At 41.9% G+C, this 108,071-nt stretch overlaps 1 protein-coding gene across 4 annotated transcripts; it reads left to right on the top strand.

Moving 5' to 3' along the window:
- Window positions 1–34,652: 34,652 nt before the first annotated feature.
- On the top strand, window positions 34,653–106,040 carry GNPTAB (N-acetylglucosamine-1-phosphate transferase subunits alpha and beta). Of its 4 annotated transcripts, none has more exons than XM_035699395.2 (21): window positions 34,653–34,953; window positions 56,079–56,164; window positions 63,931–64,050; window positions 65,111–65,152; window positions 67,532–67,737; window positions 71,972–72,036; window positions 72,240–72,374; window positions 79,049–79,210; window positions 79,871–80,050; window positions 80,259–80,429; window positions 82,281–82,404; window positions 83,480–83,683; window positions 84,296–85,401; window positions 87,570–87,769; window positions 88,016–88,235; window positions 88,885–88,998; window positions 90,220–90,305; window positions 90,558–90,656; window positions 93,417–93,584; window positions 96,471–96,561; window positions 105,667–106,040. In XM_035699395.2, the coding sequence occupies exons 1-21, from the start codon at window positions 34,837–34,839 to the stop codon at window positions 105,736–105,738; spliced, it is 3,768 nt and encodes a 1,255-aa protein (XP_035555288.1). In that variant the 5' UTR covers window positions 34,653–34,836; the 3' UTR covers window positions 105,739–106,040. The 4 variants fall into 4 exon arrangements, with proteins under 4 accessions (XP_035555288.1, XP_025294875.1, XP_025294879.1 ...); XM_025439090.3 differs by lacking the exon at window positions 105,667–106,040 and adding an exon at window positions 98,821–100,273; XM_025439094.3 differs by lacking the exons at window positions 80,259–80,429; window positions 105,667–106,040 and adding an exon at window positions 98,821–100,273.
- The last annotated feature ends 2,031 nt before the right edge of the window (window positions 106,041–108,071 follow it).

The following is a 108,071-nucleotide window of genomic DNA, read 5'->3' as shown; positions in this document are numbered from 1 at the left end:
CCCCGCGGGCTCGGAGGCGCGCGGAGACCTCCCCGCGGACGCGACGTGGGGGCGGCGGGGACGCGGCCCGGCTCCTTTCGCTTTTGGTTCGGACTCGGCCGGGGTCGGCGCCGGTGGGGGGAGGTGTGCCCGACGGGGGTGTGCCCGAGGGGTGTGCCCGACGCGGTGTGCCCGACGCGGTGTGCTCGAGGGGTGTGCCCGACGCGGTGTGCCCGAGGGGTGTGCCCGAGGGGATGTGATGATCGAAGCCGCCCCGGCCCTTGCGCAACCCAGGAGAAACCGAAGGCTCCTTGGCTCGGCTCCTCCAGGGCCTCCTCCCCTGGGGCTCTCGGGTTCCGGCCTCCAGCCCCGGGGGCTTCCCTTCCGCGGTCCCCCGCTGCCCGTCGCGGGTGGAGAGTGTGGCCACCGCTTGGCGACATCCACGGCTGCCGGGGTGCGGACACGGGTGTAGGGTGACGTTCGCCAACCCGGGGGGGCGCCGAAGCTCACCCACCCAGCTGTGTGGCACGCACAGGGACCCCGCAGTCGGGGTGGTGCTGAGCGCCCCCGGGGGCCGGGGTCCCCCGCACTAGAGCAGGTGGCAGCAGCCCCTAGACAGGAGCTGCCCTTGGGCCTCACCGCGCAGGGCCGCCCGCGACCGCAGGGGAATGATCCTGACCTCACGCACCTCGAACGCCCCGCAAAAAAGGCTTCCTGTTCGGGAGGCGCTTGTGAACCCAGTGAATCGGAGGGAGGGTCGTTTACAGTTTACAGGTAGGAGCCCAGGGTATGCTTCCGCGGAGGTCACTGGGTCACAAGCAGGGACCAAACGTGGGTTCTTTCCAGTCACATAGACATTTCTTGGGTGCACACCCTGCAAGCAGCCGGGGTGCAAACACTAAAGAGCGCCATGGGGCCTAAAAAACGGACATGTCAGAATTCAATTCAATTATATGGAATATTAGATAGAAGATAAATAAAAGAATTGGCAGGCAGGGACCAGTGCTCAGAAAAAGGATCAGGGAAGTTTTCCTGCCAGACGATAGTAGAGTTTTGGAAAGTAGGTGATCCCTACCCAGGCAGAGAAAGGGGACACTGGCTTCCCGAGCAAGGATGAAGCAAGAGAAAATGCACAGACCCGTGGACTTGCTTGTGTTTCTGGAACTAGAAAAAGGACTCAAGTGTAAGGCCGAGAAAATAGAGGTGGGCAAAGAGGCCATCCCACAGCAGTCCTGGTCATTATTTTTTTACTTGTTTGCTTTTTGGTAGTGAGGAAATTATAGGAATATGGACACATATATATTTCAAATAGATTGTTGTGGCTGTAGTGGGAGTGACTAACATACTGAATAAAGCAGAGGCTTTATATTAAAGCTTTTAAAAAATCAGGGGCGCTTGGGTGGCTCAGTCAGTTAAGCACCTGACTTTGGCGCAGGTCATGGTGTCAGGGTCCTGAGATGCAGCCCTGCATCGGGCGCCCTGCTCAGTAAGGAGGTTGCTTCTCCCTCTTCCTCTGCCTGCTGCTCCCCCTGCTTGCTCTCTCTCTCTGTCAAATAAATAAAATCTTAAAAAAAAAAAAATTCAGAAGAACTGTCATTCATGGTGGTCCACCTTACATCTGAACCTTGGTTTCTGAAAACTACTCCTTTGCCTAGTCTTCCTTCTCTTTCCCTATGCCCTCCTTTTTTTTCCCTCCTCTACTAATAATTCATCTGATTTAAAAAAAAAAAAAACCCTCTGAGGCAGAGAAATTATAACATCAAATGGAACTCACCTGATCACCTTATCCTTTTAAGTTGCTTATGTAATTCTCCTAAGAAACCGAACTGGCTAGTAACTGTCAACACAAACATAGTAAGAGTTGTCTGACTATCATGGAAAATAGGTATTTCATTGTTTAAAATAAGTGTGCATGCATGTATATATTTAAAATAGATATATAACTATAACTAACTATATAAACTACATATGGGGCCATAGTGTTGGTTTTCCCCTCTAAAAGCCTTCCATAGCATAGGTCACCTAATACCCTCTCCTTGAAATAGTCAAGTTTTCGGTGGTAAGAAATGCAAAAATCCTGGAAAACAACCTTATATCAAAATATGCCTCTTTGATATAGAAGTATGTTGAGCTGAAGGTAATAAAGCAACAATTAAGAGCAGGAAAAGTTCTCTACCCTCCTCCTTTCTGTCTAAAGGAAGGCTATAAATTCTCTTTGCTGCAGACAGCTCTAAACTCAGCTCAGAGATAGCACCGGAGGAATCGCAAACAAACTTTGCTCTGTTGGTTCCCCCACGTATTCACCTTTCCTTGGAAGCCTAAGACCCTCTCCCTCTGTCCTGTCATTACAAGTCGATCATTCCCTTGTTAAGATACAGTAGGGTTCTAACTTTCACTTGGAGTTACTCATCCCCGAGTTTCTCCCACGTATACAGTTGACCCTGGAGTAACACAGCTTTGAGCTACAGATGTCAGCTTATATGCTGATTTTTACTTTGATAAATAGAGTATGGTGCTTTCTCTTGGGATTTTCCTGATAGTTTCTTTTTTCTAGTTTACTTTCTTGTAAAGAATACAGCACAGGATACCTTATACATCCAAAATATGTGTTCATTGACTGTGACTGTGTAATCAGTAAGGCTTCCAGTCGATGGTAGGCTGTTAGTAGTTAAGTTTTTGGACAGTCAAAAGTTATATGTGGATTTTCTTTTTTTTTTTTAAAGATTTTATTTATTTTGAGAGAGAGAGAGAGAGCACGCGTGTTCATGCACAAGTGAGGGGGAAGGGGAAAGGGAGAGGGAGAGGCAGACTCCCCACTGAACGGGGAACCCAATGCTGGGCTCCATCTCAGGATCCCAGCCTGAGCCAAAGGCAGGGCCTTAACCTACTAAGCCGCCCAGGCACCCCTCTACGTGAATTTTCAACTGCGTCGGGTTTAGCACCTCAACCCCCATGTTGTTCAAGGGTCAATTGTGTATGAGATATGCCTATGAATAAAATTTGAGTTTTTCCCTTAATAATCTGTCTTTTGTTATAGAGACCTAGCCAAGAACCTAGAGGAGTAGAAAAAATATTTTCCTCCTCTGCACTGAGTATCTTTTAGGATTTTTTTTTTCTTTTAGGATTTTTAATAAAAGTTGTGCTTTCCCCTTGAATTAACTCCTGATTTTCTCTCTGTCAAAGTCCTGCTGACTCAAAGTAAGGGTCTGGTTGGGACTGTCCTTTTGAAGATGAAGGCATTCTTCCTTGATGACCACCACTTATTTAAAGGCAGCATGCTTCCTGATCTAAATAACATTCATGCCAGTGCTTGAGTATCTCCTTTTTACGGCCTAGGGAATAAGGTTCAACATCATGCAGCTAGTGAACATGGGGATGCAGAATTTGAATCCAGGTCTGTGTGGCTCAGATGCCTGTAACCCTAAGCATTGTGAGGAGCTGTCTTGCTCTTCAAATTCCAAAACTCCAGAATTTCAGAAGGAAACTCCTTGAAATATATGCAGTTATCTTTTATTTTTATGTATGTATTTATGATTACATTAGACATAAAAAAATTGCAAAAAAAGTACACAATATTATCTAATAATAAAAACAATGGAGAAGCATCTATGATTCTCTGGCAAGTCAGCTTTCTCAATTTCCTAATTTCTATTTGGTTCTTACTCATAGAAATATTCAAAATAAAATTGCAATTACAATTTTGTAGCTTTATTATTCTTTTTTTAGGATTGTTTTATATATTTGAGAAAGAGAGCATGAGCAGGGGACGGGCAGAGGGACAAGCAGAGCTTGGAGCCTGACTTGGAGCTCTATCCCAGGACCCCGAAATCATGACCTGAACTGAAATCAAAAGTCAGACACTTAACCCACTGAGCCACCCAGGCGCCCTGCTTTAATTATTTTTATTTATGTATTAAATATCTACTCCATGTTATGATCTTTGAGCTACTGCTTTTCATCACTCTATATTTGTCCATTGAAATAATGAACTACGATTTACTTCACTGTGCCGGGTGCTAATATTTATGTTAATCCAGGTCTTTCCCTATTTTAAGGAACATCTCAGTTGTTCTTGTGTTTTCTTTTTTTCCTTTAGGTAAATTTCCGTGAGTAGGATTGTGTGCCAAAGGGCAACGTGAACATTTTAAAATCTGTCAACATCCTAAATTATTTGAAAGCATTGTATCAATTTCATTGCTTCTAATAACCTGAGTGTTTCAGTTTCATTATATATCACCTCTATGTCTGCATGCTTTTTTTAAAAAGATATTTATGTATTTATTTAAAGTAATCTCAGTTGAATAGATACTCAACTGAGAGTTGTGGGGCTTGAACTCATAACCCCAATATCAAGAGTCGTGTGCTCTACTGACTGAGCCAGCTGGATGTATTTTTAATGTTCTATGTATTTTTAATGCTGTATTTTTAATGTTCTATTATAGCTATGAAAATACTGCTTGAGATTTTAGCATACTTCCTTTTAAAGTTATTGATCCCTTAGTTTCATTGTTATGATATAGACCACGAGCCACCCAGTGCAGCATCCATTTTTTTTTCCTTTCTCCTTAGTAATAAATCCTCACTTTAGAATGGACATATTTTGCCCCACACAGAAGGGTTAGATTCCTCAGCTTCCCTTGCAGCTAGGGGTGGCCATGTGACTTGGCTCTGTCCTAGGGCATGTAATAAGTGTTATGTGATATAAGGACGTTGCTTAAAGGAAGCTGACTTGCAACATAATGGGATAGCTGGACTCCAGCAGCCATCGGGGACTATGAAGTCATCAACCTTGAGGAGAGAAGCCCTAAGTGAAAACGATCGAGCAAAAAGGTGGGTGCCATAGTCCCTGCCGACAGTATGGAGCTGCTGAGGTGGCCCTGGGTCGTCTAGCCCAGGGCTGCATTTATGTGAAAGAGAAACTTCCATCTTACTTAAACACTATTATTTGGGGCATTTTCTCTTACAGGTAGCCACAACTAATACTTCCTATATGGGTTGTCACATCCCCTTTACGAGGTCTCTAAGTCTCAGGTACCCAGTTCTTTGATGGGCCATATTCCTAGAAAACTGAGCATAAGTATTCATTTTCTACATACCACCTTTGAAATACTTATAATGAATCCTCTTGTAAATTACTATCCATAATGTATCTCTTTTGTAAATCTGGATTTGCATATGCTAATTTGCTTAAGCCACTATTTTATTTCTTCTACAAGGTACTGATAATTTACAAACTCAATCCACAGTCTTTGTTTCCCTCGTAAAGGGTGCTTTCACATCCCTGCAGTTCTTTAGGCACCATATTAAGTTATCCTGGTTGAATATTAGATATATTTTTATTGAAAAGTTACTCTTAGAAATAATTTTAGAAATAATTCTAGGTCTTCAATGATACTGGCTTTCTCCAGTGAATGTTTCGTTTACTTCTTGCCTACAACAGGAATACCTGTTATTCAGCATTTCTGAACCCCATTTTAGGGCTTAAGGTTTTCTATCCACCAGATATATTGAAGTGAGACTTAGCAGTGTAAGTGAAGGCTGGTTGTTTGTTTACCCTCCCATCAGCCTCACAGCCCTCGCCTCCAAGACTTACTATCCTATGTAGTAACCTATGAAGTAGTTGAGAGCCCTGCTCTGTGACCTCTCCTGACTAGCAGATGCCCCTACTCAAACAGCACCAGAGCTGGACTCACTCTTCTGCTTTTCTATTCTTTTGGTGGATCTTGACCCCCAAAACTCCCCATAATTTGGTTAAGTCTTTGATGCTTTTAGGGAGATGTTTTTATACTTCCCCACATTTTTCAACCTGTCTGAATTTTCTAGTCCATCATTATTTGAAGCAGAAGTTGGGGCACCACATTAAGGCCATTTGTTTTATTAAGAATACATGGTATTTCTTATAAAAGCACCTTAAAAAAATTCATAGTTCAGCAGTTTGGTCACTTGTCCTTACTTGGCTCTTTAATACTAGATCAAAGAGTATAATAATTAGCACTGGTAATTCTGTTTCCTTCATCATGCTTTTATATATATATATACATATACATATATCCGAGAAAAATAAAAACTTGAATTATTTCTCCATTCTAAAAGTTGCAGTATCCCCTCTCCTTGAATGTGGACTAAACTTAGGGATGTGCTTTTTTGAAGCCTAGAGTATGGAAGGGAAGTGAAGTATCTCAATAGGAGAGAAATCTGGCAGACACCACCTTAACCGGATTAAAGGTTAATATCACCAGTGATAAATTAATACTCTATATATTCATAAAATAAGATACAATAATACAATGTGATAAGAAGGTACAGCACCTCTGTGGTATTTTCCCCAAAACCTATACCTGCACTGTGGTCTAATCATAAGAAAAATTGAAGGCCATTCTATAAAATACCTCATGAGTACTTTCAAAGCATCAAGGTCATCAAAACCAATAAGAGGTTGAAAAACTGTCAACAGATTTAAGAGGACAAAGGAGACATGATAACTAAGTGCAGTATGGTATCCCAAATGGATCCTGGAACAGAAAACCTCAGTGGAGCCTTATGGGAAAAACTGGTGATGTCTAGACAAAGCCTGTAGCTTTGCTGGTGCTAATGCGAGACCTTACCGTTAGGGGCAACTGGGTCATGTTATCTCCATTTCTGTGAAATCTTTGCAACTTTTCTATAAATCAAATTATTTCAAAATAAGTTTACTTTTAAAAGTATCAGGAGCTTATTCAGCACTAGCTCAATGTTAAGATCTCATATTTAAAATCTCATATTTCACGAGTCACCTTATAATGACCACAGTACTTTTCTAAATGATATTGTAGAAACAGAAAACATGGCATTGTGGCAGAAATGATTAGACATTCACCTGGAATGAAGGTTCCTGCTCCTTTTCCATTGTGAGCTCTTGCGGGGAAGGAACTTCTCAGACAGGGACTTAATTTACTTCCTCCTGGTGGGGTCATACTAGTGCTAGCCCATGGATGATGTGAGTCACTCTGCAGGGCAGGTGGTGAAATAGCCAGTAAGCCTTCTCTACTTTCTCTCCTCCCCTGTCAGCTGGCCAGACGCCAGCGCCCATGATGACCCTGGAAGCTACATGTTATGGGGAGACTGTCGAATAACTTTGTGAAGCAATGCACTACACCCAGTCCCCACCACCACCACCATTAAGAAATCCTCCTTTGGGTCTTCATATAAATGAGAAACTTAAGCCTTTATGATTTCTGGGTCTCTCTCCCACAGAAGTTCACAGTACCACACCTACTACATACATCGAATTCCCTTGAGTCTCCTGCCTTCCCTAACTCATCTGAACTGGGTTGACATGACACAGTTGCAGAGTCAGGCAGAGGTTAGCAAACACTGTTCTGAACAACATACACATACAGGGGAACTCATGTGAATAGAGGTTATTACAATTCAATATACTTAGAATTAAAATAGTATGTTTTTTCAATGAATGGCAGGGTCACAGGGATCTTCCCACCCAAGTAGCATGTCACCATCTTCTTCCAAAAATCCTTTGATAAAGTCAAGTAAATTTCTTTGTGTGTCACCATAGCTCTGAAAAAAAAAAAAAAAGGCATACATACGAATGTGGACCATCTCTTTTAAATGCAATGTGTGCAAGTTCTCTCCTTTTTATGAAAACTTAAAATATGGGAGTTGGGAGTTGAGGTTAGGTGGAATCCCTTCGTTGTCTTCCTGCGTCTGGCAAAGGAACATTGTTCCATGGGGATGTCATGATGCAGGATGCTGGTCATTGTTGAACGGCCCACCCTGTGTGTGTATTCATTGCGGCAGGGACCGCGGAGTCGTGAATGGATTTGAGCCCTGTTCTCAGGTGTAGAAAGCAGTTACCTCTCTGTAGACAAAGGCAGGAAATGTCAACACATTCTCAGCACGTTTTGAACAGGACAGAGTTTACAAAGTGAGCCAGATTTTTCTGGTGCCTTAACTATACTCACTTATACATAATTATCCTTTAAAGACATATCGTTCTTCTTTTTTTTTTTTTTTAGATTATTCATCTGGCAAACTTACTTCAGGGTATTCTCCCAACATGTAAATTCCACCAGGACAGGACTTTCTGCTTTATTTTCTCTGCTATAGTCCCGGGCTTGGAGCAGCACTTGACATAGGTAGCTTAATAAATATCTGGTGTATGCATTCACATCAGCAATGATCTGCTTTAGGAAGTCTTCCCTAACACTCCCAATGTCCGACTTCTGTGGCACACTTCTGTGCCCCAGAGCATCCTGGGCTATTCCTCCTCTATATTCTATTATATGCTCATAGTGTTAACTTGTCAGCCTACGCACTAGACTCTAAACTCTTTGTGAGCAGGAGATACCTGTATCTCCATTGCCAAGCACTGGCACAAAATACGTGGCTAATAAATGTTTATTTTAAAAAATATGTAGGTAAATGCTTACTACTAGGTTACTAGTATTACCTAGAGAACTCATTCTTTATACAATGGTATAGACCATCAGCATATTCACATCTCTTAAGAGGCAGTATTGATCCCATATCACTGAGCACAGAAATTATAGATGCAGCAAAGGTTTAGAAATTTCACTTACTCAAAGGGAAAGAAACCAGAGCCCATCATGGGAGTGATACCTGTTAGTGAAGATAAATTGATCGTGACAAGTTACTACACATTTGGGCAATGGTACCAGATACTTCTTCAGTTTCATAATATTTTCTGGCAGATGTTCTTATGCTACCAGACATAAAGAAGAAAGAATACATTTGAGAAATTTGGGAATTTCCGTTTTGACAATGAGAGTATTTCTTGTAAATTTTAAGAGGGTTTTTTTTTTTCCTCCTTCCCCTTATGCTACTTTCTAAATTAACTTGCAAATATAGGAACTTATATGATCTGACTTTCTCAGTTTAACTAATCTTAAGTCTCTATTTATGGCAACAGTCTTATGTAGGGTTTTATCATGATGTGTAATTCATGCATTAGTGACCGTTATCTATGGAAAAACAGGTTTGATGTTCATGTTTCTAATGATCTCATGAATACATTTCTCTACCCAATAAAGATATTACTGAAGAGTGGGGAAGGTTTTGTCAGCTGCTCTTCTCTTGATAGTCTGGCATAAATTAGACAAGATTTGTAGAAGAGTAGAATAATGACAGAAACATCAGAACACCAGGCAATTATTTGCCTCCCCTTCTGAAAAAAAAAAAGTAATTTCTTTGAAGGAGGCATTTCTTTTATAATCATTTTGCTTACTTAATAATTAAAATCTTATTGAAGAACCAACCATCCAGGATTTGTGCTTAATTCATTCAACACTGATCTGAGGATATACAATTTCTCAGATGTTGTGCTTTGGGATGAAGGATAAAGAGAACACTCCATGCCTGAAGTCTGAGTCACAGGGTTCAAATGAACTTGGTTTGCTTAGGGGAGGAGATGAGGTTCACTGTGGTGATTGGAACACATGAAGATGAGCCTGGGGAGATTGTGGTGATGACATTGTTAAGGGCCTTCCATCAATATGCTGAGGTGTTGGACACAACCTGGAAGCAACCTTTGAGGAGAATGGTGTAAGTTCACAAGTAGGGTGGTATCATTATCAGATCTGTTTTCTCTGGTGAAAACTCCAACAGGCTTTGGGTGCATGGACCAGAGATAGCACCTAGGATAAATGACAGTTGGGCCTTTCTAAGAAATGCAAAAAGTGAGTGTAAGGCAGTGGATTATGGATGGAGAAAAGGGAGTTGATGGACAATTGGATGAATGGAATAAGAGAGAAGAATTGAAGATGAGATGGGGCTGGTTTCCTGCTAGAGAGGCTTGGTTTACTGATCCTCACTTGATCCAGGGAACATAAGAAGTACAGAGGATTATGAGTTCAGTTTTAGATACATAACAGTTTAATGAATTAGATGCTTGCAGGAGACCTAGGTGGAGACAACTTATAGGCAGTTGTGAGGCGTCAGTAGACGGGGGTGGTACATCACCAAAATATGTGAGAATATCAAGGGAGTATATTCTGCAGTTGAAAGCCAGCATGAGAAGAGAAGAGATTGGCTTGGGCAGATAATGATTGACAATTAAAAATTTTTCACGACAGTGGTATGAATAAAAGTTGGATTGCATTGGACTGAGGAGTAAAAACAGTAGGTTCAGACTTCTGTTCCAAGATGATAGGTAAAGAATTACACAAATACAAAATGGGGAGATACTCATTAGTATGGGTTAAGACAGAATCCTATCCAAGGGAGAATCTGAAGACTTCCTAGCAGAGGAAGTAAGTGGTGAAACAGGGTGGTGGAGGGAGAGGCAGAGGAGTACCAGGGAATATCGGTAAGCCCTCTTGCTCAACTCTGAACCCCAACAGTTAAAACTAGAAACAGGCAAGACTGCTTAACTCATGCTCTACCTAAAACCCATTGTGCTCAATACCACACTTTCTTGAGACATCAATAAAGACGTTTTGCAATGACCAGAACATTCCAAACACCAGACCAAAAAAGCCCTGATAGCACTGGAGTGTCTAGAAGACTGCATCCTCTGTGTCCCCTTCCCTGCTCATGATCGTAGGCTCAACACATACTGACTCCCCACCCATGACCACATGCTGTCTGCGTACTCTCTCACACTCTGATTCCTGTCAATCCAATCTTCTGTGTTTCTGCTTAACTCTATCATTGTTACTGATGTGGAAAACAAAGGCAGAAAAAAAATTTTTAGATTTCCTTACTGTCTACAGCCTATTGACCAGTCCTTGTAATAGGCAGTGACCTTCCTCCAGGGACTCAGCTACCTCAATGTTAGTACCTTGCTGAGGGCAAAGGTGATCTTAGCCCAACCCCCAGGACCCAGTAAGTCTACTTTGACATAGGAAACTTCCTTTGGAAACTTCCTTTATTTCTATCTCTACAAGAGACATGTTGGCGATCTTCCCCCAAGCACATGATATACATATATCTGAATGGTCTCAGGACTCAGGGTTTATTAGACAATAATAAATGACCCCTTCCCAACAACAGCTAGCCCCTGCAAGGTCCTAGAAACCTTGCTTTCAAAATTCCTTACAGATTTAAGCTCTCCCTAACTCCCACCTCCCAATGTGAAAGGCTATACTGGGCCCCTCCTCAAGATCCCGGGGCATTCATCCTACCCTCAGGCCCTATGTTCATGCTTTAATAAAACCATATTTTTGCACCAAAGAAGACTCAAGAATTTTTTCTTGGGCATTGGCTTTGAATCCTAACACCTTTCTTCAGTTATTGCCATCATTATCACCATTATTATCCTCACTAATATTGAGCTCTAATGTTTATGGTTAAAATTTTAAACATTATATCTCAACTATATAAAAAGGTATAGCTTCTTGATTTTCTATAATTAATCTAAAAAAGGTAGACAGGAGTGAGGCGGGTGAACACCCATATTTTCTAGTTAAAGGATCATGTAACTGGTCTAATCTTACAGAAGTACCTCCCCAAAATAGCTTTTTTTTCCTCTGGAGTCTGTTTCCTTCTCTTACAAAGATTCTTAACTTCAAAGCTAAGGGTGTTTTGTTGGCTCAGAGAAAGGGAGAAGAACTAGCTTTAGATCAAGGAATACAAGGGAGGAAAAATAACACGTTTTCCTCTCCTCATTTTAGGTTCTCTGGTTGGGGCCTTGTACATGAGACTGGCAAAAGACAGATTAATAAGAGACAAACCAACAAGTTTGTGAACATGTTCATCACATGCATGGGAGCACTCACGGATGAACATGCCAAGCTGGTACTTAGACTATGGGTCTATATACCATGTTAGGCTAAACAAAGGAACCAGTGTTTGGGCCTTTTGGGTGGGAGGAGGTGAGGGAAACCGTGTATTATGGGAAGATGACCCGATGAAGCATGGTAAAGGAGGGTTGTTGAGTCAGATTTATTAGGCAGATATAATGAATAGTTGGTAAGACTCTTTCTTGTTCTGGTTCCTTTTACAAATGGAAATTCCCTTTATAAATGTACATTTCTTTACAAAAGAAAAATCTACACTGCTTTGTTGGAGGTTTTCCTGTATCTGCTGTTTCTCCATGGATTTTAGCTCAAAATAATCCCTATGGGGTGGCATATTCTGGTGCTGAATCTTCAGAAAGAAGGTACTCAGGGGTGCCTGGGGGCGCTCAGTGGTTGAACGTCTGCCTTTGCCTCAGGTCGTGATCCCGGGGTCCTGGGATCCAGTTCCTCATCGGGCGCCCTCAGGGAGCCTGCTTCTCCCTCAGCCTGTGTCTTTGCCTCTCTCTCTCTGTGTGTCTCTCATAAATAAATAAATAAAATCTTAAAAAAAAAGAAAAGAAAAAGAAGAAAGAAGGTACTCAGGGCGGCCTTCCTGTGGTCTAGTGCTGCAGGTCGTGGACTGTGGGGGAAAAAATTAGACACCAAAACCCCTGTGTGGCACATACCTCAAGCTCCCTGCTGAAACTCCAAGGTGCTATAGCATCACCAGATTTCTCTTCCTTCAGTGCCCAAAGTTCTTGGCCATGCTGCTTTGAAGGATGAAGGAAGTAGACCAAGCCAAGGGGTGGGCAGAAAAGGGAAGTGTATTGAACGATAGTAACATGACAGTACAAAGCTCCCGAAGAGGTGAGGGACCCAAGAGGGTTGCCGCCAGAGTTTCTAAGTCTAGGGGTTCTTATAGGCTTGTTGGCGGGCTGTTTCCATCTGATTAACTCTCTGCTTGCATGTCATCCAATCTGGTTTTTGTCATCTATCGCATAGGAAAGGGTGGAGGGTTCCCTCCAGGGTGGTATAAAATCCTTTTAAGGGTGGCTTCCTCTTAGGGTAGGGTGGCCCCTAGTCCCTGCCTGCCTTTTTGCCAACTATCCTTTATCAGTAGTTGATTAGAAAAGTGTTGAAAAGAAAAATCACAGGCCCAAGATTGTGTCACTTAGGCTAAATCATCAAACTGGGGCTTAACACCTAATGGAATAGTGTTTCAATCTCTCCCAGAAATAACTAGTCAGTCAGGAATTTTCTGATATCATCCATTAGGTAACTTGGACATAGGCCCTCTTCATTCTCAAAAGGAAGACTGAGGCAATCTACTTAATATGACCCCTGCCCTTTCCCCTGATGGAAGGTGAGACCTTGCTTGAAACAATCCTTCTTTTCTTTTGCTAATATCTCTCTTATCCCACCCTCCTTCCTATAAAAATCTTCCATTTTGGGATGCTGGCTCAGTGGTTGAGCATCTATCTGCCTTAAGCTCAGGGAGTGGTCCCGGGGTCCTGGGATGGAGTCTCACATTGGGGTCCCTACAGGGAGCCTGCTTCTCCCTCTGCCTGTGTCAGTGCCTCTCTCTCTGTGTCTCTCATGAATAAATAAATAAAATATTTAAAAAGAAAAACAAAAAACAAACCGTTCCATTTTGTATGGCTCCTTGGACTCCCCTCTCCTTGCTACATGGGATGCTTCCCCATTCATGAATCACTTAATAAAGCTACTTAATCTTCAGATTTACTCAGGTTAATTTTTGTTCTTTAACAAGAAGGAAACCACCATTTGTAGTGAGATAAATCAAATGCAAAGGGAGCCTGGCTCTTGTTTTGAGAAGAGAAAACGGCAGCTCAGTAGTGTGCCCCAGGCCTACTCAGAGTGGCTGCAGCTAAGCAACGAGTTGGAGACACTGAAGGAGCCTCTCCCTTGAGGGCTTGGATGGAGCCAAATTCCCCCTCTCACACATACTTTCAGGAGTGGCAGATAATCAGTGGCATCCTACCTTGGGGTCACATGAGGAAGGAGATGGAGCAGGAAGTGACTTGACAGCTTCTGCCACCAGTCTGGTAGAGATAACACCGAGTTCTCTAAGTTAGGGCCAAGAGGCCAAGGCAGCATTTGTGGATCACTGGGCCCCAGCCCGGCCAGGAGTGTAGGCCAATAGTCTTAATCCAGCCCATTCCAGCAGTAAGTGTCCCCAGGGTCCCCATGACAGGCATTTCTGGGACATTAGTACTAAGTTGAGGAGGATGCCTGAGGCCTGCAAAGGTTTCAAAGCCTAACAGACAAGAGGCACTTTTGGATATAAGAACTCCCTCTTCTCGCCAGGAGGGCACGTAGCTTCTCCTGTGGAACCCAGACACCTTGAAGAGTAAGAGTGGGGAGGATGATGAACTGGCTGCAATGTGGAGTAACAGATTGGATTCTCGGGTATTTACCCAGCAAGAGACAGTTTCAAACAGCACACACAAAGACACCCACCAAGATACCTTTCCCTGGCAAGTGTGACTCTCACAGCATCCCATTTTATGGCTTCCCTTCTCCCTTCAGCTGAGCGGAGTGGGGATTAGTGAGAATGTTTAGATCGATTAAAAATGGAGAGGACCTACTATAATGGGTTGTGGTATTGAAATGTTTAGCCTCATACTTCTATGACCTTTAATGTGAATTATCTCATTTAATCTTCACAGCAGCCTTAGAAAAACATACAGGTTATTATTATACCTATTTTACAGGTGAGAAAACAAGGCTTAAAGATAGTAAGAGGGGACCAGTTATTGGGTCTACAATGATTGATTCCAGAGACTGTTCGCTTGAGAAGTTTTCTGTTTTCTCCCTGTAAGTCAAATAGGATACTTAATGAAAGTTTAAAGTTTCAGTAATCAATTGATTAATTGAGGTTATGTATATCACCCTGAAACTTTAAATCTGAGAAATCCCAAGCATCATTCATTCATATACCAAATATGTTTTGAGGGCTTACTATGTGTCAATCCCTGTGCTTACTGATCAAGAAACTGTATCTGATAAAATTGGGTGGTCACCCAATAGGAGGTCAGGATCTCTTGCTCTGTACTTGAGCCTGAGTCCATTTTCAGATTTCATACAGGGTTACTGAAGAGGTGACTGGGTCACGAGGCAGAGGAACCTGGAAACTCCATCACAGTCCTTCCTCAAGGAGACATATGGCCGTCTACCAAAAAACTGTGTCTACTGTGTCCTGGAGAAAGAGGAATTCTGAAAGGTATTCGAGGACTACCAAATACAGGGGTTGAGTTGATACTGGTATTTGGAGACCTAAAGCATCGCAATAGGACATTTTTTTCTCTGTATGGTAGGCTTTAATTTAATAATAGGTGTGGGACACATTTAACATATGACTTGCAAATATTTGTTCTTAGAATCTAGATTTTCTTTTATGTTATATGATGTATCATATGTCAGAGTAAGGTTTTAATTGGTGTTAGAGTTCCTTGAGGAGGTCAACTTGGTGACAAGTTGACTACATTGAGCATAGTAGAAGATAACACTTCAAAAGTATTAACCTTCATAAGGGAAACAGCTGACACAATGACACAATAACTAGAGTAGTTTGGGTGCTGGATTTGTATAAAATTTCAAGATAACTAATTCTTTAAAGAAGAGAAATAGGGGATCCCTGGGTGGCTCTGCAGTTTGGCCCTTGCCTTTGGCCCAGGGCGCAATCCTGGAGTCCCGGGATCGAGTCCCGCGGCGGGGTCCCAGCATGGAGCCTGCTTCTCCCTCTGTCTGTGTCTCTGCCTCTCTGTGTGTGTGTGTGTGTGTGTGTGTGTGTGTGTCTATCATAAATAAATAAATAAATAAATAAATAAATAAATAAATAAATCTTTAAAAAAATAAAGAAGAGACATGAATACACAGAAGAACTTGCTATGTTGCTGCATGAGAATACTAAATGCCTTAGAGATGTCATAGTCAGCAATGGACTTACAGAACACCAAAAAAGAAGGAAACAACCTGAAAGCAGCCAGAGAGACAAGACAGATCACCTGTAATTAACTACTGATGTTTCAACAACAATGGAAACTAGATGTGTGTGGAATGATAGCGCCAAAGTCTTCACAGAAAACTACCTTCCAAGAATGAGGGCACATCCGAGATGTTTCAGATAAACAAAAACTGAGAATCTTTACTACCAATAGACCTTTTCTCTAAACCAATATCTAAAGAATATATTTTAGGAAGAATATATTACAGAAAAAAGATCCAAGAGTCAAAAAAGAATGGACGGGCAGCCCGGGTGGCTCAGCAGTTTAGCTCCGTTCAGCCCAGGGTGTGACCCTCGAGACCCAGGATTGAGTCCCATGTCAGGATCCCTGCATGGAGCCTGCTTCTCCCTCTGCCTGTGTCTCTGCCTCTCTCTCTCTCTGTGCCTCTTATGAATAAATGAATAAAATCTTGAAAAAAAAAGAATGGAGAAGATGGAAATTGTATAACATGTATATAACTCAAAAGAAGTCTGTATAACTGGGGAAAAATATGTGTGTGAATTGGAAGATTCACTAGTATCCAGGTATAATTCTCTCCAAATGGATTTAAGGATTTAATGCAATCTCAACCAAAATCTCAATGATCTTTTTTTTTTTTTTTTGTAGGAACCAACAGATTGATAAAATTTATGGAAAATCAAAAGATGGAAACAGTCAAAACATTTTTTAAAAGAAAAAAATACTGGGAGACTCAAATTATCAAATTTCAAGACTTTGTATAAAGTTACAGTAATCAAGGTAGAGTGGTATCGGTGTCAGGAAAAGATGTGAAGAATTTTGTTGGAATTGATGAGAGAATCCAGAAATAGACCCACATGTAACAGTCAGTTGATTTTTGAAAAGATGTCAATTCAATGAACAAAGCAAAGTCTTTTCTGCAAAATGTGCTGTACTGATACACACTGTCCCTCAAAAATAAGAGAGAAGAAACTGTGCTTTACACCATATACAAAACTTAGCTCAGAATTATCACAGACTTAAAAATAAGAGCTAAAATGAAAAATATTTCTAGAAAATATTTATGATTTTGGAAGTGACCAATAGCTTTTAATTGCCAAACACTTGGCAATGTCTGGAGACATTTTTGGTAATTACAACTTTGTGTTACTGTTGTTTTTTAAAGATTTTATTTATTTATTCATGAGAGACACAGAGGGAGGCAGAGACATAGGCAGAGGGAGAAGCAGGCTCCCTGTGGGGAAGCCTGATGTGGGACTGGATTCTAGGCCCTGGAGATCACGCCCTGAGGCCAAGGCAGATGCTCACCTCTGAACCCCACCACCCCACCACCCCTCCGCCACCCTGCCCCCCGGCATCCAGGTTATTACAACTCTGGATGGGGAGTTGCTACTAGCATCTAATGAGCAGAGGCCAGGAATGCTGGTAAACCTTGTACAACACACAGGGTAACAAAATTACCCCTCACAGAATGTTAATAAGGATGGAGGTTGAGAGAACCCTGGGTGGGCAAAGGTTTCTTAAGACAGACACAGAAATAGGAACCACGAAAGAAAAAAAAAATTGAAAAAAAAAAAAGCCAAAAAAAGTTGGGCTTCACCAAAACTTTTCCTTTTTGTGAGACCCCGTTAGGAAATGAAAAGACAAGCCACACACTTGAAGGTAACATTTGTAAAACACATGTACGTGAATGGAAATGTTCACAAACTGGTGAGTGGAGAAACAACTTGCGGTACAAGCACACAGTGGAAAGCTACTTAGCAAGAAGCATAACTACCGAGAGACGAAGCAACATGCGAGGACCTTAAAAGCACACAAAGACACACACACACAAATATTTACCATCGGAATCCATTTATAGGACAACTTAGAAAAGGTAAAACTACAGGTACAAAAAAGCAGATGGGTGACGTCCACAGGCTGGAGGTACAAGCAGGAGCTGACCTCAAAGGGGCCTGAGGGAACTCTTCCAGGCGATGAAGCATCTTCCATCCTAATTGTGCTGATGGCCACGCAAATGCACACTTTGTCAAAATCCACTGAACTGCACATTTTAAAAGAGTGAGTTTTATTGTATTATACTTCAATAGGCCTGACTTAAAAAAAGAAAAAGAAAAACTCCCTAACCGTTAATTCAAAAGCATCGCACATACTAAAGTCACAGACTAACACTGAGCAATCGCAGGCAGTTTGCAAGTCTACGAACCGGCCACACTTGTATATATTTTATAGGCTAGGTGCCAGAAGGGAGGGGTTTGCTCCTTCCCCACCGTAACTACAGAAGCACAGATTAAAAAACCAGTGAGGTTTCTCAGAGGCACCAAGTTCCCACCTCAGGGCTTTTGCACCTGCTGCCTAAAATGGTCTCTCTCCAGATTTTCATGGGGCTGCTTTCACTTTGTTCACATCTGTGCTTAAAAGTCACCTCCCCGCAGCCCTTTCCAGATGATGCTAACCCCTTAATGCCATCGTTCTCTAGTTCCTTATTGTGCTCTATTTTTCTTCATCACATTTATCACCACCTAACACTGCATTATATATTAACTTGCTCATTTCTTTATTGCCTGCCTGCCCTTGGTGATTACGTGCCCATGAGGGAATTTTGCCTTATTGCTTTTGGATTGTCCTTCTGGCCTAACACAGGGATTGGAACGTTGCAGGTTCTCAATGAGTATTTGTTAAATAATTTAAAAAATGAATACATGAGAAATGGTTTTATATAGTATTCTTTCACCGGATGTGTAAAACTTAAAAAAAAAAAAAGAAAAGAAAGAGTGTTATGAGAGATGTAAGAAATCTGATCCTGATATTCTGTTGAGGGGTATTGATTGGTGTAGAATTTTTTTCATGGTAGTTAGCCAATATCTATTAAAATATGCATATCTTTTGACTCAGCCAGTCTACTTCTAGAACATATTTGTCAGAAATATTTATACAGATAAAATTTAAGAATAAGGGTATTCACTGTGTCATTTAATAGTCAAAAATTATTTTGAAAGTAAAGGACTCATTGAATATATTACATTAAATTCATCTGTGGAATATTATGCACCTATAAAAAGAATGGGGTAGATCATATACTATCAACATGGTGAAGACACAGGAGAGAGGCAGTGGTATAGTGGTGTAGCCTACGGATCCTGGAGTTAGTCTGCCTGGGCTCATGCTCCAGCTCTGTCATTTCCTGGCTTTGTGATCCTGGCCAGAACTTAATTTCTCTGTTTCTCAGTCCCAGCATCTGCAAAGTGAAGATTATAATTGTTCTTACTTTACAGGGTTCAGCTAGTTAATATATTTAAAATATTTAAAGCAATGTCAAGAACATATTAGGCACAACAAATATTAGATTTGATTGTTACTGATAATGATAATTATTTTGTTATGTTGTTGTTATGCATTATTGTTATACTACTACATATTATTATCACTACTACTACTATGTTATTTTCTTTTTGTATATTTTTTTATTGGAGTTCGATTTGCCAACATACAATACCCAGTGCTCATCTCATCAAGTGCCCACTTCAGTGCCCATCACCCAGTCACCCCATCGACCCCCCGCTTCCACTGCCCCTTGTTCATTTCCCAGAGTTAGGAGTCTCTCATGTTTTGTCACTCGCTCTGATTTTTCCCACTCATTTTTCTCTCCCTTCCCCTATAATCCCTTTCACTATTTTTTATATTCCCCCTATGAATGAAACCATATAATGTTTGTCCTTCTCTGATTGACTTACTTCACTCAGCATAATACCCTCCAGTTCCATCCACATTGAAGCAAATGGTGGGTATTTGTCGTTTCTTTTTTTTTAATAACAAATTTATTTTTTATTGGTGTTCAATTTGCCAACATACAGAATAACACCCAGTGCTCATCCCGTCAAGTGCCCCCCTCAGTGCCCATCACCCATTCACCCCCACCCCCTGCCCTCCTCCCCTTCCACCACCCCTAGTTCGTTTCCCAGAGTTAGGAGTCTTCATGTTCTGTATCCCTTTCTGATATTTCCTACCCATTTCTTCTAATGGCTGAGTAATATTCCATTGTATACATAGACCACATCTTCTTTATCCATTCGCCTTTCAATGGACACCGAGGCTCCTTCCACAGTTTGGCTATTGTGGACATCGCTGCTATAAACATTGGGGTGCAGGTGTCCCAGTCTTTCACTGCATCTGTATCTTTGGGGTAAATCCCCAGCAGTGCAATTGTTGGGTCGTAAGGCAGTTCTATTTTTAACTCTTTGAGGAACCTCCATAGTTTTCCAGAGTGGCTGCACAGTTCACATTCCCACCAACAGTGCAAGAGGGTTCCCCTTTCTCCATATCCTTTCCAGCATTTGTTGTTTCCTGCCTTGTTAATTTTCCCCATTCTCACTGGTGTGAGGTGGTATCTCATTGTGGTTTTGATTTGTATTTCCCTGATGGCAAGTGATGCAGAGCATTTTCTCATGTGTGTATTGGCCATGTCTATGTCTTCCTCTATGAGATTTCTCTTCATGTCTTTTGCCCATTTCATGATTGGATTGTTTGTTTCTTTGGTGTTGAGTTTAAGAAGTTCTTTATAGATCTTGGAAACTAGCCCTTTATCTGATACATCATTTGCAAATATCTTCTCCCATTCTGTAGGTTGTTTTTTAGTTTTGTTGACTGTATCCTTTGCTGTGCAAAAGCTTCTTATCTTGATGAAGTCCCAATAGTTCATTTTTGCTTTTGTTTCTTTTGCCTTAGTGGATGTATCTTGCAAGAAGTTACTGTGGCCGAGTTCAAAAAGGGTGTTGCCTGTGTTCTCCTCTAGGATTTTGATGGAATCTTGTCTCACATTTAGATCTTTCATCCATTTTGAGTTTATCTTTGTGTATGGTGTAAGAGAATGGTCGTTTCATTCTTCTGCACGTGGCTGTCCGATTTTCCCAGCACCATTTATTGAAGGGATTGTCCTTTTAACAGGGGATAGTCTTTCCTGCTTTGTCGAATATTAGTTGACCATAGAGTTGAAGGCCCATTTCTGGGTTCTCTATTCTGTTCCATTGATCTATGTGTCTGTTTTTGTGCCAGTACCACACTGTCTTAATGATCACAGCTTTGTAGTACAACTTGAAATCTGGCATTGTGATGCCATCGGCTCTGGTTTTCTTTTTCAATATTCCCCTGGCTATTTGGGGTCTTTTCTGATTCCACACAAACCCCCTTAAGATGATTTGTTCCAACTCTCTGAAGAAAGTCCATGGTATTTTGAAAGGGATTGCATTGAACGTGTCACTACTACTACTATGGGAAGAGTTTCAAAATTTCTGTTAGAGTAAGCTCCACAATTCAGAGACTGCATTTGCTTTGCTTATCAGTATAAACCTAGGGCCTAGCAAAGTTATCTGGTACATAGTTGAGCCTTGATGAAAAATATTGACGTGTTGAATGAATGATGATAGATTTATAGAGCACGATGTAGACCAACATGTACAAGACATTTTTGAAAGGCAATTTATTAATGTAACATAATGTGTCAACCAAACTTCAATTAAAAAAAGATAAAAGGCAATGTAATGGTGAAGTGTTTAGGGATGATGTGTACTGATCTCTGCAACTTATTTTGAAATACTTATTTTTTTTAAGATGGATAGTTGAATGGTAACTGGCATAGATATTGGCCCATATTTGAATAGATATGTGGAAAAACAATGAAGGTAACACACTAATAGTAGAACGTAGGGGGTAGGTAAGTGTTTCAATGTACAATTCTTACAGCTTTTCTGTTGAATGAAGAAGCGCTAAGTGGATGTGTTTATACTCAGTATGGAAGAGATCTTCAGGGTTTCTAAGGGGGGAGGTATTCCAAGTGAAATAATGTTTTATCTTGGGGGACCTGTCTAGCCTTTTCAGAGGTGTGAACATCTGAGCACTCTGCCCCTGAGGGCCACAGAACTTCCTAATTACTCTGACAACCACAAAGGTCCTCACCTATTTCCAAATACTTCCATGTTGAGAATGAGAATCTGTATCAAACTGGTAACAATGATTATGTCTCTGCAATTTCATTTAAAAGGGGGATGGAGTGAGAGACACAGATAGGAAATATTATTTGTATTGTAATTTCAATAAAACATGCCTAAACTTAAAAAACTAATTAAATATGCAAAAAATAATTGTCTGGAAGAATATGCATCACTATGTTAACAATGGTTAACCCCTGGGAATAACCGCAGGACCTGGGAGACGATGACCTCTTTAACTTTTTACTATATATGCTTTGATTGTTTTTATTTTTATAAGCATGAATTATTTTGTAGCAATAAAAATGTAAAGGTCAATTTGTAAAAGAAGAAAGCTAGATGAAACATTCACCGAGGAAAAAAAAGCAACAGGAAGAGCTATCAGAGATTTTGTCTCCTTTGGCCTATTTTATGCTAAGAATATAAGACTTTCATGATAAGAAAACTGAACTTCAGTTAAAACAAAAGAGAATATTAAAATTCATAGGAAAATGCATGAACATAAATATTTGTGAAAAAGACGGACACTTTTGGTTTTTAACTCTATTTGTTAGATATTATCTGCACAGACAATGATTCATCGGTAATTTTTCACCAGAAAGAGAATAGTTTGACTAACAGGTTGCCTTGTCATACTCCTGTTATGATCATTGAAGTCTCAGTGACAGGCTCGCTGAAATTGGGCCATTTTGGAAATTATCACTGTGGGTGCTGCCACTTAGTGGTGAAACGTGTTGACTATCTGTTGTCAGAAAGAAATCTGGAATTTCTTTTTTTTCTTAAGAGTTTATTTATTTATTCACAAGAGACACACAGAGAGAGGCAGAGACACAGGCAGAGGGAGAAGCAGGCTCCCTGTGGGGAGCCCGATGCAGGACTCGATCCCAGGACCCCGGGGTTATGCCCTAAGCCAAAGGCAGATCCTCAACCCCTGAGCCCCCCAAGTATCCCAAAAATCTGGAATTTAGACAAGGAACTTAGACGAGTTTTAGGACCATGTCTGAATCATTCATTTATTCATTTTACAAACATCTCTATTTTACAAAGTCTCTAAGTCAATAGAACATTGATAAGCACAGAGAGGATTTGAAGGAGTATGGAGAACAGACTGCCCTAAAATGCTTATAAGCTCATTCAAGACACAAATGCATACTTGAGGATTTCAAGAAAATCGTGACGCAGTGTCGAGAACCATAAAGCCATAGAGTGTCACACGTACAGAGGATCTTAACAGCCATCTGTTCCAACCCAGTGAGATAATTAATGCCAAATAAGGGACAGAAAATTTATGAGCAGAGGAGATCCTTGACTGAGGCTCGTAGTGTATTCTGAGGTCCCCCAAGAGCCTGGGCAGTGATGCAGGCACTGCGATGGTGACATCTATTTCAGACTCTGAACGTGAAGGAAACAACATACATACTCTCCATTTGCTAACAGATTCATGCCCTGCCCTTTGCTGACCCCAAGGACGGCTTTACCCAGCCTCTTCTCCCCTCTGGCTTCGAGCAGTGGGAGGCAGCAGTGTGAAATCAAGGGGGGAAGCAGATGGAGTAGGGGCTGTGGGGGGCACTTCCTTCTGGCTCCCTCACTGCCTGGCCACATCCTTTCTCACAGTGGCTGTGTTTCTGATTAATCTACAAGGACATCTCCTGGCAGGCAGCTCCCACCCCAGCTCCAGCCCTCACAGATTCTGATAAACCCCGTTCCCTTAAAGACATTGTCAAATATCTAATTTCCTTCTAGATATTTCCTTAAAGATATTATAATTTGCCATGGAATAAAATGTAGAAGAAGAACAGAGGGAATAGGGCTCATCTACGTGCACTAGACCACTCAGGGACGGCAGGAGGAGGACTGTCATCCAAGAGAGTTCTCAAAGAAGAATCAGGAAAATATTCTGTCCTGAACACCAAAGCAAGACAACATTTCAAGAAGGGTTTTTTTTTTTAAGATTTTATTTATTTATTCATGAGAGACACAGAGAGAGTGGCAGAGACACAGGCAGAGGGAGAAGCAGGCTCCCTGCAGGGAGCCCAATGTGGGACTCGATCCCAGGAACCCAGGGTCACTCCCTGAGCTGAAGGCGGACACTCAACCCCTGAGCCACCCGGGCATCTCTCAAGAAGGGGTTAATAGGGGCATCCCGGTGGCTCAGTTGCTTAAACACCTGACTCTAGGTTTCATCTCAGGTCATGATCTAATGGTTGTGGGACTGAGCCCCGAGTCAGGCTCCATGCTCAGCCAGGAGTCTGCTTGTAAGATTCTCCCCTCCCCAAATAAATAAATCTTAACAAAAGGGGGGTGGTTAATGAATACACTATCAAATATTCCAGTTGGGTCAAGGAGAAGGCGAATGTAAAAACACTATTGGATCTGTTAAGACTCATTATTTCAGTGGTATTTCATTATTTCAGAGGGCAGTTTTAATAGGAGTAACAATAGAAATCAGGTTGTCAAAGGTTAAAGGGGGACCCCATTTTAAAAATAGGCAAAAGGGGGCACCAGACTGGCTCAGTTGCTAGAGCATGTGACTCTCAATATGAAGGTCATGAGTTCAAGCCCCACATTGGGCAGGAGAGCTTACTTTAAAAAATAATAATAAAATAAAAATGGGCAAAGGGTTTAAGTAGAAATTTCACCAAAGAGGGTTGCTTGGCTGGCTCAGTTGTAAGTGGGTGAGACTTGATCTCAGGATCATGAGTTTTTTCAAAGATTTATTTGAGATAGAGAGAGAGGAGGAGTGGGGGGAGGGACAGAGGGAAGGAGAGAGAGAATCTCAAGCAGACTGCACCCTGAGCGTGGAGCCCAACGCGGAGCTTGATCTTATGACCCTGAGATCATGACCTGAGCTGAAATCAAGAGTTTGATGCTTAACCTGCTGAGCTACCCAGGTGCCTCAACACTGAGGCTTTGACTGTGACTTGTTGTTTGAGAAAAAGCTGTCTTCATACGAATGCATGCTTCTAGCTTAACTAGAGGAAACTTCTCAAAGTTAAGTGACAGTGAATCTGCATGTTGTGTATTGAAAAGAAAGCCAGGAGAATGCACCTGTGGAACCTAGACCAATATAAAGTGAGATGCGAAACATGACACATCCTCATCTGAATTGCAATTTTAGTGTCATTGCTTTATTTTTTTTATTTTTATTTATTTATGATAGTCACACAGAGAGAGAGAGAGAGAGCGGCAGAGACATAGGCAGAGGGAGAAGCAGGCTCCATGCACCGGGAGCCCGACATGGGATTTGATCCCAGGTCTCCAGAATCGCACCCTGAGCCAAAGGCAGGCGCCAAACTGCTGCGCCACCCAGGGATCCCCGTGTCATTGCTTTAAATATCTTAAGTATTTATTTATTCATTTATTTATTTACTTATTTATTTTAAAGTAGGCTCCCCACCCAATGTGGAGATCAAGAGCCCCAGGATCAAGGGTCACACGCTCTACCAACTGAGACAGCTAGGCACTCCTGATGCCATTGCTTTAAATTAAGAACTCCAAGAGTTCTCTGAGCCCTAGAGAGGAAGAGGACTGTCCACACTGCCAGGGAACTTCGTATGTAGCTTTTAGAGTTTGTTCAGTTTCGTGAGCACTGCACAGTGCAGCAATTGGGAGAAACCTGCAGCTGGCTCGGACTTGAAGAGATATCTCAAGTCTCTCTCATTTTTCTCAAGTCTCTCTCATTTTTCTTTTCATTGCGCTTCCCTCTGTTCACTCTACTCTAATAACTACCAGCCCTTTACCTTGCTATCCTTCAGAGATTCATACCATGGCCATTGCTTCATTCAGCCTGATGTGTCAAAGCCATCAGTTAACCAGTCTTCTACTATGACATTCACACTATAGGTAAATCCTGGAATTCGTGCCACTATGTTAGTTGACACCACTTGGTTTCATGCAGTTTCCTTAAGACTGTTTACAATGACTACTAAATTCAGAGCATTGCCAAAGCACTGCAGCAAAATGTCAGAGTAGCCCTGATGGTCTTCTAGAAGGCATGTGGTGCAAAGGGTTGCAGAAGGGGAGGTGGAAGGGGGGATGAGGTAACTGGGTGATGGGCACTGGGGAGGGCATGTGATGGGATGAGCATGGGTGTTAATACTGTATGTTGGCAAATTGAACTTAAATAAAAACAAATGTAAAAAAAATAGAAGGTATGTGGTGTGAGATGCAAAAATCTCCCCATCTAAATATGCAGTTGACATTGTAATGAGTTAGATAATCAGGGCTTACAGATAATTAAATATAGATGTGGAGTGCTTACTACATTAGATCTGAGGAGCAGAAAACTAAGAACCAGTAAGAAAAATCATGGATATCAGAAAATCCCAAAGGCTTGGAAATCAGGAAATGGGTCTAACTTTCAATCATAAGGGTAAGATGTAGCTTTTGCAAATAGGTAGACTGCAGAGTATATCATGGGAGGTCCAATATTAATCCAGGGAAATACCTGGAACCTACTGCTACATGGATGGCTTGTGAGAACTTAAATACGGAGGTAATTAGGAGCTAGGCGAGGGAGGGGATTTTTGAGAAAACCTGAAACCTTTGCAAAAACTGCTCATGTGTTAGGCAAGGAAGGAGGCCTCAATGAATCCCAAAGAGTCAGTATCACACGAAGCCCATTCTCTTACCTTGTTTTGGTCAGATTATTCATAGACTAGAGAAACCACTCATCGTCTTCCACAGAGAGGGATTCAGTTGGTTCACCCACCAACCAGTAGGAGAGCTGAACAAAGAGATTTTAGGTTGGATTTGTAGGAAGGGCTCCCCAAACCTTAGCCCAACTGAACTGCCCAGTTACCAACACTGCCCCAGTCATGAAGAACAGGGGCAGGGTGCCACCTGCTAAGGCAGGAAGTCAGTTCACAGCCCCATTACCAAAAACGGGTACCCTCTGCCCTGCCCCTCTCTCCCGTGTCCCTCTCAGATGAAATCCTCCTGTGACTCCATCCACTCAGGAGGATCTGCTTTTAGAGATGTGCAGGCATCAGGTGTTGGCTCTCAGCTTCAGGTTTCCCTCCCCAACCCCAGCTCTCTGGTCACTGCCTGCACCCAGTCCCTCTCTCTCTCTCTCTCTCTCTCTCTCTCTCTCTCTTCAGCCTTTGCCAGCACAGGGTAGTGGACAGACTTTGCAGGGAGAAGCAGGCTCTTGCATTTTATTCTACCCACTGTACCATGGACTGTTAGCCCATGAATATGTGAGGCCATCAGTGATGGTCTGCCCAGCTCTGCACTGCCGGGAGTGCAGGTACTGCCCAGGCCCCTACTGGAGCCACTCAACCATGGTCTTCCCAATATGGATGCTGTGTCCAGGTCCGTGCCCACTGAGGAGCCCCAACTCCCAGTGTGCACCTGCATTCTGTGCCAACACTTACAGGATGCAATATAACTAGTGCTTACAGGTAAGTTTATAGTCTTGAAGCATTAAATAAAAAATAATAAAGACTGAAAAAAGTTGAGCTAAGTATTAAAGTTGAGAAACTAGTGCAAAAGCAACAAAACAAATTCAGAGAACAAGAGGAAAAGAAATGACACAGATAAAGACAGAAATCAATAAAAGAGGGGCGCCTGGGTGGCTCAGTCAGTTAAGCAGCTAGCTGCCTTTGGCTCAGGTCATGAACCTGGGGTCCTGGGATGGAGCCCCACCTCGAACTCCCTGGTCAGTGGGGAGTCTGCTTCTCCCTCTCTCTCTCCCCCAACCCCTTGCACTCTTCATCATTCTCTCTCAAATAGATAAATAAAATCTTTAAAAATATAAAATAAACCAATAAAATAGAAAAAAAACAAAGAAAAATAGGATAATCCAAAGAGTAAGTGAAAAAAATTAGGAAAAAATGGAGAAAATACAAAAAGAAGTAATGCATGAGATGAAACGAAGAAACAGAAAGTAAATCATAGTAAACATTAACAGAGATTTTAAAAACTAGATGATTAGAGTACATTTCTGGAAATCTCCCATACCAACATCACCCAGGTCCAAATAGTTTTTCAAAGTGAGTTCCATCTCAAAATTTAGGTTTGTTCTTCATAACATTCTAGTTTCATTTAATTCATCAAAATTTTAAGCTCTATGAGGGGCTTAAACTCCCCACCCTGGGATCAAGAGAGTCCCATGCTCTACTGACTGAGCTAGCCAGGTGCCCCCAAATAACCAAAACTTTAATAGTTGCCAACTCTATAGTTGGCACTTATTTCCAAGCAAAATATATTGACCCATTTGGTAGATAAATTATCTAATTGGCTAGTATCAACAAAGCACGATGCTATGGTGGGGATGCAGTTATGAATAAAATAGGAAAGTCTCTTGCCTTTATAATGCCTATAACCCATGGATGGAACATACAACCCCCCCATAAGTAAATATCAAATAAATGGAATAAAGTCTGGTCACACATGAGAAAATTATACTTCTATATACATGATGTATTTGAATTCATGAAACAGTAAACAGGCCGCATTATGTCTTGGCTCTTGAGATTCTCTCAGAAACGTTTAATGATTTTATTTTATTTTCTATTTTTCAAAAAAATTAAAAACTACCCTGGATTTCTTTTTAAGGACAAAGACAGAGAGGGATGAGGTCACTTATAATAGGCCTCCGTTTTATGAACACACACCACATATCCTGAAAGGAGGAAGAAGACCAAAGTCAAGACACACTTTCTGGCAAGAAGCAAGGTTTTCAAGGCTGAAGCTTGAAAGTGAAAGCATTTCACCACCTGAACGTTTTATCCTTTTTTACCTGGAATAAGGCAAAGACAGAACTGAATCCAGATTTATCAGGAGTTATTTCAATGTAGCTTAATCGGCCAGTTAAGGCTCTTTGCTTAGAGACCTTCCCAATTCTCCACCTTTACTTAAATATAGCATACTGTTTTGTGGGTCTGGGGCAAGTGGTCCTTTTCGTGCACGACCGTTCACTTCTACTGTTCATTTTTCACCCAGGCCAAGCCAAAGACAACTCAAGCATGGAGTTGAGTTGAGGTTTTAGGTTGAGTTGAGGTTTTAGGGCCCAGTATGCAGAAGCGTTCTCCTTGTCTCTTGAGCTTGGGACCAGATGAGAAAGCCATGTGAGAATCAGGCAGCTAGAGATCCAAGTGTCAGCTCCAGTCCTGGGTAAGTTGGACAGTGATGCTTCACCTCTGCGGACAAGTGGGCAGGCCGCATTTCACCCCCCGAATGAGACAGAGTTTCTAGGTCCTGGCTCAGCCCGGCGCAGATACTCCCATGTGGGGCAGACAGTAGATGAGGACGTGAGTCTGCGGCAGATAGTTTTAATTCCTTTCTGCCTCAATCAGGCACACCCCTCCTCTCCTGGGATGAGGGCAGGAAGGGACTCCAGGACTAGGGGATGATGGGGAATGTGTCTTAAAATGAAAGAAAGTCACTGCAAACCCCCTGAGACCTAAGCTGTCCTGTTTTATTCTATCATATGGTCTGGTCCAAACTCCCTTTCCTAGAAAAGGCCCTGAGGAATCTTGGTCTCAAGTGAACGATTAATTAGCATTTCTGACGATGTCTTGTATCATTCTAACGGATTTTCTAAGACTCTGCCCACCCCAGGATTTAATCCCCCAGGAGCAGGGCTCGAATAAGTACGCAGGGAGGGGCGAGGAGACGATAAATGTCGCCTTGCTTTCAATCTTAACAAAATCCAAACTATTAGCCAACAGTCTGACCGGTGGCTGCAATTTGGGCATCTCGTTTCCAGGTCTCATCGAGGCAGATGACACATACAGGGAACTCAGGCTCATATGTTTATTTCTACACATCATACACACACACACATCACACACATACCCCTCCCAACCCCCTAGCCTTTTGATTAGAATCACGTGGTTCTCTCTGCCATCTGTGTACCACTTTTGATAAGACGTGTGTGCAAAGAAATCTGTCTTACCTGTACACTAAGTTGTAGTGCAAGTGCTACAATACCTGTCACAAGACCTTGGGCCTCGGGGGTGTGAGCGCCACGCGGCCACAGTGAGCAGAGGCCCTACACAAATGCAGTAGGCAGGCCCTACTGAGCCCCGTGGATCGCCGCCAGGCAAACCCTTGGCCGCAGTCATTCCAAGTGAACTAGGCGTTAGGATTAGGGTTTGTCAGTGGAATGTCAGTTTAAAAAGTATCTTTAACAACCTGCCAATCAAGTAAAACTCATCTGCACACCATAGGTTAATCATGTGCGACGTGCTTAAATTACTTTCTTGTGCCCTCGAAAAAGGTCAGCTGGTCGGTTTTTTTGTTTGTTTGTTTTTTAATTCGGAGAGGCTTTTATGATGTTTGAAGCTTTCATCTGAATATTTAAAAAAAAAAACTATTGGGAAAAGAACCTATGGAAAAGAAAAAAATAAGGGCGCCTGGGAGCTCAGTCTGTTAAGCGCTGACCCTTGGTTGTGGCTCTCGCCAGAATCTCAGGGTCCTGAGACTGAGCCCCCGGTTGGGTTCCCTGCTCTGCGCTGAGTCTGCTTGAGATTCTCTCCCTCTCCCTTGCTCCTCTTCACTACTTGCCCTCTCTCTCTCTCAGATAGATAGATAGATAGATAGATAAAGTCTTAAAAAAAAAAGAGAACATACTTTTTTATTGATTTTGTGATGGATCTTATTAGAAAACTGGAAAAGTGCACCAGTGAAAAGAATGGAGTGATGATTTATCAAGCATTTTGGGAATAAATTGATCCATTTCTGTAAATGTCATAGTTTACCAGAGCCTAAGATACTAAACCTCTGGTTTTTCTTATTATCAGTAATTGATCCAGTTTGGAAATATATTTAAAATGTGGATTGCACTGAAAATGTGATTTCATTGAAATAAAATATTTATTAGGATGGTGGGAGGGTAAATTTTACTTTTAAACCTGGGCAGCTCAGTGGCTGAGTATCTGCCTTTGGCTCAGGTTGAGATGCTGGGGTCCTGGGATCCAGTTCCACATTTGGCTCCCTGCAGGGAGCCTGCTTCTCCCTCTGCCTATGCCTCTGCCTCTCTCTCTTTCTGTGTCTCATGAATAAATAAATGAATCTTAAAAAATAAATAAAAAAAATATGGATTGCATGCCCACTCTTCCTCTGGTGTCCCCAGCCCGGAGAACCAGCACTCAGTGGTCCCTACCACATGCAATCAACCCACCAAGTCCCAGCAGTTTCCTTTACTAAGTATACCCAGGATTCTTTCCCCCTGACACTGTTCTGACCCCCTCCAAGCCACTCGTGCCCCTTGCCTGGACCCTCCAGGAGTCTCTCACCTAGGGCTGCCAGGATTGACATATAAAAATACAGGATGCCCAGTTAAATTTGAATTTCAGATAAACAACATATGATACTTTAGTACAAGCCAGTCCCAGATGTTGAATAGGATATGCTTACAGCTAAAATATTATTCACTGCCAATCTGAAGTCAAAGTTAACGAGGTGTTCTACATTTTATTTGACACTGTCTTCCCACTGGTCTCATGTCAACTCCTTGGGTTACCTCCTATACATTTTTTTTTTTAAGATTTAATTTATTTATTCACAAGAGATACACAGAGAGAAGCAGAGACACAGGCAGAGGGAGAAGCAGGCTTCCTGTGGGGAGCTGGATGTGGGACTTGACCCAGGACCCCGGGATCACACCCTGAGCTAAAGGGAGATGCTCAACCACTGGGCCACCCAGGTCTCCTTCCCTATACATTTTCCAGACCACAGTTATGATTCTTAAAATTCCTACCTGAACATGTCACTTTTTGATTTTTATTAACATTCTTTGCTATGTTTAAGCCTTTGCTCTTTTAAATGATTTTATTTTTTAAGTAATCTCTACACCCAACGTGGGGCTTGGACTCACGATCCCAAGACAAAGAGTCACATGTTCTTTCGACTAAGCCAGCTGAGTGCTCCAGATCCTTTGTTCTTAATATAGTCCTCAAGTCCCTGCCAACCTCTCCAGCCTCTCCAGCTTTACATGAGAGCCCTCAGTCTGCAAGTCCTGCCTGGCATGCACTTCCCTTCCCACCCTCCCATCTGTAGTCCTCAAGCCTTGGTGTCAGTACCTCCTCCAGGAAGCCTTCCCTGATCTTCCAAGCGAAGTTAGCTCCCCTCACAATGTTAACTTAATACCTGTTTGTCCTTCTGGAATGTAAATTCCAAGAGTCTCTACTAGGTAGCTTCAGGGCCTGCTAAAATGTCCAGCACAGTGTTTGCTGATAAACTATGAATAAACACTAAGCATGTCTTGAACTTTTCTCAAAGATTGGGTTTGTCACTATATCACCTATTGTACGGGAGATACTGGTGCCTCCATTATGTCTCTGTTCTTGCCTCTATTTACATTATTGGCCCCAAGAAGGTTATATTTTTGAACCAGTTTGACTTCTTTTTTTAAAATATTTTTTTCTCTCATTTTTCCTTAATATCATCTGTTTTAGTCACTTCTTGCTTAGGAGAAGAACAGGAGATGGAGCTTTAAAAAAAAAAAATCTGCCCCCCCCCCCCCCCGCCCCCCCGATCTGTCAGGACTGAAAACCCAGACAACAAAAATCTCTCAGAATTTTATCTATTAGATTTCGAGAGGACTGAAGGGTTTGCCTAAAAGCAAAACTCATGGATTTCAGTGGTTTCCTGGCAGTCTTTTTGCTCTCTTGTTTTTTCAAATGGCCTTTCTAGGTTGCCAGATAAAAGATTTGGAGATAAATGAGATGCCACTGTGTATTTTTTCCCACTGTTCAGAAGCTGAGAGTTTAAAATCATCTTCATAAATTTTGTGTTGCTAGATTAATCTTCTGAAAGAACATATTTAATCAGATCATTCTCACACTGAAAAGCCTCACTGCTTATTAGAACAAAGCTACATAGTCTTTTCTTAACTTTCCTTACTTTATAACTTTTTAACTATTTCTTAACTTTTATTGATATTCTTAGCTTAAAATATCCCAGACACTTAAATGCTTTCCTGCATTATCTTATTTAATCTCCCTCATACCTCTCTAAAGTAGCTAGCTACTAGAGATGTACCATTTTATACTCACATTTATTTTATTCCCTCCTGGCTCAGGAGGGAGAGAGCAAGCAAGAGTGAGTTCTCTAGAAGAAAGGGCTTTGACAAAACTTCTGACACCCCTGAAGTTCTCTGGTTGGAGCATAAAGAGAGAGAGAGAAAAAAAGCAAACAACAAAGCAAAACTTCTAGGATGCATAGCTTTAGGTCAGGAGGGGACTAGCAGAGGGAGGCACTTTTCAGGTGCAAATTTAAAGAGAAAGCCCAAAACTCACTAAACAAGGTGAATAATATTTTAATGCTCTTATTTAAAAAGATCAACATTAATACAAAATATCCATCAAAAGCAAAATATCAAAATTTTAAACAAGGACAGAATCTGTCTTGGTCTTGCACTTGCAGGCCTCCCCTCCCTCTGCCCCAGCTCGGTTTTAGAGACTAAGTACACTCTTCCAATCTCAATCCTGCCATTTCCGGGTTGTGTGATGTTAGACAGTTATTTAACCTCACTGTACCTCAATTTCTTCATCTGTACAATGGGGATAATAAAGCTATAGCCCTTGTAAGGCTGTTGGAGGACTGGCTGAACCCTGCCTACAGTAGCTTCTAAGTAGATGCTGGCCATTATCATTGTGGAAACAATGTAATGCAGTCCTGTTGAGGGTTCATGGCCTTATACCTGCCACCATGCCTGAAAAGCCCTCAGAACTGCGTGTCTCACACAACTGCCATAATGTTTGTCATGTACGTGCGTACATGTGATCAGCACTTCCTAAAGAAGGATTGAGAGTTGGCTAAAGGGGCATCTGGGGGGCTCAGCGGTTGAGCATCTTCCTTTGGCTCAGGGTGTGACCCCAGGGTGCTGGAATCGAGTCCCGCAACCGGCTCCCTGTGAGGCACCTGCTTCTCCCTCTGCCGATGTCTCTGCCTCTCTCTGTCTCTCTCATGAATAAAAGAGTAAAATCTTAAAAAAAAAAAAAAAAAAGAATTGACTAAAAAGTGTCAATCCTGGGGCTCCTGGGTGGCTCAGTCCTTAAGCTTCGGCCTCTGGCTAGGGTCATGATCCTGGCTCCCTGCTCCTGGGAAGTCCGCTTCTCCTTCTCCCTCCCCCTCCGCCCCCCCCCCCCCCCGTCTTGATTTCTCTCTGCCAAATAAATTCATCTTTTTTTAAGCAGTGTAAATGCCTGAGCTTGGATCCGAGTGATCCACTCGTGCCATGTGACCGACCATTCAATTAAGGGCATATTGTGAGTATTTCCTTGAGCTGCTTCTGAAGATAATTCTAAACCTGCTATCATGACGGCAACAGCGGCTACGTGCGCTGTTTCCCGGGGTGACTGGGTCAGGACGAGTCCTACTAACCAGGGGGTACCGGGAGAAACTAAAATTCCTCTCCAAGGAGAGGCGCCAGGGGAGGCCTTCCGCGCAATCACCGCCTGGGAGCCCCCGGGGCCGCCGCCCCGCCCTCCGCCCCGGGGGGAGCGCGGCCCCCAGCCCCGCTGTGCGGCCGCGCCGGGGTCATTCGCTGCCGCTCGCGGCCACCGCCGGGCACTGCCGACGCCCGCAGTCCCTGCATCGCGAGCTGAAACTGGGGTTCGGGCGTTCGGAGCCCAGGGGTTCCTCTGTCCACACGGTTAGGGACCCAGAGGCGAAGGAGCCTCAGCCGCAGCTCGCAGCGCCGGGAAGATGGTCTGCCGTAGCTGCCGCACTCCCGTCAGTGCAGGAAGTCACTGCGCACGCCGGCTCTCGTGGCGCGGGCGGCGGTACCCACACCCCGCGGGCTCCAGGGCCCGGCCCCCGCGTCCCGCCGACCCGCCGCTCCGGGAGGCCGCCGCGCACGCGCCGATGGGAAGGGCGCCCGCCCCTCCGCCCGCCAGGGGGCGCTGGCTGTCCCGCCGCCACCACCGCTGCCGCCGCCGCCGCCGCCTCTCTCCCGGCCAGACCCGGGCGGCGCCGGCCCCCTCGCGGGCCGCGGGTCCGCCTCCGCCGCGCGGAGGGCGTGGGCTGCCGCCTCCCGGAAGCGGCGGCGGCGGCGGCGCGGAGCCCAGCGGGCGTGGGTCCCGCGGCAGCAATGCGTGGCGGCCTCTTGTGACTTGACAGCGGCGGCCGGGCCGGGGCCGCTGAATGGCGGCTCGCTGAGGCGGCAGCGGGGCTGCTCGGGGCGGGGCGGGGCGCGGCGGCCTGATGCTGCTCAAGCTCCTGCAGAGGCAGACCTACACCTGCCTGTCCCACAGGTATGGGCTCTACGTCTGCTTCGTGGGCGTCGTTGTCACCATCGTCTCCGCCTTCCAGTTTGGAGAGGTGAGTAGCGGCGCGGGCGCCCGGGCTGGGAGCCCCGAACCTGCACGACCCCGCGGCCCCCCAAGCCCAGCCCAGCCCCAGCCCCAGCCCCTGCCCACGCCCCCCGCCTCCCCGTCGTCCTGCAGCCGCGGAGACGAAGGAGCCTCCCGGAGGAGCGCGGTGTCGGCGTCCGGGACCCAGGGCCCGTCGCCCCGACGCTCTGGGGAGGGCGCCCGCTCCGCCGGCAGCGTCCCCTGCAGGGGCTTCCTCCCGGACACTCGGGTCACCGCGGCGGCTCGCGCAGGCCCGCCCTCCCCGAAGCCCCTCCGGGACCCGGAGCCGTGTCGTTTCGCTTTCCTGGACTCCCCCGAATCCTCCTCCTTTGCCCCTCCCGCGGACACCCTTCTGATCTTTCCACTTCGACAAAGGCACTTTGTCTTCTGTAATCTCGTTTCTTGCCGGATTTCAGGACTTTCTCCGAGGGCTGCGTGTACGCGAATTTGCAGTGAGGACGGGGTACTGGACCCGAATTTAAAGACTTAACTTGCGGAAGAGATTTTTTTTTTTTTCCGCTTTTGTTCTGTTCTGGGAGCACCAGTTATCCTGCGGAGTCTCTGTGTGCGCGTGAGATGTCGGAGAGCTCTTGGCGGCCCAGACATGCGTCCCTATCCCGAGATCAGCGGAGGCCTGGGCTCTCACCTGACCGGGAAGCCGTGACCTGGACTCCCGCGCCCAGCGTCTCCGGAGCCAGCACAAGCCCTTGGGTCATGGGATATGCTGATGATTTAGACTCTGGATAACACGAGTCGGATCTTTCTTGATCTGCTCGTGGTTAATGTGCAACAGTTTGCTTAGACCCTGTAAACTCTTTAGAGGTCCAAACAATAGGTTTGGGGAGGTGGAAACACACAGGTTTAGTAGATTTTATGCCTGTTTGGATAGTAGATTAAACATTTGCTTGAAGGAAACAACCCTTTGGTTTAGGTTGGATAGCTGTTAGATTCCCGACAGTCTAACATGGTGTTCTTGATCCTAAACACGCGGTGTACAGAGATTGGGCAGCTCAGAAGTGGAAGAGTACACGGATGTGACTTTAGAGAACACATTTACAAATAAGTATAGCTCCTGGGAGAAAAATTGTATTGTCAAATTGTTGGAAATATGTCTCTTTGTTTTAATATTTCCTTTCTTTTCTTTCTTTTTTTTTTTTTTTTTTTGGTAGGAGGGTTGCAGAAGGTTTTCAAATTAAGAGAATGGTTTTTAGAAATGCCACAGTATACATTTACTTATGCTGGATTGTAAGCTTCATAAGAGAGGGTGCTGTTGACTGTAATCCTGATCCAAGCACTGTGCCAGGTCCTGCCAGCATAGGCAGTCTAAATATTTGTTTAATGAGTAAATGAATTAATTATGTGGCATGATTGCCAAGTGCACAGTTTTAGTAGTTCTTGTTCTAGAGGCAAATGAAAATAAGTCTTAAAAGTCAGGGTAAGAACATGCCCAGACTTGGAAATATGGAATACGTTCTATCTTTGTTTCATGTACTGCAATCTAATATAGTGGATGTAGGTATTCACAGTGGACTGTCTTATTCTTGATAAAAGAGTTTTTTGGCCCTGAGTAATTTAATTTAATAATTTTTAAAGATTTTATTTATTCATGAGAGACACACACAGAGAGGCAGAGACACAGGCAGAGGGAGAAGCAGGCTCCATGCAGGGGGCCCGATGTGGGACTCAGTCTCAGGACCTGATCACGCCCTGAGCTGAAGGCAGAGGCTCAATAGCTGAGCCACCTACGGGTCTCTTAATTTAATTTTTTAAAGACTCTGTTTATTTGAGAGAGAGAAAAGAGAAGGGGGAAGGGGCAGAGGGAGAGGGAGAAGCAGACTCCCCACAGAGCAGGGAAACCCTGTGGGGCTTCATCCCAGGACCCTGGGATCAAGACCTGAGCTGAAGGTAGATGTGTAACTGACTGAGCCCCCCAGGCGCCCTGGACCCAAGTAATTTTAAGTTAGGTATTTACTAACACTCCTGCAGTGTGAAGGTGACTTAAAGGCATCAGTTGCTAGAATTTTTCATTTTATATATTCCATGCTTGGTTATTTATTTACCAAAAGAAAGACATTTGTCAGCTTTGAAATGGCCACAAATCTTTAAGTTTGTAACAGATAAAAGAAGTAATAGGCAAAGAATGTCAGAATGTCAGCAAGTGGCATGGAAGGTAGAGACAGCTGGCTCAGTGCCACTAATACATTGCCCAGGTACAATTTCTTTCTTCCTTTTTTCTTTTTCTTTTTCTTTTACATAGGCTCCACACCTATCATGGGGCTTGAACTGATGGCCTGGAGATCTGAGAGTCGCACAGTCTAACTGAGGTAGCCAGGGACCCCCCTGTAGTACAAATGCAGCACAGTGGAAAAGAGGAGCCTTGAGATTGGGCAGATCAGGGTTTGAATCCTGGTGCCAGTATTAATGATCATGATAAGAGCTCACGTATAGGGCTTACTGGGTACCAGGCATTCTCTCAACCGCTTTACATATATTAATTCATATAATCTTCACAACAGTGCCTCTGTGAAATGAGTACTATTATTATGTCCATTTTATAGGTGATGAAACTGAAGCACTTGCACAGACTAATCCAGCTAGTTCATGGCGGAGCCGGGCCTTAAACCAAGGCACTGTCTGGTTCCTTGCTGTTGCTCTTAAGCACGTATCTTCATGGTTTCACACAGTCTGGGCTGTCCTTTGTATGATCTTGGAAAACATATTTAACCTTTTTGAACCTCAGCTTCCTTATCTTTGAAATTGAGATAAGAGTACCTTCCTTGCAGAGTTGATAGGATTAAATAACACTCTTCTGCAAGGCACCTTTCTCTTTTTAAAAAATATTTATTTATTCATGAGAGACTCAGAGAAAGGCAGAGACAGAGGCAGAGGGAGAAGCAGGTTCCCTGCAGGGAGCCTGATTCAGGACTCCATCCTAGGACCCCAGGATCACGACCTGAGCTGAGGGCAGACCAGACACTCAACCACTGAGCCACCCAAGAGTCCCAAGAGGGTCCTTCTTAACTGTGAATTCGTTAATATTCCCCCCTGCCTCAGTATAAGTGGTACTGGCTGCTACCTTTTGATAAGCCATTTATATACTCATCTAAATTTTGAGGAAGAAAAATATAATGGAGAGAAGTATTAACACAATATTTTTTAAGGTTTCCCTTTATGTTGAGCCAGGTAGTTTCTGGAGAACTCTTGAGAACTCTGATCATACAAAAGCAAAGCTGGATCCAAACCCGCAGGGTAACCCTCAGGATGGAGACTAATAGCCACCAAAGTATACTACCTTGGGGTGAGGGTAGCAGATGGGAGCTCATATAATGTCAATGAGTCGATTGCCCAAGTCCTGTGGCCTCATTTCCTTGTCTACAAATGCAGGCACTAGATTACTGTGCTCCTAAGATCATTTTTAGCTCAGAAACTTCTGATTTTAATTATTTGTCCTCTGTCAATATCATATAGACTTTAAAACGTGTGCTTTTGAAGTAGAATTTTATTACTTCATCAGTATTTGGTTGAACCATTTATATACAAATCCACGATCCTGTATCTGAAAATTCTACTGAATTAACCTTATAATTAAACATCAGTAGCGTTTACAGTGAAACAGTATTCTCACTCAGGAAAATAAAGACTATAAATAATTTCCAGTCAGTCACAGGCCAAGTTTTGCCACCAGATGAGTTCAGGTGGTCAGGTTTTGTTGCCAAATCAGGTACAAAAGTCTTCAGTGTTGAGAACTTTCTGGATTTCAGGATTGTAACCTAGAGGACTTTGTGTGCATATCTGTATGTGTGTGTAGTTAGTGTGTGTGTAAAATGTATCACTTCCTTAAGTACACTGAGTATGGACACAAGTAAGTACCCCAAAATTAACTTCCAGGAGGAGGCAGGTTTAGGTGGAAATCTGCGTGTGGGGGTCCTAACTTTCCTGGCCTCCCTGCTCCCTCTGGCCCGCATGCTTTCTGCCACTGCGGATTAATGAGATGTTACTGTTCAGTGAAAAAGAAGGTTGAAAACTGGGTCCAGCCCTTGGTGACCAGTTTCTCATCCTCCCTTATTTGAGGAAAGAAATTAATTCCTGTGTATTTGATTAGTTCATTCATTAAACAGATATATTCTGAGTGTGTCCTTTTTTTTTTTTTTTTTTTTTAAGATTGTATTTATTTATTCATGAGAGATGCAGAGATATAGGCAGAGGGAGAAGCAGGCTTCATGCAGAGAGCCCAACATGGGACTCGATCCTGGCTAGGATCACACCCTGGGCTGAAGGCTGGTGCTAAACCCCTGAGCCACCTGGGTTGTCCTCTGTGTTCTTGCCAAAGGCAACAGATAGGTGGAGGCAGGCACCTGGCCTGAGGACAAGTAGGCGGCCCAGCCCTGGATCTAGTTCCACCCGAGCTGTGACCCTCAGTGCTTTCCATCCTGTGTTACTCCTCCCAGCTGCCTCCTGGTTTGGGGCAGCCGCTCTCTCCTCTCTCCTCTGTTAGCTCTACCTCCTGTAGATTTCTTTTGGGGGTAAGGAAAGCTTTTGTTATTAAAAGTAATGTTTTAAAAAGACGAGATTCTAAGACTCCCATTTTAGCTTTAATGTTCTGTGAATATACATTTATTGAGTGCTTCATATGAGAAAGCATGAATTTTTTTCAAGATTGTATTTATTTATTCATGAGAGACACAGAGAGAGGGGCAGACAAAGGCAGAGGGAGAAGCAGCAGGAGCCTGACTCAGGGGATTGGATCCTGGGACCTGCCCTGAGCCCTGAGGGGAAGGCAGATGTTCAACCAGGGAGCCACCTAGGCATCCCAGAAAACATGTATTGTAATGTAATGTCGTTTGCACTACAGAGAAAATGCCAGTGGCCACACAAGAGGCTTTTGAAATGGTCTTTTTCTTTTGTGGGGTTTGGGAAAGACACACAGCCCTGTTAACTATCTCAGCAAGGACCTTGTCTTAGTCCCTGCTGCATTCTTAGCATTTAGAAAGTGCTTAGTACCCAGTTGGTGCCAAATAAATACTTGATGATGGATGAGTGAGTGAATTAGTTAGTTGGGGTGATCTTCACAAACATCCCTTTAAGCTCATTTCTAAAAAAATAATGCAGACCCTGACCGAGCTACTTTGATACAGAGCCTGTTGCCGACCCGTTGTCCCTAGCTACTGTTGATTTCTCAGACACTGTTGGTCCAACTGTCCTGTGTATGGTGAGTGGCGCTAGCAGGTGTACAAAGACCATAGAGCTTACCATTGGCCGTCCTTGTGTAGTTGAGGTGAGGCTGTGCCATGTGCACGAGCAACTGTAAGAGGAAGTAGGTAATCGAGTGAGTGTGTGCACAGTAATTGCTTAGGCCATCAGAGGAAAGGAAGAAAATTCTGGGTTGAAACATCTTCGAGGACATTGAGGCTTTTAGGGGGAGGCAAAAACTTTTCCCTTTTGACCTGTTAGTGGTTTACAGTTGCTGCTCGCAGTAGTGGTGCTTGGTTGCCCGTGACAGAACCCAGCTCGGACCTGCTGTAGGAAGGCAGGTGGCTCTATGGCCCCTGTAGTTGAGAACAGGGTGCAGAGCTCCTCACGAGTTTGGACAGAGGTGCTCACGTGATGTTGTGGAGAACCCCTTTTTGTCCCTGTGCTGCAGCTGTTGGTTGAGGACTCGGGCAGGTGCTGCCGGCGTGGGAGGGCATGGCCGCCAGTGCCCCGGCGGCTACTCTGTCAGGGTGGTGACCCTAGCAAGGGAGTTTCCTTCTCGTGCCTGCCCGCCATGGCCTGGGTGCCCCTCCTGTGCCCTGGCAAGCCACCCGTGCCATCACAGAGCTGGGCTTGGGGCCTTGGCATTCCTGATCAGGAGCTAAGGGCTCCCCCTGGGAGGTGGTCAGGAACTGAGAGTTCCCCCCAGGAGGTGGCCAGGTGCAGAGGGCTCCTCCGGGGGTCACGAGGCTGTTCTGGAGAGCAGGGCCAAGCAGCAGGTGACCCACAAACTGCCTGACGCTCAAGCCCGTTTCCTCCCCTAGGGCCTGACCATGCACGCTGTGACTGTGGTAGTGTTTACCCTTTACCTTCTTCTTCAAAGTGTAAGAGTCACTTCTGTTTGGGCGGCCTAGTAAGGACCTTGTCTGGGAACTGGTATTCTTAGCTGGGCATAGGGTTTTAGCTGTGCTAATACGCAGCCTGTGTGCCCTTACATCTTTCTGTGGCGACTCATTACATATCTTTAATATGGTCATTTGAGAGTTACATTTTTAGCATTGAGGTCTAAATATTGTTAATTTTGTTAGTGAAATTTAGCATGTTGTGAGAGAAAAAACTTGCCCTTTTTGTAGCCGTGTGCCTGGAAATTCTTATGCCCTCTTTTGTCACAGAGAGCACCCTCCCTGTTCTCCTTGCCCACCCACTGCTCTCTTGGTCTTGAATATTGGGGTTCCCCAGTGTGGCTCCATGGCTGTCTGCTCCCACGGAGAATGTTGTGTTTCAGACCCCCATGCACATGTTTGTGTGTCCTGTCCCCAGCTTCAGACAACAAGCTCCAATCCCACACGTCCTTCTACCTGCCTCCCCTGTGCTCCTTACCACCCTGCCTCCCTTTACAGGCCGTGCTCATTCTTCCAGGTACTTTCTCTTCACCGCACCTGGACATGGCTCCAGAATAAGTCCTTAAAGTGTATGATTCCTCTGTCCTGCAGGCTCTTCCAGAAAGTACAGGAGGAACTTGACCCAAGATCTCAGCAGACTTTTCCTGGAGTTGGCTGCAACTGGGTCATAGAGCATTTCCTAAACCACCCCCTTGAAAGGAGGAGGACGTTGCTTTTTTTTTTTTTTTTTTTTTAAGATTTTATTTATTTATTCATGAGTGACTCAGAAAGACAGAGGCAGAGACACAGGCTGAAGGAGAAGCAAGCTCCCTGCAGGGAGCCTAATGTGGGACCCCATCCCATGATCCCGGAGATCACCACCTGAGCCAAAGACAGACACTCAGCTGCTGAGCCACCCAGGCATCCCAAGGATGTTGCTTTTTGGCCAGTCTGATCCATTACTGAATTTAGGGCCTGTCTCCTAAGCATATATGTTCCATGGGTGTGGAGTTCACTAGAACAGGACAGGGAAGTGGTGTTGGGTCGGCCACGGCAGTACGTATCATGTCCAGTAAGCACAATGGGGGGGATGTGTGGCACTTGCCACGTTAGATAAGCACCACAGATATGGAGTAAATGTCTATCTCCTGCCCACCTTTTATGTTAACTTACAGGGTTAGCTCTACGTCCCCCTCCGCATGAAGACTCAGGTGGGCTCAAGCCTTCTCTTGTCACTCCCAGGTAATAAAAAGTCTGTGGTCAGTTCACATTATAAATCATAATGTCATTTCAGCAGCTTTGAGCCTGTTGAATTTGAAGCCTCTTACCTGCCTAGCTCAGGGCTGCCTTAGGCAGAAAGCCTGAAAGTGAGGAAGGAGGGTTAGGCACAGTGGGCTACTTTTCTCTTTGCTCATCTGATGCTTCTCCTTCTCCTCCATAGCCCATTTCTGGCCCTTCCTTGGGCCAGCGCCTGGGAGGTTGGAGCACCTAGAAGAGGGGAAGGAAGTGAGAGCAGGAAAGCCCTTCCAAAACAGGTGCCAGAGCTCTCTAGAATTTGCAGGTGTCAAAGCTTATTCTCTCTTGAATGCTTCCAAAGTGTCTCCAGAGACCACACCCTGGGAGCCATGACTTGCTTTAACTCTGGTGAGCGCAGATGCCTCCTCATGTAGGCTGGTTGTGTACCCTTCCTTGGTCTTAGGGATCTGATGATACCATGGGGCTCTCATCTCAGTCTCTTTGCCTTTCTTTTCGGGGACCCTGGACCTGACCTAAGATCTGCAGGTATTCTCTTGTGCATGGCATACATCTGGTACATGGGAGACCCATGCACTTTGCTTTGTAGGGGAGGAAGTATATCTCTTTCCTCTGTTCTTCTGAGTTCTCGGCTAGGGCCCCTGTGACAAGAGGCAGATTGATAAGAGAAAAGCATACATATTTATTTAATGTAAGTTTTACATGATGTGGGAGCCTTCACAAAGAAACAGAGACCTCCCCCCCCCCCCCCCCCGCAAAGTAGTTAAACCTGAGCATTTTTATTGTAGTTTTGATGAAGAGGGGAGAATTTTGGAAAATTGTGATACGATAAAAAAGAGAATGAGCTAAGTAGAGTAAGCTGGGGAAACCAAGGCCTGTTCATTCACATTTCTTTCAGCAATACTTGTTCTTCGGAGATAAGGATCCTCCTTTCCTGCTGGTTTAGAGTCTGATGACCTGCTTCAGGGGAAGGTCAGGAAATTCTGCACCTGCTGTTTCTCAAATTCCTTCAGCTTAAAATATTCAATAAGGCAGGTGCTGTATTTGGGGATAGGATATCCTGAACCCTTTCAGCACAGAGACAGGGAGCATGGGCTGATTCTAGCACAGCAGCACCTCTCCTTTGTCCTCAGAGCAGTTAGCCAGCTAGCCCTTCTGTTTCTTGGGAGTGAGACAGATGTGGCATCTACCCAGCTGCACGGGCCTCTCCTAGCTTCAGGAGAATGGAAGAGATTTCCACCCTTCCCTTTTAGATGAGGTGAAGTGGGTTTGCAGAATGTCAGCAGCTTCGTAGACCCTCCCCTGGACCTTTCTAGCATGAGTTGGATGAGTTTTCAGCCACCTCCTGAGGAAACTTTGCTTCTTGTTTCAACTCTTCACTTTGGAATGTGACATCTGGTCTTTTGGTGCCTCAGAAGAAACTTAGGTTTACATGCACATTTTCTCAGTGCAGTTAGATGAGTTTGCCCAGGATATGAAACCTATTTGCCATTTTTGTACTCAGCATCCTGAGCACAAGACATTGCCTTTCTTACCTAAGGGTCCCTGTGCCCAGCATAATACTAAACTCATTCATTCTGTTAGCACATTGTGTGTTATGTGTTAGAGCACCATGCTGGGCCTTGGGCATAGAGCAGTGAGCAAAGCAGGCGGTTCCTACAGAGAAGGAGCTTATATTCTGGTCCTACCGTCAGATGTTAAATGCTTCTTAATACAGTGGTAAGAAATGCTACAAAGGAGAGGGTGTTGTGGGAGAGACCAGCAATGTCCTGTCTGGTGCCTGGGTCAGGAGAGGCTTTCTTGATGTTATTGGAGCTCAGTTCTGAAGGGTCAGAGTTGCTGAGGCAGAGGACAGAGCCTAGTGTTTTCTGTAGGCCACGGGTTCTCAACCAGGGGCAGTTTTGCCCCAAAGGCATTTGGCAATGTTTGGAGACATTTTGGGTTGTCCCTGCTGGGGCACAGGGTAGGGTTGGTGCTACTGGTGTTTACTGTGTGAAGGCCAGAGGTTCTGTGAAACATCCTACAATGTACAGGACAGGACCCACAGCAAAGATTATCCAGTCCCAAGTGTCAGTAGTGCTCAGACTCCGGAACCACTGTGAAGGTCTTGAAATTGGGGTACATTTGAGAAGGTGAACAAGGACCCATGCGCTGGAGGTGGAGAGTGAGAAAGTGAGGATCTAGGGAAGACTGGTGTGGTTGGTGGTGCCTGCCTCCTAGCACTTAGTAGGTTAGAGTTTGGGTGTTTGTCCTGAGGATAGTGGGATGCCATTCAAAGTTGTCATGGACTGGCTTTTACTGAGTGAAAGCCAGGATGCTGATAAACCTTCTGTAACGCACAGGACAGCCCCCACAATAATGTGTTTTCAGTAGTGCCAAAGTGGAAGAAGCTGAATTAGAGAGCAAGAAGGCTGAGGGCACTTGATCAGGAAACTTGGACTAGGCTGGTAGAAGGGCATGTTAAGGGAAGTGGACAGATTTGAGATATTTCAGAGGCAAAATCCTCTGGTCTTTATGTTCTATTACAGAGTGCCAGACACTCTGCAGACATCGTGGGTTACAAAAGTGAGCAAGACAGACAAGTTCTTTTGCTCTGCCAGCTGCTAACTATAGATGCTATGCGAATGAATAGGTGCTTTGCTGAATACTTACAAAAATCATTTTTATTAATTGATTGTGATTGAGTCCTAGTGAGGAAAGATGGTTTAAATGACGTGCCTCATGTATGCAAGGTACCTTGCATGATGCCTGGTGTAGGATGCTTACTGCATGCTAAGTCAGTGCCACGTGTCCCATCCCAGGACCGTTCTTCCCTTGGCCAGGATGCTGCATGGAGGGCAGCAGGAGACCAGCTTTCTGGTCTGGTGTCCAAGGTCACATCGAAGAGTACATTAATTTTTCCTTAGAGACAGAGCTGGAAGGTTTGCAGTGCTTTCTTTACCTGAGTGCACTTTATTATGGCTGATGTGAAAACAGCAGGGACATTAATTTAACACAGGCTGTGCTTTACAATAACATACGTTATTTGTTCCTTCTAAAATGTAACAGATCACTGTAATGTCATAAGTTCTGCACACTCACAGAGTATCTTGTAATACCTCTTAACTGTCCTTTAGATTGATTGTTCCAGTCTTGTGATCCACATTGCTGTATCTTTAGTAGGTGATTAGTCATCCTGTGTGTGATTCATACTCGCACTAAATTAAGCAGGGGAAAATCTTTGAAAAATCTTTGAAAAATGTTACAGACTAAGTCACACTTGTGCAGGGAGAGCCAGTTGCATTCTACCCTGAGACTAAGAACCATACTGCCCACTTTACAATTGCTTCCTAAAATTATTTCTTCCTTTGGGTTCTAGATTTATCTTTCCCCCCGGATATATCTTTTATTCCCCCTTCACTACCTCGTTCCATTAACTTCATTCCTATCTCTGATTCATTCCAAATTGGATAAAACTTCTTTACCAAATTCTCAGAAGCCATTTATTTGACAGTTTTACAGAGGTGCTCTGCTGCCTACTGGAGACACAGAGGGTTCAGTTTATGCTTTTGAGGTGCTCACTCTAGATAGGGAGATGGACAAGCAAATAGACAAAATGCATTGTGATAAATTAAGTTGAAGGAATAGGCATGGGTGTTTCTCAGACATAAGAGTGACATCTGAACTTGATCTTGAAGGAGCTAGCATAGATGGCTCAAGGGAAGGAAAAGGAACTCCCACTTGGTTGTGGTGTATAATGCTTTCTATACATTGTTGGATACAATGTTGTGGATAACATTGAGGATTTTCATATCTATGTTCATGAGAAACATTGCTTATAATACTTTTCTTCATAGAATGAATTAGGAAGTTGGTTTTCTGGAAGGAGTTGTAGAGAATTGGTATAGTTTCTTCCTTAAATGTTTGGTAGAAATCACTAGTGAACCCATCAGGGCCAGGTGCTTTCTGTTTCAGAGTTTATTAATTACTGAGTCACATTCTTTAATAGGTCTTTGCCTATTCGGCCTACTTGTTTCTTGTTTGAGCTTTGGTAGATTGTGTCTCTCAAGGAATTGGTCCATCTCATTTAAGCTGTCAGATTTGTAGTCAGGGTTGTTCACAGTTCCTTTACTACTCTTTTCAGAGGAGTATTGTAGTCACTCCTCTTTTGAATGATTGTTACAAAACACAAATAACATAAACTTTACCATTTTAATAATTTTTTAAGTATACAATTCAGTGACATCAATTGCATTTTCATCATGCAACCATTACCACTATTTCCAAAACTTTCCATCACCCTAAACAGAAGCTCTGTAACTTTTAAGCAATAACTCCATTTACCCCTTGGGGCCTTGTAGGCTCTAATTTCTGTCTGTATGGATTTGCCTATTCTGACTATTTTATATCAAGGACATTTCATATAATACTTCTTTACTTGTTCTGGCAGTTTCTGCTTGTTTTTCAGTGTTTCTGGGGTGAGCGAGGGGATGAGACATTGGAGTTGCTTATTCTGCCATTTTGCCAACATCATGCTTCAGCCTGATAAGTTTTGATTATTGCTTTCTGCACATAATATTTTACCAAATACTTGATCCTTTGATGGGTCTGTATGTTTCACAAAGGAAGATACTTAGTTTTGGCCTTTGCTATGTCCTCAGAGTCTAGAATGGTACCATATTAACATTTACTGAGTTATTGAATTAAGTTACTAATTTTTAATAATTATTTGAAAATAAGATTTTAAAAAAATATTTTATTTATTTATTTGATAGTGAGAACGAGACTATGCATGCATGCACATGCACTAGCAGGGGAAGAAGCAGAGGGAGAGGGAGAGGCAAGCAGGCTCTCCACTGAGCAGGGAGCCCGATGAAGAGGGCTCGATCCGAGGACCCTGGGATTATGACCTAAGCCGAAGACAGACACTTAACTGACTGAGCCACCCAGGCACCCTGAAAATAAGTTTTATTTTTTTTTTAAATAGCTTCATAATGTTTGTGGAACTATATTTTCCTGTTCACCTATTGTTTAATTATTAAACTACTATTTTCAGGTTTTATTTTTATAAGTACTAATGGCCATTATCATATTTGTATAGACCTTTGGGTACATCTGCGATGATTTCCATGGCTTGTATATATTAGAACTAGAATTAGCCAGAACAAAAGACATTTTATTTGGTCCTTTCATACATAATGCTAATTGCCTCTCAGGAAAGGGGTAATTTTTTAAAATGACTTGGCAGCTATTTAAAGATATATAACATATTTTTCAACTAACTTATGAGTTTTATGCACTTCAGACTCATAAAAAGAGATCTCTTCTTGATATATTTAAACAATGTTTTTAACTAGCTGTTAGAATGAGATAACATTCGTTTTGTTGATGGAAAGCAAGTGCAATATCACAAGCAGATATTTTGTAAAACTTTATCTCATTTCACTAGTTTTTTATTTAAGTTAAATTTTGCCAAAATAAAGTAAAAAAAGAAACCTAATTTATTAATTTTAGTTTCTGGTTTAATAGTTACAATGGAAATATCTACAAAGTTCAACTATACTTTCGTTCATATTTTGGTTATATTTTTCACATGCTATATTGTAGTTATTTGTCTCATATTTATCTCTCCAGCAGGCTGTGAGCCCCTTGAGGGGCTAAATAAAGTTAGTCTTAATAACTTATGTTTTCTGTAGTATTTTGTAGTTGTCAGAATATATGGATATATATCTGCTCAATCGTTTTTTGTATCCCTTGTAGGATAAGATATTACTTAAATTTTATACTTGGCATTTAGAGAAGTTTAAGTGACTTTCCTAAAATCACAAGACTGGGGCCTTCTTGTGTGACTCTTGCTTAACTTTAAGGATTGAATAGTCACCATACTGCCCAGTGGAACTTTGTGCAATGATGGAAGTATTCTGTGATCCTGAGCTATCCAGTACAGTGGCCACTAACACTATGAGTACTTGAGATGTGGCTGATGTGACTAAGGTACTGAGCTTTTTATTAAGTTTTATTTAGTCTTCATTTAGATACCCATATGTGGCTAGTGCATACCATTTTGGACAGCGCAGGTCTACACTCATAGGTGGAGTAATTGTTTGCCAGCACTTTATAGCAGAGACTCAGACATTGGCTTGCCAAGTGGAACACTGGATTTGAAGTCCATCCTATACAATTCTGTGATTCTATAAACTGACCAGTAAAACAAGTAGACCCACTACACGCAGAAAGTCCATTTGAATACATTTTGAAAATATCTTTGGTAGGTTTTTTTTTTTTTCTTTTACTTTTTATAAGTGTGGTTGCAGGAGGTTCTTTTTCCCCTTTAGATAAAAATTTTTTTACAATGAACTGTCAAAGTTTTAATGTTTTTTCTTTTTTTTTAAGATTTTATCTTATTCATGAGAGAGAGAGAGAGGCAGAGACACAGGCAGAGGGACAAGCAGGCTCCATGCAGGGAGCCCAATGTGGGACTCGATCCCGAGACTCCAGGATCACGCTCTGAGCCAAAGGCAGATGCTCAACCACTGAGCCACCCAGGCGTCCCAGTTTAATGTTTTTTAATTCCACTTTTTGATATGATTTCCTTAATTATTTTGTTCCCCACTTCCTATCCCTGTGGCAAACAGTCCTCCACCTCTCTCTGCTCCTTCATGTCCTTCGAAATCTGTTTTCTGTCCTAGGACAAGGGGAGAGATTTTGTTAAGCTGTCGTCATTAACTCTGTCCTTGATTATTTTTTTCTGTCAGTCACCTATTTCACTGTGTACTTACTTACTTATTTATTTTTAAGATTTTATTTTATTTACTCATGAGAGACACAGAGCGAGAGAGAGAGAGGCAGAGACACAGGCAGAGGGAGAAGCAGGCTCCATGCAGGGAGCCTGAAGTGGGACTTGATCCCGGGTCTCCATCATTGATCAGCTCCACGGATCACACCGTGGGCTACAGGTGGCACTAAACCACTGTGCCACCGGGGCTGCCCCTCTGTACTCATTTAAAAGCTGAACAGTAAATATTCCTTAATCATTTCATGCAAGTAAATAGTAACAGAGGTGTCAGCTCCTTAAGACAGAGGCCTAATTTCCATTTTGTGCTTCTTCACATGTTCAACAAATGTATGTTGTGTGTCTAATTTTGCGAAGGATTCAAGGAAGGTAGAAATGGTCTAGAAAAGTGTTTTTGAATTTAATTAATGTTTGAGTAAATAGTGGTCATGCATCTTGGATTTGGATCATTTCTTTTATGTGAAATAGGGGAAATCATCCAGTTATAATAACCATTCAGCTCTTAGTAAGAAATGGGTTAATTTCTTATTTTAGTCACTTTGCATTGGGAAATGCTACAGACTGAATGACTATGTCCTCTCAAAATTTATCTGTTGAAATTTTATCTCCAGTGTGATAGTATCAGCACGTGGGGCCTTTGGGAGCTGATTGGGTCATGAGGATGGACATTAATAACCTTATGAAGAGACTTCAGAGAGATTCTTAACCCCTCCTGTTGTATAAGGTGACACAAGGAGAGGGCAGTCTGAATCAGGAGGCAGGCTTTCAGCAGACACCCAGTCTCCGTGCCTTGATCTTAGTCTTCCCAGTCTCCAGAGTTGTGAGAAATACATTTCTGATGTTGATAAGCTACCCCGTCCATGGTAGTTTGTCATAGCAGCCCGGATGGTGATGAGCAGATTGACTTCCTGATTGGTATCAAGGAAGAGAGTTAGTAGAAAAGATAAAGCTTAGAATATTTTTAAGACATCTTGGTCTCATGTAGTGCCTCTTAATGAAAAATTTTGTTTTCAGAGACTGAGGAACATGTTATAATCTAGGAATATTATAAACTTTTTTTGGAATATTATAAACTTTGAATATCATTATTGGTGTGTGAAAAGCTCTGTCATTGTTACTTTGGGTTCTTAATGCTTGAGGCTGGAGAGCCCCAATATTTTAAGTTTTATAAGGTAAGCACTAAGCATACCACATTCTTTTTTTTTTTTTTTTTAAATCTATTTTTTGTTTGTTTTTAAGTAGGCTCCACACCTAGCATGGAGCCCACCATGGGGGCTTGAACTCACAGCCCTGAGATCATGAGTCGGTCACTAAACTGACTGAGCCATCCAGGCATTCCGCATGTCACACTTCTATCCTTGAAAAATTGAGGAAGAGACATTTGCTTTTACGAAGAGTTTTAGACCCTTGTGTGTCTAGCCTGCCATTGTCTCTTCATTAACTCTAGCCTGTAGCTTTTACCTCGAGTATCCTGGAATGAATCTGACAGCAGAAAGTCCTGGAGGGAAACTATGTCATGTAAGCTGTTCCAAGATGTTTGCCTTATAAAACTAGTAGCCATTTTTATTCATCCTTAGAATGTTTATTGGTTTTTGTGCAAGGCACTGTGCAAGGTTCTGGGAATAAAATTTAGAAAGAGAACAAGTTCTTGACTTTGAGTTACTCATAGAAGTTAAGCAAATATTTAAACAGGTAGATTGTATTGCAGCATGAACACGTGAACACTTTTAGTGGATGTATTATACAGCCCTGTGTGATATGCACATCTCATTTACTCATGAGAACAATCATGTGAAATAGGTGGTGTTCATACCTTAATTCCACAGGAGAAGAAATTAAGAATAGACAAATGCCATAGATCATTTATTGGTTAAGTGTCAGATTGAAACTCATGTCTTCTGATTGTAAATCTTATTATCATTGCACTGTATACCAGTTGTCTTCTGGATAATTACCTTTCTCTTTTCCTAACTGGGAAATCCCTCTAATAGGATTATGGAGCTTGTGTCTCAGTAACTATTATTCTTTTACAGGCAGGCATTTGAACTTGTTCAAGAATTACAAAAATCTTCAACCAAAGCATGTACCAGTTTTATAACTTTAAAAAGTTGATCATCCAAAAATTTTAGTATTTGTATGCACAAGCCAGCTAAAGGACTATTAGGCATTCTAAAAATACTGGGGGAGAAACATAAATTTATTTTGGACTGTGGTCATTTATAAACATGCCAGGGTCGTTGAATTAAGGATGAGAGGCATACCAGTTTTGGAATTGGTTGAATGATCACATTTATAAGTGTATGTTTTACAAAGCTAGTTGTGTGTAAAGGAAGCATTGGAGGAGACCTCCTGCTGAAGCTGAGAGAGCCTGGGCAAAGCTGAACAGGAACAATGGCTCGGGAGTTGGGCTGATTCACATCTCAGCCCCATACACACAGCTGTGTGGCCTGGAGCTGCTCTTTGGGCAATGACCCATTGAAGGGCCTACCTCACAGCTAGCACCTTGTTGCAGGGGTGCAGTGGGTAGGAGAGGAGCACCTGGCAGGATGGTGTTGGGCAGTGTGTGATGTGCGAGCAACACGTTAAGGCTGACTTTGGCTGCAATGAACACATGTGTACACAGTGACCAGTAATTGACCTTGAATACCCTGAATGCCATGAGTATTACAATGGAGTCTTGAAAGTGGTAAATATTTTAAACTCGTAGAATAAACTACCTTAAATCATTTAAAAAATTCTTTATTAATAATACATTGCTTATGTGGTATTTCAGAGCTCCTGTAGTATTCTAATAAATAGTATTTTACTTCATTATATCTTAAGTCTTACCAACAAACTACTTTTAATGGCAGAAAATGTAAATACTCTGAAAAGAATCGTGTAGAAAGGAAGTGTGTGTGTGTGTGTGTGTGTGTGTGTGTGTGGCGAGGGGGTTGGATAGCACAAAATAGCAAGAAGGAAATTTTTTGAAGGCCAGCATTATGTCTGTAAAAATCACATCAGTTTTCCGTTTTTCTCCATAAAAATTTTGCATTACTACCAATATAATATTTTAAATGTGTTTCCATTATACAAATGATGGTTCAGGAAGAGATGTTTCGTTTACCCGTGATGTCTAACATGCCTGGTACCTTCCTCAGACCTTTTATTTATGCATGTCAAGTGGGAATCCGTCTCGTGCTGAAGCAACACAACAGACTGATGAAATACGTTTGGTACTTAGTTCATAGTTGAGGAAACTGAGTACCCACAGTTAGACAGCTACTAAATAGAAGAACTGGGAGGTTCTCCCCCAGAGGTGTTCCAAGTCCCCAAATCCAGTCTTTTTTTTTTTTTTTTCTAAGATTTTATGTGTTTGGGGGAGAGAGTACACATGTAGGAGCGGGGGCAGGTGTAGAGAGAGAGGGAAGGGTGGACTCCACCCACGCTGAGCAGGGAGCCAGATGTGGAGCTCCATCCCAGGGCCCTGGGTCATGAACTGAGCCCAAGGCAGAAGCTTAATCCCCTGAGCCACCCTTGCATCCCCAAATCTGGTCTTATGCTACTTCTGCCATAACCAGATAATATTTATGACAAGAAGATGCTATATAATGAATTGTGCTGGGTATGAGTTGACGATACATAGAATTGAAAGCATTTCTGTACCCTCAAGCAGTTTATAACTTAATTGGTCTGGCCAGATGCTACATGAGGGGGAAGGTAAATAACAATGAAAAAGCCAAGGGATGCAAGGCAAGAAATGTTAGAGGGTAGTGAGTCATTGATTTCCAAATAAGCAGTAGAGAGCAAAGTTAAAGCCCTACGGAGGAAGCATTGAAGGTGGGCCAAAGAATACGGAAAGGCTTCGTGGATGAAAAGGGACTTAGTTTTATAGTAGTTAGTGTTTCTTTGACCTTGTCCTCTGGTCTTTTGTTTATTGCTATTAATGTCTGGAAACAAGATCTGATTGCAAGCCTAGGTCTATTTTTGCTTCTTTGTTATTTGAAAGGTATTTATATTTGTATAGTTTACCCCAGAATAAATAATCTGGTAATTGTCCATTAAGATTTCTGTTCTCTTCTACACCATCCTTGATAGTGTAAGAAAATGATCTGACACTAAGGTCTTCTAAAAGTGACAGCTGGCATGAAACTCCATGTCCCCTGAGTCATAACCCAGTATTCCTACTATATTCCCTGAGATTGAGGTGTGCACAATTCTGGGCTGATAGGAACACTCCTAAATGTGATTGATAAGGACTCTTTGCTGCTGCTGTGCTTTTTAATAATACACATTGGAGATGGTGAGATAATTTATCAGATAAAGGAAGGCACGTCGTGTCAACATACAGCACATCAGCATTTCTCAGCCATTTGTGAAGTGTGCCCTTCCTGATATTATCTCCCTGTCTTCTGGGTAGCACCAGGAGCCAAGAACAATGATATTGAGCTTCATCTTTTGTGGTTTGTTTTATAAAAATAATGTACTAGTTGTCCTTTAGCAGCAACATAGGGATATTGATGGAGAGTTGCTTCTGTTTGATCTCGATACATTGATCCAAATCAATATAATTATGTTATTAAAAATAGATATATATTCCATATTTGGCAAAGAAGATGGCATTTTATAGCTATATGGCTTCCCTTGGGTTTGGTGTTATGTGTGATACTACCATAGAGCTCATTCCCCTTCCTTTTGGAATTTCCAGTCCAGATGGAAAGGCCAGTTGTATGCATACACAGCCTCAAATCTACCATGGCTAACATGCGGATCCCACCAGCTCTCATCCTCGCTACACCTGTCCCTCCTCTGTCATTAAATGGCCCCACTGTCTCTTTAGTCACTCATTCTAGAAATTCTGGAAACCTAGCCACACCTTGTTTCTCTTCCCCTTCATCACTCCCTCATCCAGTCTGGCAGTAGGTCCCTCCAACACACCCTTCATACCCCAGCTGCTGACAGACTCCTGCTTATCCTTTACAACTGCTAACATTGCTTCTTCAGGGAAGTCTTCCTAGACAGAGGTGCTCCTTCTCCAGTGCAGTTGCAGCTGGCAATAAACTTCTCTATTCATTGTTGCCTATAGTTCCTTCAAGCCAGGGAATTTACTTTTCTCTTGGTAAACCCAGTACAAGGCACATTAGACCCTTAGTTTTTAAATCAGTACATTGAGTGATGGGAGGATTATTAGTTGAATTTGTGGTGTTTGTGAAGCATCCTACTGAAGTAAGATTGTGCAGAGGTCAGATATTGAAAATTTGAATGTCATATAAAGAAGTGAGCAGTTACAGCTGGGCACATGGGTCCAGATGGCCTCCCCAGTAGCCACATGTCATCATGCGACTGCATTCAGGCCAGTGAAAACAGAAGTGGTAGGTGCCCCTTCTAAGAAGTTTCCTTAATGGGGATCCCTGGGTGGCGCAGCGGTTTGGCGCCTGCCTTTGGCCCAGGGCGCGATCCTGGAGACCCGGGATCGAATCCCACATCAGGCTCCCGGTGCATGGAGCCTGCTTCTCCCTCTGCCTATGTCTCTGCCTCTCTCTCTTTCTCTCTCTGTGACTATCATAAATAAATAAAAATTAAAAAAAAAAAAAAGAAGTTTCCTTAATGGAGGGGCATGTCATTCCCTATCTCTCCTTTCTGCTGGCTGGATTGAAATCTGAATTATTTGGGCTCCCATGGTCATCTAAGTGTAGCAGGGCCACACATCCTAGGGTTTGCAGTGTAGGAAACTGGCAGAACCCTGGCAGGGAGGGGGGCATTCCAGGAAGAGTAGTGGAATGAAAGGACATATTTAAGGTCAGATAGAAGAAGATGACCTGGCAAAGGATACTGAAAAGGAGTCACAATAGTGTTAGGAGAAAAACTAGGGAAGTGGTTCACTAAGGAGGAACTGGGTAGCTCCTACCAGTTAAGTAAGATAGAGATGGGGAAAATGTCACCGAGTTCCACAACATGGAGGCCTTGGCAAGACCACTGACATGGTAAGGGCCAATATGATATTAGGGAGGCTGAAAGGTAGATAGTGTAGGGGAGGCTCCTCCAAAGGTATTTGCCCTTGAAAGAGAGAATTTGGAATAGAGGGACCAACCGGCAGAGGATGTAGGGTGAAGGAAAGGTTTTGATTATTGAGATTACTGGAATATGCTGATGGAAGTAATCCTGTTGAGGGGAAAAGAGAGCAGACAAGGTCTTGAGACAAATTGATGAGATCCAGAGCAGATGGACACAGAGTTAGCAAGGAGGAGGATCCCTGCCTTTGTGGTGAAGGGCGTGAAGAAGAAAATGGGCACATATGTGGGTGCTTGTAGATTCGGGGTGCAGACGTGAGGGAGCTCCTCTCTGAAGCTTTCTACTGTCTCCTGACATAGCAAGGTCATTGGCTCAAACGTCGGAGACAGTAAGGCCATCACCCTGTCTCATGTCCTTCTTCCCAGGACAGCTTTGTTGCCCTGTGTTGTGAGGAGAGCCTCCAAGTGTTGGGTGGATCACATGGCTGCCTGCAGCTCCTTGAGTGCCTCTGCCTCCCAAGGCAGGTGGCACCTGCAGTTGAGCCCAGCTTCCCATCCAGGCCATGCTGCCCACTTACTAGCTGTGCCCTGGCCAGAGCCAGCCATCCTGGACCTGGAGTCCACCCAGCCTGGCTGCTCTTTGGCTCTGAGTATGGTCCTGTGGCACCGGCCCTTTTTCCCCACCCTGTGAGCTCACCCTAAGATCCCGTTCTCATGTAGCATCCTTTGACATCTCTTCCATTCTCCCCTGTGCCCCCAGGCCAGTTGCTACAGCTTCTGTCTGTCTGTATAACTGTTCTTCGGTTGTAGTTTTTTAATCTGGATTGAGCACGCTGTTTGGTTTACGTGTGGTAGGCACTGGGCGAATGGATGAATTCTGATTGAGTTACCTGTTCCTTTAGTGATTCTTAATGACATTGAAATGAAATGAAAGTTATATGCTCTTAGTATTTGATACAAGGAAAACATTTTTCTTTCTTTCTTTTTTTTTTTTTTTTTTTCCTAGGTGGTTCTGGAATGGAGCCGGGATCAATACCATGTTTTGTTTGATTCCTACAGAGACAATATTGCTGGAAAGTCCTTCCAGAATCGGTAAGAAGAGATCAGTTTTGGAGAGTAGCTTATTTGGACTTAAGAGATGAGTCATGAGATTACTCTTACTTTAAATAGAACAGTTGAAGTTGAAGGGGTTTTTCCAGGTGTAGATACGGTTTAACTTACTCGAGACCATTCCTGTCTGAAGGAACTTTGTGGTCCTTCCTCAGGTTTTATGATTGAAAAATCTGATTCTCTAAGAGTAATCCTGCCTTGCAGAGTTATGTGATCATCTTATCATCACCCCAGTTCTGTGAGGTAATTCCATCAGGTAATTCCATCCCCCTGTAGAATGAGGTGGTTACTCTGGCCAGTATTCTTCTTTTCCAAGCCTGGCCCATATTCTTCTGTGGACATCACTCTGTTAACCAGGGGGAGTCCCATGGAAGTCACCAGGACTGACCCCCATCCCGCCCCCACAGACACTACATCTCTGCTGTCCCGCTGTGAGGAGGAGCAAACAGCCTCACAGCTTGGATCTTTTCCTCTATAAGGCCAAACTTCCTGGTACAGCCACTCTTGAAGGCTACCGTCAACCATTGTTTTCCTTGGAATTTTTTTCCGCCCTCATTAAGGTAGGCTTCAGAGTAGAATCAGCCTTTTCCCACATCCTCCTTTTCTTCCTGAAGCTACAATGAATTATACAGTCTGCTTTTAAATTTTGTCTATGAAATTATTACTTATTGTTTTATATCATAAAAGTAGTTTATGTCTGTGGTTGAAAAGCATGGGTGGCTCAGTCAATTAGACATCTCCTTCGGCTCAGGTCATGATCCCAGAATCCTGGGATCAGCCCCATATCGGGCTCCCTGAGCAGGGAGTCTGCTTCTCCCTCTGCCCCTTCTCTTTGCTCGTGCTTGTGCACACTCACTTGCTCTTCGCTCTCATAAATAAATAAATAAATAAATAAATAAATAAATAAATAGATAGATAAATAAATGAAAACAGTTCAAATAGCATAGACAAATAAAAATTTATGCCTCTCTGTTCCATTTTGGATTTTCCCTCATCCAGAGGAAGCATTATTAAATTTTTATTTTGGATTTTTCTGGTAATCATCATTCTAACTTTAAAAAATAGATGGAGTTCTCTCCTTTTTTTATTTATCCATTTTATGTAGTATTTATTTATTGACTCTTCCGTTGTCACAGTGCACAGCTAATCATTACAGGGCAAGGAACAGTAGGTGACCAGAACAAATGTAGGGCAGCTAACAAGTGTAGTTACCCCACAAAAGTCTATATGTCAGAGGCCATAACTAAAAAAAACCTCCCTGGATCCTGACTGTCCATTTCCCCCTGAGGATAGTTCTCATAAATCTTTCCCTCTCTTCTCACTGAACCAGAAAACCTAATGGAACTATGAGTAACCACAGTTGGTATCAGTCGGCACACCTGGACAGTTTTCTCAGAACCTCTAGGCTGCATTACCAATCACTCTGGAGCCCTTGCTCTCTGCTTAAAAGCACTTCCTTATCCCTCTGTTCACTTTTTTATGAGTGCCCATGTGATTTCTATCAAATCAGTGGTTTTTAAATTACTGTACTCCTTGGATGTAAGCACTGTTGGAGTCATGAACGTCTCAGGGAGGGAGGGCTCAGGGATTCTTTGAATTGACATAAAGCTTTACTCTTTGCTTCGTGCCCTATGTGTGAATGACATCCCTGAATCTGCTCCCTTTAACAAAAATAAATCTTTGAGTCTTCCTCTGTTTTAGACACTGAGGTATTACAGCAGTAAAGAATCGCATAGTCTAGTAGGGAGAATAATAGCATGTAAGCAAATAATTTGTGAAGTAGGGAAACTCTAGGTTTTTTCTTAGGACCTCTCTCTCTTTTTTAAAGATTTTTTTTATTCACTTGAGAGAGAGAGAGAGAGAGAGAGAGAAAGAAAGAGCAGCGGAGGGAGGCAGAGGGAGAAGAAGACCACACTGAGCAGGGAGCCCGACTTAGGGCTCAATCCCAGGACCCAGAGATCATGACCTGAGCCAAAGGCAGATGCTTAACTATTTGAACCACCCAGGCACCCCTCTTAGGATTTCTTATAAACAGTTTTCAAAGCCCCTAGGGGTCTCTAAAATCAAAACTATTTCTTTTAACAATACTAAGGTGTTATTTGGCTTTTTTACTGTGTTGACATTTGTACTGATGGTGTAAAAGCATTGATGGGTAAAACTGCCACATCTTAGCATGAGTCATTGTAGTCTTCACCACCCCATATTGCAGTGGTAAGATAAAAGCTAGTTTCACTTAAAAATGTTCATGATGAAGCAGTAAAAGTTAATAATTTGATTATATCTTGGCCCTTTGACCCCACATCTTTTTAATGTTCTTTGTGATGAAATGTACCTGACTGTTGGTGATTGTCTTGAGAAAAAGTGCCATGTGATTGTTAGAGCTGCAGCCTATACTAGCCCTTCTGTTCTGTGGATCACTGTTGTCATAACTTGAAAGGACAGATAACAGTATTATTACTCAGACTTGGTCATTTGGCAGATGTTTCTTGACAGTGAACAAAGCAATTGTCTTTCTCTAAGATTTTATTTATTTACTTGACAGAGGGCACAAACTGAGTAGCAGAGGGAGAGGGAGAAGTAGCTGAGCAGGGAGCCCGACATGGGGCCCCATCCCAGGACCCTGGGATCATGACCTGAGCCGAAGGCAGACACTTAACCCACTAAGCCACGCAGGAACCCTGTATCTCTTGAAGGAAAAAAGAATAGTATTCGTTGCCAGTGATAAAATTTGAGCTTTCAGGTGAAAATAGGAACTTGGGAAAACTTGTTTCTGTCACTGTGAGCTTAACGGCTTCACAGTATAAGACTTATCTGTTTAGATCTGTGACATTGTCCAAAAATCAAATTTGCTGGTATTATATAAGAAAATGAAGGAAATAGGGCACCATTTGGCAGATCTGCCTTAACTCAATAAGCTATTATTTTCCAGACATTGTTATGGGATCATTGTTACAGACGTTACAGAATCTTGCATGGGGAAGAAAGCCATTCAAAGCGCAAGAAGGACCAATGGATTTCAGTGGAAAAGCACAAAAAGTTCATTAATGTGGCTTCATATTCCACACTGCAGCTAATTTTTAAGCAACTACCATTTACTTTGGTGTAGGATCAGAGAGAAAAATCCACTACTACTGGCAAAGGCTATGAAAATACACCTCTCCTTTCCCACTCCATATCTGGGAGTTGTATGAGCCTGGGTTTTCTTCATATATCACCACCAGAACAACCTGTGGGAAAAGATTGAATGCACAAGTTCTGAGGTGCTTTGCTCTCTTCTACTAAGTCATTAAAGAGATTGATAGAAATGTAAAACAATGCCACTCTTCTCACTAAATTTTGTTGTTTTGGAAAATATTGTTATTTTCACTTAAAAAGTTATCATGTTAACATGAAGAGTTTTTTTTGTTTTGAAATGAATTTATTATATTTTTAAAGTGCTGGTTTTACTTTTAAATATGGCAAATGTGAATAGTTATAACCTATAAACAAAAGCTTTTTGGGGTTCTTAATAATTATTAAGTGTGAAGGGTCTAGAGAAAGTTGGTGAGAACCATTTCTTTAACATAGCAGTTCTCGGAGCACCTGGGCGGCTCAGGCAGTTAGGTATCTGTCTTGGGCTCAGTCATGATCTTAGAGCCCTGCAGCTGGTTCCCTGCTTCTCCCTCTGCCATTCCCCTTGCTTGTGTGCATGCTCTGTCAAATGAATAAATAAACTTTTTTTTTTTTAAAGAAGAAACCATAGCAATTCTCAAAACCTTAGTGTGCAGCAGAATCACATGGAAGGTTTGAAAAAATGCATTTTCTCACCATGCCCAGAGTTTCTGAGTCTGAAGGTCTCAGAAGGGTTCAGAATTTTCATTTCTAACAAGTTCACTGAGGATACTGATGCTGCCAGTCTGGTGACTACACTTTGAGAACAATTCATTCTTGGATTCTTAATGAAATAGTTTTCCTACTTCATTTTCATTATAGCTGATTTTCCTAAGAAAACCTCAAAATGAATTGTCTTTTTTTTTTTTTTCTTTTAAAGACTTTATTTATTCATGAGAGACACAGAGAGAATGGCAGAGACACAGGCAGAGGGAGAAGCAGGCGCCCCTGCAGGGAGCCTGATGTGGGACTCCATCCCAGGACCCTGGGGTTATGGCCTGAGCCGAAGGCAGCCGCTCACCTGCTGAGCCACCCAGGTGCCCCTGGATTGTCTTTTTTTAAATCACATATTTATCAAGTGCCAACACAACCTACTGTGCCTTATGCTGTGCTAAATGCTGATGGTGCATGCACATTTGCAGAAAAGCCTGCCCTAAAGGAGCTTTAAAACTTTAGAAGAAAATGTAGCTTTAGAAAATCCAGATATTGAGGTCAGCAGTTTTAATCAAACATTCTTGTTCTTTTTCTGAAAAATTTTGTGTATGTGTTAAATATTTTTCCTCCTAATTTTAGATTGCATTAAAATATAGTTTGATTTTTATATAAGGATATTTCAAAATTGCCTAATTTTGAAGATGACAAGTAAATGGATCATATATAACATATCACATGTTCTGATATATTTTTTTGATATATTTTTAAATATTGCAGTATTTATAGGAAGTTTTCATTATTTTGCTAGTTTCTCTCCAAGTCTTTTTAATGTTATTTGAAATGTTTAAAACAAAGTTTTGTTCTGTTTGTCATTAAGAAGTGAATATGTAAATTATTTATTGCTATTAATTGTGAGGCATTAAGTCAGTCTGAGGACTAGTCCTTCATTTCTAAAATATAGGTATTAGATTAAGGGTAAAATTTCTTCCAACTCTTTGATTCTAAGATACCATTTAAGTTTTCAGTGTTCTTACCTATTTTATGGAATGTAGAATCAAGGGACTACATTCATAGCATCCTTTATATGTGATAGTGCCTTGTATATTCACTTTAAACTGATTAAAATAAAAGCTATATTACTGTCACTGTGGCTTTGGTTCTGAGTCATAGATGACATTTAGTCTCTAAGATAAAGGCTTTCTTCTCATCTGGAAACTAAGATGTAGTGGTCTCGTGGTTAGAAAGACTCAAACTCGCTGTGGCCATGTCTAATAGTAGAAAAACAACTGACTCACTGACCTTGAGCAGATCATATGGTCTCCTTAGTTTGTTAGTTTAACACTGGAGAATTAAATTGATCATCTAATACAACCTTATTAGAATAGCCAGTACATAATAAACCCATTATATACTTAATGTTTTCCCCAATTGAACATGTATAGATATCTGCTGATTCTATTAAAAAGTTTCTAATAGCAGATAATTACTTGTACGAGATAGCTTTGGAAACGTGTCATTTTTTTTAACCTTAAAAAAAAACTTGAAGCAGTTTTTTCAAATTAATTTTTGGTCTGAGAAACTGGGAGTGAGATGACCTTGGACAATTTAGGTATAGGTAATGCAAGGCAAAGATTGATGTATATGTTGATAGAATGAACTTAAGAGTTAATTTAGCAAACAGGTATATGTTAAACCCCACTAATAAAAGCCCTATTCCTAGGTGTCTTGTGATGACCAAGAGGAACTCATTGACCTCGTATAGACTTGGCATTTTAGTGGGGGGAGCTGTTTCTTTTCTTTCTTTCTTTCTTTTTTTTTTTTTTTTTAACTTAAGAATGTGAACAACTATAAATCATTAGTTCTCAATGTGAATTTCTGGGTTGGCAGCATTAACATTACCTGGAAACCTGTTAGAAATGCACGTTCTGGGGCCCCACTCCAGACCTCATGAATCAGAAACTCTGGGGATGAAGCCCAGCAATCTGTTTTACAAGCCCTAACATGATTCTGTTGCCTGTTTATGTTTGAGAACTATTGGTATAGTAAATGCATTTTAAAACCTAGCTGAGGAAGCTGTCACATGCTGTTACATTGAGGAGAGAGCCTGAGGATCTAGGAAAGAGAGGAAGTCACTAACGCAGCAGGGCACAGATTGTATGGCACCACATGGCCCTAGAGATGCTGCATCTAGTGGAAGACACACATGCATAAAAGCTAGCACAACACAGTGTGCTAGGATCCTTTGAGTACAGGGCACAGCGGAAGCTGCATGATAAGTGGTACCTTCTCTTTGGGGGAGGTGAGGGGACAGGGCAACTGGGGAAGGAGGAAGTGGTTCAACAAAGCATGAAAGAAAGGATAGTTAGGCACAGGGAGAGACATGTTCAAAGGCACAAAAGCTTGCAAGTCTTCCCCTGTTGGGATAAGTGACTGGAGTGTCTAGAACACAAGGTGCAGATTTTGACACGGTTTAGATGTTACTCTCAGACAGTGGTGACCATTGTCAGGAGGGTTGGTAGATGTCCAGCTTTCCCAGGTGCCTGAATATGAGGTGATTGCTCATTTTTCACATGAAGCTCTGGGTCCCTGATTCTCTTTGACCTTCATCTTCTCTTATGCTCTTCCCTTTTCTTCCCGGTCTCTGCCACACTGGCTTCTAGCTCCTTGACCATGACAGTTATGTGTCTGCTTCAGAGCATTTGCACTTGGTGGTCCCATTCTCTGACCCAGTCTTCCCCCAGTTACCCACATGGCTTGCTTCCTCCCTTCACATCTTTGCTGAAATGTGTGAGTCACGATGAACTCCTATATCATAGATCTGAAGCTGACCTGAAAGATGGGGGGGATTTTGGTCAAGCTGGTAAAAGAAGGGGGAAGAGAGCTTTCAGCAGGAGTGAAACCTGAACAAAACATGAACATGAGGCTTAGGCGAGATACGAACTAGAGGCCTGCCTGACTCCTTATTTTGAGGAACAGATAATAAGGAAAAAATCGGACAGTTTCAGGAAGGTGTGTGCTAGTGGCTCATAAATATCATGGACTCATTCAACAAGTACTGAGCTCCTGTGTGCTGGGCACTTTTCTAATTGGTTGGGTACTTTAGGGAACAAAATAAGGAGGTTTCCTGCCTTCTTGGAGCTTATGTTCTGGGGGAGGGACATGTACAATTAACAATATAGGTAACAAGTTAATTATTTAATATGGTAGAAATGTGGTAAGTGCTATGAAGACAAGGAAAAGCAGGGTAGGGTGAGGAGGGCTGGGAGGGGTTGGGCTTGGGGCAGAAGGGAATAAGGAAGGCTGCAGCATTAAGGAGGGCTGGATCTTCTTTCTGGACTTAGTTTTGGTAATTTTGTTTAGCTTCTCATTTCTTTTTTTTCTTTTTTTAAGATTTTATTTATTTATTCATGAGAGACAGAGAGAGGCAGAGACACAGGCAGAGGGAGAAGCAGGTTCCCTGCAGGGAGCTCGACACGGGACTCAATCCCAGGACGCCAGGATCACACCCTGAGCTGAAGGCAGACGCTCAACCACTGAGCCACCCAGGCGCCCCTAGCCTTTCATTTCTTTTCTAGGTTTGGCTGCATGTGCCTTGCAGCACCCTGTTTGCTGAGTGCACGTGTACAAGTGTAAACTGAGCTTCCAAGACCTCCTGACAATCCTAAAAGCAGAACGATGGCAGCCTCTTTTCAGGGTGCTTGTGGGGAGGAAATGGTACAGACCTGCATAAAGATCTGCATGTATCTTGCAGAGAAAGTTCTCAACAAATAGTCTCCCAGTACCAGTTAGAAAACATGCAATTCTCTGATATGGTTGGCTGGTTGGATTACCTTTTCATTGATTTTTTTTTCATAACCTTGGAGTTCAAACCCTGTTATACTCTTATTCCCAAATATTGGCGAAAAGCATGTTAAGTAAGCTGGAGGACTTGTGATTTGCCTTAGGCTCTGTCTGCCCATGCCAATCGATGTGGTTTATACCTGGGTGAATGGCACAGATCTTGAACTACTGAAGGAACTACAGCAAGTCAGAGAACAGATGAAGGAGGAGCAGAAAGCAATGAGGTAAAACTGATGTTTAAGAAAATAATACACACAGTTCTGTGAGTGCAAGTAACAGTGCATTTCAGATGGGTGGGGTGATGTTCACAGTGCTCTCCCAACAAAAATCTGCATCTCAAATTCCTGCTGTTAGAAGATGTTGTCAGTCATGTGTCTGACTCTTGTTTCTTGGTGCCCGAGGAGAATTCAGCCACTTTAGTGACACCCTGGCCTCCCTTGGTTAGATGGCCATTTATGACCATGCCCCTCTAGGGATGCCTTGCTCTCAAGGTCCCTAAAGGCAAAGGGGCCTCCCAAGAGAGCCCTTGTCCCAGGTGTAATAGCTCCATGAAACAAGGTGTTTGTTATGCAATGTAGCCTCATGGTAAGGCCCATTATTCCCTTGAAAAATAAAGCAGGCCTACAGACTTGATTTTTTTCCCATTTGATAAAGACATTAGAAAATATAGTCCCTTTATCCTTTTCAGTATCAAATCATATAATATAGAATTAGAATCATTGCTAATTTTTTTTTATATATGGAATTTTGATCATTTTATTTATTTTATCTGAGAAAGGTACAGTGCCCTTGAATGAAGAGCTGTTGGAGCTAGGGATCTGACTGATGTAACTGCCTCTCAGATTCCTTAGCAGTGTTTGTTGAGAATTTCTCCCTTCATTTCTTTGTAAATGTTATGGGTGCTCCCCATTGCAGGTCACCAACCAAGTTATACAAGCAGCAAATTGTCTCTTTCTTTGTCTTAGAGAATATGATTCCTTCCCAGTGCATGAAAATGACTTTGGCGGCCTGGTACCATGTTTTCCTAGTAAAATGTAAAAGCTTATGTTTTAAGTCAATTTTTTTTGGTCACTGTGGGAAGTATGTGATGGTAATAACTGTTGAACAGATTTCATTGAAACTTTAAATTTATTATGCATCTTAAATGTAAGCATTATATTTCCTAACCTACTGGTTAGTTCCAGGGGAGTAACCAAGAAAATCAATGCTGCAGTTACTTCTTGTTCACGTTTAGGGCTGGTGCTAGCCCATGCATATATAATAAAATATATTTGCTTTTGTTAGAGAAATCCTTGGGAAGAACACAACGGAACCAACTAAGAAGAGGTAAGTGTTTTGAATCTCCTCTCAGGAATCAAAGTTTAAGTACTGAAGTAAAACTTCCAGGTTCTCACTTGGTTTTGTTGGATACACAGTATCTTGTATTTATTGTTCCTCTTCAGTCAGTACTTCATCAGCTAGTTTTTGAAGTAAGAACTCTTACTCAGGTTGTATCTAACCAAAGCTTTACTGTTCCTGATGTGTTAGGCTTCTGGACAGTAAGGTTTTTCTTCCCTGTTTTTATTAATCTGTCTTGGTATTCTGTTCTTTGGTCCTCTTAATGTATGACTTACACCCAGTGTTTCCAATTCTTGAATTTATATCCACCATTCAGTTGTGTGTTTATTATATATTTCCTTATCTTTAGAAAGCTGTCATAGTTGTGTGTCTTGTATTTAAGGACTTGGGAAGGGGATTTAGCCCAGTGCCAAGAATCCGACGTACCTGTTGCAATTTAAACCATAACTGACTCTGATAGGCCCTTCCAACAAGACTGCCTCACTGACTAGTGGAAGTCTCTGCTAACTGTACTCCCCCACTTAGCCATTAGACTTTACATAAAAGAGTTATTTTATAGAAATGAACCTGAGGAATTTTGAGATCTGGAAGTGCCTTCTAGATCATTTCTTTATGTTATATATGTTTACTTATAAATATACTACTGTTAATACTGTTTTTATTTATTTTTAACTTTTATACTGTTATTCTTAAATAACATAAATAAAATTTTAAATTATTCAAAGTAGTGATGCCATGTTGCAGTAAGGTTGAGAGGACAGTGAAAAGAACAGGCTCATAAGGAGCACCCGGGAGGCTCAGTTGGTTAAATGTCTGCCTTCAGCTCAGATCGTGATCCCTAGGTCCTGGGATGGAGCCCCACATTTGGCTCCCTCTCCATCTACCTGCCACTCCCCCTGTTTGTGCTTCTCTCTCTCTCTGCCAAATAAAATCTTAAAAAAAAAAACAAAACAAAACAAAAAAAAAACCAGGGTCACATAATTCTATGGCCTCATTCAACAGCTGTTATTTTCTTATTTGCTTTTCATGCATGTATTTCTAGTTGTAATTTATAATCTATGTGCAATTTTATATCCCTTTAAGATTTTATATAATGTACACATTTCTGTTGATAAATTATCTTCATGCTTTTTCTCAGTTCTAATAGTTGTATAATATTCCATAAAGTAACTGTACTGTAATTTACTAAATGTTGGACACCTCTGAATTTTCACTGTTGTAAAAATTTTGTGATCTTATATTTGGATCTACTATATTTTCTGTGTGTGGGTTTGTTTTTCCTGTTTTGTTTCTCTTCTACTACTTGGACTAGATTCCTGGAAGTAAACTACTGAGGAAGAAGCATATGTATAAGTTTTTATGGGTCTGAATAAGGACACAACCACATGCCCTAAAATTGCTTCTCCAGAGAAGAAATGAGGAACACTCATCTGCAGTGACACCAGCAGTGTTCGAGAGGAATAGGTGTACTGTGCTTACACTAACCTTGAGTCCATTTTTTGAGGGATACTAATTTAGTAAACAAAATGTGTTACCCCATTGTTTTCTTTTGCATTTCTTTTTTTTTCTTTTAGATTCTATTTATTTTTTATGACAGAGAATGAGCAGTGGGGAGGTTTAGAGAGACAGAAGCAGACTCCCTGCTGAAGACCTATGTGGGGCTCGATCCGGGACCTGGGGATCATGACCTGAGCCAAAGAAGGCAGACGCTTAACCAACTGAGCCACCCAGGCGCCCCTTCTTTTGCATGCCTTTAAATATTAGTGAGGTTGAACAATATTATATATTGTTTAACTAGGCCTAGGTCCCACTTTGTGAATTCTCCAGCCGTGTTTTGTCCATTGTTTATGTAGGTAATATGTTTATTCTAGGTATTCCTTATGTTTAGATAGAAATACCTCATGCATTCATCTTAGAACCTTGTCACATTTGCTTTGGTTTACATCAGTGTCGTATCTTTCCATTGTATTTAATTGTGAATTGGTAAATTGTATCTGGTAGGATGATGCTCTGCTAAACAGAATTTACCCACTTCCTACTCTGTCTAATGATAGGCTTCACTGGAATTATGAAAAATCTTTAAAATGGTAGGAATGAAACACTTAATTTCTTGTGCATCTTTGAGTTAGTAAATTTTGGTGGCAATCATTAATACGAATTTGAAAGTGCTTTCTTAAGGACTCCACTTGTTTCATAATTTTATATCATATTGGCTATCTTTTTATATTCTTGAGATAAGATTCTTTATTAAATATGATTTTTATTGGATATAGAAAACTATCTGAAAAATTTAGTAATACCAACAAGCTTTTCAATGTTGATTAATTTTTCAAGAACAATTGTGACCATGTTGGTGTCCCTTTCCAGTGAGAAGCAGTTGGAATGTTTGCTGACACACTGCATCAAGGTGCCAATGCTTGTCCTGGACCCAGCTCTGCCAGCCAACGTCACACTGAAGGACCTGCCCTCTCTTTATCCGTCTTTTCATTCTGCCAGTGACATATTCAACGTTGCAAAACCAAAAAACCCTTCCACTAATGTCTCAGTTGTTGTTTTCGACAGTGCTAAGAATGGTAAGATCGCCTATGGGTATTTTAAAATCATGTCATCGTTGGTTGTTTGAATAACCAAATTCTGAATGGAGCAGACATGATTCAGTTTTAAACAAGTACCTGATAAACTAAAAAATTAAAAAGAGAAGCAAAAGAGCTGCCACTGTATTTCAGCCCTAACTTCAGAAGGGAGTTGCATATGTCATACTCTTATGTAATATACTTGCCTTTCTGTGCTATGGCCAGGACCTTGAATTTGGTATGTCCATTTACCTTATTCTCTTGGCTCTGAGTTATTGTGGAGACTTATATTAGTATTATTATTTTTTACCCTATAACTCTTCAGCAAGGTTGTTTTCTACAATTTGAACAGAACATACCTGGAACATTCTTACTTTACATTCTGAAACATCTGATTTTACAGTTTATTTGGTCAGATAATAGAATTGAAACTGTAATTTCTGGCATAGAACAAACTTGCATGTAGAGATCCCATCTCCCACTTGGCCCCTGCGCTGTTGAACCCATGGCCTGTGTCTCTTCTGGCCTTTGTCTCTCATGCTTCCTCTGCCCTGAGCCTCTGTCCTTAGAGGCTTTGTGTGTTTCACTTGTGTAAAATGAAAACTGTCATGTTTCCTTTACAACATTGAGTTCTGTTCTGAAGTTCCCGTTTTTTCAGTGCCATCCCTCCCAGCTTAAATCTTTGAGGTATCTTGGATGTGTTCTTACTTTTTACCTTCATCACTAATAGATTAACCTCACTCTATTACATGCTTTTGTTTTTTTGCACACAAGTCTCTCTCCTTGCTCATCTCACTTCATCTGCACCAGACTGAATTCATTCACACAGGCTCCAGTAATCACCACCCAGCAGCTCTGTCTGCCTGTGAAGTTCCTCTCCAGTCTGTCTGGCACATGATCTAAATAAATCAGAAAGCTTTGGTTTTGTTGGTTCACTTCCCTTTTGAAGACAGCAATACAGTAGTGTGTATTTGTTTTCCCCATGGATAGAAATTCCTCTTTCTGGTGTTCAGGACGCAGCCTTGCCTTTGCCGTTTGTTCCCCACATCTCTGTCCTCCAGGATCTCCTTGAGGCTGCCAGTGTCTTCACACATGTGGTGCTATCCACTTGGTCCTCTTCCTCTCTCAGCCCATGCCCTGTTCATTCTGGCTCCACCTCAAGTTCTGTCTCCATGAAGATCCTGACAGTACATTCACAGTGATTCTAATTATCTGTACTTTTCTGTAGCCCTATAGTATTTGTAACCTGACTCACAACTTAGTTTTGTTTTGGTCTATTTATTTTTAGAGTGGGGGAGGGGCAGAGAGAGAATCTCAAGCAGACTCCCTGCTGAATGTGGAGCCTGATGCACAGCTTGATCTCACAACCCTGAGATCATGACCTCAGCCAAAACCAAGAGTCAGATGCTTAACTGATTGTGCCATTCAGGTGCCCCCCAACGTAGTTTTTGATTATGCAGGAGTTTATGGTGTTATCATCTAATTTCATTTTGTTTTTGTTTTTTGTTTTTAAGATTTTATTCATTTGAGAGAGAGGGAGGGTGCGTGTCCACCATTGCGGGGAGGGGCAGAGGGAGAAGGAGAAGCAGGCTCCCTGCTGAGCAGGGAGCCCGATGTGGGGCTCCATTCCAGGACCCCGAGATCATGACCTGAGCTGAAGTCAGATGCCCAGTGACTGAGCCACCCAGGTGCCCCCTCATCTAATTTCTTAATCAAGCAGAGACCTTTATCCCTCATGAATGTGTGTCCTGAATAGTGTCTAACTAACATCGTGCTATCTTCTTGGTTCTTAATAGGTTACTTGTAATTTAAAATAAAATTGTAATCTTTCTAAGTATAGAAACTGCCCCCTTTATACTATAGATTTGTTTCTGAATTATTTTGTGTAACATTTTTTGTATTTAAGTTATAATTTATATAAGGATAGTGAAGGGATAACCCTTGACAAGTTATAACAGATTAAACTTGTTTAATCTTGGTTTCTTGTTTGGCTAAATCTAGCTTCATTTTTTAAATTAGTTAAGGTGCTCTGATAATGCTTTACCTGAAGAGAAAAAGGAATGACATTATGTTAAGAATTATCACTCGATTATAACATCTATGGAGAGAATCTTGGATTTTTCCTCTGCTGATTTTATAACATAGTAAAGACTTAAGAGGCTGTCAGTTTTGATATAAATAATAATCTGTATTAAACTATAGTCTTCTAAACATTGTTTTTGAATTCTCACTTGGGTTTCTGTGTACCTGCCCTACTTACCCATTTATGTAGTAAAGGTTTGTTGAGCCTCTGCTCTGTGTTGGTTGTTATTTCAGGTAACAGGAAAGCAAAGCAGAGAACAACAAAAAAGACACATTCCTGCCTTCACAGAGCTTACATTTCTAGTGGGCCACAGATTCCCTTCATCCTCCTCAGTCATCTAGATCAGGGATTGCCAAATTCTTTCTTAAAGGACCAGATAATAAATATTTTAGGCTTTGTGGGTCAGGAGGCCACATGGAGGATATTATGTAGGTATTTTATATAAGTATTTAACATTTAGCTGTTTTAATATGTCAAACTGTTCTTAGCTTGAGGCCATACTATACCTGGCTGTGGCTAACTTTTGGCCATGGAATGCCAGCCCCTGATCTTGATGAAACATTGGTATCTACATTCGATACTCCATTTCTCTCATTTAACCTCTTTCCAGTTAATCATCAAGATCTGTTGATTTTTTTTTTCTCCTCTGAAATGTGTCATTTCTGCCCCTTCGATGACTCTGCCACTGCTCATAGTGAGGCTCTATCACGTGGACTGTGCTTCACAGTCACACCGTCCAGCCTTGCAGCCTGGGCCTGGATTTCCTCAGCAAAGTGGAAACTGACCTTCACAAGGAATTATAAAGTGCTTCCCTACAGCTTTCTGACACTGGTTAAATTTGTACCTGTTGGGATCTTCCAGAACTAATATAATAATTTCTTCCCCATGTGACATTTCTTCTCACTCCTGTTCTTTTAGCCTTCTCTTGGGGTCTCTCTGTCCTAGTTTGTTCTTCTCACAATGAGCTTTGGTTTCCATTGCTTTTATTTATTATTTATTTTTGAATATTTATTTGAGGGAGAGTGTGCACACACATGTGCACATGGCAGGGGAGCAGAGGGAGAGAGAGAGAGAGTCTCAAACAGACCCTATACCCAGCACGGAGCCTGATGTGGGGCTCCATGTCACCACCCCAAAATCACAACCTGAGCCGAAACCAGCAATCAAACACTTAACCGATGGCACCACCGAGGTACCTGTAGTTTCTGTTAAAGTGTCAGCTAGACGACAGCATTGTTCTCAGGTGGTTTGTCTGCCAAGAGAGCGGGACTGTCCCTAAAGTGTTATGGAGTGTGTACCCTGTGCCAGATAGTGATCCCAGTGCTGAGGAAGCAGCGATGCGGACATGGACTGAGTCTCTGCCCCCATTGAGTTCATGTCTTGGCAGAGGGAGACAAGAACTACAGCATACAAGTACAGTATATAGTTTGTGGAACACAAGTAGTGTAGAGAAGGGAAGGGAGTTGAAGAAGGGAAGTGGGGTTATAGGGGCAGACTCACCAAGAAAGTGACTTGGGAGTGAAAACTCAAGGAAGGTGAGCAGGCCAGCAACATGGACATACAGGGAAGGAGCAGACCAGCCAGTGCAAAATCCCTGAGGCAAGAATGTGTCTGGCCTATTTGAAAAAGAGCCCACACATGCTGCAAGCATCCCTCCATCCAAAACTTAGTTCTTCCAAAACCCTGATAGATTGTTGAACAAGACAAAATCCACAGCAGACCCCTAAACCCTCCTGGTAAGTTGACAGCAGCTTTATGATTTTGTTCTTCTGTCAGAATTGGTTACAATCTGCCAATGTGGAGACCTCGATCACGTCTATTATATCCATGAGGATGATAGGAGATGTCAGTGGTCAGCTTGCTGAGATGATGTGCAGATAGATAGATACACCACATCTATTGGGATTCTACGCTAGTGGACCCGATCTCTACTTCAGTGCTGTAAAATTTAGCATTTAATCGTATACTGGTGTTACATCATCTCCCTTTTGTTGGATGGGGGGTTAATTTTGTCTCCCCCAACTACTTGCTTTTGAGACCAGGTATTGAACTGCTACAACAGCTCTCAGAATGCTTTGGAGTGTCCTGGCAGATGTCATATACTTAAGTATTCATTAAAAAGATGCTTGCTTATTGTATTCTTTATTGTAGTTGAAGATGCCCAGAGTGGAATGTTGAAAGGAAACAGCAAACAGACATTTTGGAGGGGCTACTTGGTATGTTATTTTAAATTAATTGTATTTATGCAATAGATTAGGATAAAAGTATATAAGTAATAAAGCTGTTTTACCTCGAGAGGCTTTTTAAATGTGCACTTTCTTCTAAGCCAAGCTTACAAGAATTAATGATTTAAGTAATTTTAACATTCTGATTTTTTTACAATGCGGAGAGTGAGTTGTAGTTTCATCTCTCATTTCAGACCACAGATAAAGAAGTTCCTGGGTTAGTGCTGATGCAGGATTTGGCTTTCCTAAGTGGATTTCCACTGTCATTCAAGGAAACAAATCAACTAAAAACAAAATTGCCAGAAAATCTTTCTTCTAAAATAAAACTGGTAAGAGCACAGGACACAGCAATGAGGATGGCACACGTCATTGAATGCATGACCTTCTCTGTGGTCCATTTTGCTGTAGCATACAGGACAGTCATGAGCAAAGACGATCCCTGTTCTGCCCCAGTGTTGTCATGAAGATGGTCAAGATGGCCCTTGATAGAAGATCCTTACCCTTTTTATTATTTGGGCAAAAATTTCAGAGCCTTATTTGGTTTGCTGGTTTCCCAGACAAGACACACAGTTTCATTTAGTTAATAAATGAGCTCCTACTATGTGTCAGGGGCTGTCGCACCTGCTGAGAAGATAGCAGTAGACCGAACAGACAAAAGCCCTGATGGCATGTAGGGTGGAAGGAGATGGAAGCACGCAAAGAGGGAGGGGGTGGTCCTACATGCAGTAAAGATACAGGCTGCAACCTGGGTGTTTGTTAGAAGCCTCCCCCACAAAGGAGTATGCTTCAGATATCTGCAGTGTTTGATAATGTGAATCCTTACTCATAAATAGGGATTCCTACCTATTAACTCCTCACATTTTGTTGCCATTTGTTAGAGTTGACTCTGGAGGCTGCCCTGACACATGTCTTTTCCTTAACATTTACTGTCTTCAGGCCCTTTGGCCTGTTGTGTGGGTGGAAGTTCTTCTCTTTGACTTTTTGTCAAGACGCCCATGGTTCTGTCAGAAACATTCCAAGTTGTAAAACGTGAATGCTTTTCTCTTAGAACAAAAAGGGATAAAATCCTGGGCTCAGAATTTTTTAGGGTCTGGTTTTCTTGATTTTACAAGGAAATGTCCTTTAAATTCTGCGCAGTGTTCAGGTTCCTTTTGGTATCATGTAACAATGTGGAGGTGGAAGGATGGGGAACTGGGGGGGGCGAGGGGGGTTGGCGGACAGCAGTGCTTGGCCAGTTCTTACTTAGTTCCTGTCTTGACCATGTTTTTATACCCTGCCTTCTCCCCAAAGTCCCCTTTATCTTGTTTCTTTCCATCAATGTTTCACTGTTTTAAGCTTCACTGTGTGACCTTTTGTGATGGTAATATGAGTGACATTTATATTCTTTCTTTTTTTCCATATTTTTCCAAGTTCTTTTTATGGTACTTGGAAATCTGGTTGTGTACAGCTAGATTGTGGTTGAATTACTTATATTTAGTTATTTAATAGATATTCTTCTTTCCTCTAAGGAAGAGGAATTGAAAAAATGCGACATATAACTCTAAATTTAAGGTTTATAACATGTTACTTTAAACACACTAATGGCTAGTAATTGACTGCCATCGCAGCAGTATTTATCATGTCACACAATTACAGCACAGTAATATCTATACTTGTTATATGGTGCATTCCATCTCTGTGGCTTACATGCTACTCATTGCAAAGTCTGTGTTTGTAAAACATCAGTCTTATTCTCCTATTCTCCAATCCCCATCCCCTGGTAAATACCATTTTATTTTATGGTTTTTATAAGTTTGACCTTTCTGGATTTCACACGTAAGTGATAAACAGTATTTATCTTTCTCTGTCTGACTTAGCTCACTTAGCATGATATGCTAAGCGTAAGATCCATTTGTGTTGTAGCAAATGATAGGATATCCTCCTTTCTCACGGCTGAATAATATTCTGTTGCGTACATATACTACATCTTTTTTGTCAGTTCATCCATTGTTGGGCATTTAGGTTGTTTCCATGTCTTGGCTGTCATGAATGATGCTGCAGTAAACATGGGAGTGCAGCCATTACTTTGAAATCCTATTTTTATTTCCTTTCAGTGTATACTCAGAAGTGGAATTGCTGGATTGTATAGTAGATTTACTTTTAATTTTTTGAGGACCCTCCATATTGTTGTCCATAGTGGCCAGACCAGTTTGCATCCCCACCAGCTTGTACAAGAGTTCCATTTTCTCCACAGCCATTGGTTATTTAGCTTCTTACTTCCAAGCTATTGGCACTGGAATCACAGGCCTATGTATCCATACCTCGTTGGCTAAAACTGCTCATGCAGAAAGAATAACATTCTTGGATCTGTTCCAACTATAATGTGTTTTTAGAGGAAAGAAGGTGTATGACACATACCCATTCTCCAGTCAGGTTTGACGGCTCTCTGCTTGCTGCGGCTGCTCACCAGTGCCAACTGCTTTTGGCGCGTCCACCAGTGCATGGGTGTGTGCTGCCGAAGAATGCCAGTCCACACAGTGGTTGACCCTCCAGCAAACTGTTTATGGGTGGTGTGGAGTGTGTGGGGGGTGGGTAGGTCGAGGTTGGGGGGTAGTAACTTGATTTGGACAGGGAGCACCAGCAGGCTCTGCTCACAACTAACACCGCCTGTCTTGTTCCTTCACTGGGCTGCAGGTTTATTTGGATCCCCAGACTTACCTTTGTGGAGGCCCGCACCTCCCTAGAGGGTCAAGCTAATTCCTGTAACGTTCATTGCAGGTCATTTTCATGATGCCAACACCTGCATCAACTTCAGGGATTAGAACTGGTGGTTTTTAGAGGCTAGAGAGAAAATGAGAAGTGGAAGGACAGAAGGAGTGTGTCAGCACATGAGGCTAATTCAAGTGATCATCTGTCTGTGGGTTCCTCTTCTGGTTTTATTATGACTACCCTGAGAATGAAGTTCCCGCCACTGGATTCCCAGCCTGTTCAGAGTGTGAGCTCCTAGATGTCTGCTGCTCTATACCAGCGACTGTGTGAAGGATCACTGAGTGAATAAAGCATTGAGATCATTAGGGGGCATGATCACTTTCACATAAGTGTTGTAAGAACACCGGGGCCTTGGTGTCCTGGCGCAAGAAAGGCTTTGCAGAACAGAAGGCGTTTTCGCAGGGCCCCAAACATGGCAGCTGTTCTCCCAGCACAGAAGAGGGTGGGAGAGACCATTCCAACAAGAGGGAGCAGCCTGAGCAAAGGGCTTCCAGAAACCCAGGCAGCTGTTCCTGGAGGACAGCAGCGAGGCAGAGATTTTGCTGATGCTGAGGTCGGGAAAAGAGATTGAGGCCAGATTGAGAAAAGACCTTCTGTGGGGGAGCCTGGAGGCAGGGGGCATCCTGGGTGGGAGCACTTAACCCATATCTAGGGAACATAGTGGGTAGAGAGTAAGCAGGATGAGGCTGGGCAGAAAGCCAGTTCAGCCACTGCGGCCATAGCCCAGCAAGGTGTACAGGTTCGGCAGGTACCTTGGCAGTGGTGCCAGCAATGAGAATAGGTTCCAGGAATATCTGTGAGAAGTCCTCAGCATGACCTGTGACTTACTGGCTGTTGGTGGGATGGAAGGAGGAATGCAAGGGGAAGTGGGTGTTACTAGTGAAGGTGGAAGTGATGGCCTTCACCACATTCAGAGCCTCAGTGGGAGAAGCAGGGTTTTGGGGAAGGAAGCCCAGAGATCAGTTCGGGTATTATGTTAGAGGTGCTTTGGTGTACATGGAAGGGAAGGTCCGTTGGACGCTGGACTTCAGGACCTGAACGGGCAGGACTGTTTTGCCCTCTCCCCCCACCCTCCCCACCCCACCCTGCCACAGGGTCCTCCAAGAGGCCTTGTCCTTGGCCTGTGGCTCCAAGGCACTCGGTGCTCAGTTCTGTCCTGGATGCCCTGCCCAGCGCAGGCAGCCCAGCACAGACGCTGCCGTGTACCTCTGGTGATTACCCTGGGGCCTGGCACTGTAACTCAACAGCCACCATGTCTTGTGTCCTGGAACATGAAGGTGGATGTCTGCGCACTGTGATTATTTTAGGAAGTCATTTTGGGTTTTAGTACTAAGATCATATATATACTAAACTTTGCATTTATCATTCTGTTTAGGGCAAAACCAGAATCCCCTCAGTGCCCAGGAGGGGAAGTAGGGGTTGAAAATAGTTTCATTTGCAAAATAATAGATTTGAATTCATCAAAACGTTTCTGTGGACTATAGTCTTACAAATCAAAGTCTTCTATTGAAAGCTTTCTGGTTTGAGCTGCTTAATAACCATTTCATTTATCTGTAGAATTTTTGTTTGTGATGGACACAGAATTCACCTTTTGGGAAATCATATGATGTATTTATTGGTCTTTATTTACAGCTCACTCGAAATCATTCTGTATTTTCAGACATTTTCATTTGTTTTTTGATTTTTGTTTTTGCTCACTTCTTCTTTAACTATATGTTAGAGCACATGGAAAAATCTCCCCAAAGCTCTCAAGCCCATTCTCACATTTGGTTTAATTGAATACTACTGGTTGCTGTGTGTGCGCAAGAGCAGAGCAGTAGCTTGTCCTCCAGCTACACAGAATCACATTTGGAGGCAGTATTGTGCACATGTGAAGCATTCAGGTCACGGCATAAGCTTATATAAGGTGAGCTATCAGGGGGAGTCATACAGCCTTCCAGGTGGGGATCCTGAGGCAGGAAGGTCTGTGGATCCAAGACATGGGGACATCTTCAGAGAGAGAAAGAGGCTGATCAGGTCGTCTGTTCTGGCAGGAAGGACAGCACTGGGGGATGGGAGCACCTTCCTGTCCTGCCTGAACGTGGTGGCCTGAGACCTCTGTTGAGGGCACGTTCGCGGTAACAGTAAATTATCATAATAACTGTTTTCGTGTGCCCTTTCGCGATTCCCCTGAAACCATCTCAAGCACCTGCTCTTTTAAAGTATGGTACCCTTTGTGTTGGTTTTATTCCTACAATAGACACTTCAGTAGATTAAACTGATGTAAGTTTTAGAAAACTCTTGAGTTACTAAATTACTGGAATGAGTCGGTCTTCAGTTGTGTTCATTGGCATGTGTTTTCCCTCACCCTGTGCTACCGCGTATGGCTGTCCCAGTCCGTCACCCTAGATGATGCTCTAGTAACAAACACCCGAAATCTCTGACCGAAAAAGAGCAAACCTTTATTTCTCAGTCATGGTGCAGGTCTGCTGTAGGCCTGCAGTGGGTGGGTGTATGAGTTGCTCTCTCTTTGAGAAACTTATAATTTAAAGAATCCAGGGAGGCTTATAATTCCATGTGGGAAGCTACATATGGAAGCAGTTGCTGGCAGCTGCCCAAGTAAGAGCTCTTGCCCTGGGCGCTTAGTACCCCCCTTCTCCTTCCCACTGTCTCTAGGCACCAGAAACTGTGGTGTGCAGGGTGAGGGTGCCACCTGGTGGCTAGCAGGACATACGTGTCGTGTCCCCCCCCCCCCCCCCCTTTGTCACCACGCTCAACTTGGTGGATGATGGTGGCAGGAAAGCTTCTCCAACATATAAATATTCCCTTAAGCTCTTGACTTTTCAGTTCTCGAGTCAGGAAAATGTCTATTAAATTTCAAAAGTTTTGCAGATGAAAAGCAATTTGGATAGAAGAGATTAAGATATAAAGGTATTTGCCCCATAAAATTTAAGTTAAATTAGGGTATCCAAATACTACATTCATAAACATTTAGTGATTTTTAGATTTCAGGGAGCTCTTGGGGGTGCTGTGGAGGCCACTAAGGGAAGGAGGGAGCAGGGGAGGCCAGGGCAGGCAGCGAGACTAGCCAGAGGAAAGCGTGTCTGCCCTGCCTCCCCACCTGCCTCCCTAGTTCCGAAGCAGGGTGGCGACAGCAGTGAGAGCTGATCCTCAGTGGGTACTTGGTATATGCCAGGCACAGTCAGGGGGAGAGGGTAATGAGGCAGGAAGACAATCCACACCTGAGCACCCCACACGTCCACATGCACTTTGTGGTAAGAAGGGGACAGATATAAATGCAATTCTGACTTGAATCTCTCATCTTGGGCATAGATAAACACAGGAAACTACGAAAGATGAGCTAAATATAGTCCTGTAGCATATATGAGAGCTCAGAATGAGCCCATAATAATTTGCATTTGCTCTGTCTTATAAATTAAGAAACTGGCCTTGTTAGGAGAGTCAGTTCAGCCGAAGGGTTTCATTGTCCTAGATGAATAGTTTTCAATCATCTCTCCCACCTTTTTAAGCACTGAAATCCTCTTTTCATAGGAAATTGAATGATACAGAGTTAGAACACGAACCAGATCAAGGGCAGTGTAGACTCTGCTGATGGTGGAAGCATGTTGATGTTTGTGCTCATCTGAGACTGATGATTTCTTTGAAGGCTTTGCCTCAAAAGGTGCTTTTCCTGTGGAAGTCCTTGAGGCAGCCCTGTCCAAAAATGTTCCTCTTAGTCAGGCGGGGGAAGGGGGGGTGTTGGGGTAGGAGTGGTGGTGGGGGGGGCACAAAAGTTCTTTGGAGTCCCTGCGAGCAGGCTTGTTGCCTACCAATCCCAGCAAAGTTACACTGCAGGGTTTCCCCATGAGCAGACTGGTGATATTCTAGAACAAAGGTCACAGTTGGTGACCACTTGTGTTTTGTTTGAAAGCAGGACAAATGAAAACACCTGAGCCAGCACTGAAAATGGGGAGACTTCACAGAATATTTGGGGATCTGGCTGCACCTGTTGGTACTTGTGAGTAACAGCTGCAGCTTTTGGATGGGGCTGGAGATGACCTATCTGCCACAACTCCACGACCCCCTGGTCTCTAACATTCATCTGGGAAAATGTCTGGCCTGTCACGTCTTCTTTTGGTGATTGTAGGCTTGCTAGTTCATAGTCTATAGACTATACACTATATACATTCAGAGATGAAAGGTCACACTGGGAACTTAGAGGTGTCTCCTCTTTGAGGCTCCATCTTTCAACACATAACCCTTGTGTTATTTACAGTTACAGCTGTACTCAGAGGCCAGTGTAGCCCTTCTAAAACTGAATAACCCCAAAGAGTTCCAAGAACTGAACAAGCAGACTAAGAAGAACATGACCATCGATGGAAAAGAACTGACTCTAAGTCCTGCATATTTATTATGGGACCTGAGTGCCATCAGTCAGGTAAGGGTGCATTCTTTCTTTCTTTCTTTCTTTTTTTTTTTTTTAATATTTATTTATTTATTTATTTATTTATTTATTTATTTATTTATTTATTTATCTATCTATCTATCTATCATAGACAGAGAGAGAGAGAGAGGCAGAGACACAGGAGGAGGGAGAAGCAGGCTCCATGCAGGGAGCCCAATGTGGGACTCGATCCCGGGACTCCAGGATCACGCCCTGGGCCAAAGGCAGGCGCTAAACCGCTGAGCCACCCAGGGATCCCCGTGTTCATTCTTTCTAAGCCTGGATTGGGGGTCTACATTGTTGAATATTTATAAGTCATTACATGAGGAGGAGGAAGAGAACTTACAGAGAGTGGAGTTGACTGGAACTTTTCTAATTTTCCAGTCATTGCCATTGATTAACTGACATGACCTAGAATCAGATCCAAGAACCTTCTCTTTAAAAAGGCACAACAGAAATGTTGGGTATTTATGTCATTTTAAAGATACCGAGTATTGAATTTTTTGTAATGTTTGGATGTAGGACTTGGTCTTCGGAAGTTGGCCAGAGCACCCTGAGAGCAGATCGTGTGGGTGGGGGACAGCCAGGAGGAAGGAAGAGCATGATTTACTTGGTGTGTGTTTTACATCCTCACGTGTGTAATGTTCCTCTCAGTCTAAGCAGGACGAAGATGTTTCTGCCAGCCGCTTTGAAGATAACGAAGAACTGAGATATTCACTGCGATCCATCGAGAGGCATGCTCCCTGGGTTCGGAATATTTTCATTGTCACCAACGGGCAGATTCCATCTTGGCTGAACCTTGATAATCCCCGCGTGACGATAGTCACACACCAGGTCCATGACTTTCCATGTATCACAGGGCTTGGTTTCCTTGTCTGTCCTTCACCCACCCCTCACTTCATTCCCGTCTTCCTCACCCTCCCCACCTCCATCCCCTTCAATTCTTCTACCCTTCTCCATTCCTTCCTTCCAAAAACCAAAACCAAAATGAAATAATTCTCCTGCACTTTGTTTCTCTCTTGCCTTTGTTGTTGTTTAAAAGGATGTTTTTCGAAATTTGAGCCACTTGCCTACCTTTAGTTCACCTGCCATTGAAAGTCATATTCATCGCATTGAAGGGCTGTCCCAGAAGTTTATTTATCTGAATGATGATGTCATGTTTGGGAAGGATGTGTGGCCAGATGATTTTTATAGTCACTCCAAAGGTCAGAAGGTGAGTGCCTAAGAAGAAAGGATGCCTAGCTTCAAAGTCACTTAGAAATTATAAACAGATCAGGAAATCAGTATGCATACTAACATACATAGTTTTGGTCAAGTTATTTGGTCAAATAATAATTTTTGAGCGCTAAGCTTAGGAGTGTTAACAATGTGGGAGAAAAAAACTCCCTGATAGTTCTTTGCTTCCCTATAGTGTCAGACACCCAGAACCCAGCTTCTAAATTTTCTCCTTCACCATGAAATACAAAATCATGGTTAGAACATTTGGCAAAATTGCCAATATAGACCGAAAAAAAAAAGTTAGCTCAACTGACCTCTCGCTCTGAAACCAATAATACATTTTATGTTAATAACTGAATTTAAGTAAAATTTAAACAAAAACAAAAAAACAGAGTTAGGTCAATTTTCTGCTTACAGACATGGATGAAATTTGCCTCAGGCAGCGATCTCACTCTGGCTTTGGGAGGCATGACGGAGAGCGGTTATGAGCACAGACGAGGAGCCAGCAGTTGAGGATCATCCTGGGCAGTGACTTGATGTGCGTTTCCTGTCTGCTTAGCGGGGAAACTAGAACATCCCTGTGGCTGTTGGGAGGAGTCGGGGAAGGGCTGGAGACTTACACCAGGAACTTTTATGTTACACACCTGTGCACCTGGAAATGCTAATTGCACAGAGCTGCTTTCCCGTTGCCATTCCTGCCGCCCCAGTGTGCCCACTCTCTCTTTTCTGTGTTTGTTCGCCTCCTCTGTGTCTGAAGTGCTACCACGTGGAGCTGTGTCCTGTCAGGGCAGACGCACAAAATCAGTGACCAGGGATGGTGACGTTGTGCTGGCAGATGTGCCCTGGGAGGGAAGGCCTGGGGGCCTAGGAGGGTGAAATCAGATAGGGCTAGAGAGGTTTCCCTATGAACTGAAGTGAACTCTGAAGAACAGGTAAGAGTTAAGTAGATGAAGACAGACATTCCAAAGAGATGGGAGCATGCAGAGGCATGGAGTGCATTTTTTAAAAAATGGATTTAATTAAAAAGTAACCACACACCACATCACTCATTTTGAAAGCAGGCGGGTTCACGACTCAGAACACTGTGCTAGTAATCTATCACAGGGATAAGGATATTGAGAGTTCATCTGCTGCCTTCTCAGCCTTGATGCAAGTTCACGGGTAAATACATTCAGGAATTCATGACAGTTATCACAGAAAAGCGATGACATGTGTAGTATACTTGCTACCTGCTGTGTCATGCTTTTGTCCTCACCTTTAAGTCTGACGTGTTGCTGTTTTATTTCAGGATAGATAATAAGACCAGGTTGTAATAAACAAATGTGTGAGTTGAGTCCTGAGTAAATGTGCTCAGTAACAAATCATCAACAGAGCAGGACTTTGTAAACTACTGCAGGTGCCCACATGCTCAGTGTGAAGTAGGCCACATGGATGCAGACTGTCAGCCCAGGGAGAATCGTGACCTTTTCTGGAGGCTCAATTGCTTCTTTCTTTCTTTCCTTTCTTCCTTTCCTTTTTCCTTTCCTTTCCTCCTTTCCTTTCCTTTCCTTTCCTTTCCTTTCCTTTCCTTTCCTTTCCTTTCCTTTCCTTTCCTTTCCTTTCCTTTCCTTTCCTTTCCTTCCTTTCCTTTTTCCTTTCCTTTCCTTTTTCCTTTCCTTTCCTTTCCTTTCCTTTCCTTTCCTTTCTTTTCCTTTCCTTTCCTTTCCTTTCTTTTTCTCTTTTTTCTTTCTTTTCTTTCTCTTTTCTTTTCTTTTCTTTTCTTTTCTTTCTTTTCTTCTTTTTTAAAGGAATCCTAATTTGACATTAAAAAGCGTCCATTTTATTTTCTCTGTGGCTTTGTCATTAGGTTTATTTGACATGGCCTGTGCCAAACTGTGCTGAGGGCTGCCCGGGTTCCTGGGTCAAAGACGGCTATTGTGACAAGGCTTGTAATAATTCCGCCTGTGATTGGGATGGCGGAGACTGCTCTGGTAAGGCTGTGCTTGTGTGTAATATGTTCATGTTTACAGACTGTTTTTCATTCTTAATCATCACCGAATATGTATAGTGACTTAAGCATTCTTCATGTATGCAAACAACATATAGAGTAATCTGCAGATTGTGGAGTAATGACTAGTATCCCCGTGTAGCTCAGGTTTTTCATATTCTCCCTTGTTGAGGGCATATTCCCAGGCCGGACCTGAAGTTGAAAATGCCTTCTATTATTCAAAATATGAAAATCAAGATTATCTTTAATTATGGAAACTGAAGAGCCAGACTCACTCTAACTGGTTCTTTAAGGAGCTCACAGCTGGTGACTTTCAGCAGCAGCTTGCTGTCAGCTAGCAACTATGGAGAAATAGAGATCTTATCTCTCTCTTACACGGTTATATCTGCATTTGTTGATAATAGCATGTTTTTACATTTACCGATTGCCTTTCAGCTTATAAAGTATTTGCATTTATACAGCATCCATTATCCACCTGAGTTTCTTAGTTACCCAGGGAAGAGAGGGTGTGCACAGACACTGTTGTCCTCATATTCCATATACAGAGACAGATGTGAAACAGTGCTGAGGATTAGAAGAAACCAAACTTTAGGTTGTGTTCTGTCTAATACACTCATGAAAAATGTGAGCAGCCACAGTTGAAAACAGAGACCTGCTAAGAAGATCCATGCAGTCTGGAGACCTCAGGTGAACACTTGGTGATGAGGTTGGCAGCCCACGTTAAGATGTGTGGCACTGCTGACAGCCTTCAGAATAATCTCCTCCTGCTTCCCTGCCCTCCACACGCACCCTTCCACGCACCCCCTGTGGGCAGGTCTGTATTTAGGGTTGTGCAGCTAATAAGTGCCAAGGCCTGGTCGGCCCGTGCCCAGCCTCTGGCAAGTGATGTTCCCTTTGCTCTCTTCCTAAGGTACGTGTAGTCTTCTGCTAAAGACTGGGGTGAACCTTCTCTGACTGACATGCAGGACTCAATCCTGATAGCATTATTGAGAAAAGAGGACTATCCTTTTTTCAAGATGATAAGCACAGCAAGATTCTGTTTTCTCCTCCTTCTGCAGGTAACGGTGGTGGTAATCGCTATGCCGCAGGAGGTGGGGGGACCGGCAGCATTGGAATTGGACAGCCCTGGCAGTTTGGTGGAGGACTAAATAGTGTCTCTTACTGTAATCAAGGATGCGCAAATTCCTGGCTTGCGGATAAATTCTGTGACCAGGCTTGCAATGTCTTGTCCTGTGGATTTGATGCTGGCGACTGTGGACAAGGTATGTTTATCACTGTGAAAAGATGCTTAGACTAAGGGGATCAAAGTCCTCGACAAGTAGAGGGAGGTTGGTGTGGCTTAATTATTCTGAGTCCCTCACCCAACCTTGCATCCAAACAAGTTGTAAGTGAAAAGTAAGAGAGGATACGGACCGTTCACAAAGATCAGTAGACACTAGAGCTGCATCTTTTCCTGTTACTGCTTCACTCGGACTTACTTTGTACTAAGCAGATGTACCTTCGTTGAAAATATATGGTAAAGGTTTAAGCCAGAAACAATAAGAAGAGACCACTAATAAAGGAATAGTTTGAATGCTGGATCTTGTTGATGGGAGTCATTTTGGCAGAAGGTTGTAGTTTTTCAAATGGACACAAAGATGAAAGTTGATCAGTGGAACCTGCCATATCTCTGTAGTGAGTTAGACTCAGCATTCCCTGTTAATAGTGATTGCTTCAGATAATAAAATGAACCCCGTACCAGCCGCTCTTGTGTTAGAATGGTTGATTATTCTAAAGTCATTCTTAGAAAGTGAAAACTTAAACCCTAAGAATTAAAGAAAAAGGATGAGAAAAAGCCTCGTTTTTAAAGTCATGTTTGTGTTTTTTTCCTCTAGATCATTTTCATGAATTGTATAAAGTAACTCTTCTCCCAAACCAGACTCACTATGTTATTCCAAAAGGTGAATGCCTGCCTTATTTCAGCTTTGCAGAAATAGCCAAACGAGGAATTGAAGGTGCCTACAGTGACAATCCAATAATTCGACATGCTTCTATTGCCAATAAGTGGAAGACCATCCACCTTATAATGCACAGTGGGATGAATGCAACCACAATACATTTTAATCTCACGTTTCAAAATACAAATGATGAAGAATTCAAAATCCAGATAACAGTAGAGGTTGACACAAGAGAGGAACCCAAAGTGAATTCTACAACCCAAAAGTCTTACCAAAATTTGGTTAGCCCTACATCACTTCTTCCAGAGGCGGAAATCCTATTTGAGGATGTTCCTGAAGAAAAACGCTTTCCAAAGTTCAAGAGGCATGATGTTAACACGACAGGAAGATTCCAAGTGGAGGTGAAAATTCCCCTGGTAAATATTTCACTCCTTCCCAAAGAGGCCCAGTTGAGTCTTCGTAACTTGGATTTGCAACTAGAACATGGAGACATCACTGTGAAAGGATACAACCTGTCCAAGTCAGCCTTGCTGAGATCATTTCTAAGGACCTCACCAGATGCTGAAATAAAAATAAATCAACCTATAATAATGGATGAAAGGAATGACAGTGTAGAGGCCCCACTAGGAAAACAGGTTCACAAAGACACCTTGCCGAACAGCTTGGAAACATCTGAAAGATTACAGAGGTCAACTTTTCCAGCAGTCCCCATGAAAGTGAACAGCCACTACCAGAGTCGCAATCTACCCCCAGAGTTAGAAATCGAAGGAAAATCTAGATCTGAAATTCTGACCCCACATGTAAGAGCTGGAAGTGTTTCAAAAGAAAAACTGTTGTCTCACATCGTTCCACCAGAAAGCCAGATGACAAAGGAGAAGCAAAGCACAGGGAAAGAACAAGAGAAAAACAAAATGGAGGAGAATGCAAACAATTACATAGATGTTAATGAAGTACTACCTGGAAGAAAGCTGCAGCACTACACAGACAGTTACCTGGGCTTTCTGCCGTGGGAGAAAAAGAAGTATTTCCAAGATCTTCTTGATGTAAGTTGTAAGTCACATCCAGCTTTTTTCCTTTCCATGCTCAGGAAAAGTAAATAATTTTGTAAGTGATAATTATGTAGTAATAGGTACAATTTATTCATGACTTTCTGTGCCAACCATTAGACTAAATGCTTTTTCTTCCATGGTTTTATTGTCCTAATACCCCTAACAATAAAAATACTATACAAAAAAAATATCGTATGAGGTTACCTGCTATCATGATCCCATGTCACAGTTAAGAAGTAGCCTTAGTACGAATGAGTAAGGGTGTTAACTAGGAGCATGCCTCGAGTAAGTGGTAGGACAGGGGTGGAATCTTGTCTTCACTTGGCATGTTGTGACTTCAAAGAAAGCTTTTATGTCTGTTGTGTGAGTCAGATCTGATGATTTTTCCAATTTTACTGATGAAAAAAAAACCCAAGGTGCAAATAAATTCATTAGCTTCCAGTGGAGCCAGGCCTCAAGGTTTAAGTGCTCACCCTCTGGTACCACGGTCTCCTTGGTGCTGCGGTGTCATCTGTACATCTGCCAAGTGCTGTCACAGGGCTTGCTGCAGGGGAAGGCAGCTCATGGAGCCTCAAAGGGCAAGCCTGGAGGACTGTGGGTGAATAATTGTAGCAACATGATAGGTGTCTCTTGAGCTATGGGCAAGGAGTCCCAAGGGACAGCTCCTTACCTTTTCCTAGAGGTACTGGGGAAGGCATCCACGAGGAAGTGCCCTGTGAGCTGACCTGTGCAGAGTGTGTAGGAATTGACAGACCAGGACAAACCTGTGGTCTCGGCTGGATCAGGAATAGAGCACAGCCATGAGGAGGTGTCAGGCTGAGAGAAAGGAGGCCAAAGAGGGGAACGTATTTATCTCACTGTCTTCTGAAAGTATCTTATCACCAACACAGTAGTTGTTTACTAATTGCTAAGTGACGGACTATAGAGTTCTTGCCTGTGATGATTTCCTCACTTCCCCCCCTTTCATTACTTATTTTAAATTGCAAAAGTGTTTTAGGTTAATAGTAACCATTGCAAGCAACCCAAAACATAAACAATATAAAAGGGAAAGATCTTCATCCTTTCTTCATCTTCCTACTTGAAATAATCACTATGAATAGTTTGGTGGGTATTTTTCCAGTATTTTTATATAGATATGTGAACATATGAACTATATAATATTTGTTTTGTAACAGTGAAATTACACTATACTCATTGCTCTGCCTCTTGATCTAGTAGAACATGAGCAAGCCCACGCTAGTGTCATTGTTTTTTAAGCTGTATTTGTTTTGCGGTTACAAATAGTGTTGTGATAAATATTCTTTTATGTATAGCTTACTCTTGAGGAAGTTTTTACTTCTGTAGGTAGAATTGCTAGATTACAGTTAAATTTAACTGTGTCCTTCTAGAATGTTGTACCCTTCATACTCCACAGTGTATAAGAGTGCTTGTTTCTCCACAGGCTAACCAACAGTAATGAGTATCAATCTGTATATATATTTTTTACCACATTGAGAAGCAAAAATATCTCATCTTTGTAAAGTGTGTTTATATATTTTGCTATTATTCTTTGCCCATTCACTCAGTTTTAGCTCTTACTGGTTTTGACAGGGTTCTTTACATTTTATAACATTAACACTATTATGGTAAAATAATCCTTTTTTTGTCCTTCTGTTCAGAACTCAAGTGCTTACTGATTTGATGTCACCAGTAGAAATAACGGATATTGAAAGTGCTATCTTAGTTAGCTAGTTAGTTAGTAGGCTCCACCCAATGTGGGGCCTGATCTCACAACCCTGAGATCAAGACCTGAGCCAAGATCAAGAGTCAGATGCTCAACCAACTGAGCCACCTAGGCACCCCTCTACCAAATGTATTTTTAAATAAATGTTCTAAATATTGCATTGAATTGGCTATGAAATCTCATGGTCGGTGACTAGCCCTTGAAGAATACCCTGTAAATAGACCTCCATCACACTGCAGTCATTTACAAGCCAATGTTGGTGATACTTTGACTGAAATACAGTTTAGTCCTGCTCTTAGGATCCTTAAAGTGACCAGTTAGTGCTATTTCATTTGCCACAGTTAGTGGCTCGTTACATAAAATAGTACCTTTATCTCTCATTAACAAAATACTCTTGTGCACTAAATGCAATGCTGTGTTCGTGGAATTCTCTTTTTAGGAGGAAGAGTCACTGAAGACGCAGTTGGCATACAACACCGATGGCAAACACACTGGAAGGCAACTGAAAGATACATTTGCAGATTCCCTCCGATATGTAAATAAAATTCTGAACAGCAAGTTTGGATTCACATCTCGGAAAGTCCCTGCACACATGCCTCACATGATTGACCGGATAGTTATGCAAGAACTTCAAGATATGTAAGTCCCGCTTGTTGTTTCAGTTGCTTGCACATGCTCAGAGCCAGGTCTGCTTAAAATGGGCATCTTTACTGTGCCAGATGTATGGCTCTAACACTTGACAACTAATAAAACTGAAGGTATTGGCTGAATAAGAGGTAAAGAAAAGGATTCTGACCCCACAAATGTTGGAATATATTTGAACGTAGATTAATGTCTATATATATTATAAATATCCAGGGCTTACTCTATGTTATGTTTTCTCAGGTTCCCTGAAGAATTTGACAAGACATCATTTCACAAAGTGCGCCATTCTGAGGATATGCAGTTTGCCTTTTCATATTTTTATTATCTCATGAGTGCCATTCAGCCACTGAATATATCTCAAGTTTTTGATGAAGTGGACACAGACCAATCTGGTGTCTTATCTGACAGAGAAATCCGAACCCTGGCTACCAGAATTCACGATCTGCCTTTAAGTTTGCAGGTGTTGTATTTTTTTCTCCTAAACTTTCTTTTCTTTCACATATGTCAGCATAATGCAAGTAAAAGTAATTCGTAATATTTAATGGGGGTGTTCACAACTAGTCCACTTTTAGTGCTGAATTAAAACCAAATTTGAGGTTCATATTTTATGAGATTACATTTTTAGGCTTTAAGTAGGTGTTGCTCTTGTATTATCTGGAGAAGAGCCAGACCATCCTGCATATAAGATTCTTGTGATGAGTTCTTTCAGGAGCTTTAGGTATGCCCCATGGAGCTGTGTCTCAGCCAGGCCTGGGTGGTTGCAAGGTCCCCTCGGTCACAGATCCTATAGTCCCAGGAGTGAGAGACTTATTAATGGAGAGTGCTGAGATGTATCTAACTGCAAGAACTCCTGCTGGGGGATCCCCCTGACTGCCTTGTGTAAAACAGTGCCTCCCAGTCCATATGTTCTACTTTGAGATGAAGATGAAATATTTTTTGTATTATCTCATTCTGTTCTTTTTTGGAGTGTTTTTAAGAATCACATAGTCAAACTCTCTTTGAAGATAGTGTTTAAAGAAATATTGGAGACTTCTACTTACTTTTTATTTTTTAAAGCCACAGTTATTCCTTGTACGTAGAAGGTTTATCCTTTTATTTTGTTTTGTTAGGACTTAACAGGTCTGGAACACATGCTAATAAATTGCTCAAAAATGCTTCCTGCTAATATCACTCAGCTAAACAGTGTTCCACCAACTCAGGAAGCATACTATGATCCCAATCTGGTAAGTGGCATGAGTTTCTCTGTGTAAAAAGGAGGTATATCTTTATCAGGTGTTATTTACACCATTTCTGTATAGCACTTCAAACAGCAGAAGCAGGCCCTATATTTATGTCTTTGGTACACAGCAGGAGTCCTGATAATCCAGAGTCATTTCTGTCTTTTCTTTTCTCTAACCTAGCGGATGTTAAGCTGATATACTGAGATTAACTGTTAATATTCTATAACCAGACATCTGCTCACCAAGGACAGCAGAAGGTAGCCATGAGAGTACTTCAGAGAGTTTTGCTGGTGGCACAGCCAGTGTCCCCTCTCGCTCAGGACTTCTCTTTCCCCCACCTGTGCTTCTGTATCTGTCCCTCACTATCTGTCTTTCCTCCTCTAGTTTTCATTGTTTCTCTTTTAAACTAGGTTAAACTGGGTTCCTAGTAAGACTTTAGAGTTACCAAGCCCCTGCATTTATACAGAACTTGCAGAAGTGTGTTCTTTTCTAAGGAATGTGATATACACAGAGAAAACTTGTTTTTCTTGCCCTGTTACAGGCACAGTGAAGGGTTATTGAGATTTTAGTTTTCTTTTGAAATGCATACATTTCTCTTCATTAGCAGAGTATTTAACATATGCCAGCTTTCTGGCATGAGATTTAGAATCAGCAAATATCCTTTGAGTGTGAAGGATAAAGTAAAGGCTGCTTTCTAATGGTAATAAGTTAGTCTTGAGGCTCCTGCGAATAAGCTGCTTGGAGCATGAATACTAGTTATACTAGCAACATTAGGAAAGGAAGTGGCTTATGTTGTTTGGAGCAGGTGGAAATGCCTAGTTAACCTTATTCAGGTGAACTCTAGCAAGGTATTGGCTTCATTACTGTAATTAACTGATTATACCTAGGATAAAGTATTTTCTAATAAGACTGACAAGTGAGCTTATGAGCATCACGTATTGTTAGAGTTCGTTAGAAATTTCTTTCTAAAAAAAAATGCTACCAGTAGCTTAGGAGACTTTTAACATGCAGTGTTTGTGTGATTAAAATAAAAATTTATTTACAAAAACAGGCAATTAGCCAGGAGGCTATCCCATGCCAATTTGATTTTTTTCAAATACTGCATTAAAGTATTTGTCTTGATTACAGAGTCTTTGGTCTCCCCCTTAAATTTTGCACTGAGGTCAGTGCTTCACCTGCCCTACCCTAGTCTTGGCCTGATGCAATGTCTCTATTTTCTCACAGCCACCAGTCACTAAGAGTCTAGTGACCAACTGTAAACCAGTAACTGATAAAATCCACAAAGCATATAAAGACAAAAACAAATATAGGTAAGTAGTGCAAACTTTCTCTGTTTAGTTTAAGAATAATTATAAGAATCTGGCATCTTCATAATTTTACAATAGTTTATCTCTTAAGCTTTCTTTTTAAATTTATGTGAGATTGTTTTCTTTAGTAATACCGAAAGATTAAGTCCTTCTCAGGATGTTGACTGTTGAAGTTTTATAAAATACTTATCTCAATGAAACTGCTTTTATTTCCACATAAATATTTACACTCCTTAAATATGTTTTGATAATTAGGTTTGAAATCATGGGAGAAGAAGAAATTGCTTTTAAAATGATTCGTACCAATGTTTCTCATGTGGTTGGCCAGTTGGATGATATAAGAAAAAACCCCAGGTACTTTTTTTTTTTTAACCAATAAACTTTACTTTTTTGAGTACTTTTAGAAGTTACAGCAAAATTGAACAGAAAATACAGAGAAAACCCATAACTTTAAGAAATGATCCTTAATCATGCAAATAAACATGCAAAAAGGCAGCACGAATCAAGGAAAGGAAGTGGTTTATGTTGCTTGGAGCAGGTGGAAATGCCTAATAGTGAGGTAGTGTCAGTGTCTGAGCTAGAGATGGGAGCTGTGAGTTTGGAGAAGGTTCCCCCAGGCACAGGGGCTAGCATGGACTTCCAGGAATCTGGTGACAGGAGCTGTTCACTGAGGCCAAGGAGTGACTCCACCATGGGGAGTGAGGCTAGATAGCTGGGACTCTCCTAGCATTCTTAAGAAGGTGCTTCCAGAAAAGTTGTTTTGGTGATTAGACTTTGCAATTCAAAGCAAAGTCCATTATTAGCTTCTGAAGAAAAAGAAATGCTCTCACAAATGTGAAAATTAATCCAGTAAAGTGCAGGCATTCTTTGGGGCTGAATAAATGTTCAGGCTTATGTAAGCCTTGAAAATTTCCAACCTGGCCCTGTAACAGTTGCCTGGAATAGTTTGATAAAATTAGTTAAAAATCTGCATTTTTGAGTTTTGAACTTTAGTGGGAAATAGATATTTGATGGGTTTCCTAGAAAAAAAGACTTTGGCATATAAAATTGAATATTTTTCATCGGAGTCTTTTAAGTACCTTTTAAGTCTTCAGTTTTTATGTCCTCATTTATTATGATTTTAATGATAAATGATCAGAAATGTAAAATTTCTAGACAGGTAAAGCCATGGTATTTTTTTTTTTTTTCTAAAATTCATTCCTGTTTGGCAGTGGGATGGGGAGAAATTGGAATTTGAAGATAAATGGAAACATCTTTCATGCTTATTTAGTGTATTCAATAATTCAGTAAAATACTTTATTTCCTATAAAATATTTCCCACAAACCAAGCAAACAATAAACTATTATAATTAATAGTTACTCTGCTTCAGCTCTCTATACCTGCTGTTCCCTCTGCCTGGAATGCCCTGCCCTAATTTTTAAAAATAACTTTAAAAAGCAATTTCAATACTTGCTTTTTGCTTCCCCCATTTTTTTTGATGTGCTCTCCCATTTAGTTATCTGTAATAATGGCATGTGGGAGTTTGTAGTTTTCAGTTGTACCTTGTCCTTTACCTCTTGGTGCCAGTTCAGAAGTTATGGGGTTAGAAAATTTGTAGACCTTCATGGTACCTAAACGGACAGGGGTTGACCAGAAGGATCCCTGGCAAGCCAGGCTGTGTCTGTTGGGCCCAGCTAGCTCCTGTGACCTTGCACAGATCTTATTAACTCTCAGCTGTTTTACTTTTATGGGTGCTCACCCTAAGTCAGGAGTGGAAACCTGCGTTCTAACCGACTAAACCTTTAAGGACAGGTTCATCCCCATTCGCAAGGAACTTTGCATTGCTTTTCCCTCCGACTATTAGTCTCTGCCTCTCCTCTTCAGATAGAGGTAGGGCACCACAGTGGTTGGAGATGTCCCTGCAGACACAGCTGTGCTATAGCACAGAAATGGATCACCCCTTTGTATGTGCGGTGTGCTCACCACCCCCGCCGCCGTTCTTTTTTTTCTTTATTTATATATATTTAAAATTTTATATATAAATTTTTATATATTTAAAAATAAAATATAAATTGATATATATATTTAAAAATAAAGATCTTTATTTATTTATTTGAGAGATAGGACATGCTCATGACTAGGGGTGGAGGTAGAGGAACAAGCAGACTCCATCCCGTGACCTTGAGATCATGACCTGAGAGCAGAAATAAAGGTCAGATGCTTAACTGACCGAACCACCCAGGTGCCTCTGTGCCCCATTCTTACATCAGTCACCATGAAGAGGATTCACATCACAGTCAGAAGCTGCCTCTGGGGGAGGGAGTGGGCTTCCCTCCCCTTGAACTTCAAAAGTGGGGTTATTCCTGCCTACTGATTTAATGGGCCCTCAGTTTAGTGACTTCACCTTGAAAGGAACTTGAAACAGTAGGGAAGTAAGACTGTCATCTGGTTTTTGCCAGAACTCCAGCAGCTTGGTTGGAAACATAAGAAGAGGTCACTGAACTCATAGAATCCACAGCTGTAAGGCACCATCTTTATCTCACTTATCTACAACACTATTCTTTTTTTTTAAGATTTTATTTATTCATGAGAGAGAGAGAGAGAGAGAGAGAGAGGCAGAGACACAGGCAGAGGGAGAAGCAGGCTCCATGCAGAGAGCCCGATGTGGGACTTGATCCCAGGATTCCAGGATCACACCCTGGGCCAAAGGCAGGCACCAAACTGCTGAGCCACCCAGGGATCCCCTGCATCACTATTCTTAATAATGTAACTGTATAGAACTTGGTTTTCATTGTTTACTAATACCTCCCTGGCTGCCAACAAAATGCTCTCGTCAATAAACTGCATTTATTAAACACTTAATTGGGGACATGCTAAACAGAAATCATTAATTTATTCCAATAGCTAGAAGACACTTTTAAGATTATCTTCCCTAGTTCTTTTTGTTTTACAGGTGAGGAATATCCAAAGAAAAATTTTATAGAACATTATTCCCCCTAGAGAGTCGTATCAACCCATGCAACAACATGGAACAGGAGCCCATTTAAAATATATTTGGAAGCTACATTTCTTGTTTTATGATGTCAAGATCATTCTCACACTAACTAATAACCATGGATCTCTGTTAATTCTAGGAAGTTTGTTTGCCTGAATGACAACATAGACCATAATCATAAAGATGCCCAGACAGTGAAAGCTGTTCTCAGGGACTTCTATGAATCCATGTTCCCCATACCATCCCAGTTTGAACTGCCAAGAGAGTATCGAAACCGTTTCCTTCACATGCATGAGCTGCAGGAGTGGTAAGGGCTCACGTTCATGTGTGTGTGTATAAGAGTGATGAATTCCTGTAATGTGTTATTTGATCTAGAATTACTTTATAAAAATATGCTTAAAAGTTTTTATTTGAGCTTGCTGGCCAAGCACATCTGCCAAGCCTAACTCATTGCTATCAGAATAGCGACTGTGTTTCTTACATACCTGCTACCTGGCAGGAGAGCATGATAAGAGCAGATGAGGCAGCTGTAAGTGGTAAATGCAGCCTAATTTCCAACCTTGCATATATTCCACCGCAACCTAAAGCTGCTTCATAATATCTCCTTCATGTCTTATTTTACTGCCATTTACCCCAGCCAGGTGCTAGGAATACACAGAGACAGAGGAGTGTGGGACCAGGCTCTGGGGTGCTCATGGCCCCTTCAGAGCAATGGGCTACAGGCAGACAGCTGTAGTGTCAAGTGCTGTGGCAGGATCTGTGCTAGCGGGGTGTGGATGAGGGAGCAGCTAATTGTTAGGGGAGGGCGGCATGGGGACTTGGTTTTCAGTTGTGAAAAGGACTTTTCCAGGTAGAAAAGAGCATTCCTGATAGAAGAAATGGCCTGTACAAAACAAAGCACAGGACTGGGAAAAGAGAGTGTGTGGAGAGAAAAGGAGACATTGTGAAGGGCTTGTGTCTGAATTAAGACTTTTTTCTTTGGAGCATGGGGCGCCCCCAGGAGAAATTTTGTTTAGGTGTTTGCAGTGATCAGACTTCATGATTTGGAAAGATAGCAGTGTGGAGTTGGAGTGGTGAGGAGTTGTTTGGAGTGAGGCAGTGTTGTCTGGAAACTGGAGGCAGAGAGACAAGATCTAAGCATTTCAGTAGCTCTGACACAGTCATGGTGTGACCAAGGACAGAGCTCAGAGAATAAGGAGAATGGAGTAGATGGAATTGAGAGACACTGTAGAGGAAATTAGTGACCTTAGTGGCTCGAACTCTTGGGTATCTTGGGGTTGGGTGAGACAATCAGTATGTATGTTGTTAATAGCTATATATATTTTTATTTTCAAAAGAAGTTATTACTAACTGTGGGTCTTGTCTTCTAGGAACAGCTTCTAATCATTTTCACTTTCCTTTAGCTCAAAGGAAAAAGATCTCTGGATGAGTTCAAGTGTTAACTCCCCAAGTCTAGTTTGTGACTACATTTATCTTCAGGGGTTCAATCGAATAAGAAAGAAGTGGGCTTATGATTAGTTTGAGAGCACTTTGATTTCTGTGTTGTACAGATAAGATGAGTGAGGTGTAATTCCCTGGGGGCTTCAGTTTCTTTATCCTGCTCAGCTTCTGTGTCCTCTCTCACTGCAGGGCCACCAACACCTCCCTACCTTCTAGAAACTTTACTTTTCTCTTTCCTTTCATGCCATTGTGCTCCTGAGTCCCTGTCACCTTTCTCTGGTGTCCCTAGAGGCCATCTTCCTGTTCCCTTTCCTTGGGGCTAGCACTCACTGTGCAGGAGAGCCATCTGTCTGGTATGCTCGTCTCTCCTAATAGAACGTAGGCCGTCTTCAGGGGCGTAGATGATGTCTTACCCTTCTCTGAGTCCACACTGCCTTTCGCGCACATAGGAGGCGCCCCATGGATGAGTGGCTTAGGGAACCTCCAGCTATCCTAAGGTTCTGTGGTTGCTATACGACTCATTAGCTGTGTTACAGCCTGTGGCTTCTTAGCTGTTTAAAAATTACATACAGATTCTGAATGGCACCCTAGGCATTAGACTGGCTGTGCTGCTTGTGATCCGATTATGAGACACAGGAAGTGCTGGAAGCACAGAGGTACCATTATCAATCTAGGACTTGGAACAGAGACATCCACCATAAGATGAGCTCTGCATGAGAATCCAGAACTCAGCACAGAGGCCTGAACTGATAGTTACTAGCGTATCTTCCAAGCCTTATGTTAAGCATATAGTTCGTCTTCATGGTAAATCATATTTCCAAGTTACAGATGAGGAAACTGCTCTATTGCCACCTCGAACCCCAATATCCTATCTTCACATCCACTTGATTCTACTTAGAGTATGTCTCCGTTGCCTGTTGTCTTTCATTCTCACTGGTCTTTATTACGTTCTCATACCCAGACTAACGTGACTGCCTGCCTTATCACCTTGGTCCCCCCCCTTCAGATGGCCACCATATTCACCTAGTTGTCCACACACACCCACACTTGCCATTCCATGTGCTTTCCCAGTGGAGTATTATGTCCAAACCCCACTGCATATTTTCCAGAATACCTGCACTTTCTTCCCACCTGCCTCGCCATGGCCTAGCTCTCTTCCTTCTGCCCCCCCCGGGCAGATTCTGTTCAGTTCTGCCGGACTCTCTCTGCCTTACTCAGCTAAATGCTTCCATTTCAGGTCCCCCACCCCACTTCGAGGTTTAAATGAAATGTCACCAATGCTGAGGTGCTTTCCTTATGTCTCTGTTTTTCCATAAGACTTTGCTTTTGATGGTACATTTTTTGGTCCATCTTGTGTGGTGGCTAGTTGTTTGCATGTCAGTGACTCCCCAGGCTTATAAACAGTTTACAGCAAGAACTTCTTGTTCATCTGTCTGTATCCACAGGAAGTGTTGGTCAAGTGACTGTGAAGAAATGGATATGAAAGAAAGTGTATTTTTGTTTAAATGTGAGACATAATTTTCTTTTGAAGTCCTCTCCTCTGCCTGGGTAACTCTGACACTTCAAATATACTACTTACCATGACCTAATGAAAAATCTGAACTCACATTGGAAATGTACATTGTATTAACATTTTCATGTTGCCTCCACACAATGTTTTTGTGTTTTGCGACTTTTTGCTAACCTAGTATATAAATAATTCTAATGCAGTGAAACTGCACAGAACTGCATATTTGCTTCTTTCTCTGAACAGGAGAGCATATCGAGACAAACTGAAGTTTTGGACTCATTGTGTACTAGCAACACTGATTATGTTTACTATATTCTCATTTTTTGCTGAACAGGTAAGTGTTATATATTTCATGTGGGGATCAAACAGTATTTTTTAATATAAGAGTATCTAATTCTTTTAGAAAGTGATATAAATTGGGCAGCCCGGGTGGCTCAGCGGTATAGTGCTGCCTTCAGCCCAGGGTGTGATCTTGGGGTCCGGGGATCAAGTCCCACATCAGGCTCCCTGCCTGGAGCCTGCTTCTCCCTCTGCCTGTGTCTCTCCGCCTCTCTCTATGTGTCTCTCATGAATAAATAAATGAAATCTTAAAAAAAAAGTGATATAAATTCACAAGAAAATTTTAATTTCTTCTTTTGGCTTATAACTAAGATGTCAGTATGTCAGACATAGCTCATAATATTCAGACAGCAAACATAATATCCTTTTATTCATTTTTCTTCTAGATGCACTACCAGTATTCTTTTTACCTGGTACTCAGTAGATTAACTTGTAGACGTCAAGCTAAAACTGAAAACCTCTAAGTATTTCTAACCAAAAACTATCTAGAATCCTCACCTCATACTGATTTTGCATGGGTTTCCAATTTTTTTCTTTCTTGTAACCTTTCTAAAAGTGACTGCAGTGTGTTCAGACCTCCCACTATTCTGTGGACAGTGCTCATTATGCTCACGTCCCAATTACATTTCCTTTGAGTTGTTGGAACTTCTCTCCATACAGGTGCATATACAACCTCCTTCAGGTGAAGTCCCAAAAGTAGAAGGGAGGTTTGTGAGGTAAAAAGAAAGGGATCAGAGAATCTTTATTTGGTCTGATGAGAAAGGAGTGAAGACAGGAGGGAACCATGTCTGGGCTGATCTGACCTGGGGCAAGCCTCCATTTGAAGGGACTGTTGAGTGGAGCTTTTCCAGCTGTCACGGAAAACTCACACTGAGTTTACTTAAACTGAGAAGAAGGAAGAGGCTGAAGTATTGAAACTTTAGAATTAGCAGGGCCTGGGCTTCCTGCTGTAAATGGAAGGAAATGAGAAAATGGGAGATTGGGCAGGTGAGCAGGACTGCAACTTAATCTTTATCCTCTTCCCAGCAAATATCAGTCTCGTGTTTGATATTTGTTGCGATTATTCATGGCTGGTAAAGCCATCCCTGCTCCAGAGCAGAGAGGTCCAGTGAGGAATGAGGAGTCAGCTGTGTGCCGCCTGCCAAGGGGGGAAGAGGAGGCACCCAGGCTGGAAGCAGTGGCTGGCAGTGGGGGGGAAGGAACCAGAGGGCCAGTCTTTCATCTGCGTTACTTATACAGTAGAGGATAGGGAACCAGAGAGGCAGAAGGCAGGAGAAAAGAAGGGAAGAATAAACCGTAACCCTCTCTTCTCTGTCCCCTTGCTCTTTACCTATGGGAATCAAATCTTTAACCTCAACCCTGCTTGCCGTGAATCAGCCAGCACTGCCCCTTCCTCTGCCCCAGTCCCAGCTCATTGTCTGTATGTGGGTGAAACCCTGCTTCCCCCTTGAGATGGAGTAGACAGTATGATCCCAAACTGAAACCATAAAGAACACATTTGTTCTTTTGTTTCAATTCCAACAACAACCAATTGTTGTTCTCACTGACACTCCGTCATAACAGCAGTCAGGTTTCCTATTTCAAATGTGTCATGGATAAACCATTTCTGTGAGAAACGAGTGTTTATCCAAATTGTAAGGTAGTAGTTACAAAGTAATCTTTTGCATGACAACCCATGTCATAAATTAGGTGTTACCTATATTTTCAAATGATTATTGCTGTGTTTAAATACAGGGGGAAAGTAGTGACAGGATCTTAATACAAAGGTTTTTTTATTTTTAATTCTGTCTTATATATGTAGTCACTTTCAAATTGAGGGGAATGTTGATTTCATGTAGAAGCCTAATTACAAAGGGCTAGAGTTAAGTAGCAGAGCTACCTTCCAGATGTAATAGCTAAACAGAGGCAGTTTCCTTCAATATAAAGACTTGAGAAATAGGTGTCTTGAAAATAAATATGCTTGGTAATCACTGTGTAAAAATTTGTAGATATAGGTTTTTAAAAAAGTGAAGCATGGGCCAAAATAATTTTTATCCTTGTGGGTTTAAATATTTTGTGGGCACATATATAGGCATATCGACCCTATAACAAAAGTCGTGAGTAGCTGGTTTTATTTTGGAGAGAATGATGGAGACTTATTTACTCTGTTTTTTTTATGTAGAAGACTGTGGAAATGATTAAGGTCATAGGACTCAAAGTTTAAAGTTTGTCAACATGGAGAATTAAAATTTATTTTCTGTCTTTAATTATCTAGTTAATTGCGCTTAAGCGGAAGATACTTCCTAGAAGGAGGATACAGAAAGAAGCTAGTCCCGACCGAATCAGGGTATAGATCTTCATTTGAAAATCATCTACCTCGGCATTCACGGAGCATTTTAAAACTTGGCATCAGAGAGATGTCTTCGTGATGTGATGCTTAGCCAGCCTGGCCTGCAGAAGGAAAAGCATCCAGTACAGTACTTGTTTTGTGGCCTGAATATAGCTGACTGGCCAGGAATTGTTTAACCAAGACATGGAAAACTTGTATGTTGAGCAGCTCTGATCTGATTTCACTTTTAAAGCATTTGCTTGTGGACCCATCATTCTTTTAATGAAAAGTCTGACAAGAGAGCTGCCAAGTTCCCCTAAGCAACCATTGCCAACTAACTTTCACATGAGAAGCCTAGGCCAGCTTGGGAGCCATTGCTAAGAGACCCCAGTCTTTGCATTCCAAAGACTTGTGCTGCAGTTTTACATTTTTGGTTTTTTGGTTTGGTTGGGTTTGGTTTGGTTTGGTTTGGTTTTTTTCCAGTTCTCACTTTTAAATAAGTAGCTACTAAGTTAACTATTTACCCTTACTTCTGAAAATAATGACTTGGGATATCTAAACATGTTTTTATAGATGTTATTTAAATAATGCAACAATATCACCTTCTATTGGCAATACCTAAATTATGGATTTTATTAACATTTAAGACCATAAGTGGTCAGCTACTGATGAGATCAGTCACTGACATCTGATGCATTTTGTGCTTTACTTCAGCCCCTAAGAATGTGATTTCATGCAGAGGCCTAATTAAAAGGGCTAGAGTTAAGTAGCAAAGCTACCTTCCAGATGTAATTAATTATGTTTTGGAAATGTACATATTCAAACAGAAGTGCCTCATTTTAGAAATGAGTAGTGCTGATGATACTTGTCACATTACAGTGGTGTCTTTTATAATAGTATATTCTAGTGGCTAGCTCTTCCAACTGGTTTCATATATTGCAGGGGTCAGCAAACTTCATGTAAAAAGCCACATAGCAAATATTTGCAGGCCACATGAATCTCTGTTGCATATTCTTTATTGTTTACTTTTAGTGGGGTTTTTTTTAACCTTTAAAAATGTCAAAAGCCAAGTTTAGCTTGTAGCTATACAAAAACAGGCCACCACCTGGATCTGGCCCACAGGCCATTGTTTGCTGACCACTGGGATAGAGAATTCATATTTCTATGTATGATTAATCTGTGATGTTCAACTATATTTTATTTATATGATTATATGGTGGATTTCTGGAGATTAGATTCCATAAGTCCTTTTTGAACTCTAACAGGTGTTTTAGATCATGATCTCAACAGTATTGTTTCAAAACCTATTTTGTAAAAAGAACTTGTAAATACTTTGTGCTATAAGAGTTATGTATTTCAAAATGTGATGAAGTCTCATAAAAACTTACATTTTATCTGATGCTTTGTTTTTTAACTCTTTGAGGAATGAATTCATTGTTATCCGGATTCTATAATCACTTGAGGGCTTGTACAGTGTATCAGTGTCCATGCTGAACACAACTGAAAATAAATGGGAAGTAATGTAAGGGGAGGATAGTACTAGAACACACTGGAGAATGTCATGTGGGAAAATAAGTTCTAAATAGGATTTATCATATGGTAAAAGTTTAGGAAGTATCTGGGTGTCATTCTAAATTGAAGAATTTATTATAGAAAAGTTATAAAGAAATGAACATTTGGGTGTGTTGGACATTTCTGTGGTTAGATCTTTGTCTTTCTCTGACTTATTTTATTTCCATATTGTGCAAATGGCAGATTTCATTTCAAGAGCTGAGTAATATTGCATTTTATATATATGTGTACACACACACAAAACACATTATCTTTATCCATTCATCAGTCAGTGGACATTTGGGCACTTTCCATAGTTTGGCTATTGTAAATACCAGGGTGCACACACCTTCGAATCTATATTTTTATATCCTTTGAGTAAATACCTAGTAGTGCCATTGCTGTGTCATAGGGTAGTTCTATTTTTAACTTCTTGAGGAACCTCCATACTGTTTTGATGAGGTGTATATTTATACAATGGAATACTATTCAGCCATAAAAAGAAGGAAATCTTGCCTAAAGTATAAGTATTATGCTAAATCAGAAAAAGACAAATACCATGTGATGTTACTTATGTGTTGAACGTGGAAAAGAAAACCCTTCAGGTACAGAGAACAGACAGGTGGTTATCAGAGGGGAAGTGGGTTTGGTGGGTGAAAAGGGTGAAGGGAGTCAATTATATGATGACAGATAGTAACTGGACTTCTTGTCACTTTGTAGTATATGTAAATATCAAATTATACATCTGAAGCTAATATTATCTGCCAAATTTATTTGAGACTTTAGGCAATAAAACCCCGAAGCCTTTGTTTGCAAAACCTTAGATACAAGTGGTAAAATATATGATCAAAAATAGGAAAAAAAAATTGGGGCATCTGGGTAGCTCAGTTGGTTAAGCATCTGACTCTTGATTTTGGCTGAGGTCATCCTCTCAGGATTGTGAGATCGTGCCCTACACTGAGATCCATGCTGGGGATGGAGCCTGCCTAAGACTCTCTTCCTCTGCCCCATCCCGTATTCCCTTAAAGAAAAAAAAAAAAAGGAAAAGAATTGCAGAGAGATAGGAAATCAAGGCAGGTACAAAATCAAAAAATATTTAAAAATTATCCAGAGGAAAATCCATATATGTACACAAAGAATGAAATAATACTCCAAATTTTACTATATTATCTCTTGGTAGTGAGATTATTAGTGAATTTCATTTCCTTCATCAATTATTTATCTTCTAAAAATTGTTTTACAATGAATATTACTTTAAAATAACAATCTAACAAATTTTAGGTAAAATTATAATGACCCATATTAAGTTTTTAGTGGAAAGTAGAATGCTTTTTATTAGCTAACCAAGGGAAAGCTAACTTTGAAAATCCATAAAATGCCTTTGGTTCCATATTAAGAGACTTTGTGTGATGAAACAGTCATTTCAGTTCTCGTGGTTTTGTTTAGTTGGATAAGGATTAAAATTTGAAACTTAGGAATACAGATGAGTTTTCATTTGGAGCTAGAAAAGCCAAAAGATGATATTATCTAATCTTGATTATTCATGGGGCCAATAATTCATTCATATCTTTCGTGTCTTATTTCCTTTCTGTTTTTCACATCTTTAAGTTTCCTAACATTTGAGAAAATAAGGCATTGGTGTTAGTAAGTCACCAGATGGAGAGGTTGAACTGTTCTTGTATATGTAGCAAATCAAGTTAGTGGGCCCCTACTTTAGTCAGTATGAGAATGACCTGAAGAATTATTTAAAATGCAGATTCCCAGTCCTCACCCACAGAATTAATTTGGTAGGCCTTACTTGGGGCCTAGGAATCTGCATTTTAACACCCCTTTCCCAACCTCCAAATACCACATGTCTCCACTTCATCTGCAAGTGATCCTGACACAGGCTGGATCCATGAACCACACCTCGAGAAACTTATTTGAAGCCATGTGTATGTATGAAAACATTTAGAGAAAGAGTAGAAATTGAGAACTAAGTGAAACCAAGTCCTGGGGACCTCCAGCATCTGAGGGTACACTGAAGAAGAGGAGTTAACAAAGATACTGAGAAATTGCCAGAATGATAAGGGGATAGCAAGAGACTGTACAGCTATAGAAGCCAAAGGAAGCCAACGAGGGAGGGAAAAAATGGTTAATATTTTGACTTGCTGAGAAATGAGATGAGGACCAGAGAAAATGCATTTGATTTATCAACATGGAGGTCACTGGTCACTGTAGAGTCAGCATCATTTCAAAGTACAAAGGACCAAAGGTGGTTTATGGTGGTTCAAAGGGTCTACCGAAGCAAAGGAATTTGAGGCACCAAGCTTAGATGATTCTAGAATTCTGACTGCTAAGAGGAAGACACAGGGGAGCAATAGTCTGTTTGGAAATAAGGCCCAGGAAGTTTTTAAGTTGTAAGATATTATTTATAAACGTTAATGGGAGGGATAAAACAGAAAGGGAGGGAAAGCATGGAAAAATGCAAGATTCTTAGAGGACAAGAGGCCGTGAACGCAGAACACAGGAAGAGGGAAGAATGGACTCAGGTGCAGGTAGGTTGTAGCTTTGATGGGAGAAGTTTCAGGGGTTTCAGAGTGAACTACTCCCTCAGGAAAACAGAGGAGGAATGTTAAATGTGAAGGGGAAGTGTTAGTGTGGAAGGTTGAGTAGAGTAGAAAAGGCTGGGCACAGTTGAGTTGTCACAGGGAAATGGGAAAATTTGGGGCAATGTTGAGGGTCCAAATGAGGCTGAAACTCAGAAATAAAAGGTTGACAAATTTGTTCCTTTGGGTAATTTTCTCCAGGGGCATCGGAGCAAGGGTAGGCAGCCCTCAGAGGAGGACAGCTGAGTGCAGAAATAACATTTTACCAGATATATGCAGTCAAACTACAGGTTCTTATTTGCACAAGATTGGCTGAAATGATGGAAACTGAATCAAAGGCAAGAGGGGGGCTCATTGAGAAAGGAAAAGTAAAATGGTAATGGGTTGAAAGTCTGCATGAGACTGGCATGTGGTTATAGGGTGAACAGATGAGACTGAGCTGGAAAGGTAGGAGGTACTGGTTTGAAAGTAGGATCCCTAACAGGAATTGTCAGGCTGGAGCAGCGTCAGGTGTGGTCATAAGAGTTGGGGGACTGTAGGGGCAGGCCATTTTAGATAAAGACCTTGAACTGAGAGGCCAAAGGATGAGGGCAAGAATTGGGGTGAGAAGACTGTGCCAAATACCATGCGCTCAGTAGAGAATGGGAGACCGAGGAGATGTTAAGGATGCTTAGGACATCTGCCTAGAAGAGTAACTTTCTAAATTATGTTTTTCTAACTGACTGCAAAAATACCAACTAGTTATATATAATCTTGTCCCCTTCAAACCTTCTAAGGAGGCTCCTTTGTCTTGGTGAATGGAATTATAGGGTGGATACAACAGAAACATGAGTAAGTTGTGTTGTTTACAGAAGAAAAGTAATGGAGTGATCCAAAAGGGAAGATCCAGGGCAACAGGAAGAAGGAAAAACAGGGGAGAGCTGTATGGGAGAAGTGAGAGAGAGAGAGAGAGAAAACTAACTGAGCAACCATGAGGCTCTCTTATGGAGACTTGGAAGGAAAAAGCTAGACAGTCCTATTATACGACCGTCTAGGAAGTCATTCAGTTTGATGTGCAACGTGTCACCTCCCTAAAGTTAATGGAATCATATCACTTGCCTGTTACAGGCAGAATTGGATGGGACAATGTGAGAAACTGGTCTCGACTGTGAGGGCACTACCCCAGGGCCCTTCTTAAACCAGTCTATGCAAGCAGTCTTCCTCATTAAGTAACTGTGGACTTCTTAGAACTTTTTGGAGAAATACTTAAAGAATCAGAAATGCCTTGTGACATTTTATATCTTCTAACTATTTTATTTGAGAGAAAGAGGGAGAGGGAGAAGTGGGGAGCAGGGACCCTGACTCAGGGCTTGATCCCAGGGCCCAGAATCATGACCTGAGCTGAAGGCAGACGCTTAACCAACTGAGCCACCCAAGTGCCCCTAATTATTTTTTTAAAAAAACCTATTTTCTATCCCTAAGTCCCTAGTAAAATATTCCAACTCTAATTTTTGTGATTAAAACTTAAATTTTCTATGTTAATTTTTTTTTTTTTTTTAGGATTTCTATGTTAATTAATTAATTAATATGTCTGGCACTGGTAGTATTCATATACTCAGGAAATGGTATACCAGTGACAACACACACCTCTTATAATATTAGTAACGGTGGTAACTTATGTTTACTAAGTACTTGCTATTTGCTATTGAGTGCCTACTAAGTTTTTATGCCTTATTTCACTTTTTAAAATCCAAATTTCTAGGGTCCCTGGGTGGCTCAGCTAGATAAGCATCTGCCTTGGGCTCAGGTCATGATCCCCGGATCCTGGGATCAAGCCCTGTGCGGGGCTCCGTGCTCAGCGGGGTGTCTGCTGTTCCCTTGCCCTCTACCCCTCCCCCTGCTCACTCTCTCCATCTCTTAGATAAATAAAATCTTAAAAAAAAAAAAAAACAAAACTCTAAATTTATATGAGATAAATACTTTTATGCCCCCTACATTAGTGAAGAAGGAAACAGGAGAACAGGCTTAGACAGGTCAAGTAATTTGCTGTAGGTCTTACGGTAAATGGCAGAGCCTAATTTAATTTTGTTCTGCATTTTCATGTCATGTTTTAAGCCATTTTTATGAGTTTCTCTTTGATTAACATCATGCTTGCTGTTAGGTGTCAACCTGTGAGTTTCTAGGTGATAAACTGTAAGCAGAAATACCGTGTGCCCCCTCAGGGTTAGCCCATCAAGCCTCCTGCCCGCCGCTCCCCCGTAGTGGTTTCCCGTGCAGCTGGCTGGTATAGAGACGGCCGCTCTGATGGCTGTGGAGCCCGTAGGCTGAAGATGGAAGCATTTCCATCAGCCTGAGTCCCTAAATGACTGCACACACCTATTTATTCTCCCAGTACTGTTAGAGGAGAAATAAACTTTTTTGAGTCATGAGACATGCTTGGTTTTATCTGTTACAGTAACAGTCTACCCTAGCTAATGTACACTTGGTTAGACAAATTTCAGTTATGTGCTTCCAAGTCATCCAGCATTGTATTTGGTTGCATTCCACAGTCACTTAACCAAATACATTTGCCCACACTGCAGCAGAGATACAGAGAGGTGCAAAATATAAAGGAGAGGCTTGTGAGAGCTTATTTGCAGAGATGGCTACAATAATGCTGTTTCTGTCTGCACAGATTTATGCTGCTCCACCCATCAAGAGGCTGAATTTATTTATCCACTCTGTGAAGTGGGGCTTGGCCATTTGAATAACTTTGGCACATGGGACAAACGCAGAGGTTTGAAAATGATCATGCTTTGGGGCTTGCTCTCTTTTGGCTTCACCTGGAACCCAGATACCATGATGCGAATGGGCTTGAACTAGCTTCTTGGAGAACCCACTCTGAGGAAAACTGAAACACCCCAGCCAACAGCCTGCATGCCCCCAAATACTATAGCATAAACCCAAACTGGATATGCACCACGGGATATATACATGGAATATAAAAGGATGTAGAAAAAAGCATTATTAAGGTCACTACATAAAGATTAAAGTTTCAACTGACAGAAAGATGAATAAATTCTAAATTTGTATGCACCTAATTAATTTCAAAATATAAAAGTCAAAAATTGATAGCACCATAAGGGAACACTTAACAAATCCACTATCAGACTGGAAGATTTTAACACATGACCAATAACTCCTCAGTTATTCCTAGGCCACAGAGACAAAGATATCACCAAAGTCATAAAAGATTTGAATGACACAATTAGTAAACTTGATTAGATGGACAAACCTAGAACTGAGCACCTCCAAATTAGAGCTTACCCATTCTTATCAAGCACACACAGAATAATTTTTTAAATGGCCCTTGTACTAAATCATAAAGCAAGTGGTAACACATTTAATATCATAGGTATGATCCAGATTACAGGGTATCAAGTTAGAATATTTTAATTAAAAAGATAAAATTGAAGAACTACATTTGTCTAAAAGTCTAAAAACACATTAACTCAGGAGTCAAAGAAGAACTCATTTAATAAGGCTGGCTAATGGTTTGTTTATCTTATTAATTCTTTCAAAGAACCAACTCCTATTTTTGTTAATCTGTTCCACAGTTCTTCTGGTCTCTATTTCATTGAGTTCTGCTCGAATCTTTATTCTGCTCTTCTTCTACTGGGTGTAGGATCTATTTGCTGTTTTTATTCCAGCTCCTTTAGGTGCAAGGTTAGCTTTCATAAGTGAGTTCTTTCCAGTTTTTGGATGGAAGCTTGTATTGCGATGTATTTCCCCCTCAGGACTGCTTTTGCTGTATCCCAAAGATTTTGAATGGTTGTATCTTCATTCTCATTAATTTCCATGAATCTTTTTAATTCTTCTCTAATTTCCTGGTTGACCCTTTTAGCAAGATGACATCTTTTAGCAGGATGGTCCTTAACCTCCACGTGTTTGAAATCCTTCCAAACTTCTTGCTGTGATTTAGTTCTAACTTCAAAGCATTATGGTCTGAAAATATGCAGGGGATGATCCCAATCTTTTGGTATCAGTTAAGACCTGATTTGTGACCCAGTATGTGGTCTATTCTGGAGAAAGTTCCATGTGCACTTGAGAAGAATGTGTATTCAGTTGCCTTTGGATGTAAAGTTCTGTAAATATCTGTGAAATCCATCTGGTTCAGTGTATCATTTAAAGCTCTTGTTTCTTTGGAGATGTTGTGCTTAGAAGATCTGTCGATTGTAGAAAGTGCTACATTGGAGTCACCAAGTATAAGTGTATTATTATCTAAGTATGTCTTAACTTTGGTTATTAATTGATTGATATACTTGGCAGCTCCCACATTCGGGGCATAAATATTCATGATTGTTAGGTCCTCTTGTTGGATAGACCCTTTAAGTATGATATAGTGTTCCTCTTCATCTCTCACTACAGTCTTCGGGATAAACTTTAGTTTGTCTGATATAAGGATGGCTACCCCTGCTTTCTTTTGAGGACCATTTGAATGGTACATGGTTCTCCAACGTTTTATTTTCAGGTTGTAGGTGTCCTTCTGTCTAAAATGAGTCTCTTGTAGACAGCAAATAGATGGGTCTTGCTTTTTTATCCAGTCTGACATCCTGTGCCTTTTGATGGGGTCATTAAGCCCATTCACATTCAGAGTTACTATTGAAAGATATGAATTTAGTGTCATCATGATACCTGTTCAGTCCCTGTTTTTGTGGATGGTTCCCTTGGACTTCCTCTTTCTTTTACAGAGTCCCCATTAGTATTTCTTGCAGAGCTGGTTTGGAGGTCACATATTCTTTCAGTTTCCACCTATCTTGGAAGCTCTTTATCTCTCCTATTCTGAATGAGATCCTTGCTGGATAAAGCATTCTTGGCTGCATGTTCTTCTCATTTAGGACCCTGAACGTATCCTGCCAGCCCTTTCTGGCCTGCCAGGTCTCTGTGGAGAGGTCTGCTGTTAATCTAATATTTCTCCCCATAAAAGTTAGAGATTTCTTGTCTCTTGCTGCTTTAAGGATCTTCTCTTTATCTTTGGAATTTGCAAGTTTCACTATTAAATGTCAAGGTGTTGAGCGGTTTTTATTGATTTTAGGGGGG

The sequence above is a fragment of the Canis lupus genome, chromosome 15, assembly GCF_003254725.2.
Source record: "Canis lupus dingo isolate Sandy chromosome 15, ASM325472v2, whole genome shotgun sequence".
NCBI classification, from domain to species: domain Eukaryota; kingdom Metazoa; phylum Chordata; class Mammalia; order Carnivora; family Canidae; genus Canis; species Canis lupus.
Note: the sequence above shows the minus strand (reverse complement) of the source record. Positions and strands in the feature narration are given on the sequence as shown.

Excerpts from the sequence above, each read along its gene's own strand:
- GNPTAB (XM_025439090.3), top strand. The coding sequence starts at position 34,837 with ATGCTGCTCAAGCTCCTGCAGAGGCAGACCTACACCTGCCTGTCCCAC. Across the intron at positions 79,211-79,870 it reads ACCTGAGTGCCATCAGTCAG|TCTAAGCAGGACGAAGATGT; the intron begins GTAAGGGTGCAT and ends TGTTCCTCTCAG. Across the intron at positions 88,236-88,884 it reads ATCTGCCTTTAAGTTTGCAG|GACTTAACAGGTCTGGAACA; the intron begins GTGTTGTATTTT and ends TTGTTTTGTTAG.